The sequence below is a fragment of the Neolamprologus brichardi genome, chromosome 14, assembly GCF_056152115.1.
Source record: "Neolamprologus brichardi isolate AB-2024 chromosome 14, ASM5615211v1, whole genome shotgun sequence".
Classification (NCBI taxonomy): Eukaryota; Metazoa; Chordata; class Actinopteri; order Cichliformes; family Cichlidae; genus Neolamprologus; species Neolamprologus brichardi.
This window is the reverse complement of record NC_142117.1, coordinates 6,502,864-6,624,759: the sequence shown is the minus strand read 5'-3', so window position 1 is coordinate 6,624,759 and position 121,896 is coordinate 6,502,864. Positions and strand designations below refer to the sequence as shown.

Genomic DNA, 121,896 nt, shown 5'->3' with positions numbered 1-121,896 from the left:
ATGGATTCATGTCCATTTAGATTAAATTACTCATTGAAAACTATGGATTAAAACTATTATTATGTGAGAATTTCAAAAATTACAAATGAAATAAAACACAGGGGCTTAAATAGTTTCCAGTATGCAGTCTGTGATACCAACATATAGTAGAACCAGCGTGTCATATATTTACAGGCAGCAAGCAGGAAAGTGTGCTTGGTTCTCACAGAGCAGGAATGCAAGGCGGCTCTGGCCTTTCTCCAGAGGCATTATAACAGAGAGAGACATGGTACTGAAAGGACCCTGGACTGGAACCTACAGTACAGAAGAATCCTGTACCAGCAAAGATGCTGACATAAATATAACTTCCAAGGGAAGAAAAGCTTATTTAAAATCATATTTTAAATAAAAATCAGAGTATTATTTTAACAGATTTGTCAGAAGTTTCAGTTAATGATCTTCTTGATTTCCTCTTGCCAATTAAAATGAAAGCATGTAGCTAATGAAAGCTACATACTTAAAATTAAGTGCCCAATAAGTGCCCAGAGAACTGCTGCAACAATGGTTTGGAGTTTCTTTGTGACCTCGGGGCAGCAGTCTTTGACCTAAAGCTTAGAAATAGTGCAAACTGGCAACTTGCTAATCTCCTACATCAAGCATTACTTCCAGTTGTGTTGATTATGTGTGACCGTGTGACTTGACACAAATACATCAGTCTGATAGTGTGAAGGGTGCTTGTCCCTGCATGTCACCTAATCCACACTGAGTTCATATTTGCCTGCAGGAACACTTGGACTGGATTCCACATGAGTCTGCTAGGACCGCTTTCTTCCATTTGCACATTATTTCTAAAATTAGAAATATCCTATCTCAGAGTGATGCTGGACTACTGTAATTCATTATTATCACTGTGTCCTAAAAACTCACTGAAAAGCCTACAGTTAATCCAAAAGCGCTGCAGCAAGAGTATTGTCAGGGACTAGAAAGAAACTGCTTATTTCTCCTAAATTGGCTTCCCTTCATTGGCTTCACTGGCTTAATGATAATAATAATAATAATAATAATAATAATAATAATAATGATAATAATAATAATAATAATACGTTTTATTTATAGACGCCTTTCAGACCCTCAAGGTCACCTTACAGTAGCACGTAAACAATACCATAAAAAACATAAGAAAAATGTATATATAGCAAACATGTAGATAAAATTTAGACATAAACAGTCATGAAAGTATGACTGCAAATATAAAAAATGAGCAAGGTAAAAATGGCCTAAGAACTGACAGAAGGGAAGCTGAAGAAGAGCGGAGTGTACAAAGGGGTGAGTATGTATGGAGAAGATCGGATAGATATGGAGGAGCAAAGTTATGAAGCGCTTTGAAAGTGAGAAGCAGGATCTTGAAATTGACACGGAGGTGAATTGGGAGCCAATGGAGCTGTTTAAGAACAGGTGTTATATGTTCAGTGGATCTAGTTCTGGAAATAATACGAGCAGCTGTATTTTGAACCAACTGCAGTTTATGGAGGGATTTATAAGGTAAACCATAGAGAAGAGAATTACAGTAATCCAGACGAGATGTGACAAGAGCATTGACAAGTATGGCGGTACTGTGTGGTGTGAGTGAGGGACAAAGACGGTTAATATTACGGAGACGAAAGTAGGAAGACCGAGTGATATTATTTATATGTGCTGTGAAGGACAGAGTGCTATCGAGAAGGACATCAAGACTCTTAACCTGAGGGGAGGGTGTGACAACAGAGAGGCTTAAATCCAGAATTGAATCCAAAATCCTGCTCCTCACATGCAAGGTCTTGATTAATCAAGCCACATCTTATCTTAAAGACATTGTAGTACCATATCACCCCATTAGAGCACTTTGCTCTTGCACAGCAGGCTTACTTGTTGTTCCTAGAGTATTTAAAAGTAGAATGGGGAAGCAGAGCCTTCAGTTTTCAGGCCCCTCTTCTGTGGAACCAGCTTCCAGTTTGGATTCAGGAGACAGACACTATCTCTACTTTTAATATTAGGCTTAAAACTTTCCTTTTTGCTAAAGCATATAGTTAGGGCTGGACCAGGTGACTCTGAATCCTCCCTTAGTTATGCTGCAATAGGCATAGGCTGCTGGGGGATTCCCATGATGCATTGAGTATTTCTTCTTCAGTCACCTATCTCACTCACTATGGTTTAATAGTTGTACAAAGTTTTAAAACGTTTTAGTAATCTCTGGCTCTCATCCATAGCATGTCTTCTATTCTGTGTTCCTCCTCTCACCCCAACCGGTCACGGCAGATGGCCGCCCCTCCCTGAGCCTGGTTCTCCCAGAGGTTTCTTTCTGTTGAAAGGGAGTTTTTCCTTTCCACTTTCGCCAAAGTGTTTGCTCATACCCCCTATGATTGTTGGGTTTTTCTCTGTATGTATTATAAAGCGCCTTGAGGTGACCGTTATTGTGATTTGGCACTGTATAGATAAACTACACTAAACTCTCAGCAGTTGGAGGATACTCAACTGCAGAATCAGACTTAGATAAATGGTTCATAGTGTGCATAGTGTGCGCTTCTGACTGTCACTGTGTCCTATAATACAATGCCATTTTTGAAATCAAATGTATTTCTTTAGAATATTGCAGCACTTTCACAGGAACGCCTCACAGATGCCTGTTTAAATAAATACACTTGAGTGTTTAATTTGACTGTTGGATTTGTACTTCAGTGCTAGTTGTACTTTATCTTACATGTGAACTTTATGAGACCATCTTCTTCTTTCAGCGTCATTTTAAGGGTTGACACAGCGGATTGTCTGATTCCATCTCACTATATCCTGGCATCCTCCTCTGTCACACCAACCCTCTGCATGTCCTCCTTCACTACACGCTCTACTGTCCTAGTCGCCTGTCTCAACTTCTCTCTGAACTCTGTGTGCTACATTCTTCCTATTATTAGACCACATTAAACTTTGCAAAGGCTCACAGTTTGGAATTTCATTGACAGGCTTCCTGACAGTGTCGATGCAGCTATCTGCTTGGCTTCAGCTCTGCTTTTTGCAGTTGGTGAATTGGATTTCTCAATGTGTTTGCCCTGTCAGTTGTTTCACAAAGTAGAATTAGATAAGTTATAACAGAACAGTATGGAAATCTATCAATCTGAATGGTTACTTTCAGGTAGAAAATACACGGTTCCACATTTTACATTTAAAAGATATAGTTAGATTCACTTAATGCTGCAGTGTGCAGGTCACACAATCAGTGATTTGTGTTAGTAAATTGTGATTTGTTGTGCTTTTATGTACCGCAGGTAAAATAAGTATTGAACATGCTTTTACCGAATGTATTTAATACTCCATACAAAAGCCTTTGTTGGTGATGTGCCAGCTTCAAAATGCCTACTGTATGGAGAAACCAGTCACATGCATTTCTAAATGTGATTCTGTCTTCAAATCCTGTAGGTTACTGAATTTCTGATTCTCATCATTTTCACTCTGTCTGAAATCTGGTGTGGGGAGCACCTGGTTGTGGATGTTTCTTCCACTTTTAGATTATGGCCACAACACTGCTCACCGGAACCTTCAGTAGTTTAGAAATCCTTCTGGAACCGATGCCATCTGTATGTTTTGCAAGAATAATGTGGTGAAGGTCTTGGGGGAGCTCGCTGGTTTTACCCATCATGAGATGTTGCTTGTGTGACACCGTTTTGTAATGGATCAGCTGGGACTGAACTAGCTGATATTAATTTCCACTAAGTAGCAGCGTTGCTTTCTAATTACTGATAGATTTCAGCAGCTGTCATGACTTTCTGCACTTCCCTTTCTTCCCATGCTCAGTCCTTTTTCCCTGTTCCCATTTCTCATTACTACACATAATTTATGGACATCTACGGTTTGTTTTCTTTGTATGTGTGGATTGGATGGGTTGTTATGAGAATTTCATGCCAGTAGCACCTTTAGAAATATATTTACTTAGAAAACTTATTTTACCCGTTGAATGTGCTGGTTATAATGGTTGTACTGGTAGTGACTAGAACAAATGTTCTCTTTGGGAACAACAAACATTATGGTAGCTATCTCTGTCTTAACTATCAGACCAGATTCAGGCAGCTGCAGACTCTCCAGCAGAGACCAAAAAAATACAGAATGACAGAAGACAGAAAGTAAAAGCACTGTTGCGCTCACTTTTATTCATATTTATTTATTTATATATATATATAAATATATATATGTATATATATATATATATATATATATATATATATATATATATATATATATATATATATATATATATATATATAGTCATGTGTTTGACTGCCACAGTTAAAAAGTGTGACTCATCACATTATCACCTGTAAGCATAAATAATGACTTTTTTTTCTCTCTTGAAACCTGGTAAATAAACCAACTGAAAACAGTTACGGGTCATTTTCAGCACCATTGAATAGTACATTCTCTATATTGCATCAGGATATAAAAATATACAGATATAGTGTTTTTTAAAACATTCTTTCCATGTTGTTCAATGGTATGAAACAAGAGAGGAAGAAAAGACCCCATACTGACAATGAGGATTATTACCGTTATCATCTGTATTATTAATCTGTAGCCGACCCTTAGCAGACCGTGCGCTCATCCGTTCACAGCACTTTTAAAATATCAGTAGCAGCCACACGTGGGAGAAACAAATAAAATAAAACACGAGTTAGAGGCAGACTTCTTCTCTGGAACATTTCACGCTCACAGTGCCACCGACCCTCCCAACCACTTTTAGAGAACAAAAGAAAAACAGGAGAGTGATGGAGATGCTAATAGAGACCTGGGAGTGCTGGAGGGTTGTGGGAGGGAAAACCAAGCAGGCCGGTGGGCTGCAAGCTTCTCGTATCCATGACCAGTCCAGTTATAGACACGGTCTAAACACTGTACATCCACAGTCCAGGATGGTAACGATGCTAGGGGCCTCTATTAAGGCCTCTACCCCGCCCCAAAAACTATCAATGAAAAACCCTCAACATGAATTCAAAGCAGAAAAACGTGAAGAAAGAAAGCAAGAAGAAAAATAATAAACTGGGTCGTCTCAGTTTTAATGGTTTGAGGCAAACAAGAAGATCACAAAGAGAAGACGAAGAAGAAGGAAAGGCGTGGTCAGGACCAGAGTTCAGTTTGCAGTGCATAGAGAGGGGCTTCTGAGATGGAGACTGAGTCCCCTGGTTGGTTCACTCAGATGGGATTATTGCCCTCTGTCAACCTCACACACACACGCACACACACACACACACACATAGAGTAAACGCACGTCCACCCACAACCAGCAACATGTGGGAGTACAAACGGAGAGCAGAATTAAAAAAGCCAGTGGTTTCCAGCCTGTCCCCCCATCCAGCAGTCTCTGTGGAGTGATGTGTATGTGTGTGTGTGTTTGTGTGAGCCATGTAATGTATGTCCAAGTAAAATTTCTAAACAGGCCAGGCTCCAACAGCACTCTCATGTGTTGCGTGTCCATCCGTCCAGTGTCTGTCTGTGAGTCAGAGTGGTGCTGTGGCCTGTCCTCCTCTACGACGCTTCACATCCGTGAGGAGCAAGCCAGCTCGTAGAACAAGACGTAGGCGTCGCTGCTGCGCACTTGGCTGGAGGACATTGGCGTTACTCTGAAAGGAAAGCAAGAGAAGAGAGTATATAAAGTACATAAATAAAATAAAATTGAACTTAAGCCTTTGAACACTTGATTATAATGTATCATTTATATATTTTATTCAAGCAAAAATTATCTCATGATCCTCTGAGTGAGCTATAGGGTGTCTTTATAGATATTAACTGTAGACATAATCGCAGTCTGTTTGAGCAGTTAGTATGCAGTAGGATGCCATATAGTGTAACTCCTATCTTACTCTAATAGAAGTTACAACATGATAAATGGGATAAAAAGTCAAACTGAAAGTTAGTGCACAAAGGGAATGAAGCTGTCAGGCACTATACTTGCTACTTCAGTCACACACTGCTGTCTAAAACAACCTGCCCAGACTTTGAATGTAATGACTAATTGAGTTAGCTGAAAGCTCCACCTGAGCCTCATCATATGTGTGTAAGTACATTTAGCAGAGCACCATATTAAAAGCAGAATGTCTGAATTTGGTGATTTTGAGATGAGATGTCAAGTCTGAGGGAGCCCACGTGCTAACATGGTTTCCAAATGGATTAATTCTGTTGGCTAGTGCTGATGCCAGGAGGATGTGTAACAAATGATGTATGCCTTCCAGGAACGACTTTGATGCTTGATTAATAGGAAAGCATTAAATCAATGCTGCAGCCTGACATACGCCTTCCCTCAAACATCTGTTTGGTTGTGTGAGTGTAGAATACAGTACAAAGCATCTGTTAAATGTAACACAGTTGTAATTGTTTCTAGCTTGCTCATTATGTTGATGCAGCAATGTGGAACAGTGTCGAAATCTACAAGCGTTCTTGTTTTCTGAGCTTGAAATCATCTGTGTGCACTCAGTCGGCTGTCTTCTGTTATAGTAAAAGTTACTGTTGTTCAAGATTTATCAGCTCCAACGTGAGCAGCTCAGTTTCGGATGTAATGTTAGAACAAAGCAGACACACACGGGTAGAAAAGAAAAACAACACTAACGATTCACTGCTTCTTTATGGATGGTGGCTTTACTTTGCAGTAATGCATATATATATATACTGTATGCATGCTGGTGTATGAGGAGGTAAAGGAAACAAATTCACTTAGTCAATCTAATTTGCTTTGTTTCCATGCCGGAGTAACTTTCAGAATCATCATCAATTCATTTATCTTTCATGAAGCTATCAAATGGTTTCAGTGCCAGCGTGCATGCTGTACACTCCCAAACACACACACAGAACAGCGTGAGCTATGTGTAGTCATCAGGGTACAACCCCCGAAGAGTGACGGAGAACCAGCATCAGACCTGACAACAGTGTTGAGTAAGAGGAAGCGTGCAAGGGTATGAATGAGTGCAGCGCAGCAGGAAACAGCCTGGAGTGACCAACGGGATGCTAAGCAGAGCAGATAGCACCCGCAACTCTTACTATCACTCCTCAACTCTGTTATCTTAGCCAGGGGGTGTTTGTGTGCTTGTGAGAGCAATAACAGCCTGTAAAATTATCATTATCAACGAGCTGACTTCTCCACACAGCTCCTATGATCTTCTACACGAACAGTGAACTGTCATAGTAACACTAAGTGTGTGTGTGTGTCTGTGTGAGATTTGTGGCGAACCTACCTGGAGTCATTGAACGTGTACCATTCTCCCGAGCTGGGATTGCGACAGTAGGCTGTGTAGTGGCCGCCCATAGTGGTGCCTGAGTGGTTGGACACTGCGTACAGGTTGTACACTGCATTTACTGCAAGGCGACAAAACACATGTTTAAAGGGACAGTTCACCCAAAAATCAAATCTAGATATTGTCTCAATAGCCTGTAGTGATTGCTCACCACAATGGGCCATGACTTAAAGTATAATGGAACTAGAAAAAAATCTGAATGGAGAATTCATGTAGAAACCATTATTTTAATGTTGTAGATCTGGGGCATTGGCTTGAACTGCTGCCTCACAGCACAAAGGCAGAAACTAGCTCACACCTAAACACTGAATAAACTTCTCTGTGAGCCAGAGAGAAAAGTTCTACATTTAGTGTAAACATAGCGTTCTGTGGCAGTCCACTCGTGGAGAGTACAAGCTCATTACTTACTGCTGTTTTCAGAGGCAAACTCCCGCAGGTCAAGATCCTTCATGGGGAAGTTAACAAATGTGGACAGTTTGCTGGTTCTTCGTGCCTCAGAGAAGCGCTTCAGGTCTTTAGAGGAAAGGGAGTCAAGGAACAGATGCTCTGCATACAGTAAACTGTACATCAAGCCAACATTCAACATGACTACTCGGAACGGCTTCACTCCACTGAGGCTTTAGAATGACACATCCATCACCTCAGTGACTTGACAAATTCATAACAGCCAATTAGCAGCTCGCTAAAACATCTGATCATGTGCGCCGTCAGCGCTCACTCACTTAATTATACTGTTGGGCTTATACACATGACAACTTCCTGCCTGCAAGCAGAGCTGTCTGCTGCTAACTGTTCACAGCACTTTTCTATTGCAGCTATTGTCATAGCTGCAACAGAATAGCTAAGGGTCAGCTAATTACTAGAAAAACACTTTTTGCAATTCAGTAGAACAGAAAACAAAGCAGTAAGTCATAAAATCTCAATAAAGCATTCAGCTACCCCACATGCCTCAGTACAGCATCACAGCAGGTGATGAATAAAGCAAAGGATACGCAGCACTAAAATCTTGGGGAATTTCTGTATTGTGAACTTTTTAGTGCATCTCCTCCTGGCTTTACATCTGTAGCACGTCTTTGAGAAGAAACAGAATAAGATCAGTCAGTGTTTAAGAACAGGAATCATAGAGGAACCACCACACAAGATAAAAAGCACAAGTTACTCACTCAGTCTAAACTATCTCTGACCATCTATGTGCAGCTTACATTTGTACTGAGCATAAAACAAACTGCAGTTTATAGATAGTTTCCCTTTTGGATGCTGTGTAAGTTCTGTGGGAAGGATTTTCTGGGAAAGAAAGCCTTTAATTTGAATTACTTTATAAGCATTTTACAGTTTGTTGTTGAACAGGAAACCAAACCAGTTTTCCTAAATTTTCTGCTTCTGCAGTTACTTTGTTCTGCCTTTGTAGGGCAGTGTAACTCCTCTAATTACATGTATATGAAGAGTTTCTGAAGAAATACAGTTTTTTCTTATTTTTATATTTGGCCTGTCACACTGCTGGATGCTCACATTAAACATGACCAACAACACCTTTACATTTGTAAAAACAGTTCTACTGTCATTTATGATTCATTCAGGTGTAAACATATTGTTGTGCACTTTGTGCGTCAAAGTATGAATTTGTTTTGAAAATTGTGTTTTTTACTTGTATTTATGTTGTATGGTCTACCTTACAATATAAAGTGCCTTGAGGCAACTGTTGCTGTGATTTGGCACTGTAAAAATAAAATTGAACTGAATGCTAGGTTTGCAGTTTGGTTTTGGAAATCCTACAATTGCAAGTTCGGGAGGAAGTCTTATGGCTTCTTTTAATAGCTTAAAGCCAGGCGAGGGGCAGCCAATAATATAGAAGTGAAAGGGTGGACTTAAAAGGACAGGAACTAAAGCAGCTTGTTTCAAACAGAGGATCAACTCAACTGAGTCAGGGGCAGCAACGAGCCCTGTATATGTTAATAGGGATTATTTTAAACTGTGAATCATGCAATTCTGTCATCGTCTAAGAATAAAAAAGGAGCTGAAATTAGCTTAATTATAAAGTAAACAATATCAACTCTTATAACCACAAATACGCACAAATAAAACAAATCTCATGTTCTGTGTTAGCTGTGCTAACTCAACACTGGATAGGAAAAGTATGAAGTCAAAGTGGTGATTATCATAAGCTCTTTTTGTCAATGCAAGCAGTGAACACCTACCGGCTTTTCATCCCCATCAAGGACGTCTTCTTTGGTGAAGAGTCGCATGCAGTCCATCAGACTCACCTCACCATAGCCCTTCTGAGCACAGATGCATTCACATTACATTCACACACACGAAGCAAAAACAAATAGAGACAGGAAAGAAACGAAGAAGTACATATTAGGAGCTGTGGACACAGGAAGTGTTTCTATATTTAGTGCAAATCATCATAAAACACACACACACACACCCACACTCATACACTGATTGTGCTGACATTTGTGTCTGCTGCCCTTCTGGTACGCGTTACGTAAGAAGGACAAACACAGGTCCCTGTCTGGACCTCTGAGTCTGTGCTCTAACCTTGGCGATAGGCAGAGAGAGATCCCAGAAGGGGTCGAAGACAGTGGAGCAGAAACCACAGTGGCTGCAGGTCAACGAGCTCTTCAGCTGTCCCACAAACAGGTCTGGAGAAGCACAGATCAAAGAGTACATCAAAGAAACAGATGAGAAAGTTTATCTTCCTTTTCATTTCCATTTAACCACGTTCTGTTTATGTCTTGTTTGTGCAAGGTGAATTTTCACATTGGTGACAAATAAAACTGAGCTGCAGCCCATTTACTCACCTACTATCTTACTGTCCTCTCGCTCCAGGTATTTACTCCACATCTTCTTCCCTTTCTCCTCATCTCTGAGGGGGGAGTATGAGTTAGAAGTTAGAAAGTGTAAGCCTTACATGAAGTGTAAGGCTTACACTTCATGTACATATGTAGTGCCTGAGCCCCCAGCAGGCAGCTGATAGTTAGGAAGATGGCTAAGATGGGGGAAATCATACTGAGCTGTTGTGACACTGTAAAAGGGTTTCAAAAATAACAAAAAGCAACAAGAGAACCTGGCCTAATTTATCTTAACTACCAAGGTGTCTAAGAACCATTTTAGGGGATTAAAAAGATGCTTTACAGACACACTTCCTCCTGTGAAACACTTTTTCATGCTGTGTGCAGATATTTTCCTGCAGTTTTAACAGTGCAGCAGAGAGGATGTGTTTTTAGGACAATACTGGAAGTTGCTGGAATTAACTCTGACCCTTAAACAAACCGTGGTTAGATAACTGTTAATTATATTAATGAAAAACTGGAGCATTAAGTGCTTGTGGCCCCCAGAGAGGAAACAAATCAGCATGGGAGGTGAAACTATTGCACATGGCCTTGAATTAAAGCTTAATGATGAGGCCTCAGTGATTAGTGCTGTCTTGGTTTGGGGCTTGTATTCATACTGTACGCTGCACATAACCTATTCAGAGATTTGGCCCTGATGAATTACTAAGCTAATGTGATTCAGGCTGGTTACGTATGAGTAAAAACTCTAATAAAATACAATAAACAGTTGTACTGTTCATCTGTGAAACTTCCAAACACATCCTCATCTCCAGCTAACAAAGTCCACTTTTCAAAACAGTGTTAGTGTGAGTCAGTGCAGGTACACACGCACGTGTGTCGGTCTGATTACTCACGGCAGGTGGTCGAAGTCCTCCACAGTGCCTCTCGGCCTCACAGTGACCCTGTTGACCTCGTTGTGCAGGCCGTCCAGGAGGAAGCGAAGGAACTCCTGAGCATCCTGTTGGCTGTGATACACCAAAACAGTTAGGGCTATGAAAATCAAAATCATGTCGCAAAAAAACAGAAAATAAAAAATAAAATGATTACAAAGCTTACTTGTATCCCACAAATCTGGGAGCATATCTCTGGATCTGTGTTTTAAATTCGGACGGGCTGACAGCCTCACTGCTGGATGATGTCCACATGGTCTGTAGCAGCTTGGCAAATTCTACCAACACAGCAGCAACTAAGGTTATTCACACATGCTGGGACGTAAAATGCTTGTGTCACAGTGGAATGAAATGAAGGTAGGACTCTTTTTCATGCAAACCCTTAAAAGACCAAGAAAACCACTCTTGTTTTTACCTCTTCTAACATGCTTTCAGGTGAAATGTGCAAATCTTCCAGAGATGCGGGGGGTAGGGAGGAATGAGTGTGCTGCTGGTGGACCGCTGTGAGGAGAGTTTGTTTTGGACTCTAAGGGGCCTGTGTGACATGTCTCTCACCTTCCATGAGGGCTGTGTTGGTGCGGCTGTTGTTGTTAAGGTCTCTGCGGTGGGAGTTGTGCAGGCAGTAGTCTCGCAGGCTTTGTGTGTTGCTAAGACACTGCAGGATACTGTTCATGAAACACTGCCAGGACAAAGCAGAGAAAACGGTTTGATTCCAGATGCTATAATCAAATCAGTTTATGCTTTTACTTAATTAATACTGTTAAGTTAAACGTATTACTATTCAAGTCATAATTAATAAGATTTAATACCAAACTTGACATGGACATCAAAAGCAACAAACACATTGTTGTCAGTTCAAAATGAACAATAAGGTCAAATTAATACAGGAAAAACTGTATTAAAAACTGTGACCTTGAATCCTCCCTTAGTTATGCTGCAATAGACATAGGCTGCCGGGGATTCCCATGATGCATTGAGTTTTTCCTTTCCAGTCACCTTTCTCACTCACTATGTGTTGATAGACTTCTCTGCATTGAATCATATCTGTTATTAACCTCTGTCTCTCTTCCACAGCGTGTCTTTTATCCTGTCTTCCTTCTCTCACCCCAACCAATCACAGCAGATGGCCCCGCCCCTCCCTGAGCCTGGTTCTGCCGGAGGTTTCTTCCTGTTAAAAGGGAGTTTTTCCTTCCCACTGTCGCCAGAGTGCTTGCTCATATGATTGTTGGGTTTTTCTCTGTATCTATGAAGTGCCTTGAGGCGACTTTTGTTGTTATTTGGCGCTATATAAATAAAATTGAATTGAATTGAATTGAAAAACTGAATGTATTTGTTAATATAAACAGACAACCACCTTGTTCACCCAAATGTCAAACTCTTGAAAGCCTGACCAATTTATCTGATATTATTGGCTGAAACCAGCAATATGCTACTGCTGGTATGTTGTTTGGAACGCTATACTCACACCAAACAGCTGATCTGACCACAGTCGGGCAGAATGTACACGAGTAAATAAATAACTACACATAACAAATTTAGGGAAATCCTTTTGCCATGTCTAAATGGAAAATAAATACTGGCATATATATTGGAATATGGCATATTAAAATCACCAAATATTAGCACTAGTTTCAAAAATCCTTTACCTACCTTTGACAGGCAATGTTGTTTGTTCCAGAAACATCTGCAAGCTTTAATCATCAGGACTCAACTTTGCTATAATATCAAACAGCGACTTCTTGCTTACTAAATGGCTGAAAATTAAGCCAATATGGACACATGCTAAGAGTTGCAGTTGTTTTATTGGTCAACAGATGCTGGTCTCAAACAGTAAGTCAATCCCCATAGACTATAATGTAACAATGTCCAACTCTGCAGCATTGAAAATGGCACAGTAAATGGATTTAGCTGTGACAGATCATTTCTACTTCATAACAGCTGTACAGGGGGTGAATGTTTTGGAGGCTAAGGCCAACTTTCATACAAAGTCTTTGGGTTAAACCTGCAGCATCCCATGACCACAAACCAACAGGAGAGCTGCCCTTGTTCTAAAGATTTCTTTTTGCCATTTACCCTTTAGTAGATAAGATACAGGACAGACAAGAAAGCAGAGAGGGAGCATGGGGGAATGACACACAAGCAATGTGGCAGGCCTGTGTATGGGCTGTTGGTATATTGGTCACCAGCTCAACCAGATGAACTAAGATCTAAACTGAACTTACGACGGCTGAAGACTTTTAAAGGTGTTTTAATAAAAGATAATTCACAATTAAGACATTCTAGGCCTTTCTGAGGATGTGCAGGCACCCTGCATCATGTCTAACAGTGATTTCTAATGTTGTTCCAATATGTTACCAAAATATATTTCTGAGCGCAATTTTGTTAAAAGATGACAAAACAGTAGCTTAACAGCTTGAACGAAGACTTTAACATTTTGAGTGATGTGCTTATTTGCCTAGAGTTAGATGAAAAAACAGCTAGCATGTATAAAGATAACAACATCTCCATATAGACACTCAAAGCTCACTGAAGAATATGCTGTCTTGTTTGACTTCGGTGTGCTCAAAGAGTAAGAATAAAAAGTTGGGACTTTACAGAATGTAATTTGTGCACTAATTCCTTGGGTGAGCACATCATAGCTGGGTATCTGCTAACCTCTCTGTAATTACAAATACTTGTTTTTATAACTGTTCTAAGTCTTAGTGAAAAGCCAAGCAACTCAGATTTACTCCTCAGACTTGAGCATCATCAAGTTCATAGAACAAAGGCAATCAAGTGTTTTCGCCAGAACTCTGTTCACATCATTTTGAAAAAAGGTGGTGTACAGTCATGTAATAAAAGCTAAATCTACATATTATGTAAGAGAGGGATTTTTCAATGTAAATGTGAAGTCATTTGTCCTTGATGAATGTTTAAAGAGCAGTGTAACTCCTGGGTACAAAGAAGTATCACAGCACTGTCTCATGTCACGTGTTCATGTGACACATGTGCAGCTTGGTAAGAACAAACCAGTCAGAGAGAGAGGGAATGAGATCTCTCTGGTCCATAGTTCAGAGCTCTCTGATTAGGTTACTCTATACAAGCACACAACACAGCGCACAGTTTATTTTAGGAGTCGTCCTTATGCTTGTTGCCTGGCAGACCGAACAGATCGCAACACACTGTGCTTACAGTGGCACTCACTGGATTTTTGGAAAGCTATTGCAAATCAGTTGAGAACAAGAGCAACAAGACTCAAGATGTTAGTCTCACAACAGATGTAATTACATGTATAGCACGTGGCTGCTGTACTTACAGTGTTTCCTAAATTCTTCAGTCCCACCAGGCCTTGGGCGCTCTTTGAATTCTGAAAATATAAATAAATAAATATCAAATTTAAAAACAAAACAAAACACCATTTTCAGATCATATGTACAGTCTTTTGATCAGACCAGTGAGGGCTGGTGTCTCCCAACCACCACTGACAGTGCTAAAATGTTTCATTTTATTCCTGAAGCAAAAACACTTGAAGAGCACTCCATGTAGTGGTTTGAATGAATGAACTGAAGCATTCAGCTTTTTCTGGTAGTGTTTAGCCTTCAGGAATCTCCAAACAGAAGATTCCCATTTCCAGCATCAACGTTATCTCTCGTGTCACTGTCCATGCTGCATAAGAAATACTAGTCAGTTAAATTAATAATTTGCAGTGTATTAAAGTACAACACCAGTTAACTATTGGTCACAGCCAGCTGTTTTCAGAAATGACACTACTCAACCAAATCTAACAAAGTCCTTCTAGCTTAGTGTGGAGCTTTGTCTGCACTGGGTTAGAATGGAATGGAACAGTTTACAGTGCAAAAGCCTTAATAGTGACTAACAGAAAAGTCTTAGTGTGTGCCAGACTTTAAAAATAAAAGCCCACAGTTATACACCGGATGTTTTCAGGATAACTTATGTTAAATTTTCATAATCAAAGTGTCCGGTTCCTTCTTGGAATACCAATGTTATTTAAAATATGTTGAATTCTCAAAAATAAAAGCCTCCACTGGCTGGTGGTTGTGAAATGTTAGATTTTTAAAATAGTCCAACAATCCATTACAGGAATTTGTCAGTATCCTTTGGTGTGTCCTTTTTGCACTAGACACCATCATCACATGCTGTAACTGTAAGAGTTTCAAAATAAAAGTTACCATTAATCTATAGGCATTTAGCAATACTTTACAGAGTATTAGAATTTTAAAGATAAAACCAGGTAAGTAAAGCCCAAAAGGTTTATTCTGTTCATCTGGACGTAGCATTTTCAATGGGTATCGTCGTTTCTGTCACTTGGAAGAGTGACTTTTCTCCCATTGAAAAGGCTAAGTCCAGATGAACTGAATCAACCTTTTGGGATTTACTTACCTGGATGATTGAGCATGCATCAGGACACTTTCTTTGAAAACTTCTCTTGCTGGAATTGTTTATTTATGCAATCTTGAGTCAGCATCTTATCTTCAGCTTCTCTCAGCTAGCTGATTTTGCTAAAGATTTTTAGCTGCAAGTAGAAGACAAAGGCCAACAAAAGCAATAATCCAGGTGCACTCTCTCCAGAACCTGTGTGGTCTAGTCATGCAATGTCTTAACTAATGTGTAACCGAATGCTGGACAGGTGTGTATGTGTGTGGATTTTAACCTTTAAGGACAGAAGGACTGAAGCCCTGCTAATCTGACATCTTGTGGGTGCACTATTATGCATGGTGGATTTTTGAAACATTTCAGCAATTTTTAAATATGATGTAAGAATGCAATTAACAGTTTGAAATGGAACTTAAGTTTGAACAGATAAGATTTAATACCATCTGTTACACCGTGCTCAATGCTGACTGTTTCCAATACTTTTCTTGCTTTTAGATTAGTTAAAATGGCATTTAGATTTATTAGTAAATGTAAAAAAAAATATCAATCAATGAGGAACCACACACACATACACACCCACAGAATGTGATTCTTTTTTTACTGAATCCAATGGGTGAAAATCCTTACATAACTGAATATGTATCCATTAATCTGGCAGTCTTTCTACTGAATAAGCCGGGATTGTGAGCTACTTCGCCATTGCCAACAGTGCTGATGTGTTTAAAGCTGAATTTGCACTTTAATGATATCCTCATGAATCTAGAGACATGTGACAAAGATCTGACCTTGCGCTGTGTCCCTCTAAGAATGCCATATAGGAGGCATTTCCTGGTGAGCATTATCTGTAGACAGAAGCTTGTTTTTGTGATTTCACAGCTGCTTCCTCTCTGGGTAATCACTCCCAGATGGCTGAGATCTGATCAACAACAGCAAAGTCACTGTACCTCGCCGAGTTTAATTCATACTGTAACTTTCACTGTTCTTTAGGCAGGAAACTATGAAACAGACACATTTAAGCTCAGTGAAACACAGCAGATGGCACGGCATATTATCATGTTTTCAGAATCTTAAAATGGTCTGAAATGCTTTAAAGAACTTATGTCATCACTCGCTGCAGTTCAATTTCATTATATAAGATTAGTGGTTATATAATAGTGTAACCAGAGGAAGAACTAACAAAGAAGACGGGGGTGGATAAGGAATGCACTGGTGCCCTTGGCTAAGAGGCAGAAGCATTTTTACAAAGACGTGTAGGACTGAATTCACTGTGCATAATGCTCCATCAACCAGAGTGCTGCTGTACTAATCGTGTTTATAGCCACTGTGAAAACACACTCACTAAAAACGTGTGGGTAAACTTGTGTTTTTAGGCACTGAGAGAGTCGGCAGACTGACATCAGTCACCTGAGCTCACTGTTTTGTTCAGCTCATTTTTAAAATTTATATAGCACATTTGATTACAACAGCAACGTTGACCTGCTGTACAGAATTACAAAATAACTAGTACCGAATAACTCTCATACTGTATTAAAAGACAGTGAATACAAATGTGTTTTTAGATTAGATTTGAAAAGACTAACAGTAGGAGGCTGTCTGATGTGTAGGGGTAGATTATGCCACAGTTTAGGGCAGGGGTCAGCAACTTCTTTTGTCCTTATACTGCGGCACCGGGTGGTTTGGAAAAATAAATTAGAAGTATTTAGCTGAAGTGTATTTTATTTGTGTTTAGTTCTTTTTTTTAACATGTAGTTCTAAACTGGAAGATTATTGTGATATTGAAATATAAAAATAAAATTATATTTTATTATTTTTCATCGCTCAAAATAAGCGGCACACTCGCGGAAGCCGGTGTACCCGCCGAAACGCCGTGCATTTATCGATACTTTCAACTCCAGGTAGGCCAATTATGGATCTTTGGATCCACATTATGTCAGCAGCTGTTCTCCACCGTGAACTATGTTAAAAACAAACACCGCTCACGCCTCACAGATGACAGCTTACAGTCCTGCGTAAAGATGAAAGTCACTTCGTACAGCCCCGATTTGCAGACGCTGTGCGCAGAGGTTCAGGAGCAGAAGTTCCATTGTAAACATACCACGGCGTACCTGCTGCTTTCCAACATTTCTTTATTGACCACTTTTCACACACGGTTGCTGTACGCATACAGCCGGCTGTGGCTTTTCAGCTCACAGCCCGACAACACAACAGCAGAGAGAGCACAGACTTTAAGGCAGCGAGGTGTGATTGCGAGTGCCGCTCAGGTGCGCCCGACTCCCATGCAGCGGCACTGCAGACCACGCCCCGCCACACACATTAACCAGGTAAAATACATATTTAGGCAGAATTTTGCAAATATCAATTTTTTTTAGCAGCATAGTGCTTTTTTTCCAATTATTTTTTAAAAGTCAGGTCAAGGCTCCAAAAGCCCAAAGGCGATATGAGGGTGGCGGCTCACAACAGTTTTTGTTTGCTACATGGATCATTTTAGTTCAGTTGGGTGTCTTTCCTTTTGTTATATTTCTTTAAGAGTTCAAAATGTGTTAATTACATAAATAAAATGTAATTTTCTCTGTAGCACTTCATGGATTTCATAAGCAACACACCTTAGTTGCTCTGTGGATTCTTTTAAAAAGCAGTGAAAAACTTTTCTGTTCAAACAAGCCTTTTGTTGATCTACGTATTTTATATTCTTTACATTATTTACATTTGATCTTTTACATTGTGTATAATGTCTATTGATTGAATTGTTTACAGCGCTTTGTGAATGCCTGTCTGTTAAAAGCGCTTAATAAATAAACTTTACTTACTTACTTACTTTAGTTGTTCGCACAAAGCATAAAGGTAAAAAAAAAACAATATATACAGTGTTATCTTCATTTTAGATGTCAAAAAGTATTTGCGGCTCCCAGTGTTTTCTTTTGTGTGGAAACCAGGTCCAAGTGGCTCTTTGGGTGTTAAAGGTTGCTGTCCCCTGGTTTAGGGGCTACGACGCCAAACGCTCATTCGCCTCTGTGAACCATCCTACACCTTGGTCTGGCTAAAAGTAAAAGATCTTTTGATCTAAGAGATCTAGAGGGCACAAAAAGGCTGCAAGAGGTCAGATATTTATCTGACCCTGAATAGACAGGCTCCTGGGTCAATACCCAGGAGCCTGTCTATTCAGGGCTTTGATGGCTGTGGGTATGTACTCACGTGCTGGCTGTTACCCTCACCTGTGGTAAATGAGAGTGCTATGTAACAGGACCACAATGAAAATCAGCCAAATTGCATAGAAGGCAAACTCACCAAACCGTTTAGTGATTAAATCAAAAGCAGCATGGGAAGGAGGGCTAGCTTTCACTGATTTGGTCCAGGACACGTCAAACTGCAGGTAAAGGTGGCGTTTACAGTTTGTTACTTTAGATGTTCTCCTATTTCAGTTGCTGAAGTGTTCAAATTCCTCTCTGGGTCTGAATACAAACTAGATGATGCCTGAGAGGCCAGAAACCGCTCATCACTCACGCACACTCAATCCCGCGTTCAACTTCCCCATGACACCCTGGAATTCACCTGACAAGCAATATATGAGTCACCACACATCACGTACCTAATGACCTTCGTGAACCCAGTGACCATTCATAATGGTATCAACACTTCCTACGGTCGCATGTGAACAGGCTTAACAGTCAAACTGTCAGGGTTTAACTGGCAACAGGCTTACACCATTACTACCAGAGCAGGACGTTTTCTGAGAGGCTCTGGAAGGAGGCCAAAAAGTATGTATGAAGTCACAGTTGGAACTTTTTCATTTCAGGTACAGGTGGGACTGACTATCAAATAAATACACCCTCACTTCATAAGGAGCAACCTATCAGAAGAAAGCTAGAGGTGAGGCTGCACCAAGGCTCAGTACATACAATAAGTAGGGCTTATTCTGAACTGTGAATGAGGCAAAGCTACAGTGTTAAGAGTCCAAGAACAGACCTATGGAGATGGAAATGAGCAGAGGCTATGCTTGTAAAATTATTATGGCGTAAACTTACACATTCAGCAGCTCCATTACAGTAACACTATGATTCAGATGGTGTCAATGTTCTACCTTCTTCACAGATTCAAGTCCATTATTGCCCGTCCTTTTGCTTTTCATTCTTTTAGCGCTGTTTTTTTTTTTTTCAACAAACTCCTGAGAAATAGATTTGTTCATCAGCAAAAAGCAAAAAGTGTGAAGCAGGTTCATCAGATCTTTTTTTCCCCAGAAACAGCTGCTTGTTGGCACTGGAAACAAGTTTAATGAGACCACTGAGACCAAATAGGGAATCCAGAAATCTAAACAATGGCTACATTATTTTGGTCTTAAATCTCCATGGGTTCATTATAATGAGCTGTAAACACACTCTGCACACTTTGAGTCACTGTTGATAGGGGGGGAAATAACTGATAGTGCATATTAAACTGATGATAAGAATACTGTAGCTGCTGATGGAATTTTTTGCTGTTTCAGCTGCGCACAGAAGAGCTTCGCTTGCAATGCATGCTGGGAGAAAGAATGCTGAACGTGACAACAGAAATCAAAGTGACTACTCCCGCCCTGAGCTCTGCTGCCGGCCTTCTGTAGCTTCACATGATTGGAAGTGTGTTCTGTTTGTTCACGAGTAACGTGCGCCTCCAGCTCATCTTGTTATGATGCTTTTATAGGAGAAACTCTCTGCTCTTATATAAATAACCCCTGCCATCTGCCTCTGATTCACCAATAACACAGTCATACAGGATGGGGGAGGGGAATATCTGCAGTTTAATTAACTACAGCTTATCTAAATCCCCCTTTCTGTAAATTCCTCTGTAGTGACTGGAACATTTTATTAGCCACGGCCATATAACATAAATACACAAACACATGCACACACTTCCTGCTGTGATTTCGCCACTATCTCAGCGATGACAGGATGGAGGACAAATCCTCTTTGCTTGCTGTAAATTTTATTTCATAACACACACACACACACACACACACACACACACACACACACACACACACACACACACACACACACACACACACACACAACTGGAATGTGGACATTGCTGAGTAATGCCACGGTCACTACCAAAAATAGCTGCCTTGCTTTTAGTAACGGCTGCTTGTCCACTCACAATTGGCTGATGCTTTGGCCAGCCCAGTGCAACTCATAACAGTGAAATAACATCTTGGCTTTGTCACCGTGGCAACACTGTTTTTATTTTTATTTATTTTTTTGTACACTTTTACATTTTTTTGCACACTAGTACACTTTGACATCACTGTGACAGGACTGAGCATAGAGAGATCTCGCTCTCAGAGAGAGAGTGAGGTGTGTGTATGTGTGTTTCTGGGAGAAATGGCTTTGAATAACTTGGAGCAGATGTGACTTTTGACAAGTTTTAGAAGCTGAAAACACAAGTTATTTAGTCTTGGTAGTCAGCATTTCAATCCTGTCATCCCATAATAACAAAAATAATTAATATGTGTTTTTGATGAAAATATTACATGAAACATAAAATATCAGAAAGAGGCAGGAACCATGTAAAAAGGCTGGGAGGTTAAGTCATATAGTAAAAAGTGACAATACAGGGGAAAAACACAGACTGTTTTGAAATGACATTGTTGTTGTTTAATAAATATAATAAAATACTGTATGGTAATTAGCCAATTTCTTAAATTATTTGCTATTTCCACTTCAATTAAATGCTTTTCCTTAATTTATTCTTGTGATTATTTACAAGAATAATGGGGTTTTTTTTGTTTTAGTTTTTTTAACCCACTGGACCTCCATAGATTCTCATGTTCTTTTAAAGGCTTTGTTTAGTGCATCATGGAACAGTAAAGCTGTCCACTAAAAGCCACACTGATGACATCATTTTGGATGAGTTAGAAGCTCTCCAGAGGGCAGAGCAAAGCAGCTTTTATGAACTGTTGAGGAAAATCTCCCAAATCACACTGGATTGGGGGGTTGCAGGGTTCTCTGCTCTCTCCATTATTCAAAAGGAAAATTGAAAAATATCAGTGAACAAGCGTGGAGCACTGACCTCTTTGCATTATACTATGATTCTGCAATATACTGTGCAGAAAAGACTTAATATTTTTCTTTCATCCTGCAACCTGACTTCAGACTCAGTGTAAAATGCAGTTAGAATCTTAGTGACTAAACAGTGTATGAAACAGGACCCTTTAAACATTTGTGTGTGACAGTGCAGGAATCATACCAGACCACTTTAATAACAGCTACACCCGTTCTGCTAATTCTGCTAATTCTGCTAATTCAGCGATTCTTCTCTGTGAGCACTGTACAGAAGCACAGGCTGTGAGTGTGGGATTAAACTCATGGAAGGCTCTACCAGTTGCATTTACGCTGTTTAACTAGCAGAAAACCGATGAGGGGGCCAAATGCACAGATGTATGCATTCAATTAACAAAGCAGCTAAATGCTCAGTTAGGTGCTCATCCTATAAACATATCATAACATACAGTGTTAAGAGAACTGTGACATTACCTGGAGTCTACAATACTAATTCAGTCGAAAATAGAGAAGAATTTTCTGACTCTCTTGCTTCCTCCCACCCCTTTACTCGTGGACTGGACCCCAAGACACATGAACTCCTCCGCTTGGGTGGGCAAAAGTTCACAGGCTTTGTTATGTTACAGATGTTATGTTCATCTTTTATGTACAGTTTATGGACAAACTATGCAGCCTATTTTGTAAACAGAAGTGAGCACGGTGGATTAGGAAGAGCAGTGTCTGGACCAGAAAAGAACGGCCTTGTTTGATGTTAAACTCTTCAAAATAAATTCCAAATATTTTTACTTTTTTACAAAATGCAGGTGTTGAGTCAAATATAAGTGATATTTTCACACATAATTTTCTTTTTTTCTAACGCTTTCTAACGCTACAACACACACACACACACACACACACACACACACACACACACACACACACACACACACACACACACACACTTGTGCTGTAGCAGTAACTACTTATGACAGTGAAACAAGCCTGAACATGCAAATCCCCTAGATCTGCATACCTCCATAATCATAATTTAAATATGATATGGTATATTCATCTCACACATCACTCACCCTCAGTACTCTTGGATTTTTTGTTTCTTGCTTGCCCAGTTTGGAGCTAGTGACCTCGGGAGAACAGGTCAATGACATATATTTACATATATTTAGACGTCTCTCACTTTAAAAACAAATCTGAATACTTTTAAGCAACATATCCTAAATTCACTGCACTAATCTGGTGTATTTGATAAAAACATTAAGGTGGTGTAAAAATGACACACCTGCAAGTACAAGAACAGGGAATATCATCACAGAACCAAAGTGTGCTGCAAAGACTAAAAAGATGAAAATAAAGAAAGCAGAAGACCGAAGATAAAAAAAAGAGAGCAGGCACAGGAAAGAATATGAATCCACTCCTCATATTCCCTGTTGTTCCATGTGAGCACACTGTGCACAACAGAGGCAGCCCAGAGGGATAAATTTGTATAAATGCTCTATTCATAAATGTCAGAAGAAGCTCAGGCAACCAGGGGAGCTGAAATCTTACTCCTCTTATGTTAAAAAGCACCAGGAACAGGGAGGCCACTTTAAAAAGCATTCCAGAGGCCAGGTTGGACTGCTCCCTAGAGATGGGAATAAGAGACGCAGGAAATGAGCATTTTGGCACAAGCCCAGCTCAGTGCAGGTAAAATCTGTCCATCAACTATGCTCAATTAATTCAAAGATGTTTGGAGTGCTGGGTAGAGGAGGGTGGCTTGGGAGCAAAATGGGTCAAAACAAGGTGAGGAGGATGGAAAGGATAAGTAATCCCAGATTCTGGCTCAGCTTCCCAGAATGACTTCATAGGAAGACAGAAGGTGACCAACAGAAGAGATTTTTACTCCTCTGACAGGCATTCAAGAAAAAATATATCAAAGACCACATGATAAATGTAAGACATGGTCAGTATATGTGTTTTAACAATGATGATGTTGCTCCCTATTAAGAGAGGGTTTGCATAATGATGATATTTTTCTACCCTGCATATCTTCATCTCTGAAGAGAGTGAAACTGGGTCACCTTCTTGCATTACATAAATTTATACAAAAATATCAATTATAACCTGGTAATATCAGGGAATAACTATTTGGAAATTCTTTATATATAAAAATAACTACTCTTATTGTCTCCTGTCTATAATCACCCAGCAAATGAAATGCTTTTCACAGTCAGGTGTTTCACTACATGAAAGCATGTATGTAACATTGTTCTCATTGTTAGGTTACAACACTGTATACACTGTGGGAAAAGTTACAACAATACGAACACTACAGCAAAATCTTTGATTTGTGTGTAGATATGTGTATGTAAATTCTGTGTGTCCCTTGCAAAGGTTATAGCCAGAGCTAAAAGAGTGTTATTATGTACTTGTTTTAATCACTTGTGGGGGATTCATTATTCACATAAACATTCCCGTTTATCTACAGATACAGATTATCTTAGCTGAGGCTTGCTTTGCCACATGTAGAAGAACAGATGAAATGAACTGTGGGCTGGCAGTGAAAAAGTCAACTCAATAACATCTTTATGATTCACAGTATCTCCCAATGTCTCTAACTCACAGTAGGATAAAACTAAAACAAGTGGGGACAGAAAACACTTTTAAAATGTTTGAACTAAAAGTGAGAATGATGAGCATGAACAAGCCATAACTCCTGCCCATCTTAATTAAACTGACTACAGTCTATAATCCATAATAATTCAAGGTAATCAAAACATGAGTTTAATCAAATCAAAAACAAGTTTAATCTGCATAACTACTTTAAGCATTTGGGTCTACAGTGTACAGCTCAGTTATTGAGGTTGTGTTTGCCACAATCACGCATGACCAACATGTGTTGCTGGGTGGATGACTGTTACTGTGTTAGCACAGAGCCAGAACAGAGACGATGCTCTGTTCTTTGTGAAGACAGAAGAGCTGCTGCTCAAGCTGTCAAGCTGGTGCTGACTAAGAGTGGTGATTACCTACCATTAAAATCTTTATGGAAAACAAAGCAGCGAGTCATGATCTCAGAGTTTCATTTAACCAACCAACATCACTGTTAGCAACTGAAGTCATAGAATTACACTATCACTTATCTGAAAAGACAGATTTGTGATCAAATTTTACACATGATGGTTTTCAAAGTGGCTGGATATTCTTTTCTGTCGACAAACAACTTTTGAAGTTGGAACTCAGTGAGAATGAGTTGGTAAGCTGTGGTAGAAAGCAACCTTTAATCTACCAGCTGGTTCACCCTGAGCCTGCAGTGTACAAACATGTGCATCATCACAGATGACAACACACATTACCCACTGTAAGCTCACCATCAGAAGGATACGACATGTTCAATGGGCAAGCGGTGGTCTGCAGAGAGGGAGGAGGTGCTGAGCCAGAGCTGAAGGAGAGGGGCAGGACGGGAGGAGCAGGTGGGACGCTGACAGCGGAACAGACAACAGCGACGAGCGCGGCAGAGCACCGGGCTGGGCCAGCTGTAAAGTGTATTCTAATGTGATTTGTCATTACATAACAGAAGCTGGCACACAGCAGAGCCGCTCCACGCTGCAGCCCAAGAACATGCACACAGACACACACCAGCAGCAGCAGCAAGCCTCACAGCACTTAAGGTTATTCCTCTTCTGTTTGTATCAGGGCAGTTGGCAAGTCGACTTAGTGGATTTGTTTAGTTCTTCACTTGGCATAAAACACACTGTGTTTTTGGCTGCACTCAACCAAATTACAGAGAACACTTTTCAACTATAAAAACAACAATACACAAAAAAACCTGACAAGGGCACTCAGTGAGCAAACAACACAGCCAGCGATCACATGACTGGCTGAGGAGAAAACATCAATAGTTATCTAGAGTAGAAAGTACCACGCAATTTTTTTTCTCAACAGACGGAACTGACTGTCAGAATTTTCCTCACACCTACATTTATGTGTACATGTGATAGAGCCCATACAGAAACAGCAAGAGGCAACCTCCTCCTCCTATACTTTGTGTTGCATACATACAGGTCAGCCAGAATGATTTATTCCTGCATCTAACTCCACTGTAACACTACAATGGGATTCATACGAGCAGTATAGTAAGAGCAGCTGTAGTGTATGAGGGGGATTAAATGCTGGTTATATAACCAGTGACCTGCCAGTGCAGCCCTACTGATCCTGGCACAGCAGAGTACAGCTCGGCTTAAGAGAGCGGCTTACCTCTGCAAATGATTCATTCAGTGTTAAACTCGCTTCATCTTTCACAACATGCATAACACCGGGAGTGAAGTAAGATCTGTGGCCTATTTTAATGAGAAATCCTCCCACGGGAATCATTAGCCCTCCAACACATCCCAGCACTTACACAGATAATAAAACATGATGATAAAATACGCTTGCAAATTAATGAGAATTTCATACATTCAGTATAATATGAAACTTTACACGAATATATTGTATATTTTACTTTCTGCAGTTTGTTACAGTGGAGTCCCACAGTAGATACATATCAAATACCACATATTATTATTATACTCACATTATATAAACCACTGACAAATATACAATCTTAGCTGGAACCTTTGAAGCTCTACAAACGGAGCATTATAAATATAACGGTTAAATTGTCAGATTTTTGAATGGAGTTTGGTGTGATGCACTCCCCGGCGGAGCTCAGAGCTCAGAGCAGGCACTCTCGCTGTCTCTTACCTTGGCTTGGTTGATGATAAGCCCCACGAACGTTGACACCAGTACCGACCCGGACATGCTGCCTTTTCTTCGCATCTCCTGCTTTAGGAACGGGAAAGCAGCGGCGGGCGGCTCCTCGGGAACTGTCACCGTGTAGGACTGTCGCATGCTCGGCATGCTGGCGGAGGAATGAAACCGATCACCGGTACGAGTTACTCAGACAACGGCGTAGGTCTCCGAGTGCTCCCGCTGACTGGATGATGAGCTTTCTGTCTCAGGGAAGCCAATCACACGTTTCACCAGCTTTCTCTGCTTGTAGTCATTCATTCATCGATATAGACGACCTGTGGCTTCTCCTTCCACGCCGTGCTACTACAGACTGCAATGAACACGCCAAAAGCGACAAACACGTGGTGAAGACGTGTGTTATAAGAGCAACGGGCCGCTGTGTCGTTCTACGCAGGTGAGGGTCCATTCGGCGGTGTGGGTCTGTGAATGCAAATAAATGCACATTGTGTTCCCATTCCGTTTTACCGGACTGCAGGCCCGCCCCCTTTGGGCTCGGGTGAAGAAAAAAATCGGCCTACAACAAACGTCAGCGGCCGCCTCCAACCGTGCTGCCTACGTCAGTCCAGCCTTCTCCGCGCTGCTGCTACAGTCTGAAGGACTAAACGCTGTGCTCCAAGGAGACTACGCATCTCCATTTCGATCACGACACAAAAGTCACCTATAAGGGCAACTACTGTATAAAAATCAGTGTAATAGTATGGTAATAGCTAAAGTGAGGAAGAAACATCGGCTGTAAGGGAAAGACAGCATACACTCTTAATGTGATGGCAGGGACAAGTAGTTCTAAAATTAGGATGTGTAGTCCTAAAAAAACGGTTGTTAATGACGTTTCCGGTGAATCACCAGCAAAGACAAAGACACATTCAGTGTTAGTTCTGGTCTGTCTTAATGAGAGGGTGTAGTAGAATGACAGTCTAGATCTATCAGCAGTACCCAAGCAAGCACAGAGTGCCGCTCAGCAGTCTGCTAAATATCCCATACAGTCCGCATGTAGCAGATTAACAACAACTAATGTCCAAATGGTACACTGTATTAGTAACAGAAGTTACAAAATGAACACCATATCACATTCTCTGACCTGAAACTATGAATTAATCCTGTAAACCCATCACTGAAGTGTTTAAATAGGTCACAGATCACAGGAATAACTCCTGTTGGCTATTCCAGGTTTACTTAGACAAAAGTAACAAGGGTTATAGTGAGTAATAACTAGTTGATCAATGATGACATTCATCAAAATACCAAAGATTACTAATAAGATAATAAACCTCATGGTAAAAATTCAAGTCTAAGGTTCAAAGTTGAGGAACGCAAAAGTAAGATAATTACAGACTAACCCTCTTAGTGTCAGAGTACACTCATGGACCTTCGTGGAGTTCACAGAAAACGTGTTAAAGAAAAACAAGTGTTTCCATGATGGCAGTCAGGTGACACACAAAGATGGAATTATTGTGAGTAAGGAAGACTTAATGTTCTGTCTCATCCTTTTTTCTAAGTGAATGATGGTCACATTTTACACTTCAGGCAACCCCAAATAGACCTGCCGTAGAAATACTGAGAGCTACATGTTACAGTAATGCTTGTGATCACACAGGTCTTTTGACTATAAGCACCTGTGACTATAAGGTTTTGATGACAGCTCACCCGACACCCGGAATTATATTAGCGCTAAAAAGAAATTTCCCAATGAATGTAGTTAATAAAACAACCAAATGTCCTGTACCTGCCCTTCCACGTATGGGCAGTATAATTCACCATTGCATCAAAAAGGCGAATTGCTGACAAAAGTAACATAAGTACAAGCTGATTTTAGCTGATCCGGTGTGTGAAGTGGAGGAAGTGCAACATGTACCCAACAACAATATCATAACCCAGACTCACACAACAAATAACCAAAGAGCACAGTCCATCTGCAGACTAAACACTTGTGTGTGTCTGTGTGTGTGTGAGAGAGAGAAAGAGTCTAAATCCCTGAAGAAGAAACCTGCAATGTGAGAAGGGTCTGTATTCTGATATGTGATGCAAAAAGCTACATAATCTAAAATTGGGACAAGTGAGTCTGAGCAGTGTTATCTGGGAGAAGTCAGAGTACAGTTACCTTGGGAGGACTGTTCTATTACTTAGGCACATCAGGCTGATTATCTCCTCGCTCAAATGTTTAAATTTAATCTAGGAACAACATATTTCATACTTTTTATTGCTGTTTGTGCGCCGTTATTCATTCTATAGTCACGCGTCATACAGAGCATACTTTGACTTACTAGCACCGATTCAGATTCAGAACTAAAGGAAGAATGCAGGCGATCCTTCAATATAAAGCAGCTACCAAGTTACAGCTCTGCCCATTAATCCATCTTTCTGTCATAGTCAGATTGTCTCCAGGTTCATGTGGTATCAAATAGAATCCATAAACTGTATATAAAAAGTTGACAGAGCCATCTGTCTGGATTTTGGAGCCAGAAGTAACCAAGCTCTAGTTGTCAGCTCAGTCTTGCTAGCTTGGTTAGGAATCTGCATGTATTATTGAGAACAGATGCCAAAGTCAGACACAAATATCTGCAAATTATATATATCATATATAAGCAGATAATAGTTTATTTATTAGATATTTAATACTGTGCCTACCTTACCAGGGATAGAGATGGAAATTAGTTTTTAGATAAATGTAAAACAAGGCATCTTCTCTTTTCTGGGATGTTTTTTTTACATGGTTCCTCACAAATACAACATAAAACTCACATTAAACTAAGAAAATATCTAAAGTTCCACAACTGGTTCAGGTGAGAAAGTTGATCTTTATGGTTTTCTAAGCTAATTCCCTATGATAAGAAAGACTGTGAAATATGGCGGAGAGCCAGCACTAAGTAATATATGAATCTTGACTTGAGTATATTCTGTCACACTATCAGATAACTAACAAATTAAGTCAACAATCAAACACTGATGCCCATTGTTCCTATAGTGGCTTGACGTAACCTCAGCATCAGATGGTGGTTGTGGAGGGAAAGCTGACCTACAAAGCAAAGCTCTTGATTTAGCGGTCTATATTCATCAATCTTTTGAGTTTACTTGTGAGATAACAATTCTAAGCTCTTGGTGAAACTCGCCAGAGAAAGTCAGGGCTCAGCCAGTTGCTATGACTGACTATTTAGTTGGAAGAAAGATCAGAATGTCTATCAGGCACAAATGACCAGACAGTATATGCTGACATCTGCATAGCACTTTAGAAGTGGTAGTCAAACAGAACATGAATGACCAGCTGCCACAGCTAGAAAACAAAACAGATGATTTACATCTGAACCATCTCTGTGTGTTAACCTCAAAGTCCAAACAGTAACAGGCCATCTTAGATTTAAAGATCCGAGTAGTGATACTCAAAAACCACTGCATGGTTTAGTACTGGGGCAGTGAACAGTAGTTTTAGAGTCCTGCTATAATGATTGCTCTGGCAGATATGGCACACACTGACCCACAAACCTACCAATCAGGCAGAACTACAATAGCAGCTTGTAAACCTGAGCTACTTAAAAGGCTGGCCCTTCTCTGCCAAAGAACAAGGAAAAGCTCCATCTTGTACCAGACTGTTTATTTTCTGTTAATTCAAACCATAAGCTGTCTGGCTAAGGTGTCAAACCGAGAGTCAGACTGTCTAAACATACTGTTGACCCAACAAAAAGTCTAGACACAAAGCACAAACGGATCTGCTGAGTTTAGTCTCAAGGATGCCACAGTGCCCTGTTGTGGCTGTTTGTCTCCACAAGCACACATGGAAAAGTGTCAGTAAAGGGCCATCAGTGTCTTTTCAAAGAGCTGGCTTTAAAAAGCAGTAAGAAACTTAAAAAGTACTACCACTTTGAACAATAGACTGAAAGTGGTCTGAATCTGTGTTGTTGATGGGAGAACAACAATACACACAACTGTGGCGACAAAATGTGTCAACATTTAAATGATAATAATACTGTTCTCTGTTGAAAATGTCTGACTAACCCAAGAGTGTGTTTAGAGCTTGGTGGCTTATTTGTATCAGATCTCACTTATAATAATTTTGAGTGAGCACTTTTAGCATAGCTTTGTGATAATGCTAATAAGTTTAACTGTTAGATAGCCAAAATACAAAAGCTTGTGCGATGTAGATTGTGTCATGGGTGCTAGCTATGCCATTCAAAACCTTGCACTACACGATGCACACACGATTAAGGCAAAACACGGGCTAATCCCCAAAACGGTTGCGCAACTGAAAAATCGGCTCAAAATGGGCCAAAAATCGCACAGCGTATGGCCAGCTTTTGGAGACTAGCTCCAAACAAACATCTGCAGCTTGGCAGTGTATACAGCACTATAATGACCAGACCTAATTCTTTTGAAAACCTTACATCTTTCCCAGGTTTCCACTTCATCAAACATCGCCTAGACACAGAGCTGGATGAGGCCAGCACAAACAGCGGCCTATTCGACGAAGATGATGGATCCATGGGGTCAGGAAAGCCAGAAGCAGGGGAGCTGGAGAGGTACCTTTCATGTCCATTCACTGGAGGTGTGGATCTATTGCATGGCTTTCCTCACATCAAGAAGCTGTCGATAAGTCAATACAGCTCTTCCTGCATCTGGAGCTTGTGAAGGATTCTTAGTCATGCAGGACTCCTGTTCACTGCTAAACAGTTACAGCTTCACAGAAAGAACCTTGAGAGCAAACTGCTGCTGAAGCTTAACCATCACCTCACTGAGTGAAGAAATGGCACATTTTTGCTAAATATGCAGAAATAAATGCACATCCATACAACTTATGGTAAACTGAGCTGCCTTGTATGAACATATGTTGAAGATGCCTCATTCTAATGTTTTCTCTGAGGCTGCTGTGCCATTTGGAGCAAAAATGAATATAAAGTTTACAGCATATCTTGCCACTTTAAATTGTTTGCACTGTTTATATATTCATATTATTTACTGTAGGTATTGGTGAAAAAAGCTATATGTTGTGAAAAACTGAAATCTGGAAATTAGAATTGTTGTGCCTTATTTTGTTGATGTTTTTACATATATTCCTTTTGAAAATGGTAAAATTTGTATATTTATTTATTTTTGTTTGTCTGATAACATTTATTTAAAAAATAAATCGGACATTTCAAACAGTTACTCGCTACTTGAGTAGTCTTTTCGCCAAGTACTTTTTTACTCTTACTTGAGTAACTTTTTTGACGACTACTTTTCACTTTTACTCGAGTAATAATATTATATAAAGTAATGCTACTCTTACTTGAGTACAACTTTTGGATACTCGACCCAGCAGAAGGATACATGATCTATTAAGCCTCAGCATTTGAAAGCTCTCTTAATCACAATGCATTCTTACCTGCATTGTCATGGCCATGCACATATGCACCACACAGTGATTACACTTCATTGCCTGCCTATTTGTCAAAGTTCTATTTAAGCATATCTACTTTCACAAGAGTCACAAGATTTTCAGAAAATTTGACCTCTGACCTTGACGTCAGATCACCCAAACTAGAACTCGTCCCAGATTTTTACTAGATGCCACTATAGTATCAGTGTGAAAATCCAAGGTACCTAAGAAAAAAGACAAGTGGTCACATTCTACATAAAGAGGCTGAGAAAAGGAGATTTAAAAAAATGAAGGGAAATAAACAAAGTTGGCTGCATTAAAATCAGTAAGAAACAATGAGTCTGGGCTGGTGGACATACACTATTTTCATACACCAAACAAGTGCAAGCAACAGGAACTGTGCACTGTACTGCAAAGCAAGTTCAACATACCCAGGTTATCTTTCTGTTATCAGGCTTCACTTACTGTAACACCGGCAGTCAGGCTAAGGGGTTACATCACTGTATTGACTTAGCAAGTTGATAACCATGGGTTTATTAATGTCGCTATGCGTACCTTCACACAAAATAGGTGGCAATGCCAGTCTCTGGCCATCAAAAACATTACAGCAATTGTTGTGAAACTGTTTGCAGGAAAGAGGGAAAAAGTCTTAATCATACTTAAGCATGTGGACCAGAGTACTCGGGGATGGATCCCAGGAAAATATTTGCTGAGATCACTGATCAAGTGCAAGTCAGTATACTTATTTTACAACTAGATTTCTTTTTGAAACCAGAGAACTCACTATTTGCTGGCCACTGGAAAGAATATAAGCTTAAGGCATTCAACATTAGCTTAACCTTCCAGACTGAGAAGCTACTTACATCTTTTATATATAATCTATTGGTCTAATCAGTACATCCATTGTTTTCCCAATGACATGTCTAAAGCACTACACAGCTTCGTAAGTCAAAACCCACTGGGGCTGCTTTCTGCACGCTCTGCTGTCAGTGTTGACACCAAGCCCCTGGAAAGATGGTGATTATATGTGCTTGAGTTCATTAGCAATATGCACAGGCCAGCTGGTGACCTCCAGTTAAAGTCCTGCACTTTTCAGACCTTGTGTGTTAAAAAGGTGTTGATTACCTAAGGGGTTAAAAAGAATAACCCTAGCAAAGAACAAGGAATTCTTTATAACCAGTATTTCACCTTTGCTTTAATAAAGCCTGACTTTTTTTGTCTCTATAGTTAACCCAGCAGCACCATGATCCCAAGTGTTCTTTGGGAACACTCTTTTGAAATGACTTGGTTATCTTAGGTCATGTTTGTGAATAAAGACTTGCATGAGCTATGTTTACCCCCTGATGTCAGCAGGCAGCAGTTAGTTTCCACTGTTAAAACTCCATAGTCCAGAGTGCCGTAATACTGTAAAGTGTACTAAGTGTACGATTATGTCTTCTCTTTTCATTGTTCTCAATGGCAGTTAGTTTTAAAGAGCCTGCGCACGTATAGCCCACGCTGGTTATTTTAAGTAATTTGGCAGATAAGACCTCTCCTCAAGGCCGTGTGGGTATACACACACACACACACACACACACACGCACACACACACACACACACACACACACACACACGCACACACACACACACACACACACACACACACACACATTCCCAGTACTGCAGCACCCACTATCAACCTGAGCTGCAGGGTCTTGGTGATATGAAACTGTTAATATATTAAGTTATTGTTTTAAAAAAAAAAAAAGTGTTAACCATACCCAGTGAGCCCTAAAACACATTCACTTCTCAGTAACACACATGGGAGTTACATACAGCTGACTGGACATTACAGGGTTTAGACATTGCCTGGTTTAGAATGGGCCTTTGGGGCCTCTACAGTAAAGGCTGTGCTAGCTTACTTGACAGAAATGTTCTCATTACTAGAATGCAATAAAAATGGACTCTGGTATTAGTTCTGTCACCCTACTGTCAGGCTCAGCCAGCAAACCAACTGATAGTTGAGAAGATATCCTTCTCCTTTTCGTATATGCAAATCTATGAACATGATGAGCAGAAGAACTAAATGAATAAAGAATGTCACATTCTGGAGCATATCTGATGCAATAAAGATGACAGATTTATTCTATCTGAAAGCCACTTTCAAACAGACTTCTCACAAATTCTCCCTAATTCCCACTTTTCCTCCTTCCATCCATGGAAGCAGTTATTGAGACTAATCCAAAGGAAAAGTGGATCAGTCATACTTTGGGATCTATGCAGTGGAAACCTGAGTCATTAATCTTGATGCTGAGAGGACCTGTCTGCTCTTTGAGAGACTGCTGGGTTTAGAAAGAGCTGTCAGATAACCATCAAACTACTTTTGTACAGTACAATAAGAGAGTTAAAATAATAAGGAGCATTGTAACTGTGTCCTAGTGCAGCGGTCCCCAACCCCTGGGCCTCGGACCGGTACCGGTCCGTGAGTCGTTTGGTACCGGGCCGCGAGAGTTGAGGCTCGGGTGTGAAATGTATGGTTTTTAGGGTTTTTATCATTTTTTAGCGTTATTTTGTTATCATTTTTATCGTTAACTCTGTTTTCCTGGGTCTTTTCACATGTGTTATGAATAAATCTTCTTTTTTTCGGTACCAGTACTAGTTTTATCTTGTTGTATTTATCCGCGACACCTTAAAGGCCGGTCCATGAAAATATTGTCGGGCATAAACCGGTCCGTGGCGCAAAAAAGGTTGGAGACCGCTGTCCTAGTGGAGAGCTGTAACAGTAAAAACCACAGAAGAGTGTAAGGTGTGCAAGAATACTGTAAACCCAGACCTCAAGTGCACTGAAATTAATGTGAACAACAGTGCCCCCAACTGGTAGGAAACAGTGCTACTAGTAGCACTAGAGCATTGTGGGTCTTTACCATGTGCAGACTAATAAAAGGAAAGCTCTGTGATGATGACTGCAGCTTTTGTAGTACTCAGCCTTCCTTGGCTCCTGCCAAAGATCCTGCCAAGGATCCTCTGTGAAGATATGCTTCTCCAGTTAAAGCACAACAAGAACATGGGACTTGTTCTTACCGTAGAGTCCCTCGTTGGGGAATGGGACAGCTGGTTACTGCTTGGCTCCCATGCTGAAGAGCTGAATGCTCTGCTCCTGCTGAAGGCCTCCTGGGTGGAGCTCCGTGACAGGGTCTCCTGAGTAGTGCTTCGGGACAGGCCTGAGTAGCCGGGTCGGGAGCTACTGCCGTACGTGTCAGCCACATCACTGGTCCGACTGCGGTAGCTCCGCAGGGCACTGGTGGATGAAGAAGGGGTTGAGGAGGAAGCATCATTGAGGCTCAGAGAGGCCAGGTCCCTGCTCAGGTCACTCTGGGATACAGATTTTCGTCGACTGAGCGAGATGCTGGAGGCCACCGGAGAAGAGGAGAGGTAGCTGGACTGGGCTGGAGATGAAGCGTAGGAGCTGTAGCCAGTGTAGGCTGACCCCCCACTTAGCCCTGACCCTCCATAGCTCTTGAGTGGGGTTCTGCTGAGGCTCTCACTCCGGCGGTTGCTGCTGCTGCCAAGGATGTCAGTGCGAGGGATGGTTCGACCCCGGTCACGCTCAGGGTCCGAGGAGGTGCTGTAGTTGCGGCTGCGGACGGCGGCGCTGCTCAGATAGCTAGAGGATAAGTAACCTGAGGAGGAGGATGAAGAGGAGGAGGAGGTGTGGGACTTGTAGGAGGACAGCCTGTCCCGCTCGCTGTAGGAGCTAAGGCCTGGGGTTAGGGAGGAGCTGTATGAGGTGTAGTGGCTGGTGTAAGAGGGGCCAGTGTAGCGCTTTGCGGTCGAGGAGACACGGGACATACTGCTGCTGCTGCTGGTTTCTCAGCCAGGGAGAGGGATAGCCTCTGGAAGACAGCATCGACTGCACACACAGCAAAGACACAAGAGCCCTGTATTAGTTCATCAGCAACAATCCAATCAATACCACAGCAACAACGTAAGCAGTGGGCAGGCCATCATTTACCCTCGCTCCATTGAGCGTTAATTGTGTTTTAAAGAGACAAAATGATTCAAGGCTGTGCATGACTGAGTTTAAATGGCAGAATATGAAAACAAACACTGATTCATTCACTCATCCTGACTCACTGTCCTGCCATTTAGAGAATGACATCAGTATTTTGTCATGTCTAAACAAATTTACCACAAATCCCATTTCCTTTGCATTGCTGCAGTCCATTTCCTGAGCATGCGCTAGTGTTTTTTCCACACTTACTGGATTCCAGTTGGCACACTAAGAATCATCAGGACCACCTCAGACTGAACGTTTCTTATTTCACTATCGGCAAAGGACAAAGTTTAGTTTCTGAGTGCTACATAATGCAATAGTAAAAGAATTAAACTCAAATGTATGGGCATTAACTCAACTCTGTTAGCCCTCAAAAATAATGGAGCAATTTCTAAAGGTCCTAATGGTATCATAAAAGCATACTGTGGCAGAGTAGTACATGACTCCACATGCAACACTGTCTTCCATATTTAAATGGACACATCTTAAACTCCACACATACTAGATATTATATGTGTTTTTGATTAAGTGTGTGTAGGTGTGTAGGCTGTTGCTCCAGACAGATGGAAAATTGCTGCAATATAGCAGCTGTGCTCAGTGTGTTTACATCAAGCTTATACTCACACTCTCAGGCTGTTGGATCAAATGATACCTTTCTACACATTCAATTAGCTAACTGCACTGGATGTGCTCTTTAAGCTGGCCACCGTAAGCACAGATGCTTTGCACCTGTAAGCCATTTTGCAACCCAGCTCTTTGACTTATATCGTTTGTCACTGAAGCCCGCTTCATTCTGTTCTGGGTGTTGTTGCTGCTCTCTATAACTGCACATAGAAAAAACAAAACATTTATGATGGTTTTGACTAAAATGTGATCAACATGACCTATTTATATTTATTCCCAGCTCCATATTTTTATCCTTAGACTCTTATAGAGTAGCATCATGGTTATAAGAAAATAATCCTCAGCACTCTTTCCGTTTCCTTTAAGTCAACCTTCTCCTGATTGGCTTGTCTTCCCAAACAGGTCAAATGCATATCGGCTACCTCTGACATCATACAAAGTCAAGAGTAGAACATATCATGCTGTAGAACAAACAGCATGATATGAAATCCAGGGGAAAACCATGGTGATACAATTAACACCAGCAAGCATGCTTGCTGACACACAGTTTAGGATATCAAATGCTAAATCCCTCTCATCAACATGGAACCCTCCTCTTAACTCAGCGCTAAAAAAAAATCATGGAGATTTGAGGAAATATGGAACATAATCTCGCTTGCGTAGACCCAGCAGTGCTCCTCCTGCCTGCCCTGGTCTCCCCTCTCGCCCTCTCTCACAGCTATAACAGGAGAGTCCAGCTTAATTCTGGAAGTAAAGCCATGTGGGCAGGACAGTGTGTTCCTGTGGCTGAGGCAGAGAGAGGCTCTTGTTCACACGCACAGCAGTGTCTAAATAAATAAAAGTATCTGGTGATGCTGATCCATGTTGAGTTCATTTAGGGAGGCTCCTATTTCCTTAATCTGCCTGTCTCCCCTCTTCTCTCCCCCTCCTCAGCACCTACCTCTACTGAGTATAATTTCCTTTCCTTCGGGGTCTCTGTTGATCCCTTTTTGCTGTTCTCTTCCTCTCTCTCTCTCTCTCTCTGTCTCTATGAACACAGCTTTATCTATAATTCAGCATATGGATCTGGAGCAGGCAGACAGGCACCATTTGGAGAGAGACCAACTCACGGCACTGGCCAAGACACACAGAGGGAGGCCAGGCGGCTGTGGCCACTCAGTGCAGTTCTGCTAAGCCAGCAGGACTAGCAGCAACGAGAAGCTGGCCTCGCTTTCAGTCAGCCAGCTTTGTAGACGGTCAAGGTTTGTTTCAATCATTTGACAGTGCTGGTATGTGGAGGGTTATTTTGGTTTTGGCAGAGGAACATAGATGGCAACAGCAAAATGTGGATTCTGTGTCTGATATCAGCCAACAGTTTTCAGACAGGATAAAACCTGAATCTGGACTTACTTACCATAATTACCAAGTTGGTGATTATGGTGGGAAGTACAGCTGGAAGTTAAGTGAAGAAAATCATTGGCAAAAGGGCTCATGAGACAAACCATCCAAAAACATGCACCTCTTACTGTATTTCATGTCATTTGCAAACAGCATGTTTTTAATTATTATTTTATTTTTTTTATTCTATGCTGGGGGAATACATTATCTTTGTGCAACTTGTTAAGCTGGACCTTGCTAACATCAGTTATGAAGCACTATAAGTATATTTCTCAAGTATTCAGCTGGTATTGCAGAAAATGTATAAATGTTTTTATACTTGGTTCTAATCTGCTGCTGAGTCTGTTTTACACGGCTGGAATGGCAACTACTACACCACAGAACATGCACCAGGAATACCTGTTCAATCAACCAAATTAGTTTAACTTTAATCTGCTGACAAACGCCTGCTTTATCAGGCTGTGGGACAGTAAGTTTCAAATGTTTATTTCACTGCCCTGTGCACTATCACTAGATTAACTGTCTTCTGCACCATTCATTTCCTGTCTTGCAGTGGTGTTATCATCTTTATAGAGTTTTATCATCACCTGATAACCTCTGATTGGAATAGGTGACACTCGTAGGGATCATTTTATGAAGAAGAGTCTGATGTATGAAACGCCCCATTTTGTGTGAGCACATACAGAGCCTGAAACAGAAAGCCATGCTTAACAAAGCTGATAACCACCATAAAGTCACCTGTTAACTACTGGAGTAGTTGCCAAGCCATCTGACATAAGGAAAGCCTTAAAGCCATGTTGAAGGTTCTCGATCGTATAGCCCTCTAATCACTACTAACAAAATATTTACACTTAACTGAATGAAATGATTTTAACTGATGCCCCCACTAACATGTGTATCTGAGTCCTCTTTCAGATGACATCCTGCTTTATTTTGAAGGATTAGTTCCTCATGTGGCTTTGTGTATTTTTACTTCCCTCCTTTGCTGTTTTCCCAGCCTCATTATTATCTTAACTGAGTTCACCTGTGCCATATTCGCCTTCTCACTAGTGTGACTATTTATTATATTTTGTTTGTGTCTTTAACAGGTAGATGTTATATCTCTTGTTCCAGAGTGTTTCCTGTTTTCTTTTCCTGCTGGCTCTATGCGTTTGATGAATTGTTTGGACTTTTGTTAGCTATAGGGTTTCCCGCCACACTAGGCTTTGCAAAAGTGCCAGGTAAAAAGTTCTTATTTTTGTCCAAAATCGCTGACCCTGTACTGCATATTAACATGACTCAAAAGGCCTAGGCCCTGTATGACATGAGTTCAGCGTACCCTGGGTATCTTACCGTTATCTGGATCCAATTACCCTAACATTGGTAATCAGGATAAGTGGTTACATGAAGCAGAGTATCAAGTCTAACCACTGACTTAAATTGTTTTTATGTATTGCAACCTAATCAGTAATATATGAATATTATTTAAAAACTAGTTCAGCCATTTTCAGTAATTTATATGTAGTATTCTGATTCTATTCTCTTTTTAACACTGTTAATCCCCCCCAAAATGTGTCTGTGCTTATGTCAGTTATTTGCATTACAAGCATTTGAGTAATTTGAGTGGACAATTTGTTGCCTAAAAACAAGCCAAACAAGATTTTCACAGCTCAGACCAGACTTTGATGATAGCAATGCCATTTTTCATGGAAAAAATTTTTTCACACCTCTTATAACCCTTTAAGGAACCCCCCCCCCCCCCCCCCTTCTTCCTGTGTCCACACTTAACTCTCACGTCTTAGTTTTTAGAGCATTCATTTTGATGTCTTTTTTTCATCTCATATTACAGAGCAGGTACTCCATCACAGGAGGAACCTTTGAGTGACATATGTAAATGGCCTGTATTTATATAGCGCTTTACTAGTCCCTAAGGACCCCAAAGCACTTTACACATCCAGTCATCCACCCATTCACACACACATTCACACACTGGTGATGGCAAGCTACATTGTAACCACAGCCACCCTGGGGCGCCACCCTGACCACCACCAGTAGGCAACGGGTGAAGTGTCTTGCCCAAGGACACAACGACCAAGACTGTCGGTCTCATCGAGACTGTTGCTCGAACTGGCAACCTTCCGATTACAAGGCGAACTCCCAACTCTTGAGCCATGATCGCCCACATATGTATACTGTGACTGGTACAGTAGTAAGCTTACTTTGGTCCGACATCGGTAACCGGCATATACAAAAAATCCATGTAAACATAAGCTATGTAAGCAACAGTTAGTTGCTAATAACAGAGCCCAAGTGAAATTTTTGCTGACGTTTTTTCTCAGTTTGCTATGGCAGACATCCACAAAGCAAAGCAATTTGGAGTAAGGGTTAGGTAACTGAAACACATCAGAAAAAAGTCAAAGACTTTTCTAACTTTGTTGTCATAAGAAAAAACAATGACACACACAAATATAGCTCTGATCATCATTCATCTTATTGATGTAGTTACTGTTTTACCAGCCTCAACCTGGTTCTCACTAAAAATGATCCTGGCGACTAATTTCTTAGTCAACTAAACGAGCTGGGGAAAAAAAAAAGGTGATTAACAGACTAGTCTAAAAGCAAGAAATGCTCGCATATTAAGTTCATTTTTAAGATTGTTAATTGGACAATGTTAAAAGGTGTAGTATGCCTAGTGAAAATAGCGATGATTAGCTGCCTATCAACTAGTCACGCACATTCCTAGTCCTTAGATCATGCTACTGTTTGTGCTGGTGAAGTGGCTTCATGGTTTGGTGGTTAGCACATTTGCCTTACATGTGAAAGATCTCCATTTCAATTCTGGGAAGAAACACAAACCCAGTCATAAGATAGCATTCTCCTAATAACAGTACCAAATTATAACCAAATGAATAGAAAGGATATGTCAAGAATATCCCTCTGGCATTAAAGCTGTGTCAAACAAACATGCAAATCCATCCACTGTGACCCCCGTGGGAGATAAGGGAGCAACTGAAAGCACCCAGCAATGTTCTTATTCATAATGTGAATGCAAACAGGAAGTTACTTCTCAACCTCCTGGCAGAAAGATCTATGGCGTCAAACTGAAAATCCTATGACCTCAAGGTCACTAAGATTCAAATTTGTCTGAGATTTTTAGTAGATGCACTTATGGCATGAATTTGAAAATCCTAAAGTTGCCTTCTTCTTGAGTTGTCATATTTTCAAATGTAGGTGTCCTGGGTAGGGGTAAAAACATATAGGTAATGTAAAAAGTTATTTAGTTCTCATGTAAGCTCCCCCGTGGGCATTTATCCTGAGGGATTTTCCAGAATTCTTAAAGCACCTTAAAATAAATATTTCACATGTGTTTCTGTGGTTTTACCAGTGTTGTGTGGGGCTGTGAAGTTTCCTGTATGATGGCTCCCTTTCTACCTTGAACTGAACCTCTGCGTACCCATCAAATGCACGCACCTCTCTGTAATCCTACAGCTGTGTCGCAGCCAAAGACAAAGGGCAGCTGAGTGAAACAAGTTTGGGCTCGCCTTGTGGGCAAGCCACTAAAAGTGGAGTGCGAACAACAAGTCGCATCATACATCATGGACACTGTGGATTGATAAGAAAATTACAGATCCCACTTCTGAAGAGATGTCTCCACGGAAACAACAACACACGCAGAGTCACGAGCAAAAACACACACAAATGCACTCTGGCTACTTCTGCATTTTTGGCCTCCCCTGAGGCTGTGATAACCAGCAGTTACCATAGCTACTGGGCAACAAGCTGCATTTGTTTGCTTGCTACCAACGCATAAAGGACTTAAAAGTAACAGCAGGGCATATTCCATGACCAATTTACACTAAGTATCAGAGCTCTGCATTCTTTTCCTCCCTTTTAGAGCCACCAAGGAAGTGAAAACCCTCTGATTAACAAGTCTCTGTGCAACTGGAAAGTCAGAACGTGGTGAGATAGAATCTAATATGGGAGGCCAGAGGAAAACAACATTGTACTACCGTGAAAGATTTGGCTGTTCTGGTAGGCTTCTACTAAATCTGTATTAACAAAGCTGTCAGCAGAGTAGCACAAGTGACTGCATGAGTGCAGTGCAAGAAAGGATTTCAGCAGGTGACTGCTGGCATCGTGCTGGCAAAGAACTGAAGGAGATGAGGTTTCACTTATGGGGCAGGTTTCAAAAATCAAAAATCAACTTTAAACACACTTTGGGGGATGTTGCTAACTCCGGGACCGATAACAGGCACCACACCCGCAGTAGATGTGCTCGGTGTGAGGTCTCGCAGCAAGCTATCAAATACGGTGCATTTCTCAGCTTTTAAAAAAATGCTATGCGTCACTAGGTGTTTCATCAGATTTGAGGAGTTACCTCCTTTGCACAGTATCACCTTAAAGCACTTGTTGCAGGCTGCTGAGTTTGCATCTTTTGCTGTGAAGTTCAGCCAGACTTTTGACCGCTTCGCCTTGGGCATTTTTAATCTGTAGCTCTGCACTAAAAGAACGTACGTACCTGGGCCCGCCTACTACGCTTGCAAAGGTAAAATGATTGGCTACAATCCAAAGTGTATGACATCTCAGTAAAAAATAAAGCACCGAAATGTGCGCTGCTTTTCGGTCTGGTTACTACCGTTTATGTCAGAACCGGTGCCATCATGGCACCGGATACAGGTACCCATCCCTACTGGTCCCTCACACTGTGCCTGTAACATCAGAGTTTCAGGCTCGCTCTCAAGCTACTGAGTATTAGACTTAAAATCTCCAGTTGAAAAGCACGAGGCAAAAACACATGGGCCTTATTTTGAATACTCTCTAACTACATGTCATAATCTTTGACGTGTTTATGTCTCCAAGAACCAGGCTCCCTGTCTTGAGTCTTGATTGGTGAGTTTTGGCAAAAACAAGGTATCAAATATATGTTTTCTGACTTTTCACCTCTAACCACCACAATTTCTCTTTGAGTTCAGATGACTGTTTCACCGTACTTCCCTTAAGATATTTAAAAGATATCACGTTAATAAGAATAAGATGAAAGGATGGATGGGCTGCCATAAAAACTTAAAGCCTCTGGAAATGGCTGTTGTTATTATGAAGGCGCACAAAAAACAAAACAAAACAAAAAACAAAGAGAGAAATAGGACTAAAATGTGCTCATGCTGTCATTCTAAAAGAGTCAGTGAGTAAGATCTCCTCCCACACCCACTGTCCTCTCAGGCTGTGCCCCTGGACTGGTGGAGGGAAGAAGCAATCTGAAGCTTCCGCTATCCACCAGTGTTGTTGATGGTGCAGGACGCTAAAGGCACCGTGCCTTGGAGTGGTACTGCATGAATGTAACATCAGTACAGACACTCGGGCTGATCTGGAGTGGGAGTGTGTCTGTGTACTGTACTGTAGTAAATGGCAGGCTGAGTCAGTGCATTTCTGAGGAGAAATCTATGTGTAAATTCTATGTGAAACTCACTGCTGGTTCAGGCCCTGTTTCCACAGACAGAAAACATTTTCCCAATTAGGATCCAACTATATATTGTAGGGTAGACCCTACAATAATACATTCAGAGAAAAAAACCCAATAATCATATGACCCCCTAGGAGCAAGCACTTTGATGACAGTGGGAAGGAAAAACTCCCTTTTAACAAGAAGAAACTTCTGGGAGAACCAGGCTCAGTGAGGGGCGGCCAGAAACCAAACCAGATTATTATGACTACTGCCAATCCCACACCTCCCACTTCCACGTTGTCAACAAGACAATGATAACTATAACAGTTAATAACTTGCGAATACATCAGAAGAAGGCATAAAGTACAATGTGTTAACTTATCTAAAAAAAGTTGGGGAAAAAAAACAAAACAAAAAAACCCTCTTTCTTTAGATTTACAAACATTTAACAAAGAAAAGATTATCTCCCAAAATGATTTTGTTCATTCCTGGCATAAATGTTAATCATCTGCAGTTCATGGAGTAAAGTCTTCAGGATGCCGGACAATCAGGAACAGCAGTTTCCATTGTCCCACTTTGTTTCATTTAGAGCAGCTCACTGCACAGGTTAGCTCATTGGGCGGAGGTGGCCTCCTTGAGTGCTCTACATGCTCAGTTGGAAATTCAGCAAAATTAGGCTTTTTTGTCGCTGTCTATCTTCTGAAATTGAGGATCGAAACTTAACCAAACCAAGGAGCTGAAAGACACCAAACTAACTGAATAGATTTTCCATCTGAAAACTCACTGCTAACATCAAGCTGTTCATAACCACAGTTCATTCGCTGCTGTAAATGAACAACCTATTTGACATTTAGAAAGGAAAGAACAGACATACTGACTTTTGTCAGACCACCGTGTACATTTACAAGTAAAATATGTGAACTTAGTAAACTGAAGGCTATTTGGCCCTCACAGCAGTACACTTCAGTGTTGCCATCACCTCAGTATAAACCGACCAGCAGTAGCAGCACAATTCAGCACATGCCAGCCGAAAACATTCAGAAAATAGTCTGAACTTAGAACTGAAGAAGCTTCTCGGATGAGAGGTGAAACGTCTTCAAGCAACTTATAGAAGTCCAGACGCTTTTCTTTGCAAGCTCCTTTGACTACGATGACCTGGATGACTGAGAACCTTCACAGACATTCAGAAAATAATTTGGTTCTCAAAGGGAAAGATGTTAAGAATCAACAAGGGGACTGTGAGTGACTGTCTCTGAGCTGTGCTGGTTGCCATATATACCCTGAAATGTGAGTAGATAAGAACATGCTGATGCCATTGAAGGCCATACTGACAACCCTACCCTACCTCTCTGTGCCTGTAACAACTGGCTGCCAAGCATATTAAAAGAGGCTCAAGTACGCCTCCATTCCAACAGGCCATAGCTGCACCTTCGCCAGCTGTCCCTAACTAGTCGTTAGATACCAGTCACTTTTGTTTTGACCTCAGCCAAATCTTGTGTGTACGGCAGTGCAGTACTGTGTACATGCAGCATTTAAAGCGCTGCACAAAGTAGAAAAGGAAATGAACTGGAGGAATGCACAGTGCTGGCACAAAGATGATACACTGCATAAACCATGAAATTAAAGTAGCAACTAAAAACACTGGGTTCCTAAAAATGCTATGAAAGAAAAAAATTAACATCTACAATTTTGCTTGTTCCCGGGGCCCTCCAACTGGGCCCGTGGAAACTATGAGAGCTCTGAATTTAACATCTCAGTCACCTTTCATTCTCCATCCTTGAACATACATGAAACACCCCAAAACAGGGCACAGCCCCAAAGCCCTGCATTCAAAGGCTGCAACTGAGGAGTCAGAGTTTCACAGTATCTGCTACCGAGCCTATGCAATATGAAAATCTGAAGAAGAGCAGACCAATTAGCATTCATCACTACTACCATCTGTGGATGACTCACATTGCGGCCATACACACAGCAGTGACCTCAAAGAGGACGGGATCTGGGCTACAGTGATTAATGCTCCAGTCTGTGCAGCTGATTGCTGTAATTCTTCATTCATTAAGAAAATTGAAATAATAATAGTGGCCAAATAATAATTGGCCATACAAACACCTATCATGCTCTGACAGCCCGCTCCCTGAGTGACGCTAAGTGACTCACTGGACAAGCTCAAGCGTAACTAGTTAAAGCTCACAGCTCAGAGTTCAAACAGAATAAAGCACCAGCACTGTCAGAGCCTTGGATTACTTTAGATTTGAAAGTATTTTATCCAGTAATTCATGCTGCTGATAAACACTTTATAGACTGGCTTAATTCAAGCAAAAACCAACATACTGCTAAGTCTCCTGTGCTGATCCAGCTCCTTTTGGCGCTGATGTTTCACTGAAACAGAAACTGACACGTAAAAATATGTATGACTGATAATTCAGCCAGACTGATATATAACACTATTCAATTACTAAAGATCTATTATGAACTGGTGTTCTGCAGGGATCAATTCTTGGTCCACTTATTTTTAGCACTGATCTGTTTTATGGCAAAACACTATAAAGTACAAGCAATTAAAAGCTGACAGTTGTGTCTTTTTATGCATAAAAACGTCCTGTTGATAGGCTGTGCCACATAAACAGAAGGTTAGAATACCAGGTTGGTGAGGCTTCTGCACTCACAGCCAGAACTGTGCGCCTAAGATGCTCATGTTAGAATATCCCTTCTCAATGGCTTCATACAGAGTCAATAGTATAGACTTTCTGAAACTAAGCTTTTAAAGCAGTCTGAAGCCTGACATTACTTAGACATACACTGACCTTATTATTTTATGACTTTAGGTCATGAACATCTACCAGTGTAATAGTAAATGAATGACAGAGAATAATGAAAATGACAATATGTCCCCTAAAGGCAGATAGAGTGTACATTTCTCCAGGGTTAACTTTTCTTTACTGTTTCGATGTAATTTTTGGGATGGATTTTACTCCTGACACAACTGAAATCCACTGTGAAGTTAGCAAGGTCAGTTTTTGCCATTAAGATAACAAAATCAACCAGAAATAAGGTTGCAGATCAACTGCAACATGGGGTTGTTTTTCCATAGACTTTTGTATAACCAGACCAGTGGAGTTGCCCCCTGCTGCCATTAGAGGGAAAAAAAGCACTTTCATATTGGCTTCATTTTTTTTTAGATTCAAACCTTTGTCAAAGTCCTTCAAAAGCAAGTCTTGCTACTCAGTGGCTATCTGCATTCAAATTAGGGCCATTCACGTTATACCGGCATAATGTTAGGCAATGATAAGAAAATGAAATATCGCAATAGAATATGGGTAAAACCTTTGTTTTCATACGCACATGGCGGAAAGACGATGGCGGCGACGGAGAATGAGAAGGGCAAAACCGGATCGTTGAATGAAACAGATGAACCAGAATTGGTTTGAAAAAATGGTGCAACTTCAGTGATGTGGAACTGGTTTGGTTTTTGTCTGTCAGATACCCACCAAAGCACATTTTTATTTATGTTGTTTGTTTGTTTTTGTAGAACATGCAAGTGGGCCGTCGTTATTACAGTATTTTTCAGACTTTAAGGTACTCTTAAAGCCTTTCATTTTCTCAAATATCGACAGTGCACCTTATAATGTGGTGCGCCTTATGAATTCTGGTTGAGTTACTGACCTCGAACTGATTTCATGTGGTCATGGCGCTCAAAAATCTGTTAAAAAATGTTTTAGTACCACTTTGGTAAGCTATGAAGCTGCACCGCTTGATGGATTGTCGGAGTATTACGGCTACCGTAGTCAGGAGCCTCGCAGAGTAATACGTACTGTGCTTCAACATAACATTACCGTATTGTGTGTGTATAAGGATCCCAAAATGGCACCTGTTAAGAGACATGCGTATGAAGTGCATTTTAAACTCAAGGCTATCAGTTGCGCAGTAGAACATGGGAATAGAGCAGCTGCGAGAGAATTCAGCATTAATGAATGAATGGTACAGAAGTGGAGGAAGCAAGAAGAATGAGCTGAGTAAAGTTTGACTTATCTGACTGTTTCGCTTAATGCGCCTTATAATTCTGCGCACTTTATGGTCCGAAAAATACGTATTTGACTTATTTATTTGGCTCACTGCAGTTTCATGCTGCAAAGCACCTCTTCTAAACTTTTGTGGATATTATACATGATTATGCTCAGGATATGTCAGCCCATTTCCACTGAAAATGCCTTTTGGTTAAATTGTCAGCAAGGAATTTGCCTTTGCACTGTTAAATTTTTATATAGCTGCTTGTTTAAGTGAAGATGAATTGATGGGCGGTGTTTTCACTAATAAAGTTGTGGAGTTGTGAAGTATTTTGTCTCGCATCTGTTATGTCGTCAGTTATATATAATTTTCAAATATATGTCGTGATGAATATTTTTGGCCATATTGCCCTGCCTTAATTCAAATTACCAGAAAACTGCTTAAAGTTTGTTATAAAATCTGGGTTTTAAAAGAATCAGCAACCACCACTTTTGCCTTCACTGAATTCTCCCATAGGATTCAGTGAGTCTCTCACTCTCTAATAATGCCTTCAACACAGTTAATGTTAGTACACTTTAAAAATCATCTGAAAAAACAGTTGTTTTCTATGGCTTTGTCTTGGTTTTATACCATCATTTGTTCTTCTAAAATCTGAAAAAAAAATCCATACACATGTCTATAAAGTGTTGCCCTATAGAATCATACGAACATGTTACCAGCATTGTATCACATAAAAGCTACACTGTACAGCAGTTTTGTCTAATGTAGTGGAAATGTGTTGAATATTGGAAGGCTGTTCTATGATACTGGCATCAGAACCTTTTAGCTGTCCCATTAATGGCACAGTGTGCATTAGGGGTGGGCGATATAAACGATATACGATAGAAACGATTTAAATTTGGCCAACGATAGAGATTTTGACTATACCGCTCTATCGCGATAGCGCATGTTGATGATGTCATCAAGCTGCGCCTGTTTTGGTCAAAAGCATCGCAGCGGCTACAACCATTATCATCTGCAAATTATGCCGGGCGACAGTCATGGCAAAGAGATGAAGCACTTTTAAAATATGGGGAAATCCAAAAACTGCACTTCCTCCACTTCCGTAACATTGATTCATTAATGTTGAATTCTCTCGCAGCTGTTCTATTCCCATGTTGTTGCAGTATATTAATAACTAACCTCGTATTGTTCTCCTGACTGAAGTTTGCCCCGTGTATAGCATCCTGCTATGCGATTGCATTTGTCCCTGACCACCAGAATCCCTCATGTTAACTTTTAATGAGTGGAAAAAAAGTTGGCGTTCATCCTCCAGCTTCACTGTGCTAATGTTATGCTAACATAGCTGTGTCGCTAGCAATCACGTAGCACAACATTATATACTAGGTAATCCAACTTCAGTAACCCTACAAACACCACTGCTGTTTAGTTTTCTGTCTTCATTTATGTTGGAAGTGATAGCAGAGCTGTACGTTTTAATTAGTTTCAAAAATCTCTCACTCAGAACCTGAAGGGGGACGGAGTTTTGGACCCAGATTACTCCGCAAAGCTCCTTACTACGGCAGCCGTAATGCCCCTGACAATCCATCAAGCAGTGAGGCTTACCAAAGTTGTACTAAAACATTTTTTAACTGATTTCTGCACGCCCAAATCGGTTCGAGGTCAGTAAGCACAACCAGAATTCATAAATAAGGCACACGATTTTTGAGAAAAATAAAGGATTTTAAGTGTGCCTTATAGTGTGGAAAATACGTTATACAGAAAAAAGAATATATTGCGATATATATCGTTACCGCACATGCTTCGAATTATATCGCGATATGAATTTTAGGCCACATCGCCCAGCCCTAGTGTGCATGTTATAGTAGTGCTGTAAGCTGAGAATAAATTGATTTGTAAGATCATTGTTCTAGTTTAGACATTTGTGTGTGTCACTGAATGAGCAGATTAAACACACCACGTAACTTATTTTTATAACTTTCCCTCACTTTCTGTCGGTAAATCTGCTGTGATGCATGTAAACCTTGCAATCGCTGACATGATAGCAGGACTGACATAGCAGCTGGGACAGAGTTGTGTGTCCAAAGGCATCTGTGTGAAGTAATTACCTGCCGTATTTGTAGCGGTGTGTGTCAGTCCCTGCAGACTGTGATGGCTCTGGGGCAGCTCATCCTACTGTTGCTCCCCTATAGTCTATGCACATGCACACGCTCCTGTGGAAACACACAGGCACACAGGATTAAAACCACCCTGACGCCAGAAAGAAGCATCTTATGAACGCGTCTGCCTCTCAAGACAAGTTGCCACACTTTCACACAAGCTGTTCGAGTGTGACGTGAACGTGCAACAGTCAACACATGTTCCGGATTTCATGTCTTACCATTAAAGATTGATGGCTTTCTCCCAGTTGGACTATCAAATCCAGAAAAGTTGTTCATTATAAAGCCCAGCTAAGCTAAGACTGTCTAACTGTATATTTCTGGTGAGTGCGCTGCCACAAGCTCTTCTACTCATGCCAGCAAACTCCAGAAGTTTCTGAAAGGTTATCCCCTATCCTCCTAGACGAGCCTTGTTCTACAGCTGAGCGAGCAGCCCGCACTGTATACGTCAACTTTTCAAGCAGATACCTAAGAGAAGAAAAGGACGAAGAGCAGCAGGTTAGGTCAGGTTTTAAGAGGCTCACCCTTGATGTTCTGAGAGGCCAGGCCAACAGACAGAAGGCAACCGGGTGCCAGTTTAGTTTGGGACTCTGTGGGTAATGGAGTGCGAGGGGGCAGCGTAAGCACAGCACTCCAGAATGCCACCGATCGAGTTACAGAGTCAGTAAATATAGCAGCCGCCTATGACCTCCATGGGTCACTCAACACTCACTGGCATTCCACTTTGCTCTTAAAGGACTCCATGGGCATCTCTGAGTTTCTCAGTAACAGTAAATACATTTTATTTGTGTGTGTGTGTGTGTGTGTGTGTGTGTGTGTGTGTGTGTGTGTGTGTGTGTGTGTGTGTGTGTAGCAAGCTGTACACAGCCCCAGTAAATAGATGGCTCTTAAATAGTACCTAATAGAGGGAGACTGCTCAATATTTTTGATGGAGGCTGACAGCCACTCACTCTGGCCACATGTGACACTGGTATCCAGATAAGGAGAGAGGACCAAATGAAGTGGAGTGTGTTGTAGTGTGTTGACGTACGTTTGCAGGACAATGGAAAAAGACAGACGCGGCTCTGTGGTGGATGGGCTCTGTGAGGGGTGTAGCGTTACATGACACTGACACTGAGATGAGATGGCGCTGGTACCGGTGTTGCCAGGCTCGCTGCACTGCGGTGTGGGACTTAACGTGGCTCCTGAAGGGACCGATTTGATGCAAAATATGATGTACGCGCATTTTAAATGCCGCTCATTAATAGTGGGGGATGACGTTATTCCGCGCGTGATTAGATAACCAGTCAGACCCCGGGAGCGTTGCTCGGTAATGGAATGGGAGGCTTGCGGTGCTGTCCGTGAAGGGGGAGGGGGTGGTGGGGTGTTTAGGGGCGATAGACAGACCGAAAACTTGTCATCCCCAGAGGAGGCGACGCACAAACTTAATACAGCGCGTATTAACTAACCTGGATACTGATTTCGTCTTTATATAAGCACGTGACCACGACGTATTGGTCAGTTAATTAGCTGTCTTGCTAGCTTACTCTAGTCAACAGTAACGGTGCAGTGTAGCCAAGACAGTAGCACTGTGTCAGAGTACCGCGTCAAACTGTACTGTGTAAGCATATTAGTGCAGCAAGCACGCAAATTTCACGTGTCATAACACAGTACTTCCAAACCTACTAGGGTAGTATTCTTCGCACACGTATATCCAAAAGAAAAATTAAGACTTCGTTTGACGAACTTTTAGAGTTTGTTCGGGGTTATCAGCCTTGCAGCATAGCTTCGGGCAATGAGCATCCTTGTTCTAAAACTTGAAAATATACTAAAAGAAAAAGACAGCAGTTACACTATCACAACTGATACCGAATATTTAACCGCCACGTTGTTACTTCTAAAATGCGCTAGATTGTTTTTAGTGCCGTTTATATGTTAATTTCCCCTAACAAAGCAAACTTAACATTCTCTGAGTTCGATGGGAGTTCGGTTTGTGCTTCTGTCCATACGAAAGAACAGCACCTATCAGGGTTATGGTGGTGTCAGGTAACTGCATACACTCACCCCGCAATTGGAGAACATCCCGATCCAAACGGGCAGGGAAGCGCCACTCAAAAGTACCTCTGTGGTCGCTTTTAGAGCATCACTATTAACATTAGACTGGAAGCTTGCCCTGCAGACGATTTAATCAAGAGTACGCTGGTATTCAGCCATATCCTCCTTCCAGTGCAGTTGTAGAGTTTCAGCAACCAAGTAACGGTTCTTTTCGCTTTAACGGTGACGTCAGTCGGTCAACGAAGCTTTTTTCTGATTGGTTCATACCTCTATTTGAGCGTCACTAGCTAACGGAGTGAACCGCCTCCTACACCGTCGTCATGGCAATGAACGTAAACATCAGAGATTTCTTTCATTGAAAAAAATGCCATGTTCAAGCGCGTCGAAGAGAGCTGGCGATACCCGTGATTTAATCAAAAATTAAATGCTATTCGGATAGCTTTCCAGTAGGTTTTATTAGTATTACAAATAATAGTGAAAAATAGTATATTTAATTAGAATAGCTTGCGGGGAAAAAAGTCAAAGCCTACACAACAAGTTCATTATCTTAATGCAACTGAAGCCGTCACCTTATGATCAGAGCCCTTGAGTAAGTCAATGGCTCTGTCTATGATAGCTGAGATGTGTTATGTAAAAGTACCCAGGAAACTGCGGTCATTTCTTGTCTTTTCTTTTCATAATGAGTGGACACGTGCTACTTTTTATTGAGGGTATAGGGGGAATAATAATAATTGATTTAAGTACGTAAATTACATAAGTACATACACACTTTAGTACCTACCTTGAAATGAAAAAAAAAACCTGTTACAGACAGTACTGGACACAAAATCTGTGAACTGCTTCAAGCTGATAGTCAACCAAAAATCAAATAGCCACTAATTACAACCAAGATTTGTGGAAGAGCGTCTCTCAATGTATGTATTCAAGTATGCCTGACCTTGAAGCAGATGGGCCACAGCAGCAGAAGACCACACTGGGTGCAAATCCTTTCAGCTAAGAACTGAAAATTGAAGCTACAATTACCATTGACTCACCAATCAATCATCTCAGAGGATAGTCTGAAAAAGAGAAACTCTCTGAGCCTCCTTGGTGTGAGAGATCCGAAGAGAAAGGACAGACTGCTTTGAGCTGATAGAAAGGCAACCGAAAATAACCATTCATTACAACAAAGGTCTACAGAGGAGCATCTCTTAAAGCAGCTGGGCTACAGCAGCAGAAGAGCAAGGATCTAAGGCTACAATTTTCAAAGGCGCACCAAAATGGGACAAGAGAAGACTGGAAAAACGTTGCCTGCTCTGAAGAGCCTGAATTTCGGCTGCAACATATGGATGGTAGGGGCAGAATTTGGTGTAAGCAACATGAAAGTATGGATCCATCCCGCCTTGTACCATCCATTCAGGCTGCTGCTGGTGGTGTAAGGGTGTAGGGGATATTTTCTTGGCACACATTAGTATCAACTGAGCATTGTGTCAATACCACAAGCAATCTGAGTTTTTTTGCTGAGCATGTCCATCCCTTTATGACCACAGTGTACCATCTTCTGATGTTTGCTTCCAGCATGATAATGCCCCATGTCACAAAGCTTCCAGCATCTATGCCATGAAGGATTAATGCAGTTCTGAAGGCAAAAGAGGGTCCAACCTGGTACTACTGTGTTCAATTAGTGTAAAGAAAAACACATAAATGGCACCAGATAATTATTCATATGCTTGGTTTCTGGTATTCTGTATTGCTTTCAAAAAATATTTGGTATTATTTCTTATTTAATATCATCCCCACTGGCTCAGCACATATATAGACATCATATATTCTGATGCCCTCTGGGTGTTTGCCTGAGTCCAGTCAGTGTGTCTTTTAAATGTACATCAATCGTTTTTAGACACTGATGAAGAATTAATTTAGTTTCATTTATAAAACTCTGGACTTTAATCTTTTAAAATAGTGTTTTCTGTCCTCATTTCTGCATGTTCAAAACATGAACTTGAATCCTTCCAATCATCATTGTTATCTTATTAAGTACAACAGAAAACAAAACTGGGCAACACTTCCTGAAGATTGATTAGAAAACCAGCAACAACACAGTTTGAAACTTTAAAAACTTGCTTGTATCTTACTGAGTTTTCAGACTAAGGGGGGAAAAGCCCTTGAAAAAACCTCCACCCCCTTATTTTTCAGTCTTGTCCGGTTATTGTCCTAGAAAAAAAGAGACTGTGTTTCTGCTGACTGAGATCACATTTATACAAAGTTGTAATTGCCATCTTGTGCTGGATTTGTTTCCCCCTGTTGGTCAACAGTAATTTGCACTGATTAGAGGTTTTCAGAAAGGAACAACCTCTTTTTCTCTTTGATACACGCCTGACAAAGACATGCATCAAAACCCAGCCTTTGTATAAATGTCTAGAGAACCAAAGTATAGTAACTGTAGCCAGATAATGATAGATAATTCCACTTTAATATTTTTTCTCCTGGTCTGGCTCTTAAAAATGCTGGGATGTGCTCACACTTACTGTCTTTTCTGGTAATCAGGTCAAGTGTAAAAGATTCAGTGGTGGTATGGATTCATTAGTCATATTTTGGGAGTGAGAGAAAAAGATGGACTTAGAGTGAGCAATGCCCCTCTGGTTCATTCATTTTTTTGAATTGGTGGGGAATAAATGAACATGGTCTAAACCAGGCCTCAAGGCCGGTGTCATGCAGGTTTTAGCTGTGTCCTTGATCCAACACAGCTGATTTAAATGGCTAGATTACCTCCTCAACATATCTTGAAGTTCTCCAGAGGCCTGGTAATAAACTAGTCATTTGATTCAGGTGTATTGACCCAGGGTGATATCTAAAACTTGCAGGACACCAGCCCTTGAGGCCTGGAGTTCCCCACTCCTGGTCTAAATAATAGCAAGGCATGTCCCCTGTGCCCCCAAGAATGGTCACTGGGATCACCTATCAACGAGGATTTGCCAGTAGATGTTGTATAATATTGTTTGCTAAGTTGCTGCACTCTGGCAGCACATCAGGCTGGAGTATCTGAGTGTCTGCATCAAAGTGAGTCATAAAATCATACTGCGGTATAACCATGAAATCATATCATGAGATACAGTCAAAACCTTTGACATGGATCCAAAGCTGCTGCTGCTGTGAATGAAGAAACAGTGTCACACACTGAGGAGGGAAACTGCCATTTATTACCATTCAGTGACGCATTCTTCCCTGCATATACTAAGACAAGACAGATGACTCATTCTGATCCACTCAAGACTTCCTACAGGCTCCTACAAAACAAGTGGTTATGCTTTAAATACCACAGATAGTCCCAAGTTATCATCAAGTGACTTGATGAGCTTAAATACTGAGTGAGTGGGAACAAACCAACAAAGAATCTGTGACACTATAATCAAAGCCCCAATCTGAGATCCAGGATCCACTTTTGAAGGCAGGTGATGACTCAAGCAGTGAACTTACTATTATGGCAAATGTCTATTTTGTTTTCACAGGTTCCCATTCAAACATGGATGTGCTGTAAATAAAGCTGCTGCATGTCTGGCGTCACATGTTGACTTTTTAACTAAGCAAAGCAAATACAGATGCTTATTTTGTCCATTTCAGCAGGCAGGCCCAATAGCCATATAACCAAATAACATTTCTGCATGACTTAAACTATAAATTAAACTATAAATATAAATTACCCAACTCCAAAAAAGTGGACATACTCCTTTAAATATCACATTTGTCTGTGGATCATATGTTAATGTACAGAAAGAGGTGAAAATGTTAATAATGATAGCAGCAAATAGAAACACAAGTGCTGGTGGAGTGTCTCCAGCTCTGTTATAGAGGTTTCCCAGTAGAACTGCTGAGTGATGAATGGAAGGTGACTATAGGAAGCCTCACTGTACGATTCTTTGGGGCCGATACCAAATGTTGACGTTTATGGTCCAGTTAGGCTGAGTAGTGCAATAACTGCAACAAAAAACAACAGTGTGACCAAAGAAAACAAAGACTGCACTCATGACACGTCAGAGTTTTAAGCTGGGATTTTGTTCCCCCTTAAAGGCCTCGAAAAGCTATTTTGTAAACCAGATTCAGATTAGGAATGATGGGATCCCACATGAAGATATTTTTTTTGTCACTGTTAGAAATATGGCCAATAATTTTTTAGTTATATAGACAGTACAGCAAATGGGTGAAGCTCACAGGTCTGAAAAGTGAAGCCAACAAGGAATCCTTCTGAACCTGGATTCCTTTCACTCATCTGCCCTGTGGTTCCACTGAGGTTGTATAAGTGTATGGGAAAACTACTGTTGACTCCCTCACCTTGTAACCGTTTTAAAAGCTTTACTGATTAATTTATTGGCTCAATAACCAATTTTAATTTCATATGGGCATAGCATTCAGTCCATTTTGTGCATCTCAGTGGTTATCAGAATCAGAGTGGAGGATTATGCTCATTATCTGATCGGTTGTAAGTTGTTAGCTAGTGAGTGTGCATGGCTGGATGCATGGGCAATCCTCCAGGTAAAGACATCCCAGAAAGTTGATTCTGTTCATCTGGACATAGCGTTTTCACTGGGAGAAACGTTTCGTCACTCATCCAAGTGACTTCTTCAGTCTGCAGGTTTTCCCCACCTTATTTACATGAAAAAGGAACAACCATTTCTGAATAGAGGAGGGGGCCTGAGGGTACATTTTTCACCATGTTACAGTGCTGTGATTGTTGCCATTCCTCAACTCTCTGTTGGCACGGTAGGTAGCTGTCCCTCTGTGATCATTGGTCATGACAATTTGCATATTAATGATCATAGCTGAGCTCGTGGGCCATTGTTGGTCAGTGGTGCTAGCTTCATAATTATGCAAACCAACTGTTTATAAGGTTGAGGAAACCCGCAGTTATCTGACATAGTAGAAGTCACGTGGACGGGTGATAAAATGTTCCTCCTACTGAAACCTCAACACCCAGTTGAACAGAATCAACCTTCTGGCAATGAGTGTGCAGAGTCAGAGTCACCCCTCACTCGTCACAAAGTACACAATATTCAAAACACCAACATGGCAACAGAGAAAACACTCATCTTAAGGCTTCCTAACAGGATTTTACTAACCAGTGGCTGATGTCATGGTGGCTAGCTTCATCTTTTGTACCATCTGTGATTTGGATCATTCAGAATTTCAATCAGAATGTAATGTGTAACAATTTAATGGAACCCCACATAGTACATTTAATGAGGAAAAAATGTGTAAATTCATACTCTTTATTCCATGCTTACTGATTTCCAAATGGACTTCTCATAACAGAGCGGTGAGTTTAAACAATTTTATGTTGTTTACGGATACATTTAATACTGGATATTTTGTAGTTTTTTTATTGCAATTACTGTGCTTTTGACACCAAAATCCATCTTTCAGATTAACAGGTGTAAGGAAACCCTTTCCTCGTTATTTTGAGAACCCAAGTGGATTCACACTGTCAAGGCCCAATTATTGCCATCTTGGCTACATAGGGGAAAGGCAGGGACAACTGAACAAATTCAACCAGTAGGAGGAGGACATGTCATCAGCCCAGATGACAATGTCATGGCTAGTTAGTTTTTTTCATGGCATTGTAGGTAAGACCACCTTACATATGCTGTGGTGTTTTTGTGTGTTAAAATGGTATATATTCTAATGGAGTTTAGTAGTATATGCGGCCAGATGATCAACATTATTCAATAAAGAACAAAACACTGTAGGGAACAGATTAGGAACCCAAGAGCACAGTTAAAACTCTGAGAGTATGGATTTACACATTCCCCCCCGTCACCTGGACATAGTAGGTGCTCTGTACACTACCAATCACTTCAGACTTTGACTATTACACCTTGAATAATAATTAATATTTTTTTATGATCTCATCTTTGATCAGTGCTTTATTAGTTGTGAATCCCTGTTACAGAGAGGTACTGAAAATCAGAGATTACTTTTCACTGACTTTAAGGGCTATAAACTGGCTTAGACACTATTTTCAGTAAGCTGGGTTCCCAGTAAATGACATTAAGAAAAAAATGTTCAACAATAAATTTACATCAACATTTAAAATCTGAGCACTTAAAAGTGGACCCATTATACACATACTTTTTATTCTTGGACTTTGGCAGCTTTGCATAATCTATCTTATGCAATTCTTCAGTGCAGCACCAAAGTTCAACAAATTGTTTCAGCTTCTGTGTGTGTGTGTGTGTGTGTGTGTGTGTGTGGGTGTGTGTGTTAAAATGGTATATTCTCTGTTAAAGAGTTTACACACACACACACACATATATATACACATATATATGAGTGTATCTATGTATCTATGTGTGTGTGTGTGTGTGTTAAAATGGTATATTCTCTGTTAAAGAGTTTACACACACATACACACACATATATATACACATATGTATCTATCTATCTATGTATCTATGTGTGTGTATGACAGCAATGAAGAAATAAAAACATAATAGGTCCCCTTTAATATAATACAAAATTCCTTTAAGTGCAGTATTCCTTCAATCTAAGCAAGCAAAGTGATACTTTCTTCAAAAACACGTAAATTCAATACATAAATCACATGCTTACCATTACGTCACCCACCCTGCAACAATTATATACGACACACTTTCAAACAATCACACACTGATCAGCACAGTCGAGCTTGATATTCCAGGCCACACTTGGATGTTGGTGTCTTGGTGTGTGCTGGTTTCTATGGCTGTGGTTCATGCTACACTAACATTTATTCAGCACTAGTGTGATAATAAAATGGGCAGGGGAGGGGGTGCCTTATTCAAGTATACCAGTGGTATTACAAAATGAACTTATAGTTGGAAGGGAAAAGAAGGGTTTACATATTTGTTATAGACAGGGTAAAAAAAAAAGGATCAAAGCGCATCGAGATGAGTCTTCTATAAGCAGTGGATGAGCCAGCGCTACAGACATTCATTCCCAAACAGCCACTAACTGTGAATATTTCATTTTGTGGCTGTAAATATAGCAGTAACACTGTCAGGAATCCAGCACTCTGCTAGGTTGCTTGCTATAGGAAAAATCAATAGCACCAAACATCTCACATCTACACTCCTCTAATACAGGATGAATGCTGCATATTAAAATCAATATAACTGTATATATATTCCACATTACTATAATACTACCAGCATCATGAGCTATCTTTGGTGAAATTATATCTGTGCAGAATGGACTATAATGTAGAATACACTATATTATGGCAGATGAAACATTGGAATATATCAGTATTTCACTGTATAGAGTTCACTTCAAAGTAGAACTATTGGCTTAATATCAGTATGTGCCCTTCTGACTGATATATGGGCATTTGCTGATGTTAGTGGCCAATACTTACACATTGTGTACTTCATATTTGTGTTGGCTAACTGTTCAAAAATAGTGTATCAAGGAGGTTGTTTTGTGTTTGTTTTTTTTATTTTTTATTAAGATTTCTTTGTTTTCCAGACAGAAGTGGAAATAAATATCTTCCTCCCCTCACCCTTAACCTGGCACGGTAGGTAGCTGCCTCTCTGTGATTTGCTTCTGCCAGATGTCTTTTCCTTCCTACCCACTGCCAAGTGCTTGCTCACAGAGGATTATGAGATCACTGAGGTTTTCCCTTTAATACAGTTGGGTCTTTAATTCATAACATAAAGCTTATTAAAGCAGGTATTGTTGCTAACTGGTTATATACAAAATAAATTGATTAGACTACATATCAAAAGAAGAAGTCAGCTATCAGCCAAACAGTCATTTTAAACACTGGTATAAATACCCAGTGGGTGCACTTAAATGCCTTCAAGTGAGATCAGCATCTGTTAAACGATGGTTGCTGATTATATATTCTTAAAAATTCAAATAAACTGTAAATAAATTATCTTGATTATGCATTTAAAGTTACATAAAAGTCATTCTTTGGGTGAAAAAAAAAGCATGGAGCAGTGACAACATTGAATGCTGTGTCCTAAATGCAAAATTATAATTTCAAACGAATATCATCATGTACACAAAAGGGGAACTGCTGAAGCAAAGTTGCACCGTGGCCTGAATGTAATCAATAATAGCTCAAATGCAGATGCTATGATGTCCTGATGACTCTTACCTTATGTCTTTTGTGTACTCTGGTCTGTGTGTGTGTCATTTCTTCCTGCACTGACAGAACACACATCCAACCAAAAATACAGTGAAGCTTGTAGAAGGCAGCACATATAACATGACACAGCAACAGCTGCTCTGTGTGGGCAGCCGTGAGAGTGCACACAGCACTATCAATGATAGGAAACGCAGTAGCATCAGTTCTTAATCACTGACAAAGGAAAACATGGACTGGCAGAGAGTGTGCACTGTTGCTCCTGAAGCCATTTTGTTGCTAGGTGGTGTGCTTTATCTTTTCTCTCTGTTTTGCCTCGTGTTGCTTCATTTGGATGTTTGAGCTTCACTGTAGGGATGTTAAACAGAGCTAATCATCATCCAGTATAGAAGTGCTAAATCTACTTATTACATTAGTTTCACACAGTGACATTCACGTCACTATGGCCTTTTGACTGAATGTCAAAAGGCCATAGTGAATGCGATTCAACAACCTAACTTAAGAAATTTGCCACATTAAACAAGGCAAAAAACACCACCTGACAACAAAATGGAGCTTCATCACCAGTCCTTCAGTTTACAGTGCTTTTGGCGCGAGCCTTCCTCTGCTCTTCCTCGTGTTGTGCCTCAGGTAAAAGTGCAGATGAGAGCAGTTCTTTTCCACTTGGTGGTACTGCCTGACTACCAATCAGTGTAACTTTTGCGACAAGTGGGCAAGCAAGTGATGTTGGAGACTTGCCTACGCAGGTGCTATAGTACATGCCATGCGCTAAGAGACAGAGCTGCAGTCAAGCTTTGCTGGTCCAGCAGCGGCCCTCCCCTCCGCTGAAACTGCTAGCTGACTGAGAGGTGCTCTTCTCAGCCCGTTCTCAAGTGTGACACGTTTGTGCGTTCGCTCCAGTGGTTCCCCCTCGGAGAAAGCTCAATTAAATAAAGACAGGATCTGCTGCATTCCCAGTGCTCACTTCTATTTCAGAGGCACTCAGCAGCCATCTGTAGTCCACTAGTCTAGTCTCCTTGATGGTGCTCATATTGCTTTCATAATTTCTGTGTATGCCCTCTCTCAGTGGGCCACTGCTGCTGTTCTATTTTCCAATTATTTTGCTGTATCAGTTAATCAATCAGAAAAAATTTATATTTTCAATTCACTCTCGTCAGCCAGCAGGTCATCAGCTGTTCACTTGGTTTTGGGCACCACCAGTATTTCGTCACCGTCTTGGATGCTGTAGGAGTGGAGAGCTCGCGTGTTGTACTTCATTTCCTCTGGACCGAAGGCACTGCCCTTGTCGATGTAGTAGAGCCTCATGCTGTTGGTAGACAGCTGGACCACTGTCGTGAGCTGCTTTTTCAGCTCAGCCACTGTCTGGTCCAAACGGATGCTCAGCTGGCACAAAGACAAACAATTTCTACGTTTGCGACTTTCAGAGTAACAGCAAGAGCACAGCAGGTTAAAGTTAGGAGCCATCTGTAGGCTGACAGCTATACTGTTAAAAGTGAACCAACCAGGTCATGAACTCAAGAAACTGCAGTTCATGCTGTTACGAACAGTGTCGGGAAGGTTACTTTTAAAATATATTCCACTACAGATTACAGAATACATGCCCCAAAATGTATTTTGTAACATATTCCGTTATGTTACTCAATGAGTGTAACGTATTCTGAATACTTTGGATTACTTAATATATTATCATGCTTTTTACAACTACATGAACTGCTGTGTGATTTATTACTTTTACTGAAGGATACTCTTCATACCAATACCAACTAGATTTTTAAATCTTAATATAAAATGAAAAACAGTAGAGTGGACATTAGGTAAGGCTGCACTTTTTGCAGCGATCTCGTATAGAAAACTATTCCGTGCATATATAAAACGGCTCCGAACCGTAGTAAAGGGACCTCTGGCTTGTAGCTGAAAACAAGTTTTACTTTGTTGTCTGGGTCAACTTTGCTAGCGAGAGACAGAGAGATGTGTTCAAAGGCTGCTCCAATGGAACTTATTGTTTTGGAGGAAAACACGAACACAGTACAGTCAAGCTTACTTACAACTGGGCTTGTCAGGCACTCTTTTTGGCTGCAGTGGTTATTATTATTTTTACATGCTTCCATCTCCCATTTCTGGTGGGTGACAACTATGCCTATTGCCTTCTTATTAAATAATTTTTGTGAATAATTTTTAAAAAATATTTCTTCATGTCATTTTGCGGGCCGCAAATAGTAGTGACACGGGCCGCGAGACTGACACACGGGCATTAGAGCCTCTTAATGCTGGCTTTGTTTAGGAAAAAAGAGAGAGCATAGCCTAATATATGAAACAGGAAAAGACCGCCGTGTAATCCATTTATTTCAACAAAGTAACTGTATTCTGAATACCACCCTTTTAAACGGTAACTGTAACGGAATACAGTTAGTCATATTTTGTATTTTAAATACGTAACAGCAGTACATGTATTCCATTACTCCCTAACACTGGTTACAAACCAGAACACAGATAGTATTATATTAATCAGCATGAACACAATGCTTTGACAATCTGCGCATAGACTAACTCTTTCATTTTTTTGTTTTAATAAAAGTAACTAAAAATCTACTTTTGACTGCTGCCTTATTCACAAGTGGCTAGCTCCACATATTTGATTTGCCAAATTTTTATGCCAGATGCTCATCCTGACACAACCCAAAGAGATTTGTGACATGAAGCAAAATAAACTAAAACAAATTGCACTAAAATGCTTTGCAGACCTGAAGGGAACTACAGAGGCAAGTAAAAATAAGCTAATTTGTATTTTTATAGAAATTTCACTACGATTGTGTCTAATATATGTGCAATCTTTTGAAAATTTAAGATTTGCAAATAAATGTAAAACTGTATTTTTTTAAGGTTTTGTTGTTTTGAGTTTTTGTGGGCTTGAACAAACATGTGCACTGATTACATCATTGATAAAGTATACCCAAGCAAAATAAATAATCTCCAGGGTCCTTCACAGCAAAGGTATTTTAAAATGTTAAACTGGTGCTGATTGAAATATTAAAATTGTTTTATAGTACTAGTTTTTAACACCGAGTTTTGTAAACTCTGTGTTAAGAGATTTCATCTACTTCTAAATGTCAAGTGCTTAGGCACTAAGGGCAAAGTACAAAGGCATAGTCATTTACTAAAGTGATTCACAGTGGTATGAGTAGTAGAGAAGGAAAAGAAAGCAACGGTTACATTTTATAATTTCGAAAAGGTATTTTTCATTCAAGGATTCTCCAGAACAGCAGATTATTAAATGCCACACTGACCTGTTCTACTTTTTCCTCACAGTGAACCTCCACCTGGGCACGGCAGCGAGGTCGGAGGTCAATCTCAGCAAGTGGTTCAAGCTTGCCATACTTGTTTACGAGGGAATGGTATCTGAGGAGGAGAGCAGGGTGTGTCGTCTGTTTTAACAGCACTTACTGTAGCACACATAAACCAACACTCATACCACTGCTCATACAGTGTAAACAAGGGTGTGGGTGTACCTATAAGGCAGCTCCTCTTCAGGGTAGTCTAAGTAATAACGGATGAAGAACCTCTCTGCGTCCTCTCTCTCACTGTCAGTCACAGCACTGCCATTTAGCAGTGATACTGAGGGAAGCCTGAAGAGGAGAGATGACATATTGTGCAGGTATCTGTTTATTGACCTTCTGCAGGTCAGAGTACAGCTCAGATCTGTGGATTATTCAAGCTCTCATCAATGTCCTCTACTTGCTGTGAAGGATGTCATTTCTCTCTAATGTCACAGACTTACTGCGCTATCATGAGGCTGCGTCGCTCTGCATTGGTGTAGGCCTGCAGTAAGGGAATGCCCTGCAGGCGCACCTCCTCCAGCCTGGGGAAGAAGTTCAGCTTCTCTATATCTTCCCACTGGTTTAGACCTGACAGTGCACGTGCGCGCACCAGCACACACACAAACACAAACACAAACACACACAGATGTCATGTTTCAAGCTTGCACACCAAAAAGTCTTTATAGGGATGGGGTGTGAAACTGCATATGTGATGAAAGTTGGACACTGTGCACTATTTTTATTTATTGAGGAAGCTGTGTGATAAATGCCATCAAGTGGAGTCAACTGAGTTGGGATCGGGGGTGTAACGTTAAAATTAAGCCAGCTCACCAGACCTCTACAGTCTGGCTCTGTAGTAGCTACTCATGTCCACTTAAGACAGACAACCTGAGCCTACCTTACTTACAAGACATTATATATACAGTATAATATAACAGATGCAATATAATATCACACAAATGATCCTCCATCATATTACACAATATACATATAACATTATATCACTCTATTTAAACATGATACTTCATGTTAGTTTTAAAATGGTCCTATTGTGCATTTCCCCATTTATATATCTACTATTACAATGATAGATATGCATATTTAACCTGGTCACAGTTTTAAATGGTGTGATCAGAGCATAAACAAATAGATCCTTTGAGCCAGAAGCTCAAGCTCAGACTGCTGTAGCCTAAGCTTTTGTGCAGCTGAACCTTCAGAGGTCATGTATTGCAGGAAATCTAGTTGTCAGGTTCTGATAAGGAAGAACCCTGTGCATGTTCATCTATGCTCTCCTTTTTTTCCTCTTCTTTTTACCCTCAACCCCAACAGGACCTGGTAGATGGCCGCTCCTGACTACAGAATCAGAATCAGAGAGACTTTATTTATCCCCAAGGGGCAATTAAGATACTGCATGACGTTAAAAATAAGGACAGGGCATAAACAGGCAATAAGAATGATATAAAAAAAAAAATACTTAAAATATACAGTATATACACAGTTTTAAAATTAAAGTGACTGAATAAGTGAATAAATAACTGTAAGTGACTAAAACTGAATAAAGTGTCTAAAAAAGAGTGTAGAGTAGTTTATGGGCGTAAGATATGGTCTTATTGGCTGGAGTTAAAAAGCAGAGTGGCTTTGGGGACAAAGGTGGCTCTCCTCCTCTCAGTCCTGCAGGAAGTGCAGCGGACGCGCAGCGCAGCAAGGAGCCATTGAAATGCGGGACGAAGAATGCGAGAGGGGTCATTAATAATTTTGGCTGCCTGTCTAAGGACCTGTTGGCTGAAAACCTGTGCAAGAGTTCTGACAGGCAGGCCAATGATTTTTGAGCACACTCATGCAGTGTGCTGCAGTCTGCTCCTGTTCGGAAGGCTGAGGGAGTGGAACCAGCAGGTAATGATGATGCCTTTCCAGGAATACATAGTTAAAAAGTCATCATGATGGGTGTGCTGACTCCAAAGGAGCTGTTTCCTAAGGAGGTATAGCCGTTGGTGGCACCTCCTGAGAATCTCCTCTGTGTTAGTAGAGAATTTCAAGAGGTTGTCAAAGATGGTTCCCAAGTATTTGTACTCCTCAACTACCTCCACTGGCTTCCCGTGGATGGTGGTGGTGACTGAAGCAGCCAGATCCCTCTGCCTACTGGAGAAGGTCACCACCATCTCTTTGGTTTTGCTCACGTTCAGTTCAAGTTTGGAGCTGTCACACCACTCTACAAAATCCTGAAGAGTGGGTCCGTGGTGTTGTGAGGGGCCTGACAGCAGTGACAGGAGAACTGTGTCATCAGCATATTTCACCAGGTGACAGTTGGGCTGTGTGGGTCTGCAGTCATCGGTGTAGATGATGAAGAGCAAGGGGGAGAGCACACAGCCCTGGGGGGAGCCAGTGGAGGTGGAACGGAGACCAGAAAAAGAGTTGTCTTTTGTTGACCAACAGGACTTTCTGAGTCCTTTCTGAGGACTTTCTGAGTCCTGTTGGTCAAAAAGTCCAATATCCACAGGATTAGCTGATCATCCAGGTGAAATCGGGAGGAAAGTTTAGTGGCCAGGATATGAGGCTGCAGAGTGTTGAACGCTGATGAAAAATCAGCAAACAGAAGTCTGGCGGAGGAGTCAGGGAGCTCCAGATGTTTGTGGATGGAGTCCAAGATGAAGATTTTTGCATCATCGATGCCTCTGCGTGCACGGTAAGCAAACTGAAGTAGGTCCATCAGGGGGTCAAGTTGCTCTTACAATGTGTTGTTTTATGATCTTCTCCATGGCCTTCATTACCAGGGAGGTGAGGGCCACAGGACGAAGATCATTCAGAGACTTTGGGTTGTTTCTTTTGGGGATGGGCATGACTGTGGAGTGTTTCCGCAGCTGGGGGACGGTGTGACTGTCAATTGAGTGTTGAAATAGAGTCCGGAACACACTTCCTAGTTCCCCTGCAAAGTGCCTCAGAACTTGATGGCTGATGTTGTCAGGGCCGGGTGAGCTCCTCTCCCTGGTCCTCCTGAGGGCTCTCACCACGTCCTCAGTCTTGAAGATGAGTGCAGAGCTGGCAGATTCGAGTGAGGATCTGCACTCCTCAAGCTGGGTGATATTGTCTGTTCAAACCTGGTGTAGAAAGCGTTGAGGTCATCAGGGAGGGAGGAGGGGTTGCTGCCCTCCACCTGGATGGTTATGAAGGTGGTGACCACAGTATTCACAGAGGCCATGGTTTTGAGGCCCTGCCTGGCTGAGCAGAGGTCCCCTGTGGTGATTTTTTTTACCCTGGTTCTGCCAAAGATCTATTCCTGTTAAAAGGGAATTTTTCCTCTCCACTGTCACCATGTGCTTGCTCATAGGAAATTGAATTAGTGCAGGGGTTTTCTCTCATTGCTGGGTTTTTACCTTACAATTAAAATCACCTTTAGGTGACTGTGATTGTGAACCAGTGCTATCTAAATAAAATTTAGAATAAACAAGCAATAAAAAAAGTACTATATATGCTGCCACTGCTGGTGTGCAGCAGCAGTGGCACTAGTAGGAGCAGGGGGGCTTTTTAAGTTTCTGTAGATAAGGAAAAAAAAAGTTAATGGAGTCTGATTAGAATAGTGACAGTGCACAAATTAATAATGCTAAACTAGATTTCTCCTAGAGCATGGGAAATATATACGTGTAGGTTTGTATATATTCTGAGTTTATGTTGAATAAGTGATGGTAAGTAATTTTTTTGATTCTTGGTACTCTCATGTGGTCTAGCTAACAATGCTAATTACCTTAGCACATATATGAGAATTTCCATTTTATTTCCATTATTTTCCATAATGTTATATAGTACCTGTGTGTCATGAACGTAGAAGTAATCCATTAAAAATACACAGGGGACCAGTTTGTGGAAGCCACAAACCCTATGAAACCCTTGGCCATCTCTCAGTGCGCTTCATGATGTAGTAACCTGAAATGGTTTTCACTTCACCAGTGTGCCTTGTTAGGGTTCATTTGTAGAATTTCTTGCCTTCTTAATGTGGATAGGACTATCAGTTGTGCTGTGCAGAAATTACAAGCTAATAGTACCTCAGATTAGAGCAGGGGTGGGCAACTCCAGGCCTCAAGGGCCGGCGCAGGTTTTAGATGGGTCCTTGATCCAACACAGCTGATTTAAATGGCTAAATTACCTCCTCAACATATCTTGAAGTTTTCCAGAGGCTTGGTAATGAAGTCATCATGTGATTCAGGTGTGTTGACCTAGGGTCATATCTAAAACCTGCAGGACACTGGCCCTCGAGGCTTGGAATTGCCCACCTCTGGATTAGAGCCTAGAAAATGCCACACAGTTCCAGTAGCAGACACATCTCTACATCAACTGTTCAGAGGAGACTGTGCGAATCTGGCTTTTATGGTCAAATAGCTGCTAAGAAAGCACTACTTAGGAAAATCAATGAGCAGAAGAGATTTATTTGGGCCAAGAAACAAAAGGAGTGAACATTAGACCAGTATAAATCAGTGATTTGGTCTGATGCATCTAAATTTGAGATCTTTGGTTCCACCATGCCTTTGTGTGACGCAGATAAGGTGAATGGATGGTCTCTACATACATGTCCCACCTTGAAGCATGTGATGAGGTAGAGATGTGATGGTGTGGGGATATTTTGCTGGTGACATTGTTGGGGATTTATTCAAAATTGAAGGCACACTGAAACCCCATGGCTACCACGGCATCCAGCAACGACATGCCATTCCATCCGGTTTGCATTTAGTTGGACCATCATTTATTTTTCAACAGGACAACGACCCCAAACACACCTTCAAGCTGTGTAACAGCTATTTGACCAAGACGGAGAGTGATGGTCGCATGTCTGTGAAGGTTCTCAGTCATCCAGGTCATCATAGTCTAAGAAGCTTGGAAAGAAAAGCGTCTGGACCTCTTTAGGTTTCTTGAAGACGTTTCACCTCTCATCTGAGAAGCTTCTTCAGTTCTAATTCAGTTCAATTTTATTTATATAGCGCCAAATCACAACAAGAGTTGCCTCAAGGCACTTTATATTGTACAGTAGATCCTACAGTAATAGATACAGAGAAAAACCCAACAATCATATGACCCCCTATGAGCAAGCACTCTGGCGACAGTGGGAAGGAAAAACTCCCTTTTAACAGGAAGAAACCTCCGGCAGAACCAGGCTCAGGGAGGGGCGGGGCCATCTGCTGCGGCCGGTTGGGGTGAGAGAAGGAAAACAGGATAAAGACATGCTGTGGAAGAGAGACAGCATGTATTTATGGAATGAGTTCTAAGAGCAATTGGTGGAGAGTCACAGATTTTAAGCCCTATGGGAGTATCCCCAAAAGAATCACAGAACCCCTATTGATCCTCTACTTAATCACACGAACCAAGGTGCAAAAACAGGTGTGGGTCATAATCAGCCAAGGTTTCCGGTGAACCCATTGTGAAAGCTAGCCCACCCTATCATGTGATTTACTGAGGTCACAAGGCGCCGGATGTGAGTGGGTGTTAAGGCGTCTGGAAAGGGATCTCAAAACTGGATTATTAGTAGCAGACAGTTGGTGTCAAAATCCACCTCCTCTGTTCAAAGATGGTCATTCACAGTGGACATAGCTTCTTTCACTCCTCTTTCAAACCATCTCTCTTCTCTGTCCAAAATGGGAACATTGGCATGCTTGAAAGAGTGACCTTTGTCCTTTGGATGCAGATGACTGAGTCTTGTCCCGTTGAGGTGGCTCTTCCGAGAGACAAGTTGCCTTCAACATAGAGTCCAGACGCTTTTCTTTCCGAGAAGATGCATCCAAACCTTTGACTGGTAGCGTAAAACAGACGTAGGCACCTGTCATATTGACAGATGAGGTAGAAGTGAACTGACAGCTATGCTCACTCCAGAGTTTTTGAGGTGACTAAGGAGTAAAAACATACCATGAAATATTTAATTGCCTTCTATCAGTTTTTCATTTCTGATTTACTGCCAAGTATTGATATTATTAAAATATGTAAAATATTGTGTGTATAAAAATGTTTATATAACATATAAGCTAACTTGCATCTGAATTCATATTGTTGATCCCTCCTTTTTCTCTCCATAAAAAAACAACAACAAAACCTCATGAGCCTTTTTATACTATGACACAAAGGAAGTTTTGGTTTTGCTGATGAAAAATCTGCTGCTTAAAATCCTGACAATCCTTGCTGCCTTGTTATTTCTTCTTTCAAGCCACTTCTAAAACACCCTAAATAATGGAAGCTGGACTTTTTGAATGCTACATTTTAAGAATTAAGGGATAAATATGAGCCATAATGGCTTGTTCCTTGCCTCAGGCGTAGGAGATATAACTAATGGATGGACTGCAGTCAATATAAGCATGTCTTTGTATACTGTTTTTGTTCTTTTTTTTCCTCTGAAAAGAACTCTAAAAATAGACTCAGGACTGATAATCTCCAAATAGAAACAATTCCTGAGATAAAAGCTGACACATGGATAAATCTGTTTTAATAAACTACAAAGCCTGTAGGATTCAGTGCTATGTTTTCTCATGCTAATTTTATCAGTTGTTACCCAACTGACTGCTGCACACTAAGCTATGAACAGGAACATTTCAGCATTCCCCTCTGAAATGACCCTATCATGGCTAACCACTCACCAAGTATAAATAGTCCCATGTCTAAAACTAACACACAGAACAAGCTGGGAATGAAATGCACTTACCTGAGTTGTGCAGGTTGATGCTGCGTAGTTTGGGGAAGAGCCTTTGCAGGATATCCTTGCTGTCCTGGATGGAGGACAAGTTGTTGTTTGCCATAACCAGAGTGTCCAGACAGGGGAACATGGAGCCAAACTTGCGGACCTCGGCCCAGTCCTTGAGGCAGTTGTCGGTGATGTGAAGAAGGCGCAGGGTGGAGCAGGCCACGCTGGAGGGACTCACACTGCTGTACTCATTATGGCACAGAAACAACTCCTCCAGCCTGCACAACAACAAGGAGAGAGCATTCAGTCACAACCTTTTCAATAAAGACCTACATAAAGCCCTGCTCTACTCCAGAATTTCACAGATTACTACATGGCATAACTTAGTTGTCTATACTGTGCTAAACTACACTACAGTGGAATTGATTATACTGTACTATAGTATGTTGTACTATAGTGTGCAATATATATTCACTGGCTACTTCATTAGGTACACCTGTTCAACTCCTTGTTAGGACAATACTAATCAGCCAATCATATTGCAGCAACTCATTGCAGTTAGGCATGTAGACATGGTCGGTATGGTGACGATTCACTTTGATTGTGCCATGGTTCTCAATACCACATGAGCTAGTCTGAGTATTTCAGAAACTGGTGATCTAATGGGATTTTCCTGCACAACTATCTCAGAGAATGGTCTGAAAAAGAGAAAATATCCAGAGAGCTGCAGTTCTCTGTGAAATAATTGTCACTTATTACAACCAAGGTATGTAGAAGAGCATCTCTTGAAGCAGAAGGCTGCAATTTGCACAGGCTCACCAAAATTAGACAACACAAAATTGGGAAAACATTGCCTGCTCTGAAGAGCCTTGATTTCTGCTGCAGCATTTGGATATTGATGGCTTCTGATGGCTGACTCCAGGAGGATAACATTCAATGTCACAAAGCTCACATCATCTCAAACTGGTTTCTAGAATATGAAAGTAAGTTTACTGTACTCATACCGCCTCTACAGTTACCAAATCTTAATCTAAGAAAGCACCTTTGGAATGTGGTGGAATGGGAGATTCCCTGTGCAGCCAATGAATCTCAATCCGTGCTGAATTCAAACCATGAAGGTGAGAGCAAATGTGGCTACAATCCAGAACTATCAGGGTGTACCTAATAAAGTGTCTTTTGATTGTATACTGTCTATGATGTACCATGTTGTCTACTAGTCATGGTCCTGGATTGTTTGAGCTAGTGTTTGAGTTTTTGAATTCTGGTTCCATCCATCCATCCATTCGCTTCCGCTTATCCTTTTCAGGGTCGCGGGGGGCACTGGAGCCTATCCCAGCTGTCATAGGGCAAGAGGCGGGGTACACCCTGGACAGGTTGCCAGTCTGTCGCAGGGCCAACACACAGGGACAGACAACCATTCGCACTCACATTCACTCGCACATTCACACCTAATGGCAATTTGGATTTTCCAATTAACCTATCCCCACAAGCTGCATGTCTTTGGACGGTGGGAGGAAGCCGGAGTACCCGGAGAGAACCCACGCAAACACGGGGAGAACATGCAAACTCCACACAGAAAGACCCCGGCCTGATGGTGGAATTGAACTCAGGACCTTCTTGCTGTGCGGCAACAGTGCTAACCACTGTGCCACCGTGCTGAATTCTGGTTCCTTTCATCTTAATTATGTGCTTCATTTATTTTTCATCAGCATATTTAGTTTTGTTCCTAGACCCTGGTTGCTTCAGAGTTTAGTTCTCTCTCAGTGTTCCTCTTGGCTCAAGTCTCCCATATTTCAAGTTCATGTCTGTGTTTTCCCCATGTAGCTATCTCACTTCCTACTTTGTTTTAATAGTTAGTTGCTCCTTGTACCTTACTTTTAGTTTCTCTTCCTTTGTCTTGCCTTCTGTCTCATCATGTCCTTTCAGCCTCGTTGTCCACAGCTGTCTCCAAACCCCCAATTCTCCTTCTGTTTATATAGATTTTACTGTCCTCTCATTAACCCTCTCCAGAGTGTCTGGTCAGCTCACCCCAGTGTTTTCCCAGGCTTTATATTTCAGTTGTTACAGTTTTCAGTTCCCTTTTTGAAAAAGTGTGAATGAACAGCTTGCCCTGTGTTGAATTCTGTCCATCTGAGATTCTGCATATTGTTCCTCATCTACACAAATTAATACTATACTGCACTTCAAATGTTGTTTATCATATGATACTACCTGCACAAAACTATGTATTCATTGTACCTGGAAATTTTCTATTCTTCCTTTATCACCTTTTACATTCCTACACAAAGAAAATAAAACTCAAAAAAGCTTATCTTATATTGAATCTTAGTTATGCATTGGTTATCTAGTGCACTATTTGGAGGCAAAGATGAGAAAAAAAATTTATTTAGTTTTTTATTTTATGTCTTTTAGTTCTTTTATTGATATGCTCACACTTGCTGATGATCAAAAAATATATATGCATTTGATTAACAGCACATAGCATACTTACCCTCTTAATTCCAAGGCTGTACTTTCTTCTATCTTGAAATAAACTAAAACATGGAAGCACGGCTCATGGAGTAAGTAAGAAAATATGTTTGTTATCATTTGGTTAAAGTGCCATCATCAAATGCATTCAGTGATTTATCAGTGTTAGTTATGGATAAGGAAGGTGTTGTGCTAGTCATAGTGAGATGAAGTGAAATAAAGCAATGCTGTGTGTGCTTGGAGTTACACCCAGCTTAGGGTAGCTGTTCTTCTTACTCTGGTATTTCTCGAGTGAGCAGCAGCACAGTGTCCCAGGACACCTGAGTGTTGTTGAGGACAAGGCGTCGCACGCTGGAGAAGGCTTCAGCCCACCGTGGCTCAAGGGTCATTCTTGCCAGCGGGTTTGAGCTCAGGTTGAGGAATTCCAGGTTGGGGATGTTAGAAACAATTTTACTAATCTGAAAAAGGACAGTAGCATCTTTCTTAAATACACTTGGTGCTGTCGTCAACAGTATCACCACAGGTTAAAGCCTTAAAAGAGAAAAGTGATTTCCTAAAACAAAAAATGTTACTGTCAGAAACCCAGGGACTGCACCTCATGCCAATCCTGCAGCTTGTTGTGAGACAGGTCCAGCTCCATGACATGAGCACAGAAGGCAGCAATCTCAGCCTGGTCCCCTGACCTGCTGATCCCACAGCTATTCAAAACCAGCACACTGGGAAGGTTCAGACGGTCTAAGAGGAAGGATTGAATTATTAAGAATTAATCAAACAGAAAAGTGTATGCTGATGCTCCAAACAAAAGAACGTGAAATTTTAAACATTTCCCAAAATAACCTCTAAGTATTGTGTTGTATCCTTGGATCATGTCCTTTCAGTTGTGGGTCGAGTTCAACCACACACAGTTTACCTTCTAGAGGGACTGAGAACCTTCACAGACATATTCTAGAGGGAAAAAAACCCATTACTAGATAAAGATTTTATTTTGTTTCAAAACCAACAAACTTTATAAGCAGCTTTTATCAGCTCTGGTGACTATATACGTGCAGTTTTTATGTCCTGTAACCACTGACATTTTTCGTATTTTACGGAGTTTCAAAATAAAGGTCCAAACAAAGTGCCTTGTGGCTGCTGAATGTGAAGGCTTGCTTCAAGAAGGACTTTGGCTAGATTTATTCATGTTACATGATTATTTTAAAACTAGATGTCTAGTTAGGTGCTTGAATATTTTGTACAGTGAAAAATGCCTCGCTGTGGTAGTGAGTGCCACAATCCCAAAGTTTATTATGCTCACTGACATTTCTTTGTTTATTAGTGAATCATTACCCTTATTTCACTTCATATGCTGAATTATTATTGTTTCTATTAAAATCATCAAATATCAGTCATTCTCCGGGAAAAAGTGAAAATCTTCCAGAGAATCCTTCTGTAAACAGAAAAAGCTGTCCCACAGCTCTCCTTTGGATTTCTTGCTTTAGCTGGTGTGTAAATGGAGAAGCTCTAAGGATAAGCCAGGTACCACAGAAATTCAATTTCAGGATCCCAGGAAAGTCCACAGTTAAGAAATATTCAAAAGGCCTGAGTCAGATGTTTGGATTTCCTGAGATCCCACACTTCAGATCAAGAGCCAATCTACAGGGCTAGAAAATGCAGCTAACCCAAAGTGCATAAAATCATAGTTAATGTTAACCGATGCTGGCTCCAAGAGCAACTCAATCCCAACACACTGCCAGATTCAAATGTACAACAAAAACACAATTAAAACTTTTGCATGAGTATTAATAAGTGAAATTCTAATATTTCACTGTTACTTTCCCTAATCGCCTGGATGCTAATCTGATAATTAGCACTAATTAGCAGATCTCTGCCTGTGTGTAGTGTATGTACAGTTTATAGTCGCAACTTGCTAATCAAACTTGTAATATAATAACAAATATAAGCAGATAACCTCACTACCTCTTCTCATCCAAAAATGCTAACTTCCAGCTTAAATGTGGAGTCACATTGCCTGCATCTATCTTTTATATATAGTTTGTAGCTCAGACATCGCCAAAATTCTTCTGAAGGCGTTATCAGAGTTTCTAGCTAAATTAACATGAAAACATAAAGGAAACGAGATGACAGCATTTTTAATACTAGGTCTATGAGTTCACTGTCGTGGTGATGACACTGAATAAAGTGCTCGTTATCACTTGGAGGTGCTAAGATGTGACAAAGAGACCCGTTAGCCTTTTCAGTTGCCCAATAGTTCTCCTTGGCTTACCTTTCATAGGGGAACCTTGAGGACCTCCAGTGGACACCACTACCACCCCCATACCAGGCCCTCTGCGGTATGGGAAGTTCTCTGGGCTATACTTTTCACTGATCACCTCGACAAAGGTACGGCCATCCTTATCCTCTGGTGGCTCCATAGCTCCTTCCTGGTGCGCAGCCTCCCCTTCAGCTGCCCCACAAACAAAGCAAACACTCCCAGCAATTAGCTGCAAGCATATGCATATTTTAACCAGCCAATGCTACAACACACACTTATTTTTATTCACTGATTCATATGCAAGTATTTCTGAATAACCACTACATCAGTTGACCTATAAAACATGACACATGCACAAAGCAACATACTGAAGTCTTCTTGTTTTGGTGCTGAATTTACAGGCACACAAAAATGAGGCAAAATTCTGATATTCCAGGAACTGAAATCAGAAAATCTTTTACATGGGTGTCATAAAAAAATTAATTACTCATCAAAAAATAAATAAATAAATCTATTAACTAGATAATTATTGCAGCTCTGGTCCAGACTGGCTTATACAATAAATTCCATGGATTTTTAGAAGGTGACTGGAAGCTGGACTTAAAGCTTAGTAATAGTGTGAAAAAGCTTTAATAATCCAAACAAGCTATCATAACTAACAGAAATCAAAAGATGCAGCTGCCTAGATTCATAATAATGTAATGTAACAATGTACACTGCAGCCACAGCGTTATCTCTACTGAAATGAAAACCTAAAACAGATCTTGGGTAATGTTACCATAAAAATCCACATAAACTGAAGAAAAAGTAAAAATTAAATTGGTGGTAATATGGTAATTCACTCATACACACTCAGACATCTGAAACCCCTTTTTTAAATATTACATTTATACAAACTACCTATACAGCAAAGCAATCACTGTGAGAAATGCACAATTCAATTCAATCAAAACACAGCGCCAAATCACAACAACAGTCGCCTCAAGGTCCTTTCTATTGTAAGGTAGACCCTTCACTAATACAGACAGAGAAAAACCCAACAATCATATGACCCCCTTTGAGCAAGCACTTTGGCGACAGAAAAACTCCCTTTTAACAGGAAGAAACCTCTGGCCGAACCAGGCTCAGGGAGGGGCGGCCATCTGCTGCGACTGGCTGGGGAGAGAGAAGGAAGGCAGGATAAAAGACATGATGGGGAAGAGAGCCAGAGATTAATTCAATAGCTGACAACACCAGACTGAAGGTATTCAGTTATATTCAAGGAGCTTATATTTGAACTTAGTGCGCTGCACTTAGGTGGCAAGAAAACCAGCAAAGCCATCCGAAAGACACAACCAGAATAAACCAAAACACACAGAGCCAGAACATGAAGGAGCAGTTAGAAACAGGAGGGAGATTAAATTAGCAGATGAAGACAGCAGAATTCATAAATAAGGTGCGCTGGATTATAAGGGGCACTGTCGATTTTTCAGAAAATCAAAGGATTTTAAGAGCGACTTATTTTCTGAAAAACACGGTAATAAGAAGTTCCACATCACTGAAGTTGCACAATTTTTACAAACCAATTCTGATTCATGTCTTTCATTCAATGATCCGCTTTCGCCCTTCTCATTCTCCGTTGCCACCATGCTTTTTCTGCCATGTGTGTATGAAAACAACGGCACTGCGGATGAATGTTTTACCCATATTCTATCACAATATTTCATTTTCTTATCATTCCCTAACATCATACCGGTATTACCGTGAACGGTATGATATGGCCCAGTCCTAAAATACACAATAAAAGACTGAGACATACACAAAGAACAAAAATACAAAAGAAAAGAAAAATCTAATTAACAACAGAGAACAAAACCAGTAACTGCAGAAAAGCAGAAAATGCCTACAGTCACATGATGTAAATGAAAGAACAATTGCCATTTTTAATTTTTGCTAACCAGATTACCTCTGCAATCGCCTTGCAACTGAAGGTGGTTGCCCAGAGTTTTCAGGTTTTAAATGCTTGTGTAAAAAAGACCCAAACACCAGCTTTTCGTTGATTCGTTGAGTTACCTGTAATGTTTTTGCTTGTGTCACTGAGCAATTAATACAACAGTTAAAGATTAGACAAGAACTTTGACAGTTTGTTGGCTAATTTTCTCTCAACTAATTGTTTTAACTAACAGATATCAGATGTGATCAAATCATTAACCAAGCAATTACCATATCATATCTATAGCCACAGATTTATTAGTGGAGTGCAATGGATTCAAGCTCCAGACACAATAGAAGCTCAGCTGTCTTCTTGCTCTTGACTGACAAACACCAGTCCAATAACATCCTATCGAGAAATTCCACAAGCAGTTCTGCCACTCAGTGAAACTTCCTCACATCACATTTCAGCTATTTATGTGCAATTTTACTAGAACCACAACATAATCACGTTGAACATGACAGGCTCACAACTGTTTACATCTCCTTAATGACACAAATGTATCCAGGCGGACAAACATCTACATTTCTTGATAAAAGAGTTACAAAATGACAATTAGATGACAGGACACAAGCAGGTTTCCTCCTCTCTTTATCAGCAGAGCACAGAGACATTGACCTGTTTAAATGTCCTTAGATTTACCCAAAAAAGAGGAACAAGAAGGCAGTCTATTTCTGCTGAACTTTTTAAAATTAGAAAAAAGACTGTTTCTGCTGAACGTTTAAAATTAGAAAAAGAAAAAGTAAAGAAGTGCTTTCTTGATCTCACTCAGCACTCAAGGCTTGGTGGGCAGAGCCTCACTGTGGAATCTGCTGCAGGGAAGCATAAATTATGTAGTGGATTAGACAAAATAAAAAAATAAAAGGCTACTGTTACAATATCTTATTTGTCAAAAATGGGCTGTAGTAAATTGCAGTAAAGGATGAAATAAATTTGTTACTGTCCAGATAATAAATCAAGACATTTGTTACAATGGTGTGGTTTGTTTTTACTGACCTAAGACAAATAAATACCACAGCAGATGTGTGTTTGAACCAGTGACCTGATTAGAGGAATTCAGAACCATACCTGAATTGTTAAAACAGACAGCGTCTTACCTTAAGCGATGTCTGCCTTAATCTGACCACGATTGCTGCTCGCCGTCTTCTTTTGCTTTTGTACAGATGGCCTGTCAAAGAAACCAAGTAAAGCTTTATTCATTTTCAGTCCACTATATTATTCCATTTCCATACTGAAACTATGACAGGCACTGTGACTTAATCAGCAGGTCTTACTGCAGGCTGGTGGGGCTGACGGATGTCTGCAAAAAAATGCGGGTTCCTCTTTGGTCAGCGGGTGGGATTTGTTTTAGACTATCCAGAACAGGAAGGACTGGTAGGTCATTCACTACATAGAGAGCAAACAAGGCCAAAGGTCAATTTCTGCCTCGTCAGGCAGTATCAATAAAAGAGAAAGAGACGGGAGAACAGAAGCACTCCCAACCAGTACCACTAGATGTGAGTAGTGGTAGAAGCTGAGGTCTCTTTAATGTACTTGTACTTTGTAAAAAATATTTCTATATTAACCTGCTTTCTACTTGTACTTTACTGTATTCTGGGTGCAAATATTGTTCTTTGGAGGCCACACCATTTGTTTTGTACCATCATCATTTTATTCCTGAACTCAATAAATAATTGGGGTAAAAGTCATAAATCTAAATATTTGCGATCTAAATAAATATTAATATTAATATTTGAGTATTTTTCTAATATGGCTTTCAGCACATTTCTAAGCAAAGTCTTTTGTTTTTGTTCTTGGTTCCATCTCTGTCCATCCATTAAAAAAAGCCATTGTGTGTGACTGAACGTGAAGCTATTGAACGTGAAGCTATTGAACGTGAAGTTATTGAATATTCGGCGTAAACACTTTTGACAAAGCATTAATATTTACAGCGATCCAGACTTATTACAATCAATTTTCAATTCTCAAAACATACATAACAACACTAAAAGTTGCTTCTTTAATATGGTATCATCTTATCTTCTTCAGATGGATTTAAGCCGATGTAATGAATGCGGATTATTGATTGGGAAAATGTGTTATATTAATCTTATTACACTACAAATAGGCCGAAAAGGCACTTACACTGCGAAATTGAGAGATATTCGAATAGAATTTGGCCTGTCCACCAATGCGTAAAGCTAGCCCAGTACAGAACACAACAACATCCCTTTCCATTCTAGCACAAACTCAAAGAAATCAGCGAAACAGCTGCTGAACAACGAGCGCGAACTGTGTGCTGCTGACAGCCTGGAAGCAGACAGTGTCCAGTCCGGGCTCAACATCGCAGTGACCCCCAGCAGCAGCTCGGTGGAGCCGGACATGGACCACAGAAGGCAGCGACACAAACACACTCTGAACAATCGCCTGCACAGTGACAGCCTCCTCACACACCGAGCCAGGACCGCATAACTCACAATCTCCTGATTCTGCCTACCTTTAACGTCTACTTTGAAATCCCCCTTGTTGATGAAAACAAACCAGCTGTCAGTTTGCTCTCCCCTAACTACCGGAAGTGACGTGCTCGATAGCTGAAAATACGTTTCCCCCCTGTTTAATCCAATAATTTTGGGGGGTGATAAAAATATTTGCTTGACATCATTTGTATTTTTGAACGTTTTTTTCCGGGATGGGATTAAATGAAAAAAAAAAAAAATACATAAAAAATAAAACCGGAGGAAGCCAGTGTAGTATCTATGATGTCACTGAGTTTTTACCAATGACTGTATTGGTTTTTACTGCTGCTGCTGCTGATTGGTGGTGTCTTGTTTCTCGTGCAGATGATCTTCGGCAGATGCTGTCTTTTCCTATGATGTTACTATGATGGCAGACATGTTGTCACAGCAGGTGTAACTTAAATGGTGGCTACATTTAGCTCAGCTGAGCAGAGTTTCATGAAATAAGAAACCCATGTCAAACAGCAAAGTTCACTGATACTGTCTGAATGGGACAAGCAATAAATGTGATTATGAATGTGACTTTGGACCACCACTGAATGCTTTCTTGTATCCCTGCCACACACACAGTGTTGTGATCTCACTCAACTGCATTTTGTGCACACACAGATACATGGTTCAGTTTGTGGGAGGCAAAAAGAAAAAGCAAGGCTAGGTCGGCTTTTTTTAAACCACTACTTTTAGAGTTTATGGAGGCTGTTGCTTGTTAACTAATGTTAAGAAAATGTTACTGAATTTCCTGATTGAAACTGTTATACTGAACGCGACTGACAGAAATCATCATAGCATGACATGTTTCAAAAGTAAATAAAGAAATCTTGCTGGGACATGTGAGCTATTATTAATTGAAATATATTTTATTTTATTTTATTTATCAGTAGCTATCTCCCCAGTCAAAAGAAATAAAAGCACCTGGATATCAGAACAATTTCGACTCTCACATCTGGAACCAGGCAAACACAAAAAAGCACAGAAGAGTGAGGCGTGTCTACATGTCTACATGTCAAAATCTGAGAGCCTCAGTCACTGAGTATATGAGTACCTGATGCCTAATTTTTCTAATTTGCTTTTCATAAGTACAGATATTTGCATCATGAAATGGTGCAGGAAATGTACAAACTGGGGCATAAAAATGATCATAATGCAGGGAAACTAATGATCACTTTTTCCACCTTCTTCTCTGTACAATTAAACACGTTTATGATTGCAAACAGATATGTAGTTCGATGCAGCCTCACACAGGGCAGTTACATCTTCTAGCCTTTGTTTATGAAGGCAGAAGGTCTTTGCAAATTAAGAATCTCTGAAATCCTTAAAATCCTTAGAACTCACTGAATTTCCAAAGGTTTTGAAGTACTTTGTTTGGTGTTAATTTCTGATAACATTTTATGATTTCCTAAAAACCCCATCTGACTGCTTGTTGGCCCTCATCTAAAAAAAACATTACATTAAAAAACAAATCATTTTCTAAAAAGTGTAGTGCAGTTTCTTTTTTTCTTTTTTTAAAAGACTGAGCAAGTTTGGCTGCTTAGCATTTATTCATATTTAAGGTTCTACAAGAGAGAAAAGTATTCTAGTTCACACTGCATTTAGTTTCTCTACAAAATGATGGAAGACTGTCTCCTTCAGCTCTGAAATAAGTCCAAAATATCTTTGGTCCATTGATAAAAAGAATTAACAAAACTATACAAAATCATATTCACAGTGTTACTAACATAAAAGTAAAGCAGGGTGATAGAAAAAAAAAAACTCACTAAAATTGGGCTCATAATGAACAAGAATGTCTTATACATACTTGATACACTATGTTATATAAAAGTATAAAAGCTGGAATCTGCATAATAGATAAATATAAGGGAACCACCTACAGAAGGTAAACCCCTGTATTGACAATAAATCCAGGGATACACATAAGTGATTACTTTAATAAGACTTTATGTGTTAGGAGGTAGATGTAAGAGGATAAAAGTGATGCCTACAAAATGATGGATGGATGGAGAGAGTGTAGAGCAACGCTAAAGCCGAAGGCAGACTCTATCGCAATCAGACCATGCTCTTAAATACACAAACCTTCAGCCACCTGCAGCTCAGACTCCATTCTATAGTGTGCTACAGCCCTCTAGTGATTGTGTGTCATGCTGACTGAAAGTGTGCTGATACATCAGTCGTTTGGGTTCACTTGCTGGTTCTCTGCAGCAGCTTTTGTTATTGTGACAGTTAAACTTAACCGTTTTTCCCAGTGGACACTGCACAACAGATTGAATATGATTCTGTTTTCCAGTAACAATCTGTCAAAGTGAATGTTAAATCCTTGCCCAGCTCAGCCTGTTCTGTTTGGAGTTTGCATGTTCTCCCTATCCTTGAGTGGATTTTTTCTTCTGGCTTTTTCCGACATACACATTGGGTTACTAAAAACTACACCAGGGGTCCCCAATGAAAATAGCAGGAGGTTCACTACCTCTATCCTCCAATCAATTTGGAGTCTGAACATTTGAAAAGAACCAACAAAAATTATTTTATTTTTATTTAACATTTAATAAACAATATAAATTTTTGTCTAATAACTATTGATCAATTATTCATATGCCCATTAAATCATCTGCTGAACAGAAAAGTGTAATCCAGTTCAAGTACTAGTATTAAACAAAAAACAATTTAACAATGAAATTATACAATAATATTTACCACATGTACTGCATAAGAACCAACATTAAGGTGTCTTGATGCATGCTCAATCACCCAGGTAAGTAAATCCCAAAAAGTTGATTCTGTTCATCTGGATGTAGCGTTTTTAGTGCACTCTCAGAAATAGAGGTACAAGAAAAGAACATTTTTGTACCTATAGGTACATTTTTTTGAATGTTCCCTTAAAATCCCTTTAAATCATGCTTTTTATTTGTTTTTGTTTCTAATGTCTCTGTAAAGCACTTTGAATCACCTTGCTGTTGAATTGTGCTATACAAATAAACTTGCCTTGCCTTGCCTTGCCTAAAGGTACAATACTGGTCTTTAAAAGTCCAGAAATGCCCTTTAAAGGTTCAATTCGAAATAAAGTACAAATCTGTACCATCTGTACCAAAGCATTTGAATGGGGGAATTCGCCCGAAACAAAGTATAGGTTTTCATTATGTGAATAACTTGAAAATCTTAGCTCAAACAGCTTCAAAACCTGTTTGCCCAGCACGGGGATGGATATTGAATTCTATAAGATAACGCCGTAAATATATGTGTCTGAGTCTTCTATCAAAACTTACAGCTATTTATATGAAGTTGTACAAAAACGCTTTATTTCGTCAAGACAGTGCGTTTCCTACGATTACATGCATTTGAATGGGGGAATTCGCCCTAAACAAAGTATAGGTTTTCATTATGTGAATAACTTGAAAATCTTAGCTCAAACAGCGGCAAAACCTGTGTTCCCAGCACGGGGATGGATATTGAATTGTATAAGAGAAATCCACAAATATGTTTGTATGCTTCTTCTATCAAGACTTACAGCTATTTATATGAAGTTGTACAAAAACGCTTTATTTCGTCAAGCCAGTGCGTTTCTTACGAGTACATGCATTTGAATGGGGAGCACGCCCGAAACAAAGTATAGGTTTTCATTAAGTGAAAAACTTGAAAATCCTAGCTCAAACAGCTGCAACACCTGTGTGCCCAGCACGGGGATATCGAATTCTATCAGATAAAGCCGTAAATATGTGTGTCTGAGTCTTCTATCAAAAGTTACAGCTATTTATATGAAGTTGTACAAAAACGCTTTATTTCGTCAAGCCAGTGCGTTTCTTACGATTACATGCATTTGAATGGGGAGCACGCCCGAAACAAAGTATAGGTTTTCATTATGTGAAAAACTTGAAAATCCTAGCTCAAACAGCTGCAACACCTGTGTTCCCAGCACGGGGATATTGACTTGTATGAGATAAAGCCATAAATATGTGTGTCTGAGTCTTCTATCAAAAGTTACAGCTATTTATATGAAGTTGTACAAAAACGCTTTATTTCGTCAAGCCAGTGCGTTTCTTACGATTACATGCATTTGAATGGGGAGCTCGCCCGAAACAAAGTATAGGTTTTCATTATGTGAATAACTTGAAAATCTTAGCTCAAACAGCTGCAAAACCTGTGTTCCCAGCACGGGGATATTGAATCTGATAAGATAAAGCCATAAACATGTGTGTCTGAGTCTTCTATCAAAAGTTACAGCTATTTATATGAAGTTGTACAAAAACGCTTTATTTCGTCAAGCCAGTGCGTTTCTTACGATTACATGCATTTGAATGGGGAGCTCGCCCGAAACAAAGTATAGGTTTTCATTATGTGAATAACTTGAAAATCTTAGCTCAAACAGGTGCAAAACCTGTGTGCCCAGCAGGGGGATATTGAATCTGATAAGATAAAGCCATAAACATGTGTGTCTGAGTCTTCTATCAAAAGTTACAGCTATTTATATGAAGTTGTACAAAAACGCTTTATTTCGTCAAGACAGTGCGTTTCCTACGATTACATGCATTTGAATGGGGGAATGCGCCCAAAACAAAGTATAGGTTTTCATTATGTGAATAACTTGAAAATCTTTGCTCAAACAGCTTCAAAACGTGTTTGTCCAGCACGGGGATCTTGAATTGTATAAGATAACGCCGTAAATATGTGTGTCTGACTCTTCTATCAAGACTTACAGCTATTTTTATGAAGTTGTACAAAAACGCTTTATTTCGTCAAGACAGTGCGTTTCCTACGATTACATGCATTTGAATGGGGGAATTTTGGCGAAACAAAGTATAGGTTTTCATTATGTGAATAACTTGAAAATCTTGGCTCAAACAGCTTCAAAACCTGTTTGCCCGGCACGGGGATCTTGAATTGTATAACATAACGCCGTAAATATGTGTGTATGCTTCTTCTATCAACACTTACAGCTATTTATATGAAGTTGTACAAAAACGCTTTATTTCGTCAAGACAGTGCGTTTCCTAAGATTACATGCATTTGAATTGGGGAATTGGGCCGAAACAAAGTATAGGTTTTCATTATGTGAATAACTTGAAAATCTTAGCTCAAACAGCTTCAAAACGTGTTTGCCCAGCACGGGGATCTTGAATTGTATAAGATAACGCCGTAAATATGTGTGTATGCTTCTTCTATCAACACTTACAGCTATTTATATGAAGTTGTACAAAAACGCTTTATTTCGTCAAGACAGTGCGTGTCCTAAGATTACATGCATTTGAATGGGGGAATGCGGCCGAAACAAAGTATAGGTTTTCATTATGTGAATAACTTGAAAATCTTAGCTGAAACAGCTGCAAAACCTGTGTGCCCAGCAGGGGGATATTGAATCTGATAAGATAAAGCCATAAACATGTGTGTCTAAGTCTTCTATCAAAAGTTACAGCAATTTATATGAAGTTGTACAAAAACGCTTTATTTCGTCAAGACAGTGCGTTTCCTCCGATTACATGCATTTGAATGGGGGAATGCGCCCAAAACAAAGTATAGGTTTTCATTATGTGAATAACTTGAAAATCTTAGCTCAAACAGCTTCAAAACGTGTTTGCCCAGCACGGGGATCTTGAATTGTATAAGATAACGCCGTAAATATGTGTGTCTGACTCTTCTATCAAGACTTACAGCTATTTTTATGAAGTTGTACAAAAACGCTTTATTTCGTCAAGACAGTGCGTTTCCTACGATTACATGCATTTGAATGGGGGAATTTTGGCGAAACAAAGTATAGGTTTTCATTATGTGAATAACTTGAAAATCTTGGCTCAAACAGCTTCAAAACGTGTTTGCCCAGCACGGGGATCTTGAATTGTATAACATAACGCCGTAAATATGTGTGTATGCTTCTTCTATCAACACTTACAGCTATTTATATGAAGTTGTACAAAAACGCTTTATTTCGTCAAGACAGTGCGTTTCCTAAGATTACATGCATTTGAATTGGGGAATTGGGCCGAAACAAAGTATAGGTTTTCATTATGTGAATAACTTGAAAATCTTAGCTCAAACAGCTTCAAAACGTAGATCACTCCTGTCGGTGGCGCTGTCACTTGGTGTTCGCTCGCTCTGTGGTATAGTATCACTTCCTGTTCCTGCTCTAACACAGTGGTGTTTCTGAGTAGCTTATTTGCTTAGCAGTTTAATTAACAACTTCTAAATACATTCTTTTTTTCACAGTATAATCTTCACGTGCTTCATCCGAAGCACACTTTCTGTGTACTCACTACCTAATTTATAGCCAAAGTATTCACTCACTGTCACTCACTGTCTCTGTACTGTTTCGCTAGCTTAGCTCGTAGCCGACCCGTTAGCACCATGGCTACTTCACCTGTCCCTTCTGCACTTTCTTGCTCATTGTGTCAGATGTTTAGTTACTCCTCGGCCTCCTTTAGCGGTAATGATATCTGTAACAAATGTAGCATATTTGCAGCTCTGGAGGCCAGGATTACTGATCTGGAGACTCGGCTTCGCACCTTGCACTCACCCTTAGCTAGCCAGGCCCCTGTAGCTGGTGCAGCCGAAGATAGCGTAGGCCCCGCTAGCTGTTCCCCGGCAGACCCCAAGCAGCTGGGGAAAGGCTGGGTAACGGTGAGGAGGAAGCGTAGTCCTAAACAGAAGCCCCAGGTGCACCACCAACCCGTTCATGTGTCTAACCGTTTTTCCCCACTCGGTGACACACCCGCTGGGGGTCAAACTCTGGTAATTGGTGATTCTGTTCTCAGACATGTGAAGCTAGAGACACCGGCAACCATAGTCAATTGTCTTCCAGGGGCCAGAGCAGGCGACATTGAAGGAAATTTAAAACTGCTGGCTAAGGGTAAACGTAAATTCAATAAAATCATAATTCACGTCGGCAGTAATGACACCCGGTTACGCCAATCGGAGGTCACTAAAATCAATATTGAATCGGTGTGCAACTTTGCCAAAACAATGTCGGACTCTGTAGTTTTCTCTGGTCCCCTCCCCAATCAGACCGGGAGTGACATGTTTAGCCGCATGTTCTCCTTAAATTGCTGGCTGTCTGAGTGGTGTCCCAGAAACGATGTGGGCTTCATAGATAATTGGCAAACCTTCTGGAGGAAACCTGGTCTTGTTAGGAGAGATGGCATCCATCCCACTTTGGATGGAGCAGCTCTCATTTCTAGAAATATGGACAAATTTATTAAACCCCTCAAAACATGACTATCCAGAGTTGGGACCAGGAAGCAGAGTTGCAGTCTTACACGCCTCTCTGCAGCTTCTCTCCTCCTGCTACCCCCCCAAAAACCCATCTCCATAGAGACTGTGTCTGCTTCAAAAAAGACAAAAAACAAACTAAAAACCAGCAACAAACAACTTAAACATTTACAAAGAAAGAACAATACAGTATCCACATCTGAACCAAAGAGTAAAACAGTGAAATGTGGATTATTAAATATTAGGTCTCTCTCTTCCAAGTCTCTGTTAGTACATGACTTAATAAATGATCAACAAATTGATTTACTCTGCCTTACAGAAACCTGGTTGCAGCAGGATGATTATGTTAGCTTAAATGAATCAACACCCCCGAGTCATTCTAACTACCAGAAATCTCGAAGCACAGGTCGAGGGGGCGGTGTGGCAGCAATTTTTCACACCAGTCTATTAATTAATGAAAGACCAAGACAGACTTTTAATTCATTTGAAAGCCTGATGCTTAACATTATCCACCCCAGCTGTGAAACTCAGAAACCAGTCTTACTTGTTATCATCTATCGTCCACCTGGGCCTTACACAGAGTTTCTGTCTGATTTCTCAGACTTTATATCTGATTTAGTTCTGAGCTCAGATAAAATAATTATTGTGGGTGATTTTAACATCCATGTAGATGCTAAAAATGACAGCCTCAACATGGCATTTAATCTGTTGTTAGACTCAATTGGTTTCTCTCAAAATGTAAAAGAACCCACCCACCACTTTAATCACACTCTAGATCTGGTTTTAACATATGGCATAGAAACTGAACATTTAACAGTGTTTCCTGAAAACCCTCTCCTGTCTGATCATTTCTTGATAAAATTTACATTTACAATAATTGATTACGCAGCAGTGGAGAGTGGACTTTATCAAAGTAGATGTCTTTCTGAAAGCGCTGTAACTAAGTTTAAGAATATAATCCAGCCACTGTTATCATCGTCAATGCCCTGTACCAACACAGAGCAGAGCAGCTATCTGAACGCTACCCCAACAGAGGTCGATTATCTTGTTAATAATTTCACCTCCTCACTACGTACGACTCTGGATACTGTAGCTCCAGTGAAAACTAAGGTCTCTAATCAGAAGTACATGACCCCGTGGTATAATTCTCAAACACGTACCCTCAAGCAGACGACTCGTAATCTGGAGAGGAAATGGTGTGTCACAAATTTAGAGGATCATCATTTAGCCTGGAGAAATAGTTTGTTGCTTTATAAGAAAGCCCTCCGCAAAGCCAGAACAGCTTACTACTCATCACTGATTGAAGAAAATAAGAACAACCCCAGGTTTCTCTTCAGCACTGTAGCCAGGCTGACAAAAAGCCAGAGCTCTTTTGAGCCAACCATCCCTTTAACGTTAACTAGTGATGACTTCATGAACTTCTTCACAAATAAAATTTTTATCATTAGAGAAAAAATTACCAATAATCATCCCACAGATGTAATATTATCTACAGCTACTTGTAGTTCCATTGATGTTAAGTTAGACTCTTTTTTTCCAATCGATCTTTCTGAGTTAACGTCAATAATTACTTCCTCCAAACCATCAACGTGTCTTTTAGACCCCATTCCTACAAAACTGCTCAAAGAAGTTCTGCCATTGATTAATTCTTCGATCTTATATATGATCAACCTATCTCTAATAATCGGCTATGTACCACAGGCCTTCAAGGTGGCTGCAGTTAAACCTTTACTCAAAAAGCCATCTCTAGACCCAGCAGTCTTAGCTAATTATAGGCCAATCTCCAACCTTCCTTTCATATCAAAAATCCTTGAAAGAGTAGTTGTCAAACAGCTAACAGATCATCTGCAGAGGAATGGTTTATTTGAAGAGTTTCAGTCAGGTTTCAGAGCTCATCACAGCACAGAAACAGCTTTAGTGAAGGTTACAAATGATCTTCTTATGGCCTCTGACAGTGGACTCATCTCTGTGCTTGTCCTTCTTGACCTTAGTGCAGCATTCGATACTGTTGACCATAATATTCTATTAGAGCGATTAGAACATGCTGTAGGTATTACAGGTATTGCACTGCAGTGGTTTGTATCATATCTATCTAATAGACTCCAATTTGTGCATGTAAATGGAGAGTCCTCTTCACACACTGAGGTTAATTATGGAGTTCCACAGGGTTCAGTGCTAGGACCAATTCTGTTTACATTATACATGCTTCCCCTTGGCAGCATCATTAGAAGACATAGCATACATTTTCACTGCTATGCAGATGACACCCAGCTCTATCTGTCCATGAAGCCAGATAACACACACCAATTAGTTAAACTGCAGGAATGTCTTAAAGACATAAAGACTTGGATGGCCACTAACTTTCTGCTTCTTAACTCAGATAAAACTGAGGTCATTGTACTCGGCGCTGAAAAGCTTAGAAATTTGGTATCTAACCAGATTCTTACTCTGGATGGCATTACCTTGGCCTCCAGTAACACTGTGAGGAACCTTGGAGTCATTTTTGACCAGGATATGTCCTTCAACGCACATATTAAACAAATATGTAAGACTGCGTTCTTCCATTTGCGCAACATCTCTAAAATTAGAAATATCCTGTCTCAGAGTGACGCTGAAAAACTAGTTCATGCATTTATTACTTCCAGGCTGGACTACTGCAATTCATTATTATCAGGATGTCCAAAAAACTCACTGAAAAGCCTTCAGTTAATCCAAAATGCTGCAGCAAGAGTACTGACAGGGACTAGAAAGAGAGAGCATATTTCTCCTGTTTTGGCTTCCCTTCATTGGCTTCCTGTTAAATCCAGAATTGAATTCAAAATCCTGCTCCTCACATACAAGGTCTTAAATAATCAGGCCCCATCTTATCTTAATGACCTTGTAGTACCATATCACCCTATTAGAGCACTTCGCTCTCGCTCTGCAGGCCTACTTGTTGTTCCTAGAGTATTTAAAAGTAGAATGGGAGGGAGAGCCTTCAGTTTTCAGGCCCCTCTTCTGTGGAACCAGCTTCCAGTTTGGATTCGGGAGACAGACACTATCTCTACTTTTAAGATTAGGCTTAAAACTTTCCTTTTTGCTAAAGCATATAGTTAGGGCTGGACCAGGTGACCCTGAATCCTCCCTTAGTTATGCTGCAATAGATGTAGGCTGCCGGGGGATTCCCATGATGCATTGAGTTTTTCCTTTCCAGTCACCTTTCTCACTCACTATGTATTAACAGACCTCTCTGTATTGAATCGTATCTGTTATTAATCTCTGTCTCTCTTCCACAGCATGTCTTTATCCTGTCTTCCTTCTCTCACCCCAACCGGTCGCAGCAGATGGCCGCCCCTCCCTGAGCCTGGTTCTGCCGGAGGTTTCTTCCTGTTAAAAGGGAGTTTTTCCTTCCCACTGTCGCCAAAGTGCTTGCTCATAGGGGGTCATATGATTGTTGGGCTTTTCTCTGTATCTATGAAGCGCCTTGAGGCGACATTTGTTGTGATTTGGCGCTATATAAATAAAATTGAATTGAATTGAATTGAATTATGTGAATAACTTGAAAATCTTGGCTCAAACAGCTTCAAAACCTGTTTGCCCAGCACGGGGATCTTGAATTGTATAAGATAACGCCGTAAATATGTGTGTCTGACTCTTCTATCAAGACTTACAGCTATTTTTATGAAGTTGTACAAAAACGCTTTATTTCGTCAAGACAGTGCGTGTCCTACGATTACATGCATTTGAATGGGGGAATGCGCCCAAAACAAAGTATAGGTTTTCATTATGTGACTAACTTGAAAATCTTAGCTCAAACAGCTTCAAAACCTGTTTGCCCAGCACGGGAATCTTGAGTTGTATAAGATAACGCCGTAAATATGTGTGTCTGACTCTTCTATCAAGACTTACAGCTATTTTTATGAAGTTGTACAAAAACGCTTTATTTCGTCAAGACAGTGCGTGTCCTACGATTACATGCATTTGAATGGGGGAATGCGGCCGAAACAAAGTATAGGTTTTCATTATGTGAATAACTTGAAAATCTTGGCTCAAACAGCTTCAAAACCTGTTTGCCCAGAACGGGGATCTTGAATTGTATAAGATAACGCCGTAAATATGTGTGTATGCTTCTTCTATCAACACTTACAGCTATGTATATGAAGTTGTACAAAAACGCTTTATTTCGTCAAGACAGTGCGTTTCCTACGATTACATGCATTTGAAAGGGGGAATGCGCCCGAAACAAATTATAGGTTTTCATTATGTGAATAACTTGAAAATCTTGGCTCAAACTGCTTCAAGCCCTGTTTGCCCAGCACGGGGATCTTGAATTGTATAAAAGAAAGCCACAAATATGTGTGTATGCTTCTTCTATCAAGACTTACAGCTATTTTTATGAAGTTGTACAAAAACGCTTTATTTCGTCAAGACAGTGCGTTTCCTACTATTACATGCATTTGAATGGGGGAATTTTGCCGAAACAAAGTATAGGTTTTCATTATGTGAATAACTTGAAAATCTTGGCTCAAACAGCTTCAAAACCTGTTTGCCCAGCACGGGGATCTTGAATTGTATAAAAGAAAGCCACAAATATGTGTGTATGCTTCTTCTATCAAGACTTACAGCTATTTATATGAAGTTGTACAAAAACGCTTTATTTCGTCAAGACAGTGCGTTTCCTACGATTACATGCATTTGAATGGGGGAATGCGCCCAAAACAAAGTATAGGTTTTCATTATGTGAATAACTTGAAAATCTTGGCTCAAACAGCTTCAAACCCTGTTTGCCCAGCACGGGGATCTTGAATTGTATAAGATAACGCCATAAATATGTGTGTCTGACTCTTCTATCAAGACTTACAGCTATGTATATGAAGTTGTACAAAAACGCTTTATTTCGTCAAGACAGTGCGTTTCCTACGATTACATGCATTTGAAAGGGGGAATGCGCCCGAAACAAATTATAGGTTTTCATTATGTGAATAACTTGAAAATCTTGGCTCAGACAGCTTCAAAACCTGTTTGCCCAGCACGGGGATCTTGAATTGTATAAGATAACGCCGTAAATATGTGTGTATGCTTCTTCTATCAACACTTACAGCTATTTATATGAAGTTGTACAAAAACGCTTTATTTCGTCAAGACAGTGCGTTTCCTACGATTACATGCATTTGAAAGGGGGAATGCGCCCGAAACAAAGTATAGGTTTTCATTATGTGAATAACTTGAAAATCTTGGCTCAAACAGCTTCAAAACCTGTTTGCCCAGCACGGGGATCTTGAATTGTATAAGAGAAAGCCACAAATATGTGTGTATGCTTCTTCTATCAAGACTTACAGCTATTTATATGAAGTTGTACAAAAACGCTTTATTTCGTCAAGACAGTGCGTTTCCTACGATTACATGCATTTGAATGGGGGAATTTTGCCGAAACAAAGTATAGGTTTTCATTATGTGAATAACTTGAAAATCTTGGCTCAAACAGCTTCAAAACCTGTTTGCCCAGCACGGGGATCTTGAATTGTATAAGAGAAAGCCACAAATATGTGTGTATGCTTCTTCTATCAAGACTTACAGCTATTTATATGAAGTTGTAGAAAAACGCTTTATTTCGTCAAGACAGTGCGTTTCCTACGATTACATGCATTTGAATGGGGGAATTTTGCCGAAACAAAGTATAGGTTTTCATTATGTGAATAACTTGAAAATCTTAGCTCAAACAGCTTCAAAACCTGTTTGCCCGGCACGGGGATCTTGAATTGTATAAGATAACGCCGTAAATATGTGTGTATGCTTCTTCTATCAAGACTTACAGCTATTTATATGAAGTTGTACAAAAACGCTTTATTTCGTCAAGACAGTGCGTTTCCTACGATTACATGCATTTGAATGGGGGAATTTTGCCGAAACAAAGTATAGGTTTTCATTATGTGAATAACTTGAAAATCTTAGCTCAAACAGCTTCAAAACCTGTTTGCCCAGCATGGGGATCTTGAGTTGTATAAGATAACGCCGTAAATATGTGTGTCTGACTCTTCTATCAACACTTACAGCTATTTTTATGAAGTTGTACAAAAACTCTTTATTTCGTCAAGACAGTGCGTGTCCTACGATTACATGCATTTGAATGGGGGAATTTTGCCGAAACAAAGTATAGGTTTTCATTATGTGAATAACTTGAAAATCTTGGCTCAAACAGCTTCAAAACCTGTTTGCCCAGCACGGGGATCTTGAATTGTATAAGATAACGCCGTAAATATGTGTGTATGCTTCTTCTATCAACACTTACAGCTATTTATATGAAGTTGTACAAAAACGCTTTATTTCGTCAAGACAGTGCGTTTCCTACGATTACATGCATTTGAAAGGGGGAATGCGCCCGAAACAAAATATAGGTTTTCATTATGTGAATAACTTGAAAATCTTGGCTCAAACAGCTTCAAACCCTGTTTGCCCAGCACGGGGATCTTGAATTGTATAAGATAACGCCGTAAATATGTCTGTATGCTTCTTCTATCAAGACTTACAGCTATGTATATGAAGTTGTACAAAAACGCTTTATTTCGTCAAGACAGTGCGTTTCCTACGATTACATGCATTTGAATGGGGGAATTCGGCCGAAACAAAGTATAGGTTTTCATTATGTGAATAACTTGAAAATCTTGGCTCAGACAGCTTCAAAACCTGTTTGCCCGGCACTGGGATCTTGAATTGTATAAGATAACGCCATAAATATGTGTGTATGCTTCTTCTATCAACACTTACAGCTATTTATATGAAGTTGTACAAAAACGCTTTATTTCGTCAAGACAGTGCGTTTCCTACGATTACATGCATTTGAAAGGGGGAATGCGCCCGAAACAAAATATAGGTTTTCATTATGTGAATAACTTGAAAATCTTAGCTCAAACAGCTTCAAACCCTGTTTGCCCAGCACGGGGATCTTGATTTGTATAAGATAACGCCGTAAATATGTGTGTCTGACTCTTCTATCAAGACTTACAGCTATTTATAATAAGTTGTACAAAAACGCTTTATTTCGTCAAGACAGTGCGTGTCCTACGATTACGTGCATTTGAAATGGGGAATGCGCCCGAAACAAAGTATAGGTTTTCATTATGTGAATAACTTGAAAATCTTAGCTCAAACAGCTTCAAACCCTGTTTGCCCAGCACGGGGATCTTGAATTGTATAAGATAACGCCGTAAATATGTGTGTATGCTTCTTCTATCAACACTTACAGCTATTTATATGAAGTTGTACAAAAACGCTTTATTTCGTCAAGACAGTGCGTTTCCTACGATTACATGCATTTGAATGGGGGAATTTTGCCGAAACAAAGTATAGGTTTTCATTATGTGAATAACTTGAAAATCTTGGCTCAGACATCTTCAAAACCTGTTTGCCCGGCACGGGGATCTTGAATTGTATAAGATAACGCCGTAAATATGTGTGTATGCTTCTTCTATCAACACTTACAGCTATTTATATGAAGTTGTACAAAAACGCTTTATTTCGTCAAGACAGTGCGTTTCCTACGATTACATGCATTTGAAAGGGGGAATGCGCCCGAAACAAATTATAGGTTTTCATTATGTGAATAACTTGAAAATCTTGGCTCAAACAGCTTCAAGCCCTTTTGCCCAGCACGGGGATCTTGAATTGTATAAGATAACGCCGTAAATATGTGTGTATGCTTCTTCTATCAAGACTTACAGCTATTTATATGAAGTTGTACAAAAACGCTTTATTTCGTCAAGACAGTGAGTTTCCTACGATTACATGCATTTGAATGGGGGAATGCGGCCGAAACAAAGTATAGGTTTTCATTATGTGAATAACTTGAAAATCTTAGCTCAAACAGCTTCAAAACCTGTTTGCCCAGCACGGGGATCTTGAATTGTATAAAAGAAAGCCACAAATATGTGTGTATGCTTCTTCTATCAAGACTTACAGCTATTTATATGAAGTTGTACAAAAACGCTTTATTTCGTCAAGACAGTGCGTTTCCTACGATTATATGCATTTGAATGGGGGAATTCGGCCGAAACAAAGTATAGGTTTTCATTATGTGAATAACTTGAAAATCTTGGCTCAAACAGCTTAAAAACCTGTTTGCCCGGCACGGGGATCTTGAATTGTATAAGATAACGCCGTAAATATGTGTGTATGCTTCTTCTATCAACACTTACAGCTATTTATATGAAGTTGTACAAAAACGCTTTATTTCGTCAAGACAGTGCGTGTCCTACGATTACATGCATTTGAATGGGGGAATTTTGCCGAAACAAAGTATAGGTTTTCATTATGTGAATAACTTGAAAATCTTGGCTCAAACAGCTTCAAAACCTGTTTGCCCAGCACAGGAATCTTGAATTGTATAAGATAACGCCGTAAATATGTGTGTCTGACTCTTCTATCAAGACTTACAGCTATTTTTATGAAGTTGTACAAAAACGCTTTATTTCGTCAAGACAGTGCGTTTCCTACGATTACATGCATTTGAATGGGGGAATTCGGCCGAAACAAAGTATAGGTTTTCATTATGTGAATAACTTGAAAATCTTAGCTCAAACAGCTTCAAAACCTGTTTGCCCAGCATGGGGATCTTGAATTGTATAGGATAACGCCGTAAATATGTGTGTCTGACTCTTCTATCAACACTTACAGCTATTTTTATGAAGTTGTACAAAGACGCTTTATTTCGTCAAGACAGTGCGTGTCCTACGATTACATGCATTTGAATGGGGGAATTTTGCCGAAACAAAGTATAGGTTTTCATTATGTGAATAACTTGAAAATCTTGGCTCAAACAGCTTCAAAACCTGTTTGCCCAGCACGGGGATCTTGAATTGTATAAGAGAAAGCCACAAATATGTGTGTATGCTTCTTCTATCAAGACTTACAGCTATTTATATGAAGTTGTAGAAAAACGCTTTATTTCGTCAAGACAGTGCGTGTCCTACGATTACATGCATTTGAATGGGGGAATTTTGCCGAAACAAAGTATAGGTTTTCATTATGTGAATAACTTGAAAATCTTAGCTCAAACAGCTTCAAAACCTGTTTGCCCGGCACGGGGATCTTGAATTGTATAAGATAACGCCGTAAATATGTGTGTATGCTTCTTCTATCAAGACTTACAGCTATTTATATGAAGTTGTACAAAAACGCTTTATTTCGTCAAGACAGTGCGTGTCCTACGATTACATGCATTTGAAAGGGGGAATTCGGCCGAAACAAAGTATAGGTTTTCATTATGTGAATAACTTGAAAATCTTGGCTCAAACAGCTTCAAAACCTGTTTGCCCAGCACAGGAATCTTGAATTGTATAAGATAACGCCGTAAATATGTGTGTCTGACTCTTCTATCAAGACTTACAGCTATTTTATGAAGTTGTACAAAAACGCTTTATTTCGTCAAGACAGTGCGTTTCCTACGATTACATGCATTTGAATGGGGGAATTCGGCCGAAACAAAGTATAGGTTTTCATTATGTGAATAACTTGAAAATCTTAGCTCAAACAGCTTCAAAACCTGTTTGCCCAGCCTGGGGATCTTGAATTGTATAGGATAACGCCGTAAATATGTGTGTCTGACTCTTCTATCAACACTTACAGCTATTTTTATGAAGTTGTACAAAGACGCTTTATTTCGTCAAGACAGTGCGTGTCCTACGATTACATGCATTTGAATGGGGGAATTTTGCCGAAACAAAGTATAGGTTTTCATTATGTGAATAACTTGAAAATCTTAGCTCAAACAGCTTCAAAACCTGTTTGCCCGGCACGGGGATCTTGAATTGTATAAGAGAAAGCCACAAATATGTGTGTATGCTTCTTCTATCAAGACTTACAGCTATTTATATGAAGTTGTAGAAAAACGCTTTATTTCGTCAAGACAGTGCGTTTCCTACGATTACATGCATTTGAATGGGGGAATTTTGCCGAAACAAAGTATAGGTTTTCATTATGTGAATAACTTGAAAATCTTAGCTCAAACAGCTTCAAAACCTGTTTGCCCGGCACGGGGATCTTGAATTGTATAAGATAACGCCGTAAATATGTGTGTATGCTTCTTCTATCAAGACTTACAGCTATTTATATGAAGTTGTACAAAAACGCTTTATTTCGTCAAGACAGTGCGTTTCCTACGATTACATGCATTTGAATGGGGGAATTTTGCCGAAACAAAGTATAGGTTTTCATTATGTGAATAACTTGAAAATCTTAGCTCAAACAGCTTCAAAACCTGTTTGCCCAGCATGGGGATCTTGAGTTGTATAAGATAACGCCGTAAATATGTGTGTCTGACTCTTCTATCAACACTTACAGCTATTTTTATGAAGTTGTACAAAAACTCTTTATTTCGTCAAGACAGTGCGTGTCCTACGATTACATGCATTTGAATGGGGGAATTTTGCCGAAACAAAGTATAGGTTTTCATTATGTGAATAACTTGAAAATCTTGGCTCAAACAGCTTCAAAACCTGTTTGCCCAGCACGGGGATCTTGAATTGTATAAGATAACGCCGTAAATATGTGTGTATGCTTCTTCTATCAAGACTTACAGCTATGTATATGAAGTTGTACAAAAACGCTTTATTTCGTCAAGACAGTGAGTTTCCTACGATTACATGCATTTGAATGGGGGAATGCGGCCGAAACAAAGTATAGGTTTTCATTATGTGAATAACTTGAAAATCTTAGCTCAAACAGCTTCAAAACCTGTTTTCCCAGCACGGGGATCTTGAATTGTATAAAAGAAAGCCACAAATATGTGTGTATGCTTCTTCTATCAAGACTTACAGCTATTTATATGAAGTTGTACAAAAACGCTTTATTTCGTCAAGACAGTGCGTTTCCTACGATTATATGCATTTGAATGGGGGAATTCGGCCGAAACAAAGTATAGGTTTTCATTATGTGAATAACTTGAAAATCTTGGCTCAAACAGCTTAAAAACCTGTTTGCCCGGCACGGGGATCTTGAATTGTATAAGATAACGCCGTAAATATGTGTGTATGCTTCTTCTATCAACACTTACAGCTATTTATATGAAGTTGTACAAAAACGCTTTATTTCGTCAAGACAGTGCGTGTCCTACGATTACATGCATTTGAAAGGGGGAATTCGGCCGAAACAAAGTATAGGTTTTCATTATGTGAATAACTTGAAAATCTTGGCTCAAACAGCTTCAAAACCTGTTTGCCCAGCACAGGAATCTTGAATTGTATAAGATAACACCGTAAATATGTGTGTCTGACTCTTCTATCAAGACTTACAGCTATTTTATGAAGTTGTACAAAAACGCTTTATTTCGTCAAGACAGTGCGTTTCCTACGATTACATGCATTTGAATGGGGGAATTTTACCGAAACAAAGTATAGGTTTTCATTATGTGAATAAGTTAAAAATCTTGGCTCAAACAGCTTCAAAACCTGTTTGCCCAGCACAGGAATCTTGAATTGTATAAGATAACACCGTAAATATGTGTGTCTGACTCTTCTATCAAGACTTACAGCTATTTTATGAAGTTGTACAAAAACGCTTTATTTCGTCAAGACAGTGCGTTTCCTACGATTACATGCATTTGAATGGGGGAATTCGGCCGAAACAAAGTATAGGTTTTCATTATGTGAATAACTTGAAAATCTTAGCTCAAACAGCTTCAAAACCTGTTTGCCCGGCACGGGGATCTTGAATTGTATAAGATAACGCCGTAAATATGTGTGTATGCTTCTTCTATCAACACTTACAGCTATTTATATGAAGTTGTACAAAAACGCTTTATTTCGTCAAGACAGTGCGTTTCCTACGATTACATGCATTTGAATGGGGGAATGCGCCCAAAACAAAGTATAGGTTTTCATTATGTGAATAACTTGAAAATCTTGGCTCAAACAGCTTCAAAACCTGTTTGCCCAGCATGGGGATCTTGAATTGTATAAGATAACGCCGTAAATATGTGTGTCTGACTCTTCTATCAAGACTTACAGCTATTTATATGAAGTTGTACAAAAACGCTTTATTTCGTCAAGACAGTGCGTTTCATACGATTACATGCATTTGAATGGGCGAATTTTGCCGAAACAAAGTATAGGTTTTCATTATGTGAATAACTTGAAAATCTTGGCTCAAACAGCTTCAAAACCTGTTTGCCCAGCACGGGGATCTTGAATTGTATAAGAGAAAGCCACAAATATGTGTGTATGCTTCTTCTATCAAGACTTACAGCTATTTATATGAAGTTGTACAAAAACGCTTTATTTCGTCAAGACAGTGCGTTTCCTACGATTACATGCATTTGAATGGGGGAATGCAGCCGAAAAAAAGTATAGGTTTTCATTATGTGAATAACTTGAAAATCTTGGCTCAAACAGCTTCAAAACCTGTTTGTCCAGCACGGGGATCTTGAATTGTATAAGATAACGCCGTAAATATGTGTGTCTGACTCTTCTATCAAGACTTACAGCTATTTTTATGAAGTTGTACAAAAACGCTTTATTTCGTCAAGACAGTGCGTGTCCTACGATTACATGCATTTGAAAGGGGGAATGCGCCCGAAACAAGGTATAAGGTTTTCATTATGTGAATAACTTGAAAATCTTGGCTCAAACAGCTTCAAACCCTGTTTGCCCAGCACGGGGATCTTGAATTGTATAAGATAACGCCGTAAATATGTGTGTATGCTTCTTCTATCAACACTTACAGCTATTTATATGAAGTTGTACAAAAACGCTTTATTTCGTCAAGACAGTGCGTTTCCTACGATTACATGCATTTGAAAGGGGGAATGCGCCCGAAACAAAATATAGGTTTTCATTATGTGAATAACTTGAAAATCTTAGCTCAAAAAGCTTCAAAACCTGTTTGCCCAGCACGGGGATCTTGAATTGTATAAAAGAAAGCCACAAATATGTGTGTATGCTTCTTCTATCAAGACTTACAGCTATTTATATGAAGTTGTACAAAAACGCTTTATTTCGTCAAGACAGTGCATGTCCTACGATTACATGCATTTAAATGTGGGAATTCGGCCGAAACAAAGTATAGGTTTTCATTATGTGAATAACTTGAAAATCTTGGCTCAGACAGCTTCAAAACCTGTTTGCCCGGCACGGGGATCTTGAATTGTATAAGATAACTCAATAAATATGTGTGTCTGACTCTTCTATCAACACTTACAGCTATTTTTATGACGTTGTACAAAAACGCTTTATTTCGTCAAGACAGTGCGTGTCCTACGATTACATGCATTTGAATGGGGGAATTTTGCCGAAACAAAGTATAGGTTTTCATTATGTGAATAACTTGAAAATCTTGGCTCAAACAGCTTCAAAACCTGTTTGCCCAGCACGGGGATCTTGAATTGTATAAGATAACGCCGTAAATATGTGTGTATGCTTCTTCTATCAACACTTACAGCTATTTATATGAAGTTGTACAAAAACGCTTTATTTCGTCAAGACAGTGCGTTTCCTACGATTACATGCATTTGAATGGGGGAATGCGGCCGAAATAAAGTATAGGTTTTCATTATGTGAATAACTTGAAAATCTTGGCTCAAACAGCTTCAAAACCTGTTTGCCCGGCACGGGGATCTTGAATTGTATAAGATAACGCCGTAAATATGTGTGTATGCTTCTTCTATCAACACTTACAGCTATTTATATGAAGTTGTACAAAAACGCTTTATTTCGTCAAGACAGTGCGTTTCCTACGATTACATGCATTTGAATGGGGGAATGCGCCCAAAACAAAGTATAGGTTTTCATTATGTGAATAACTTGAAAATCTTAGCTCAAACAGCTTCAAAACCTGTTTGCCCAGCATGGGGATCTTGAATTGTATAAGATAACGCCGTAAATATGTGTGTCTGACTCTTCTATCAAGACTTACAGCTATTTTATGAAGTTGTACAAAAACGCTTGATTTCGTCAAGACAGTGCGTTTCCTACGATTACATGCATTTGAATGGGGGAATTCGGCCGAAACAAAGTATAGGTTTTCATTATGTGAATAACTTGAAAATCTTAGCTCAAACAGCTTCAAAACCTGTTTGCCCAGCACGGGGATCTTGAATTGTATAAGATAACGCCTTAAATATGTGTGTATGCTTCTTCTATCAACACTTACAGCTATTTATATGAAGTTGTACAAAAACGCTTTATTTCGTCAAGACAGTGCGTGTCCTACGATTACATGCATTTGAATGGGGGAATTTTGCCGAAACAAAGTATAGGTTTTCATGATGTGAATAACTTGAAAATCTTAGCTCAAACAGCTTCAAAACCTGTTTGCCCAGCACGGGGATCTTGAATTGTATAAGATAACGCCGTAAATATGTGTGTATGCTTCTTCTATCAAGACTTACAGCTATTTATATGAAGTTGTACAAAAACGCTTTATTTCGTCAAGACAGTGCGTGTCCTACGATTACATGCATTTAATGGGGGAATTTTGCCGAAACAAAGTATAGGTTTTCATTATGTGAATAACTTGAAAATCTTGGCTCAAACAGCTTCAAAACCTGTTTGCCCAGCACGGGGATCTTGAATTGTATAAGAGAAAGCCACAAACATGTGTGTATGCTTCTTCTATCAAGACTTACAGCTATTTATATGAAGTTGTACAAAAACGCTTTATTTCGTCAAGACAGTGCGTTTCCTACGATTACATGCATTTGAATGGGGGAATGCGCCCAAAACAAAGTATAGGTTTTCATTATGTGAATAACTTGAAAATCTTGGCTCAAACAGCTTCAAAACCTGTTTGCCCAGCACGGGGATCTTGAATTGTATAAGATAACGCCTTAAATATGTGTGTCTGACTCTTCTATCAAGACTTACAGCTATTTTTATGAAGTTTTACAAAAACGCTTTATTTCGTCAAGACAGTGCGTTTCATACGATTACATGCATTTGAATGGGGGAATGCGGCCGAAACAAAGTATAGGTTTTCATTATGTGAATAACTTGAAAATCTTAGCTCAAACAGCTTCAAAACCTGTTTGCCCAGCACGGGGATCTTGAATTGTATAAGATAACGCCGTAAATATGTGTGTCTGACTCTTCTTTCAAGACTTACAGCTATTTTTATGAAGTTGTACAAAAACGCTTTATTTCGTCAAGACAGTGCGTTTCCTACGATTACATGCATTTGAATGGGGGAATTTTGCCAAAACAAAATATAGGTTTTCATTATGTGAATAACTTGAAAATCTTGGCTCAAACAGCTTCAAAACCTGTTTGCCCAACACGGGGATCTTGAATTGTATAAGAGAAAGCCACAAATATGTGTGTATGCTTCTTCTATCAAGACTTACAGCTATTTATATGAAGTTGTACAAAAACGCTTTATTTCGTCAAGACAGTGCGTTTCCTACGATTACATGCATTTGAATGGGGGAATGCGCACAAAACAAAGTATACGTTTTCATTATGTGAATAACTTGAAAATCTTAGCTCAAGCAGCTTCAAAACCTGTTTGCCCAGCACGGGGATCTTGAATTGTATAAGAGAAAGCCACAAATATGTGTGTATGCTTCTTCTATCAAGACTTACAGCTATTTATATGAAGTTGTACAAAAACGCTTTATTTCGTCAAGACAGTGCGTGTCCTACGATTACATGCATTTAATGGGGGAATTTTGCCGAAACAAAGTATAGGTTTTCATTATGTGAATAACTTGAAAATCTTAGCTCAAACAGCTTCAAAACCTGTTTGCCCAGCACGGGGATCTTGAATTGTATAAGATAACGCCGTAAATATGTGTGTCTGACTCTTCTATCAAGACTTACAGCTATTTTATGAAGTTGTACAAAAACGCTTTATTTCGTCAAGACAGTGCGTTTCCTACGATTACATGCATTTGAATGGGGGGAATTCGGCCGAAACAAAGTATAGGTTTTCATTATGTGAATAACTTGAAAATCTTGGCTCAAACAGCTTCAAAACCTGTTTGCCCAGCACGGGGATCTTGAATTGTATAAGATAACTCAATAAATATGTGTGTCTGACTCTTCTATCAAGACTTACAGCTATTTTTATGAAGTTGTACAAAAACGCTTTATTTCGTCAAGACAGTGCGTTTCCTACGATTACATGCATTTGAATGGGGGAATGCGCCCAAAACAAAGTATAGGTTTTCATTATGTGAATAACTTGAAAATCTTGGCTCAAACAGCTTCAAAACCTGTTTGCCCAGCACGGTGATCTTGAATTGTATAAGATAACCCCGTAAATATGTGTGTCTGACTCTTCTATCAAGACTTACAGCTATTTTTATGAAGTTGTACAAAAACGCTTTATTTCGTCAAGACAGTGCGTTTCCTACGATTACATGCATTTGAATGGGGGAATGCGGCCGAAACAAAGTATAGGTTTTCATTATGTGAATAACTTGAAAATCTTGGCTCAAACAGCTTCAAAACCTGTTTGCCCGGCACGGGGATCTTGAATTGTATAACATAACGCCGTAAATATGTGTGTATGCTTCTTCTATCAAGACTTACAGCTATTTTTATGAAGTTGTACAAAAACGCTTTATTTCGTCAAGACAGTGCGTTTCCTACGATTACATGCATTTGAATGGGGGGAATTCGGCCGAAACAAAGTATAGGTTTTCATAATTATGTGAATAACTTGAAAATCTTGGCTCAAACAGCTTCAAAACCTGTTTGCCCAGCACGGGGATCTTGAATTGTATAAGATAACGCCGTAAATATGTGTGTATGCTTCTTCTATCAACACTTACAGCTATTTATATGAAGTTGTACAAAAACGCTTTATTTCGTCAAGACAGTGCGTTTCCTACGATTACATGCATTTGAATGGGGGAATTTTGCCAAAACAAAGTATAGGTTTTCATTATGTGAATAACTTGAAAATCTTGGCTCAAACAGCTTCAAAACCTGTTTACCCAGCACGGGGATCTTGAATTGTATAAGAGAAAGCCACAAATATGTGTGTATGCTTCTTCTATCAACACTTACAGCTATTTATATGAAGTTGTACAAAAACGCTTTATTTCGTCAAGACAGTGCGTTTCCTACGATTGCATGCATTTGAATGGGTAATTTCGGCCGAAACAAAGTATAGGTTTTCATTATGTGAATAACTTGAAAATCTTGGCTCAAACAGCTTCAAAACCTGTTTGCCCAGCACGGGGATCTTGAATTGTATAAGATAACGCCACAAATATGTGTGTATGCTTCTTCTATCAACACTTACAGCTATTTATATGAAGTTGTATAAAAACGCTTTATTTCGTCAAGACAGTGCGTGTCCTACGATTACATGCATTTGAATGGGGGAATTCGGCCGAAACAAAGTATAGGTTTTCATTATGTGAATAACTTGAAAATCTTGGCTCAAACAGCTTCAAAACCTGTTTGCCCAGCACGGGGATCTTGAATTGTATAAGATAACGCCGTAAATATGTGTGTCTGACTCTTCTATCAAGACTTACAGCTATTTATATGAAGTTGTACAAAAACGCTTTATTTCGTCAAGAAAGTGCGTTTCCTACGATTACATGCATTTGAATGGGGGAATTTTGCCGAAACAAAGTATAGGTTTTCATTATGTGAATAACTTGAAAATCTTGGCTAAAACAGCTTCAAAACCTGTTTGCCCAGTACGGGGATCTTGAATTGTATAAGATAACGCCGTAAATATGTGTGTCTGACTCTTCTATCAAGACTTACAGCTATTTTTATGAAGTTGTACAAAAACGCTTTATTTCGTCAAGACAGTGCGTTTCCTACGATTACATGCATTTGAATGGGCGAATTTTGCCGAAACAAAGTATAGGTTTTCATTATGTGAATAACTTGAAAATCTTGGCTCAAACAGCTTCAAAACCTGTTTGCCCGGCACGGGGATCTTGAATTGTATAAGATAACGCCTTAAATATGTGTGTATGCTTCTTCTATCAACACTTACAGCTATCTATATGAAGTTGTACAAAAACGCTTTATTTCGTCAAGACAGTGCGTTTCCTACGATTACATGCATTTAATGGGGGAATTCGGCCGAAACAAAGTATAGGTTTTCATTATGTGAATAACTTGAAAATCTTGGCTCAAACAGCTTCAAAACCTGTTTGCCCAGCACGGTGATCTTGAATTGTATAAGATAACCCCGTAAATATGTGTGTCTGACTCTTCTATCAAGACTTACAGCTATTTTTATGAAGTTGTACAAAAACGCTTTATTTCGTCAAGACAGTGCGTTTCCTACGATTACATGCATTTGAATGGGGGAATGCGGCCGAAACAAAGTATAGGTTTTCATTATGTGAATAACTTGAAAATCTTGGCTCAAACAGCTTCAAAACCTGTTTGCCCGGCACGGGGATCTTGAATTGTATAAGATAACGCCGTAAATATGTGTGTCTGACTCTTCTATCAAGACTTACAGCTATTTTTATGAAGTTGTACAAAAACGCTTTATTTCGTCAAGACAGTGCGTTTCCTACGATTACATGCATTTGAATGGGAGAATACGCCCAAAACAAAGTATAGGTTTTCATTATGTGAATAACTTGAAAATCTTGGCTCAAACAGCTTCAAAACCTGTTTGCCCAGCACGGGGATCTTGAATTGTATAAGATAACGCCGTAAATATGTGTGTCTGACTCTTCTATCAAGACTTACAGCTATTTTTATGAAGTTGTACAAAAACGCTTTATTTCGTCAAGACAGTGCGTTTCCTACGATTACATGCATTTAATGGGGGAATTCGGCCGAAACAAAGTATAGGTTTTCATTATGTGAATAACTTGAAAATCTTGACTCAAACAGCTGCAAAACCTGTTTGCCCAGCACGGGGATCTTGAATTGTATAAGATAACCCCGTAAATATGTGTGTCTGACTCTTCTATCAAGACTTACAGCTATTTTTATGAAGTTGTACAAAAACGCTTTATTTCGTCAAGACAGTGCGTGTCCTACGATTACATGCATTTGAATGGGGGAATGCGGCCGAAACAAAGTATAGGTTTTCATAATTATGTGAATAACTTGAAAATCTTGGCTCAAACAGCTTCAAAACCTGTTTGCCCGGCACGGGGATCTTGAATTGTATAACATAACGCCGTAAATATGTGTGTGCTTCTTCTATCAACACTTACAGCTATTTATATGAAGTTGTACAAAAACGCTTTATTTCGTCAAGACAGTGCGTTTCCTACGATTACATGCATTTGAATGGGGGAATGCGCCCAAAACAAAGTATAGGTTTTCATTATGTGAATAACTTGAAAATCTTGGCTCAAACAGCTTCAAAACCTGTTTGCCCAGCACGGGGATCTTGAATTGTATAAGATAACGCCGTAAATATGTGTGTCTGACTCTTCTATCAAGACTTACAGCTATTTTTATGAAGTTGTACAAAAACGCTTTATTTCGTCAAGACAGTGCGTTTTCTTACGATTACATGCATTTGAAACGGGGAATTTTGCCGAAACAAAGTATAGGTTTTCATTATGTGAATAACTTGAAAATCTTGGCTCAAACAGCTTCAAAACCTGTTTGACCAACACGGGGATCTTGAATTGTATAAGAGAAAGCCACAAATATGTGTGTATGCTTCTTCTATCAACACTTACAGCTATTTATATGAAGTTGTACAAAAACGCTTTATTTCGTCAAGACAGTGCGTTTCCTACGATTACATGCATTTGAATGGGGGAATTTTGCCGAAACAAAGTATAGGTTTTCATTATGTGAATAACTTGAAAATCTTGGCTCAAACAGCTTCAAAACCTGTTTGCCCAGCACGGGGATCTTGAATTGTATAAGATAACGCAATAAATATGTGTGTCTGACTCTTCTATCAAGACTTACAGCTATTTTTATGAAGTTGTACAAAAATGCTTTATTTCGTCAAGACAGTGCGTGTCCTACGATTACATGCATTTGAATGGGGGAATTTTGCCGAAACAAAGGATAGGTTTTCATTATGTGAATAACTTGAAAATCTTGGCTCAAACAGCTTCAAAACCTGTTTGCCCGGCACGGGGATCTTGAATTGTATAACATAACGCCGTAAATATGTGTGTATGCTTCTTCTATCAACACTTACAGCTATTTATATGAAGTTGTACAAAAACGCTTTATTTCGTCAAGACAGTGCGTGTCCTACGATTACATGCATTTAATGGGGGAATTTTGCCGAAACAAAGTATAGGTTTTCATTATGTGAATAACTTGAAAATCTTGGCTCAAACAGCTTCAAAACCTGTTTGCCCAGCACGGGGATCTTGAATTGTATAAGATAACGCCGTAAATATGTGTGTCTGACTCTTCTATCAAGACTTACAGCTATTTTATGAAGTTGTACAAAAATGCTTTATTTCGTCAAGACAGTGCGTGTCCTACGATTACATGCATTTGAATGGGGGAATGCGGCCGAAACAAAGTATAGGTTTTCATTATGTGAATAACTTGAAAATCTTGGCTCAAACAGCTTCAAAACCTGTTTGCCCAGCACGGGGATCTTGAATTGTATAAGATAACTCCGTAAATATGTGTGTCTGACTCTTCTATCAACACTTACAGCTATTTATATGAAGTTGTACAAAAACGCTTTATTTCGTCAAGACAGTACGTGTCCTACGATTACATGCATTTGAATGGGGGAATTTTGCCGAAACAAAGTATAGGTTTTCATTATGTGAATAACTTGAAAATCTTGGCTCAAACAGCTTCAAAACCTGTTTGCCCGGCACGGGGATCTTGAATTGTATAAGATAACGCCGTAAATATGTGTGTATGCTTCTTCTATCAACACTTACAGCTATTTATATGAAGTTGTACAAAAACGCTTTATTTCGTCAAGACAGTGCATTTCCTACGATTACATGCATTTGAATGGGGGAATACGCCCAAAACAAAGTATAGGTTTTCATTATGTGAATAACTTGAAAATCTTGGCTCAAACAGCTTCAAAACCTGTTTGCCCAGCACGGGGATCTTGAATTGTATAAGATAACGCCGTAAATATGTGTGTCTGACTCTTCTATCAAGACTTACAGCTATTTTTATGAAGTTGTACAAAAACGCTTTATTTCGTCAAGACAGTGCGTTTCCTACGATTACATGCATTTAATGGGGGAATTCGGCCGAAACAAAGTATAGGTTTTCATTATGTGAATAACTTGAAAATCTTGACTCAAACAGCTTCAAAACCTGTTATCCCAGCACGGGGATCTTGAATTGTATAAGATAACCCCGTAAATATGTGTGTCTGACTCTTCTATCAAGACTTACAGCTATTTTTATGAAGTTGTACAAAAACGCTTTATTTCGTCAAGACAGTGCGTGTCCTACGATTACATGCATTTGAATGGGGGAATGCGGCCGAAACAAAGTATAGGTTTTCATAATTATGTGAATAACTTGAAAATCTTGGCTCAAACAGCTTCAAAACCTGTTTGCCCGGCACGGGGATCTTGAATTGTATAACATAACGCCGTAAATATGTGTGTATGCTTCTTCTATCAACACTTACAGCTATTTATATGAAGTTGTACAAAAACGCTTTATTTCGTCAAGACAGTGCGTTTCCTACGATTACATGCATTTGAATGGGGGAATGCGCCCAAAACAAAGTATAGGTTTTCATTATGTGAATAACTTGAAAATCTTGGCTCAAACAGCTTCAAAACCTGTTTGCCCAGCACGGGGATCTTGAATTGTATAAGATAACGCCGTAAATATGTGTGTCTGACTCTTCTATCAAGACTTACAGCTATTTTTATGAAGTTGTACAAAAACGCTTTATTTCGTCAAGACAGTGCGTTTTCTTACGATTACATGCATTTGAAACGGGGAATTTTGCCGAAACAAAGTATAGGTTTTCATTATGTGAATAACTTGAAAATCTTGGCTCAAACAGCTTCAAAACCTGTTTGACCAACACGGGGATCTTGAATTGTATAAGAGAAAGCCACAAATATGTGTGTATGCTTCTTCTATCAACACTTACAGCTATTTATATGAAGTTGTACAAAAACGCTTTATTTCGTCAAGACAGTGCGTTTCCTACGATTACATGCATTTGAATGGGGGAATTTTGCCGAAACAAAGTATAGGTTTTCATTATGTGAATAACTTGAAAATCTTGGCTCAAACAGCTTCAAAACCTGTTTGCCCAGCACGGGGATCTTGAATTGTATAAGATAACGCAATAAATATGTGTGTCTGACTCTTCTATCAAGACTTACAGCTATTTTTATGAAGTTGTACAAAAATGCTTTATTTCGTCAAGACAGTGCGTGTCCTACGATTACATGCATTTGAATGGGGGAATTTTGCCGAAACAAAGGATAGGTTTTCATTATGTGAATAACTTGAAAATCTTGGCTCAAACAGCTTCAAAACCTGTTTGCCCGGCACGGGGATCTTGAATTGTATAACATAACGCCGTAAATATGTGTGTATGCTTCTTCTATCAACACTTACAGCTATTTATATGAAGTTGTACAAAAACGCTTTATTTCGTCAAGACAGTGCATTTCCTACGATTACATGCATTTGAATGGGGGAATACGCCCAAAACAAAGTATAGGTTTTCATTATGTGAATAACTTGAAAATCTTGGCTCAAACAGCTTCAAAACCTGTTTGCCCAGCACGGGGATCTTGAATTGTATAAGATAACTCCGTAAATATGTGTGTCTGACTCTTCTATCAACACTTACAGCTATTTATATGAAGTTGTACAAAAACGCTTTATTTCGTCAAGACAGTACGTGTCCTACGATTACATGCATTTGAATGGGGGAATTTTGCCGAAACAAAGTATAGGTTTTCATTATGTGAATAACTTGAAAATCTTGGCTCAAACAGCTTCAAAACCTGTTTGCCCGGCACGGGGATCTTGAATTGTATAAGATAACGCCGTAAATATGTGTGTATGCTTCTTCTATCAACACTTACAGCTATTTATATGAAGTTGTACAAAAACGCTTTATTTCGTCAAGACAGTGCATTTCCTACGATTACATGCATTTGAATGGGGGAATACGCCCAAAACAAAGTATAGGTTTTCATTATGTGAATAACTTGAAAATCTTGGCTCAAACAGCTTCAAAACCTGTTTGCCCAGCACGGGGATCTTGAATTGTATAAGATAACGCCGTAAATATGTGTGTCTGACTCTTCTATCAAGACTTACAGCTATTTTTATGAAGTTGTACAAAAACGCTTTATTTCGTCAAGACAGTGCGTGTCCTACGATTACATGCATTTGAATGGGGGAATTTTGCCGAAACAAAGTATAGGTTTTCATTATGTGAATAACTTGAAAATCTTGGCTCAAACAGCTTCAAAACCTGTTTGCCCGGCACGGGGATCTTGAATTGTATAAGATGACGCCGTAAATATGTGTGTATGCTTCTTCTATCAACACTTACAGCTATTTATATGAAGTTGTACAAAAACGCTTTATTTCGTCAAGACAGTGCGTTTCCTACGATTACATGCATTTGAATGGGGGAATTTTGCCAAAACAAAGTATAGGTTTTCATTATGTGAATAACTTGAAAATCTTGGCTCAAACAGCTTCAAAACCTGTTTGCCCAGCACGGGGATCTTGAATTGTATAAGATAACGCCGTAAATATGTGTGTCTGACTCTTCTTTCAAGACTTACAGCTATTTTTATGAAGTTGTACAAAAACGCTTTATTTCGTCAAGACAGTGCGTTTCCTACGATTACATGCATTTGAATGGGGGAATGCGGCCGAAACAAAGTATAGGTTTTCATTATGTGAATAACTTGAAAATCTTGGCTCAAACAGCTTCAAAACCTGTTTGCCCAGCACGGGGATCTTGAATTGTATAAGAGAAAGCCACAAATATGTGTGTATGCTTCTTCTATCAAGACTTACAGCTATTTATATGAAGTTGTACAAAAACGCTTTATTTCGTCAAGACAGTGCGTTTCCTGCGATTACATGCATTTGAATGCGTAATTTCGGCCGAAACAAAGTATAGGTTTTCATTATGTGAATAACTTGAAAATCTTAGCTCAAACAGCTTCAAAACCTGTTTGTCCAGCACGGGGATCTTGAATTGTATAAGATAACGCCGTAAATATGTGTGTCTGACTCTTCTATCAAGACTTACAGCTATTTTTATGAAGTTTTACAAAAACGCTTTATTTCGTCAAGACAGTGCGTTTCCTACGATTACATGCATTTGAATGGGGGAATACGCCCAAAACAAAGTATAGGTTTTCATTATGTGAATAACTTGAAAATCTTAGCTCAAACAGCTTCAAAACCTGTTTGCCCAGCACGGGGATCTTGAATTGTATAAGATAACGCTGTAAATATGTGTGTATGCTTCTTCTATCAACACTTACAGCTATTTATATGAAGTTGTACAAAAACGCTTTATTTCGTCAAGACAGTGCGTTTCCTACGATTACATGCATTTGAATGGGGGAATACGCCCAAAACAAAGTATAGGTTTTCATTATGTGAATAACTTGAAAATCTTGGCTCAAACAGCTTCAAAACCTGTTTGCCCAGCACGGGGATCTTGAATTGTATAAGATAACGCCGTAAATATGTGTGTATGCTTCTTCTATCAACACTTACAGCTATTTATATGAAGTTGTACAAAAACGCTTTATTTCGTCAAGAAAGTGCGTTTCCTTCGATTACATGCATTTGAATGGGGGGATTTTGCCGAAACAAAGTATAGGTTTTCATTATGTGAATAACTTGAAAATCTTGGCTCAAACAGCTTCAAAACCTGTTTGCCCGGCACGGGGATCTTGAATTGTATAAGATAACGCCGTAAATATGTGTGTCTGACTCTTCTATGAAGACTTACAGCTATTTATATGAAGTTGTACGAAAACGCTTTATTTCGTCAAGACAGTGCGTTTCCTACGATTACATGCATTTGAATGGGGGAATTCGGCCGAAACAAAGTATAGGTTTTCATTATGTGAATAACTTGAAAATCTTACCTCAAACAGCTTCAAAACCTGTTTGCCCAGCACGGGGACCTTGAATTGTATAAGATAACGCCGTAAATATGTGTGTATGCTTCTTCTATCAAGACTTACAGCTATTTATATTAAGTTGTACAAAAACGCTTTATTTCGTCAAGACAGTGCGTTTCCTACGATTACATGCATTTGAATGAGTAATTTCGGCCGAAACAAATTATAGGTTTTCATTATGTGAATAACTTGAAAATCTTGGCTCAAACAGCTTCAAAAGCTGTTTGCCCAGCACGGGGATCTTGAATTGTATAAGAGAAAGCCACAAATATTTGTGTATGCTTCTTCTTTCAACACTTACAGCTATTTATATGAAGTTGTACAAAAACGCTTTATTTCGTCAAGACAGTGCGTGTCCTACGATTACATGCATTTGAATGGGGAAATTTTGCCGAAACAAAGTATAGGTTTTCATTATGTGAATAACTTGAAAATCTTAGCTCAAACAGCTTCAAAACCTGTTTGCCCAGCACGGGGATCTTGAATTGTATAAGACAACGCAATAAATATGTGTGTCTGACTCTTCTATCAACACTTACAGCTATTTTTATGAAGTTGTACAAAAATGCTTTATTTCGTCAAGACAGTGCGTGTCCTACGATTACATGCATTTGAATGGGGGAATTTTGCCGAAACAAAGTATAGGTTTTCATTATGTGAATAACTTGAAAATCTTGGCTCAAACAGCTTCAAAACCTGTTTGCCCAGCACGGGGATCTTGAATTGTATAAGATAACGCCGTAAATATGTGTGTCTGACTCTTCTATCAAGACTTACAGCTATTTTTATGAAGTTGTACAAAAACGCTTTATTTCGTCAAGACAGTGCGTTTCCTACTATTACATGCATTTGAATGGGGGAATGCGGCCGAAACAAAGTATAGGTTTTCATTATGTGAATAACTTGAAAATCTTGGCTCAAACAGCTTCAAAACCTGTTTGCCCAGCACGGGGATCTTGAATTGTATAAGAGAAAGCCACAAATATGTGTGTCTGACTCTTCTATCAAGACTTACAGCTATTTATATGAAGTTGTACAAAAACGCTTTATTTCGTCAAGACAGTGCGTGTCTTACGATTACATGCATTTAATAAGGGGAATTTTGCCGAAACAAAGTATAGCTTTTCATTATGTGAATAACTTGAAAATCTTGGCTCAAACAGCTTCAAAACCTGTTTGCCCAGCACGGGGATCTTGAATTGTATAAGATAACGCCGTAAATATGTGTGTCTGACTCTTCTATCAAGACTTACAGCTATTTTTATGAAGTTGTACAAAAACGCTTTATTTCGTCAAGACAGTGCGTTTCCTACGATTACATGCATTTAATGGGGGAATTCGGCCGAAACAAAGTATAGGTTTTCATTATGTGAATAACTTGAAAATCTTATCTCAAACAGCTTCAAAACCTGTTTGCCCAGCACGGGGATCTTGAATTGTATAAGATAACGCCGTAAATATGTGTGTCTGACTCTTCTATCAAGACTTACAGCTATTTATATGAAGTTGTACAAAAACGCTTTATTTCGTCAAGACAGTGCGTTTCCTACGATTACATGCATTTGAATGGGGGAATTTTGCCGAAACAAAGTATAGGTTTTCATTATGTGAATAACTTGAAAATCTTAGCTCAAACAGCTTCAAAACCTGTTTGCCCAGCACGGGGATCTTGAATTGTATAAGAGAAAGCCACAAATATGTGTGTATGCTTCTTCTATCAAGACTTACAGCTATTTATATGAAGTTGTACAAAAACGCTATATTTCGTCAAGACAGTGCGTTTCCTACGATTACATGCATTTGAATAGGGGAATGCGCCCAAAACAAAGTATAGGTTTTCATTATGTGAATAACTTGAAAATCTTAGCTCAAACAGCTTCAAAACCTGTTTGCCCAGCACGGGGATCTTGAATTGTATAAGAGAAAGCCACAAATATGTGTGTATGCTTCTTCTATCAAGACTTACAGCTATTTATATGAAGTTGTACAAAAACGCTTTATTTCGTCAAGACAGTGCGTGTCCTACGATTACATGCATTTAATGGGGGAATTTTGCCGAAACAAAGTATAGGTTTTCATTATGTGAATAACTTGAAAATCTTGGCTAAAACAGCTTCAAAACCTGTTTGCCCAGCACGGGGATCTTGAATTGTATAAGATAACGCCGTAAATATGTGTGTCTGACTCTTCTATCAAGACTTACAGCTATTTTTATGAAGTTGTACAAAAACGCTTTATTTCGTCAAGACAGTGCGTTTCCTTCGATTACATGCATTTGAATGGGGGAATTTTGCCGAAACAAAGTATAGGTTTTCATTATGTGAATAACTTGAAAATCTTGGCTCAAACAGCTTCAAAACCTGTTTGCCCAGCACGGGGATCTTGAATTGTATAAGAGAAAGCCACAAATATGTGTGTCTGACTCTTCTATCAAGACTTACAGCTATTTATATGAAGTTGTACAAAAACGCTTTATTTCGTCAAGACAGTGCGTGTCCTACGATTACATGCATTTAATGGGGGAATTTTGCCGAAACAAAGTATAGGTTTTCATTATGTGAATAACTTGAAAATCTTGGCTCAAACAGCTTCAAAACCTGTTTGCCCAGCACGGGGATCTTGAATTGTATAAGATAACGCAATAAATATGTGTGTCTGACTCTTCTATCAACACTTACAGCTATTTTTATGAAGTTGTACAAAAATGCTTTATTTCGTCAAGACAGTGCGTTTCCTACGATTACATGCATTTGAATGGGGGAATTTTGCCGAAACAAAGTATAGGTTTTCATTATGTGAATAACTTGAAAATCTTGGCTCAAACAGCTTCAAAACCTGTTTGCCCAGCACGGGGATCTTGAATTGTATAAGATAACGCCGTAAATATTTGTGTATGCTTCTTCTATCAACACTTACAGCTATTTATATGAAGTTGTACAAAAACGCTTTATTTCGTCAAGACAGTGCGTTTCCTACGATTACATGCATTTAATGGGGGATTTCGGCCGAAACAAACTATAGGTTTTCATTATGTGAATAACTTGAAAATCTTGGCTCAAACAGCTTCAAAACCTGTTTGCCCAGCACGGGGATCTTGAATTGTATAAGATAACGCCGTAAATATGTGTGTATGATTCTTCTATAAACACTTACAGCTATTTATATGAAGTTGTACAAAAACGCTTTATTTCGTCAAGACAGTGCGTTTCCTACGATTAAATGCATTTGAATGGGGGAATTTTGCCGAAACAAAGTATAGGTTTTCATTATGTGAATAACTTGAAAATCTTGGCTCAAACAGCTTCAAAACCTGTTTGCCCAGCACGGGGATCTTGAATTGTATAAGATAACGCCGTAAATATGTGTGTATGCTTCTTCTATCAAGACTTACAGCTATTTATATGAAGTTGTACAAAAACGCTTTATTTCGTCAAGACAGTGCGTTTCCTACGATTACATGCATTTGAATGGGGGAATTTTGCAGAAACAAAGTATAGGTTTTCATTATGTGAATAACTTGAAAATCTTAGCTCAAACAGCTTCAAAACCTGTTTGCCCAGCACGGGGATCTTGAATTGTATAAGAGAAAGCCACAAATATGTGTGTATGCTTCTTCTATCAAGACTTACAGCTATTTATATGAAGTTGTACAAAAACGCTTTATTTCGTCAAGACAGTGCGTTTCCTACGATTACATGCATTTGAATGGCGGAATGCGCCCAAAACAAAGTATAGGTTTTCATTATGTGAATAACTTGAAAATCTTAGCTCAAACAGCTTCAAAACCTGTTTGCCCAGCACGGGGATCTTGAATTCTATAAGATAACGTAATAAATATGTGTGTCTGACTCTTCTATCAACACTTACAGCTATTTTTATGAAGTTGTACAAAAATGCTTTATTTCGTCAAGACAGTGCGTGTCCTACGATTACATGCATTTGAATGGGGGAATTTTGCCGAAACAACGTATAGGTTTTCATTATGTGAATAACTTGAAAATCTTGGCTCAAACAGCTTCAAAACCTGTTTGCCCAGCACGGGGATCTTGAATTGTATAAGATAACGCCGTAAATATGTGTGTCTGACTCTTCTATCAAGACTTACAGCTATTTTTATGAAGTTGTACAAAAACGCTTTATTTCGTCAAGACAGTGCGTTTCCTACGATTACATGCATTTGAATGGGGGAATTCGGCCGAAACAAAGTATAGGTTTTCATTATGTGAATAACTTGAAAATCTTAGCTCAAACAGCTTCAAAACCTGTTTGCCCAGCACGGGGATCTTGAATTGTATAAGATAACGCCGTAAATATGTGTGTATGCTTCTTCTATCAACACTTACAGCTATTTATATGAAGTTGTACAAAAACGCTTTATTTCGTCAAGACAGTGCGTTTCCTACGATTACATGCATTTGAATGGGGGAATGCGGCCGAAACAAAGTATAGGTTTTCATTATGTGAATAACTTGAAAATCTTAGCTCAAACAGCTTCAAAACCTGTTTGCCCAGCATGGGGATCTTGAATTGTATAAGAGAAAGCCACAAATATGTGTGTATGCTTCTTCTATCAAGACTTACAGCTATTTATATGAAGTTGTACAAAAACGCTTTATTTCGTCAAGACAGTGCGTTTCCTACGATTACATGCATTTAATGGGGGAATTTTACCGAAACAAAGTATAGGTTTTCATTATGTGAATAACTTGAAAATCTTGGCTCAAATAGCTTCAAAACCTGTTTACCCAGCACGGGGATCTTGAATTGTATAAGATAACGCCGTAAATATGTGTGTCTGACTCTTCTATCAAGACTTACAGCTATTTTTATGAAGTTGTACAAAAACGCTTTATTTCGTCAAGACAGTGCGTTTCCTACGATTACATGCATTTGAATGGGTGATGTCGGCCGAAACAAAGTATAGGTTTTCATTATGTGAATAACTTGAAAAAACTTAGCTGAAACAGCTGCAAAACCTGTTTCCCCAGCACGGGGATCTTGAATTGTATAAGAGAAAGCCACAAATATGTGTGTATGCTTCTTCTATCAAGACTTACAGCTATTTATATGAAGTTGTACAAAAACGCTTTATTTCGTCAAGACAGTGCGTGTCCTACGATTACATGCATTTAATGGGGGAATTCGGCCGAAACAAAGTATAGGTTTTCATTATGTGAATAACTTGAAAAAACTTAGCTCAAACAGCTGCAAAACCTGTGTGCCCAGCACGGGGATATTGAATTGTATAAGATAACGCAATAAATATGTGTGTCTGACTCTTCTATCAACACTTACAGCTATTTATATTAAGTTGTACAAAAACGCTTTATTTCGTCAAGACAGTGCGTTTCCTACGATTACATGCATTTGAATGGGGGAATTCGGCCGAAACAAAGTATAGGTTTTCATTATGTGAATAACTTGAAAATCTTGGCTCAAACAGCTTCAAAACCTGTTTGCCCAGCACGGGGATCTTGAATTGTATAAGAGAAAGCCACAAATATGTGTGTATGCTTCTTCTATCAAGACTTACAGCTATTTATATGAAGTTGTACAAAAACGCTTTATTTCGTCAAGACAGTGCGTTTCCTACGATTACATGCATTTGAATGGGGAACTCGTCCGAAACAAAGTATAGGTTTTCATTATGTGAATAACTTGAAAATCTTAGCTCAAACAGCTTCAAAACCTGTTTGCCCAGCACGGGGATCTTGAATTGTATAAGAGAAAGCCACAAATATGTGTGTATGCTTCTTCTTTCAACACTTACAGCAATTTATATGAAGTTTTACAAAAACGCTTTATTTCGTCAAGACAGTGCGTGTCCTACGATTACATGCATTTAATGGGGGAATTCGGCCGAAACAAAGTATAGGTTTTCATTATGTGAATAACTTGAAAAAACTTAGCTCAAACAGGTTCAAAACCTGTTTGCCCAGCACGGGGATCTTGAATTGTATAAGATAACGCCGTAAATATGTGTGTCTGACTCTTCTTTCAAGACTTACAGCTATTTTTATGAAGTTGTACAAAAACGCTTTATTTCGTCAAGACAGTGCGTTTCCTACGATTACATGCATTTGAATGGGGGAATGCGGCCGAAACAAAGTATAGGTTTTCATTATGTGAATAACTTGAAAATCTTGGCTAAAACAGCTTCAAAACCTGTTTGCCCAGCACGGGGATCTTGAATTGTATAAGAGAAAGCCACAAATATGTGTGTATGCTTCTTCTATCAAGACTTACAGCTATTTATATGAAGTTGTACAAAAATGCTTTATTTCGTCAAGACAGTGCGTTTCCTACTATTACATGCATTTGAATGGGGGAATTTTGCCGAAACAAAGTATAGGTTTTCATTATGTGAATAACTTGAAAATCTTGGCTCAAACAGCTTCAAAACCTGTTTGCCCAGCACGGGGATCTTGAACTGTATAAGATAACGCCGTAAATATGTGTGTATGCTTCTTCTATCAAGACTTACAGCTATTTATATGAAGTTGTACAAAAACGCTTTATTTCGTCAAGACAGTGCGTTTCCTACGATTACATGCATTTGAATGGGAAACTCGTCCGAAACAAAGTATAGGTTTTCATTATGTGAATAACTTGAAAATCTTAGCTCAAACAGCTTCAAAACCTGTTTGCCCAGCACGGGGATCTTGAACTGTATAAGATAACGCCTTAAATATGTGTGTATGCTTCTTCTATCAAGACTTACAGCTATTTATATGAAGTTGTACAAAAACGCTTTATTTCGTCAAGACAGTGCGTTTCCTACGATTACATGCATTTGAATGGGGAACTTGCCCGAAACAAAGTATAGGTTTTCATTATGTGAATAACTTGAAAATCTTAGCTCAAACAGCTTCAAAACCTGTTTGTCCAGCACGGGGATCTTGATTTGTATAAGATAACGCCGTAAATATGTGTGTATGCTTCTTCTATCAAGACTTACAGCTATTTATATGAAGTTGTACAAAAACGCTTTATTTCGTCAAGACAGTGCGTTTCCTACGATTACATGCATTTGAATGGGGGAATTTTGCCGAAACAAAATATAGGTTTTCATTATGTGAATAACTTGAAAATCTTGGCTCAAACAGCTTCAAAACCTGTTTGCCCGGCACGGGGATCTTGAATTGTATAAGATAACGCCGTAAATATGTGTGTATGCTTCTTCTATCAACACTTACAGCTATTTATATGAAGTTGTACAAAAACGCTTTATTTCGTCAAGACAGTGCGTTTCCTACGATTACATGCATTTGAATGGGGAACTCGCCCGAAACAAAGTATAGGTTTTCATTATGTGAATAACTTGAAAATCTTAGCTCAAACAGCTTCAAAACCTGTTTGCCCAGCACGGGGATCTTGAACTGTATAAGATAACGCCTTAAATATGTGTTTCTGCTTCTTCTATCAAGACTTACAGCTATTTATATGAAGTTGTACAAAAACGCTTTATTTCGTCAAGACAGTGCGTTTCCTACGATTACATGCATTTGAATGGGGAACTCGTCCGAAACAAAGTATAGGTTTTCATTATGTGAATAACTTGAAAATCTTGGCTCAAACAGCTTCAAAACCTGTTTGCCCAGCACGGGGATCTTGAATTGTATAAGATAACGCCGTAAATATGTGTGTCTGACTCTTCTATCAAGACTTACAGCTATTTTTATGAAGTTGTACAAAAACGCTTTATTTCGTCAAGACAGTGTGTGTCCTACGATTACATGCATTTAATGGGGGAATTCGGCCGAAACAAAGTATAGGTTTTCATTATGTGAATAACTTGAAAAAACTTAGCTCAAACAGGTTCAAAACCTGTTTGCCCAGCACGGGGATCTTGAATTGTATAAGATAACGCCGTAAATATGTGTGTCTGACTCTTCTTTCAAGACTTACAGCTATTTTTATGAAGTTGTACAAAAACGCTTTATTTCGTCAAGACAGTGCGTTTCCTACGATTACATGCATTTGAATGGGGGAATGCGGCCGAAACAAAGTATAGGTTTTCATTATGTGAATAACTTGAAAATCTTGGCTAAAACAGCTTCAAAACCTGTTTGCCCAGCACGGGGATCTTGAATTGTATAAGAGAAAGCCACAAATATGTGTGTATGCTTCTTCTATCAAGACTTACAGCTATTTATATGAAGTTGTACAAAAATGCTTTATTTCGTCAAGACAGTGCGTTTCCTACTATTACATGCATTTGAATGGGGGAATTTTGCCGAAACAAAGTATAGGTTTTCATTATGTGAATAACTTGAAAATCTTGGCTCAAACAGCTTCAAAACCTGTTTGCCCAGCACGGGGATCTTGAACTGTATAAGATAACGCCGTAAATATGTGTGTATGCTTCTTCTATCAAGACTTACAGCTATTTATATGAAGTTGTACAAAAACGCTTTATTTCGTCAAGACAGTGCGTTTCCTACGATTACATGCATTTGAATGGGAAACTCGTCCGAAACAAAGTATAGGTTTTCATTATGTGAATAACTTGAAAATCTTAGCTCAAACAGCTTCAAAACCTGTTTGCCCAGCACGGGGATCTTGAACTGTATAAGATAACGCCTTAAATATGTGTGTATGCTTCTTCTATCAAGACTTACAGCTATTTATATGAAGTTGTACAAAAACGCTTTATTTCGTCAAGACAGTGCGTTTCCTACGATTACATGCATTTGAATGGGGAACTTGCCCGAAACAAAGTATAGGTTTTCATTATGTGAATAACTTGAAAATCTTAGCTCAAACAGCTTCAAAACCTGTTTGTCCAGCACGGGGATCTTGATTTGTATAAGATAACGCCGTAAATATGTGTGTATGCTTCTTCTATCAAGACTTACAGCTATTTATATGAAGTTGTACAAAAACGCTTTATTTCGTCAAGACAGTGCGTTTCCTACGATTACATGCATTTGAATGGGGGAATTTTGCCGAAACAAAATATAGGTTTTCATTATGTGAATAACTTGAAAATCTTGGCTCAAACAGCTTCAAAACCTGTTTGCCCGGCACGGGGATCTTGAATTGTATAAGATAACGCCGTAAATATGTGTGTATGCTTCTTCTATCAACACTTACAGCTATTTATATGAAGTTGTACAAAAACGCTTTATTTCGTCAAGACAGTGCGTTTCCTACGATTACATGCATTTGAATGGGGAACTCGCCCGAAACAAAGTATAGGTTTTCATTATGTGAATAACTTGAAAATCTTAGCTCAAACAGCTTCAAAACCTGTTTGCCCAGCACGGGGATCTTGAACTGTATAAGATAACGCCTTAAATATGTGTTTCTGCTTCTTCTATCAAGACTTACAGCTATTTATATGAAGTTGTACAAAAACGCTTTATTTCGTCAAGACAGTGCGTTTCCTACGATTACATGCATTTGAATGGGGAACTCGTCCGAAACAAAGTATAGGTTTTCATTATGTGAATAACTTGAAAATCTTAGCTCAAACAGCTTCAAAACCTGTTTGCCCAACACGGGGATCTTGAACTGTATAAGATAACGCCTTAAATATGTGTGTCTGAGTCGTCTATCAAAACTTACAGCTATTTATATGAAGTTGTACAAAAACGCTTTATTTCGTCAAGACAGTGCGTTTCCTACGATTACATGCATTTGAATGGGGAACTCGTCCGAAACAAAGTATAGGTTTTCATTATGTGAATAACTTGAAAATCTTAGCTCAAACAGCTTCAAAACCTGTTTGTCCAGCACGGGGATCTTGAACTGTATAAGATAACGCCGTAAATATGTGTGTCTGAGTCGTCTATCAAAACTTACAGCAATTTATATGAAGTTGTACAAAAACGCTTTATTTCGTCAAGACAGTGCGTTTCCTACGATTACATGCATTTGAATGGGGAACTCGCCCGAAACAAAGTATAGGTTTTCATTATGTGAATAACTTGAAAATCTTAGCTCAAACAGCTTCAAAACCTGTTTGCCCAGCACGGGGATCTTGAACTGTATAAGATAACGCCTTAAATATGTGTTTCTGCTTCTTCTATCAAGACTTACAGCTATTTATATGAAGTTGTACAAAAACGCTTTATTTCGTCAAGACAGTGCGTTTCCTACGATTACATGCATTTGAATGGGGAACTCGTCCGAAACAAAGTATAGGTTTTCATTATGTGAATAACTTGAAAATCTTAGCTCAAACAGCTTCAAAACCTGTTTGCCCAACACGGGGATCTCTAACTGTATAAGATAACGCCTTAAATATGTGTGTCTGAGTCGTCTATCAAAACTTACAGCTATTTATATGAAGTTGTACAAAAACGCTTTATTTCGTCAAGACAGTGCGTTTCCTACGATTACATGCATTTGAATGGGGAACTCGTCCGAAACAAAGTATAGGTTTTCATTATGTGAATAACTTGAAAATCTTAGCTCAAACAGCTTCAAAACCTGTTTGCCCAGCACGGGGATATTGAACTGTATAAGATAACGCCTTAAATATGTGTGTATGCTTCTTCTATCAAGACTTACAGCTATTTATATGAAGTTGTACAAAAACGCTTTATTTCGTCAAGACAGTGCGTTTCCTACGATTACATGCATTTGAATGGGGAACCTGTCCGAAACAAAGTATAGGTTTTCATTATGTGAATAACTTGAAAATCTTAGCTCAAACAGCTTCAAAACCTGTTTGCCCAACACGGGGATCTTGAACTGTATAAGATAACGCCTTAAATATGTGTGTATGCTTCTTCTATCAAGACTTACAGCTATTTATATGAAGTTGTACAAAAACGCTTTATTTCGTCAAGACAGTGCGTTTCCTACGATTACATGCATTTGAAAGGGGAACTCGCCCGAAACAAAGTATAGGTTTTCATTATGTGAATAACTTGAAAATCTTAGCTCAAACAGCTTCAAAACCTGTTTGCCCAGCACGGGGATCTTGAACCTTATAAGATAACGCCTTAAATATGTGTGTATGCTTCTTCTATCAAGACTTACAGCTATTTATATGAAGTTGTACAAAAACGCTTTATTTCGTCAAGACAGTGCGTTTCCTACGATTACATGCATTTGAATGGGGAACTTGCCCGAAACAAAGTATAGGTTTTCATTATGTGAATAACTTGAAAATCTTAGCTCAAACAGCTTCAAAACCTGTTTGTCCAGCACGGGGATCTTGAACTGTATAAGATAACGCCGTAAATATGTGTGTCTGAGTCGTCTATCAAAACTTACAGCTATTTATATGAAGTTGTACAAAAACGCTTTATTTCGTCAAGACA

General features: G+C 39.6%; 2 protein-coding genes across 8 annotated transcripts; both read right to left on the bottom strand.

Annotated features, from left to right (window-relative positions):
* Positions 1-5,032: 5,032 nt before the first annotated feature.
* On the bottom strand, positions 5,033-51,405 carry usp2a (ubiquitin specific peptidase 2a). Of its 6 annotated transcripts, XM_006809811.3 has the most exons (15): positions 51,185-51,405; positions 49,363-49,609; positions 49,091-49,195; positions 34,582-35,410; positions 14,303-14,353; positions 11,563-11,686; positions 11,174-11,285; positions 10,972-11,082; positions 10,085-10,149; positions 9,822-9,925; positions 9,476-9,556; positions 8,273-8,351; positions 7,689-7,793; positions 7,221-7,341; positions 5,033-5,615 (listed from the first exon to the last, which is right to left on the bottom strand). In XM_006809811.3, exons 4-15 carry the CDS (start codon positions 35,347-35,349, stop codon positions 5,531-5,533), a joined length of 1,806 nt encoding a protein of 601 aa, XP_006809874.2. In that variant the 5' UTR covers positions 35,350-35,410; positions 49,091-49,195; positions 49,363-49,609; positions 51,185-51,405; the 3' UTR covers positions 5,033-5,530. The 6 variants fall into 6 exon arrangements, with proteins under 6 accessions (XP_006809874.2, XP_006809875.2, XP_035772404.2 ...); XM_006809812.3 differs by lacking the exon at positions 49,363-49,609; XM_035916511.2 differs by lacking the exon at positions 51,185-51,405 and having other exon boundaries at positions 49,363-49,808.
* Positions 51,406-58,420: 7,015 nt separating this feature from the next.
* Positions 58,421-78,488, bottom strand: LOC148098763 (tubulin-specific chaperone cofactor E-like protein). 2 transcript variants are annotated; one of them, XM_087850700.1, is made up of 11 exons: positions 78,411-78,488; positions 77,209-77,320; positions 77,032-77,102; positions 73,975-74,154; positions 72,307-72,446; positions 71,988-72,169; positions 69,264-69,520; positions 63,052-63,178; positions 62,783-62,899; positions 62,561-62,672; positions 58,421-60,659 (listed from the first exon to the last, which is right to left on the bottom strand). In XM_087850700.1, exons 4-11 carry the CDS (start codon positions 74,120-74,122, stop codon positions 60,453-60,455), a joined length of 1,290 nt encoding a protein of 429 aa, XP_087706826.1. In that variant the 5' UTR covers positions 74,123-74,154; positions 77,032-77,102; positions 77,209-77,320; positions 78,411-78,488; the 3' UTR covers positions 58,421-60,452. The 2 variants fall into 2 exon arrangements, with proteins under 2 accessions (XP_087706826.1, XP_087706827.1); XM_087850701.1 differs by lacking the exon at positions 77,209-77,320 and having other exon boundaries at positions 78,411-78,474.
* Between the last annotated feature and the right edge of the window lie 43,408 nt (positions 78,489-121,896).

Coding starts and splice junctions, on each gene's coding strand:
- LOC148098763 (XM_087850700.1), bottom strand. CDS start 74,122: ATGGAGCCACCAGAGGATAAGGATGGCCGTACCTTTGTCGAGGTGATC. Junction 63,179..69,263: donor CATCAACCTGCACAACTCAG/GTAAGTGCATTT, acceptor GTGCACTGTCAG/GTCTAAACCAGTGGGAAGAT. Junction 62,673..62,782: donor GAAGAGGAGCTGCCTTATAG/GTACACCCACAC, acceptor TCTCCTCCTCAG/ATACCATTCCCTCGTAAACA.
- usp2a (XM_006809811.3), bottom strand. CDS start 35,349: ATGTCCCGTGTCTCCTCGACCGCAAAGCGCTACACTGGCCCCTCTTAC. Junction 11,083..11,173: donor CCCAGATTTGTGGGATACAA/GTAAGCTTTGTA, acceptor GGTGTATCACAG/CCAACAGGATGCTCAGGAGT. Junction 5,616..7,220: donor TACACGTTCAATGACTCCAG/GTAGGTTCGCCA, acceptor CTTTCCTTTCAG/AGTAACGCCAATGTCCTCCA.